Source organism: Dipteris shenzhenensis, chromosome 1 (genome assembly GCF_047967505.1).
Source record: "Dipteris shenzhenensis isolate YYH24624 ecotype China chromosome 1, Dip_SZ_1.0, whole genome shotgun sequence".
Lineage (NCBI taxonomy): Eukaryota > Viridiplantae > Streptophyta > Polypodiopsida > Gleicheniales > Dipteridaceae > Dipteris > Dipteris shenzhenensis.
This window is the reverse complement of record NC_141596.1, coordinates 20,378,216-20,489,742: the sequence shown is the minus strand read 5'-3', so window position 1 is coordinate 20,489,742 and position 111,527 is coordinate 20,378,216. Positions and strand designations below refer to the sequence as shown.

The following is a 111,527-nucleotide window of genomic DNA, read 5'->3' as shown; positions in this document are numbered from 1 at the left end:
ACCAATTTCAACACAAGATTGACCTCAACACAAAGGAAGGAAGACACTAGTACAAACTTCCTTACCACCACCTCTAAAAATTAGAACCTCCACTAAGGTCTTGCACAACAAGCAACTAGGGCTAACATCAAACTATCTTCCCAACTTGCCTCAACACTTTTCAAAGCATAAATCAAGCCTTCCCCACTTGACACAATTTCCAAATATTCTTGAATCTTCAATCCAAGTAGCTTAGACTCCTCCATTTTGCATTTAGAGATCTTGCTCTCCGAAAGGCATCGATACATAATAGTTTTCCTTGCTACCTTCTTAATCAAAGCGCTTTAACTCCCTCTTGCTATTAGAACTATTCACAACCTCCCTTGATACCCTTCACCACCACTAGGCTCCCTTCGATTGTTGTTTGAGGTTTGTCTTCACCTTGGGTTGCCTTTCCAAGGATTAAAGGGTTATTTTTTCATGCACCTTCTTCAAATGGTGTTTTGCAAATTTCGGTTACATGCTTTTTTTAAGAAAATTTGCGTAAAAGCGAAACAAAATCATATTAGCAAATTTTTGAAAGTACAATAAGACAAAATAGCCTCCCACAAGAGGTAGGCTCATGCATGCAAAACCTTAGCCAAAGGCTAGGGGCAAATAAGAACCAAGAACCGATAACTCCAAGATTCCGAAAATCATTCCAGCCACTGATATTTTTTTGCCTAAAACTTTCAGGGTTCTAGTAAACTCCGCAATAACTTCCTCGTGAAGAGGGACTGCACTTTTGAATTTTTTAAAAACAATGCAATTTCAAAGATTTCCGATGTGATAAATCACCATTGCTCTCAACCGTTGCCAAAGATCGAACAACATATCATTCAATTTTTCTTTTTATCCCAGCAAGGCATTTTTCCACGTCGGCTTATATATAAAGAAAATTTCTTTAGCCATTTCCTAATCCTCCACCAAACATTTCTGATAGCCATGTGCCATCCAAAAAACATGCATATGACTCTCTTTTTTAACTCTGTATAAAGGGCACAATGGAGATACCTTATGGTTCCACTTTGCTACTCTTTCCCTTACAGGAAGTTTGCATAGCATGACCCTCTACAATAGTAAATTCAACTTAAAAGAAAATGTTGGCTTCCATACTTGTCTCAGCCTATACCTCCATGTTGAAATGCTATCAAAACGAGAATGATCCCGAGCCATAACAACCACCCATGGCAATGATGGTTCCTTAAAGTCTTTCATTGAACAAATGCTGTAAAGGTTTGCCAGGCGCTATACTATAGCAAAGCCTTTGAAATCACATGTCATGCTCAAGTTATTACTGGTAGGCGAGATCTTACATGCATTCTTGCTTCTATGGTTGTAGGTGCCACATTGTTTTTTGGTGGTAGGAGTGTTATTCCTGTGTATAGATGGAGTACAATTATGTTAAATAATTCAATGAATGTTCTTTCTCATGACTTGTTCAAAATCTCTCTCTCTCTCTCTCTCTCTCTCTCTCTCTCCTTCCCTCCCGCCTCCCTCTCTCTCTCTCTCTCTCTCTCTCTCTCTCTCTCTCTCTCCCCTTCCGTCCCTCCTCCCTCTCTCTCTCTCTCTCTCTCTCTCTCTCTCTCTCTCTCTCTCTCTCTCTCTCCCTCCCTCCCTCCCTCCCTCCCCCCCCCCTCCCTGCCTCCCTCCCTCTCTCTCTCTCTCTCTCTCTCTCTCTCTCTCTCCCTCTCCCTCCCTCCCTTCCTCCCCCCCCCTCCCTCCCCCCCTCCCTCCCTCTCTCTCTCTCTCTCTCTCTCTCTCATGATTATCATACCCACCTAAAAATCATTCATCTTTTTAGAGATCCATTTCTCGCTCATATGTCACCTTCATCCTTTCCAACCCATCAAATATTATCGTTGTATATGATTCACACATGGAAGGTTATTTTCATTTGAACATCATCTTTGTATGGTTCCAAAAAACTAATAAAATAAGTATGATCCACATGTTATTGTAATATGCATCAGTTTGTTACAACTAGGGAGGTCCACGTACCTGGGGCCCGGGCCAGCCTGACCAAATTCTGTGAATTTGAATGGTTATTTTCAATAAAAGGAACAAAGTAGATCCTCATGCACACATGAACTCATCTTAAATAAATTATTAAAAACTTGATATGAAATCGTGGCTTAAAGAATGACTTGTTAGAATGTATTGATGTCTTCGACAACATGCCAGCAAAGTAGGACCAAACCCATTGTGATGCTTAATGTTTCAAACAATTTCCTATAGAAAGACAATGTTCAAAATAAGAATATTGATGTCTTTCATAGAATTAACAAGTTTTCCAAATAAATGGTTCATTCACCAATTGATATTGAATTGCCAGCTCAACAATATTTGGAATTTAAGAAAGCTAAATTGCAAAATATCATTGGATTTAAAAGATTTATTTGGTGAAGTTGAATTGAGACAAATACAACGAATGAACATTGAGACCTGTAAACTAAAATAGTCTATCTCTATGTACTATCCATCATGGTGATACCATCTACCAGTCATTTGTAAAATTAACCTCTTTGTAATATGAATGGCAAAGGTGATGTAAAGTACTTCCAAAAGGTGACATTAGGGGCACTCTGTTCTCTTTAATAAAGCCTCATTAAAACTCATGTACTACTTATGGTACTTTGGGTGAACCTTATGTGGCAACAATGCTAGCTGAACCTATCTTGGACAGTCACATGTCACTTTCAAATGAAGTGAAATGCTTTTTACAAAAATAATTACTTAAGAATCGCATTCTTGCACCTTACTATGGTTTATTATTCTTCTAAATAACTTGAAAAACCAAACAAATAATGTTATATTATAAAGCAAGGGAAACTACTATACTGCAAATTATACCCTTGTCAAATCCTTTGATTGATTTCATGATTATGACAAGGAAACCTCAAAATTTATACTACACATCAAAAGAAGGGGGTGGCCCCCCCAAAAAAAAAGGAAGGGGTTGGCAACTCTTTTTCTCAATAAGTTAGCATAAGTGAGGTCACCTTTTGACATTTGAATTTATGGTTTCTTTGAATATGGGGCGAGGTATGGCAATCTCAAAAATTTGAGTCCCTTACATGGGGTGGAGTTTCAATAGCACGGATAAGCAAAGGGGACTCGGTTTTATGCCCTCTTTAATCCTTTTAAGGGGGACTCGGTCTTATGCCCTCTTTAATCCTTTTAAATATAAAAACAAAGGCAAGGCCCATAATCTAGAATGGAAGAACCCCTTTTGGCTATTTTGAAAATTTTGTTTCAAATTCCAACATTTTAAAATTTCGTTTGCCAAATTCCAACTTTGTTTGCCACACCCCTCAAAAAACACTCACATATGAATCCCAAGTTGTTTCTTGTTGTTCTCAAAACATGCTTGTTAGGAGATTCGCTTCAAGTTTCACACATTTGCTACCAACTCACATGTCTTGTCTTGATTTCAACCACAAAAGTGCCCTTTATTAAGTCATTTGATAATTGTGCAAGTAGGCAATTCATATTTGACTCTCTATTTTTATTCTTGCTCGCATTCAATCTAAAAGATAATATGAACATTATTGTACACGTATCCATCTCATACTATATCTTCAACTTGGAGTAATTGAAACATGGCAATAACAATTCCTTTTAAAAATCACTCTAAACCACCAAGTTTTGTCTATTGATTAGATTGAACTTTGCCTTTGGATCTATTCCAATTAGATCGATCTACAAAAAATCCCATCACATAAGCCTCCTTTACCTCATGCTATTTAGACAACGTATTACCTTTAATTGATTAGCAAAATATATACACTAGATTTTTTTAGCATCTTTGCACAATCCTTCATTGCACGTCTTTTAGTGCACTTCCACGAATGGTTGAATAAATTACATGATTTCTTTGTCCTCAACCTTGAATATTTAATTAAGAGTTATTGAAAACTATAAACCAAATAACAAAGTTTAGGTAATCGTACTTCTTTGAGTCCTGAAACCATTGGAAGGAATTAAAATTGAGGCTTACAAAATTATGATCAAGCCACAACATAAACTTGTATAAGTATATGCATAAAAGTGCTCCATTTATGGCAAGTCTAATTTATAGCATGTGTTTTCCAATGAGTGTATTGAAGTCTTACCATGATCAAGAATTTCCAATCCTTGCCTTTTATTACTTAATTTGGCTTTCCACAAACCTCCGTATATGTCATAAGTGTCTACCAAAGCTAATAGACTCTTAATCCATGATTTATATCTCTTTTTTATGTGTTATAAATCCATCCTATGCTTACCTTAAGATGTATAAATCTGTGCTATGCTTACCTTAAGATGTCTTCAACTTTGAATATCTGATTAAGAGTTCTTGAAAATTATAAACCAAATAACAAAGTTTAGGTAATCATACTCCTTTGAGTCGTGAAACCATTGGAAGGAATTAAACTTGAGGCATACAAAACTATGATCAAGCCACATCATAACCTTGTATAAGTATATGCATAAAAGCGCTCCATTTATGGCAAGTCTAATTTATAGCATGTGTTTTCCAATGAGTGTATTGAAGTCTTACCATGATCGAGAATTTCCAATCCTTGCCTTTTATTGCTTAATTTGGCTTTCCACAAATCTCCATATATGTCATAAGTGTCTACCAAAGCTAAGATACTCATAATCTTGAATTTATATCTCTTGTTTATGAGTTACAAATCCATCCTATGCTTACCTTAAGATAGGAGGTACACATAAAATATTAGATGTACACATAGAAGATTAGATGTACACGTAAAAGATTAGGGGTACATGTAACAAATGCTAACAAATCTTATGACCTACTACTAGAGATTGGAATTTTATAAGCATAGCACTCTTAAACATGTCATGTGTGACATTGCATCTCCACATTAATATCCTTTGACCTTTAAACAATATACAATTCTCTCGTAGTTCACCATCTTTTTTTAGCCCAACATCCTATCTGGGTCATTTCAAGGCTATCAAGGTAGTTTATTTTCGTGATATGTTGAACACATATGTCTTCAATCATCTGATTCTCACTTATAAAGTTTGTCCAAGATATTTCCATAGTGTCAAAATGGAGAAGGGAAAAAATCATATAAATAAATGTTAAAATTATCTTTGTGTAGCCAAAGTTTTGTAGTTTAAGGCCAAATAGTAGCGATCTATAGGTTGAATCCAAGGGACAAATGCTAACTAATCCGAAACCATCAAATGAGCACACGTAATAAAATTCATACACTTGAAAGTAGCCAGCATTTTGTGTCTTACAATTTGTTGAGGCATCAATGCTTGATTGACCTAGATTGATCAAACAATAAGAACCATTGTGAAATGCATATGACAATTGTTTTTTTTCACAAGCCAATGTTCAATTTTGTGACTTGGACATGGGGAACTAAGGTGTGTCATGAGCAAGGCTACATGCATCACTTGATATACAACATCGAAACACCATGAGAGCACGTTGGTCCAAGTATGGAATTAAGAAGGAGATTGGATATTTTCATTCACCTTTTTGTTTTTCTTCCCATCATCAATTGACTTTTCCAATACTCATTAGTTTTAATTTCTTTCCATTCTCAAACCTTTTTGCCAAATAATGAAAAGGAGTAGAAGGATCTATTTAGCAGATCTCATTAGAGCATAACAACCTGGACACACTGTAATGGCCTGTCATGGCTTGGATCTATACAACAAGGTGCCAACTAGGAACGTTGAGCCTTGATGAACAATCTAAATTGGTATATTGATCATGCTAACATTTTGAAACTTATTTCATCTTCTAGTTCACATGCATTGAATTTTGATCCTTCCAATCCTTCTTAGATGGGGATGACTTAGTTGCCCAAAAGCATGTAAAGGAAGCACCACACATTTTTAATTTTTTTTTTAAATTAAAAAAATAAATAAAACTACCGAATATATTAAGCAAAAATGGAGGGGTGGTCAGCCCTAATAGACCGATTACAAAAAGTGAAGGAAGCACCACACATGTAAAGAAGTGGGAAACTAAAATCATAATTTACAAAATAAATCATTTTTCAAGGAAAATAAGATACATGGCAACTATCAAAGAAGCTAGATAACCTTGGTAGATAGCAAAAGAAAGCAACTACAATAAACTGTATGTGAAGCAAAACAAGAACTATGTGCCAAAGAAGAGGAAAGGGACCAATTGTCATCAGAATAACTCTACAATATATTTCTAGATAAGCTACAATAAGCTTCAAAATACATGATATGAAATATAAGGTATCTAATAAAACAAGAGCGAAATGATGACTTAGGAAAAGTTTATAAGATAAAAGCTTCAAGGTCTTTGTTTTTAACTGGATGAGAAAATGGGACAAATCTTACCACCACTCATATAATAAACATCAATAATACTCAACGTAAAGGGCAAGAAGACACTACTCCAAGATGAAGGACAAGAAGATATGATTTGTAGTACTCCTAGATCTCGATGCTATGTAAGTTTAGAAAAGAATCGTGGCCATAGGTAGCGAGGAAAAGGTGCATATAACAAATCTTCTAGACATTTAGATGTTAATAATTGAGGATCTAATACAATGGTGAAAAGTAAGTTCATTCTGTATTATAAAACAAGCATGTCCTAGCATGATCTTTATTGGATGAGTGACCTCTGAGGGGACACAGAGTGTGTGACTAAAGACTACCTTCCCTACATTCCTTGATCGCCCTAGTAGAGGTATTAGAGTTGCATGCATGTTGGTTAAACAACCAAAACTGATGTAGGAAAGGCAGGAAGCTATGAAAAAAGTAACACAGCACAAAGTAAGAAAGGGAAGGAATTTTATGTTTCTAGTTGCAATACTCTACCTCGATCAAGGAAAATAAAAACACGATGGGAAAGAAAGCATAGGAAAAGTTTCTTAAACCATTGAAAGAAAGAAGATAATCATCAAGGAAGGCTAAAACATACCATAACTTTCACACAAAAAAAAAGAAGGAAGGCTAAAACATGGTGAAGATAATGCATGTAGCTCAGATGTGAAGCATTATAAGGTGGGGGGAAAGAGTTCTCCATGAGTGGGTGTTAATGTCAAAAAACCAGCACTCAAAACAGAAATAGTGTGTGCCAAAATAGAGGCATGGGAAGATCTTCTCATTGACAACCAGAAAGAAGGAAAGTTCAAAGGCTTCAATAGACCGCCAAGCAAGATCACAAAGCCATAGAAAATTTCCATAGCCACCACTATGACAAGGCTTGAAGTATGATTTAAAAATGCACCTCTCCTTAGGAGGGAATTATAGGAGTTTTTCATACCATCAGTGGCACGAAGCTTGATATCTCATTCTCCATAGATACTTCTCTTATTTGGAGGGTCTAATAATTGTATGCAGAAAAGATCGAATGAGCAAATGGGTTTATGCAATTTGAGTTAGGATAAGAGATGCTCGCAAATTGGAATCTAGAATGGTTGAGATAAGAAACAAAGCATATAGATTAGAAATCTTGAATGGACGAGACCTTAAGGAAATGCCTATGAGTACAAGCTGACAACCTCTCCCTAATTGCATTTCAAATGTTAGGAATTATCCTGCTAAGGTTAGATATTGTTACGATGTATGCAAAGATCCAATGGGACATTCTAATAGACTGTTGGCTTTGGCGAATCAAATCATTATTTGCCAATGCGATTACAACATATGCACAAGTGGAGGCATACGAGGCTGCCATAACCTCAAGAGCTTAGTAAGACATTCTATTTAGGCAAAGTAGTAGATGGAAATAGTTGCTACCTTTTGCCAAGCTTTCAGAGAGATGGCATGGCACATGAGCATTGAGTGGGAATGCCCTTGAAGGAAGCCTAGCGGGTGTTTGGGATCAAATGTGACAAATGGGATCTCCTGCTATCTTTAGACAAAGGGACTTAAGTGTTAATTGAAAGTATTTAGTCTTTAATTAAGGCTTTGGTGGGCCTACATGAAATGCATGACATGGGGCCCGGGGGTATGGCAACTCCCCCATTTTCCCCTCTCGTTAACTAATGAGTTATCTATTTAGTTATTTATTTATTTTTCAAAACTTTTTTTCCCCACTTGCACAACCCCACACACACACGGCTATCTACGAGGGCACAACTCCCATGCAAGAGACGTCTTCTCGAGAGAAACGAGTCAAGCAAACACGGGCGTCTAGCTTGGGTGGGCACGACTTGAGCTATTGTTGCTAGGGAGGCGTTTTCAAAAGGAGCGGGGTCTCAACCTTACATGAAAATTTATCCCCTCCTACCCATTCACCTCACCCCTCCCTTTTCAATACTCTCGCCCCTTCCCCTGTGCTTTTATCAGCACTAAAGGGAGTCCGTTTTCTTATGAGCACCTAAGGGAGCCCATCTGTATTTGGTCACGGAAGGGAGAAAACATATAAAATACATGTTCTACGTCCACGGTTTCCAAGGCCGATTTTCCAAGCCACGAGTGCTGCCTGAAGAGTGCTGGCGAGACAGAGCAGTGGGGCAAGCAGGGAAAGCGGAGGGAGATATGGCGGAATGCAGGGGGAAAAGCTGACGCCAAAACAGGCGCAGGAGCAAAAGGCGTTTGAGGAGCGCGGGAGGACGGCTGCCGTTTGGGCGTACAGCATTGCCTCGTAGAGCAGCGACAAGACGCTGTGCGCGAGGGCCCCTTTTTGGGCGGCAGGGCGGGCGCTCCCGTGCCCAATGGCTCCGCCCAGATTCTCCCCACGTTTGCCGCCGCGGTCGTCACTCTTGAGACGCTTCAGGCACATATTTTATATGAAGATTGTGCGCCTCGGACACTTTTACACCGTTTTGTCTCTTTGCTTGGCTTCTCTGTGTCCTCATTTTGGAGAATCATCATTTGATTTCGTCACCGATTGTGATCACTCCAAGAAGCTTAAGAAATCAGCGGTGAAGCCACTGGTTTATTTAGGAAGTGCAAGCCTTTGGCTCTTGCTTGGATATGAGCTGATTTGCAAGTGTCCTCTTGCTCTGGCAAAGTTCTTGTTGCTGGGTGATGTCCAGTTACAATATTTGAGGATGGCGAGTCGGTATCAGGATGCATGTTTCTTTCTGGTTTCAGTGTATGCAGCTAATTGCTACACTTGAGAATGATTTGCTTAATGTGCCTTGGTTATTTGGAACAGTGTTTGCAACGGTATTGCCCGATCTCATAGATCCTAAGTCGGGCTTCGCAAATTCGTAGTCTATACATGGCACAACCCACAAATTTTTTGGCCTCCCATGGGGTAGGGAGGCCTAGTATTTTCAAAAGTTCTCAATGTTCCCATGATTGACCCCGACATTCACGATGGCAAATTGTGGCAATGCATTGCTACGGGGGAGACGGAAAAAAGAGCTCTCTCCTCGGGCATTTCGGTGCCTCTACTCTTGCAGCCAATGGTTTAACAAGATATATGTGTTTCATGCTTGAATGAAACACATATATCTTGTACGTCATCAAAGAGTTGATCTTGGATGATTACACCCCTATGTCTTCACAAAGGCTCTTTCCAAAAGTTAGATGGAGCACCTCATTACACTTATGGGTGATACAACATTGATAGGAGGTGTACAAAGATTGACACAATGCCCTAATGTGAGGTTATTAGCACATAGCAAAAGACTAATAGAATAGCCCAAGAGCTCATATAGTGGGGTGGAATAACAAACTTCTTTAACTTATGTGCATCAGATAGATGTGCAAACTCATCAATAGACAATAATCCAACAAAATATAGAACCTACAAAACAATATATTTCCGTCCAAAACTATGGACACAACAAAAGAGAGATAGATCCAAAGTCCCACCAAAGCGTGGTCCTTTGATCTTACTGCAAGGTACTTCTACTATCTGTCGGATATCTCTAGACTCAAGTCCGCGTTCTCCACCTCGAGCATATGTAGACTTTCCATCTAGGTCTCAACTTCTTGCTGCCCTAGAAGACAACCAAAGTCCTAGCCCTCTGTGAGCTTAGTCTGCAGCTCTTCTTGATCTCCTCTACCTCTTGAATGTAGTCCTAAGGGAGTGTATGTTGCTGCTCCTATTGCTTTTAAGTGTGCTGGCTATTGGATGATGGAATGCCCTTCCAAAGGGTTACTTTTATAGGCCTCTAGGGCCCCTTGAGTAGTCAACTTTTCCAGACCAGAATGGCCGACTTTGTTTGCCCCAAAAAATTGACTAGTTGGTTGCCCCTATTAGCCCAACCAGGGCCCTATATAAGGGTCTTTATTGGCCCTTTCCAATCCTTTATTCTAGGGCATAATGCCCTCCATTTATTGTAGGGTCTAGCCCCTCTTGTCCTGCCTTCTTCTAGGCATGGTTGGCTGGCTAGAACAAGCCCTAGCAGCCCTCCATCTGGTCGACCAGGTTTCTTGGCTCCCCCTCCTTCAGCCATGTGTAGGCACCTATGCTACCCTACTGTTGCAAGGCTCCTTCCAGCCTCATACAGCCACATGGCATCCCTCGTACTATTGTTGACATCGTTGCCACATCAGTGGATCCTTTCTTTCTTATGGCTACCTCCATGGCAACCATGTTGTTGCTCATGTGGCATTTTCTCAGTTCCCAGGTTCACTCCCTCTCCCCCATGCTCTCCTCAGATGGGGAGGTGACCTTTCCAACACCCCTCTCACTGACACATCTCGGCCCAATGCCAACGCGTCAATGACGATGCTCCAGTAATCCCTGGATGTAGTCCTCTAGAACATTTCGATGTCAAAATCTTTTCTTGGCTTTTCATCGAGTGGCTCCTACTCTACTAAGTCTGCTTCCGCTTCCACACACCATCCTGGTACACAGATCCATCTTTGGTAGCACCTCCTGGCATGACCAGCTTCAATCACGTTCCTGCCTCTCAAATCGAGCAATCTAGATGCCACGATCTCTTCCAATTATCCCTCCCATAATGCATGAACAACCTGGAGTCTTCCAGGCCCATGCTCTGAGGGGTCTGTTTCCTTTGGCAAGGTCTCCAACAAAAGAATATCTCCAGATAACCTGGACCACGAACTCTCACTAAGCTCTCAATCAGGTACTCTTTTGGCTTCAATACACCTTGTTCATCACCTTCTGGCAATCTGTGTTTGAGATTTGAAGAAGCACCCACACTTCCCCTTCTACCTTTGAAGAAGGCCCATTCCTTCCAATCTTGCACTCACAGCATGCTATACAGGCTCAAATCAAGAACATCAAGTACAAACCAGACAATCTTAGTTCCTATGTGCTTGCTCTGAAAGCAAACCATGCATCTTGTCGAGGTACATTCCAATAACCTGTGTAATCCTGTACTGTCCCCTTCTGGTACTAAGCACTCCATGCTATCCTTCACCTTCACAAAGGTCTCTGACTCCTCGTCAACCCCATTTTCAATATCAAACATCATCACTGTGGTTTCTAGGTTGGCATATTTGACCTCGGTAACACATGGAGATGTCACCAAGAATAGCTCTTCGATTACCACATTAGCTTTGGCTTTTGTGCTCTTCGATTACCACATTAGCTTTGGCTTTTGTGTCACCCTCTGAATTTGAGTCAGACTCCTCCTTGTTTTTCTGATGACCCCTTACCACCTTGACCTTCATCAAGTGGTCATGTATCGAATCTCCCTCATCCATATCCAAGTTGTAGAGCTGATGCTAAAGAAGCAAGATCTGGGATGTGTTATCTATCTTGTACAGATCCTTTAGAATGACCCATGCATCTACTGATGTATTGGCCATCTGGATGTGAGGAAGCACAGAGTCCGCTGTAGTCGCTATGATCAATGCTAGGGCATGGGCATCTCTATCTTCCCAAGCTTTGAGTTCTTCTCCATCTACTGGTATGAGTATATCCCCGTTGTTGTCCACCATCTCCTTTAGCTTCGCCTAGGCTCCCGTTGTCACTTTCCATAGCTTTTGAGCCAGTAAATGACTCTTGATCTTCACCTTCGAGATAGGGTAATTTGTCCCATCCAGTTTCCCAGACTCTCCAAAGTTAGGGATGGTGAAAGTAAGAAGTCTGGGGGAGGAGGAAGGGAGACAAGGGGCTGAAGAAGCTTCTGAAATTGACATCTTTGCTACTAAACCACATAGCAAAGTTGAACAAACTCAACCTTCCATAGACGGGAGCTTTGTACGCACCTGACTGGAACCTGAGACACCCTCCTCCTCGCAAGGGCACTATCCTCCACTTGTGGAAGTCGATTCCCAAGAGCTTCTGACTTAGGATCATCCTTCAGCAAGGTGAGGGCCTTCAGGCTCCCACACTTGTGAGCCTCCTATTTGGGCTTTGATACCATGTTAGAAATCAACCAATAGAGGGTACGCATAGCGGAAGACTGATGGATAACCCAAGAGCTCACACATTGTATGTGGGGGGTGGAATCACAAAGTTCTTTAACTTATGTGCATCACATAGATGTGCAGACTTATCAGTTTAGACAATAATCCAACCAGATATAGAAGCTACCAAAACAAAATATTTTTGTCCAAAACTATGGACACATTAAAAGAGAGGTAGATCCAAAGTCCCACTAGAGCGTGGTCCTTTGATCTTACCACAAGGTAGTTCTATTATCTATCGGATATCTCTACACTCGACCTTGTGTGCTCCACCTTGAGCATACGTAGACTTTCCATCTAGATCTCAGCTTCTTGCTTCCCTAGAAGACAACCAAAGTCCTAGCCCACTGTGAGCTAAGTCTACAACTCTTCTTAATCTCCTATGCCTTCTGAATGTAGGCCTAAGGGAGTGTATGTTGCTGCTCCTGTTGCTCCTAAGTGTGCTAGCTGCTGTTGGATGATGAAATGCCCTTCCAAAGGGCCGCTTTTATTAGCCTCTAGGCCCCCTTGTAGTGGCCAACTTTTCCAGACCAAAATGGCTGACTTTGTCTACCCCAAAAAATCGACTGGTTGGCTGCCCCTACCAGCCAAACCATGGCCCTAATTAAGGGTCTTTACTGGCCATTTCCAAGCCTTTGTTCTAGGGCATAATGCCCTCCATTTATTGCAGGGTCCAGCCCCTCTTGTCCAAGCATGGTAGGTTGGCTGGAACCAGCCCTCCATTTAGCGGATCAATCCCCGTACAACCACATGGCATCCCCCATACTGTTGCTGACGTTGTTGCCACATCAGTGGCTCCTTTCTTTCGTTGATCTCTACCTCCATGGCAGGCATGTTGCTGCTCATGTGGCATTTTCTCAGTTCCCAGGTTCACCCCCCCCCCCATGCTCTCCTCATATGGGGGCTTACAGATGGGGAGGTGACCTTTCTAATAGAGGCCCTATACTAGGAGGATAGATGATTGAAATGTCTATACCAGCCCATTTGGCCTACATGGACCTAGGTCCATCTTTTCCTACTTCCAAAGCCAACTTGTTTTAATCGAAGGTTGACCATATGGCATATATACCATCTCAACTGAGGGAGCATGTCGGCATGCTCATAGTCCACTATTCCCACATCTTGAAGGAGAGGGGCAATTTGGGGGGGGGATTACATTTCGACATCCCTTAAAGCCCTTACATAAAGCATATCAGCTTTTTCACTTAGGTGACATGCAAGAGTTTCTTTGATATGTTAGGAGCACCTTGGATTGTTTTCCATTACTTTAATGATTCATATAGATTTAAGATTGCTAATTATCACAATTATTGCTTTGATTAGGCCTACGAGAGGTGGTTCTATTTCTTTTCCCTCAATAGTTTTTTTTTAAAAACTAGGTCATTGCTTATTTTATCAAGTGAAATATCCCTATTCTTTCCATCCTTTTGTCAAAGTGAGTCTTCCATTTTTAAAAAAAATCTTTACTTCTTTTGGACGAAATGGGATTTTTTTTACTATTGGCTATACAAGCTTATGATAATTCTAAATCTCATTAAGGGATGGAATCTAGAATGCCATAGAAGTATGTGTTAATTTGTTAGCCACACAATGCTTATGCCAAAATTAATAGGAAGTGACAATAAATGTATTTAATTAGAAAGAAAAGGTTCTTGTTTCTTTTTTAATTTGTACTTCTTTTGGGCAAAATGGGATATATTTATTTTTTGTTGGTTGCCTTCCATTGTGGACCGGTCCATACAAAGTCATCAAGGAACGTAGTAATGGGTCTGTACAAGTGTAGGAGCTGCATGAGCCATATGGTAAAAAGGTGATCAACAAGCGTTATCTCAAGCCTTTCTTTGTTCATGATGGTCCCAGGCATGGAAATGCTATGCATTCCCTGCCTGGGGGGGGGAATTGTTATGGATAAATTTGACCAAGGTAAAAGGCATAAATATATGTGTGTGCTTGTATGTGTGGCAATAGTATAATAAAATATGGTGTGCATAGGGCCCAGGGTTGAGGTGGCAGGGCATGACCATGTGCCACCCTTCCACGTAAGAGGACCCATAAGGTGTGTTATACATAATCCATGGTAGTTATATTATAAAATGGTAAGGTGGCATGGTTCCTCCATGTGCCACCCCTCCATGTAAGTGGTCCCATGCTTGCATTTAGTGAGACATGGCCCAAGGACCATGGGAGAAGTAATATAAAATAGGTGGAGATGGATATTATATTGGATAATTCCCTCCATGTAGGATAGGCCCATGTGGAGGAGGTGTAGATAGTCAAAGTATGCAAGTTAAATAATGGGGAAAGTAGGATGAGGTGGCAAGACTCCTTGTGCCAACCCTCCACTTGTCCTCCTAGATGTTTGAACGTATTATAAAATTGGGAAGAGACCAAGGGAGTATCTTAGACTTTGGATATGGGGTTTGATTTATGTGGAAAAATGAGGCAAAGGGTTATCGCACACAATTGAGAGTGTGTACCCACCTAGCCCACATGGGAGACTCTTCCACACACACCATGCATGTGGGAAGATGCATTTATTGGGAGAGACCCACTCTCTTGGCTATAAAAGGAGGGGGCTATTCCTTGATGTAACACGCTCATTCTTGTAAAGCCACCTAGCTAGTACTTTGATTTCCCCCCCCCTTTCCTTTCCAATAAAGCATGAATCTCTTCCCTTGATGTCTCCATCTCTACATTCCACCTCCCATCATGTACATGCTCCTCTTCCCCCTCTTCCTTCCCCCTTGTGCCATAGTCCCCCTCTTCATTCCCACCCCTCTCAATCCCTTTTCCCCACCTATGTTAATGCTTCTCCCCTCATGTTCCCTTTTCCTCCATGGCCCTCGAGCATCGCCATGCCTAGCATCTAGCCTCATGCCTTGATTTCTTTTCTAGTTAATAGTGCATACATTGACACTAACGAGAACTTGATTCCTTTGAGAAGGCATTTCAACAAAATCCATATGTTGTCAGTGTTAACAACAACATCTAGACCACTTTGGGAATAGTGTGACAAAATTCCAATAGCACACCCTCCTCTACCTTCTTCGTGGGAGGTGACAAACCAAGTCCTCCTCTTATCAATACACTTGAGTCGTGCATCTAGAGCTTCCCCTATAGTTTTAACCCCTTGTAGAGTTGAAAAAGTTGAAGAAAGAGAATTATGTCTCAGCCAAGTGGCCAAGATACCTGCTCTGTTGGGGTCAGTGAGCCCACGAATGTTCAAGGACAGGAAAGAAATGGGTTTACTTACCATGCTTTTCTGCCCCTTTTTGGCCCTAGGGTTTGGGCTACTTGCATGCGTAGTAGGACCTTTGGCTGTAGACAGCAGTCTCCTCTTACTGTGAGCAATGGCTATAGGTTTACCTTTGACCACTATATCTTTATCTGGTTAAGGGGGAAGAGGAAGGTCTTCCTCCAATTCATCAAGATCCTCTGTTAGCATATCATCGTTCTTAATGACTTCATCCTCAAAGTCTTTGGCCCATTCATCTCCTTGTTCCAGCTTGGGAATGAGCTGAAGGCTCGGTTCAGGGACGATCTTTGATAATGCCTCATAAGCATTCTTCATTGGGATGTCAAGAGTAAGCTTGGATTTGGGCAGTGGAGTGCCGTCCTTTTTTAGTTTAATCGGGCTGATTGGACGAACAGGAGCTTCCAACTGTTTGGGAGCTTCAGGCTGTTTGGGAGTCCATTTTTCCTTAGGAACCTGAGGAAGATCAGTGTTCCCTTTGGGCTTGGATCGCTTCAAGGGACAGCTTTTAACTAAATAGTCTCTGGTAAAGCAACCAGCACACGTGTTCGGTGAAGAAATTTTGGTGAAGCTATCCTGACTGCTTCCAACCTTTTCATAGGGGACCCTAGCAAAGCACTGAGCCCATCGTGAGAGATTGAGCTACGAGGCCGTTCAAGCTTATACCAAAATTAATAGAAAGTGACAATAAATTTCTTTAAATACAAAGAAGAGTTTCTTGTCAAAGTAAACATTTACATCGATAAAAATGCTAGCCTTGGATAAAACAAGAGTATCCTAAAACAAGAGGATTTTTCATGGGAATAAGATATTTCTTCAATCTCAAGCACACATATGTCCATTTATGTCACATGCCTTTCACCTATAAGATTGAAATAATGTATCCAAGCATTAAAAACTATTTTTCTTAGAAGAATTCAAAGATATCTAAAAAGAAAAAAAAATTGATCCTGTACTTTGAGCTTCAACTTAGGTGGCTGAAATGTGTGACTCTCTATTGCCTATCACCCTCCTGTAGTGACTTGAAATTTTTGGTAAGGGTACAAACAAGGGGTGGGTTTGGAGGGCAAAAGAGATCTTGATGCCATGTTCAAAGGAAGAGAATATACATATATATAGATCCAAGAACATGCCCAAACTCATCTTATGAAAACACAACAAATTGTGCAATCTCAATCTTATGATAATCAAACACAAGATTGAAAACCATAAATTTCATTGTGCATAGTAGGGGCTAGCTATTATGATATCCCCACTGACATGATCAACACCCAACAAAGAAAATGTTAAGAGAGACCTTTTGAGATGTTCATTATTTAAGATAAGGAATTTCAAATCGACAATTTAAAGAGACAAGGTGTCACTTTTAAAATAATTCAGAAGTAGTGACCAAGAGCTGATAACTAGCAAAATGAAGAAGTGATCGAGTGTTAATAGCTAGCAAAATGAAGTGGTCCTCCCCATAAAGGAGGCTCACTCTAACCAAGTAACCCACATGAACTATAGCTTTTGACAATTTGAGGTATACTTTTCACTTCAAATTAAATTGTTGTAGCTAAATGACTAAAAAAATTCCCTAGCTTCATTGAATCAAACCCGCATTAATACATGTAGGAATTCACATGCTGTAGAGGCATCATATTGCCATAAGGAGCAATGCATATTGTTACACTAGCCACATAAGGCACACATGGCTGTGATGAACAAGGAGGAAATTTGAGTTAAAAAAGATGATTGTTGTATTAAATTGGGTAATGATAAGTTTATAGGCTCACTATTTAAGCAATTACAACTAATAATAATGAGAGTATATGCCTCATGTTATTCATCAAGAAGGAAAGCCTACCATATTTTCCATGGATTGCAAGGAAAATCAAAATTGAAATATGGCAAACACAAAAGCTATTGAATTAACAAGTCCAATAAGATCATGAACACATAAAGGTTGAATATGGCCCCCGTTGCCTCTCTTGCTTACCAAATATTCTTCTAGCATGGTGCTAATGGCGTGTTGTCCAAACTATTTATATAGTGAGTCAAGCTTGGTTCAGATGTCCATACCATTGTTTGTTGAAGTGGGGGCTCTCACCCTTGCTTGATTTATCCTCTAATTAATCTAGAGACTTATTTTTAAGAGGCTATTGTAGTTTGATATTGCCAATTCAATAGAGTTTTATAGTGACTTGATGTGTTTGACACAAACACTCTTGGAACATTACAACAAATTTATTTAAAATGAAATCCAAAAAAAGTCTAATCATCATTCCTTACCAAACAAGCTATTAAGTAGCCTTAGGAGTGAGTAAAGCTACTATCTTAAAATATCTTTAGCTAATGAAAGTGTGCTATCATTTTCCCCCACAAGTCATTAATTTATGTGAAAATGAGCCTTGGAATCATGATATTCTTGGATACAAGTTTGAATCAACATCAAAGCCTTAACCTCATTAAACAGATCCCAAGAAGCTTGTTAACCTTAATATCTTCAATAGGGCTTGAGTTAAGTATATGCAAAAATTAGGTTGTAACATGGATCTTGGGGTGCTTAGTGGGCTAGTTTTTTCTTTTGTCTCCAAGTAGCATTTGGGTACTATTAAGAAAAAAAATTCCCAACGTGAATAATTTAAATAAATGTGAGTGTGAATGTTTGTGGCATTAGTAGCATAAAATATAGTGTGCGAGAGTCCAAGGTTGTGGTGGTAGGGCAAGTCCATGTGCCACCCTTCCATGTAAGAGGAACTATAAGTGTGTTGTACATATTCCAAGGCATAAATAATATTGTATGATGAGATGGTAAGAAATACCATGTGCCACCCCTCCACCTAGGCGGTCCCATGCAAACATTAATTGAGATATGGCCAAGGTCAATGGGATATATAGTATTAAATTGTTTGAGGTGTTAGAGGATCTTGGACTCTCATCCATGTGGACTAGTCCCATATGCAGTGGTGATGTATAGTCCAAGAAATAATATTTCCATACGGGAAAAGTAGGATGAGGGTCTTTGTGCCAACTGTCCACTTGCCCTCCTAGGCATTATAATATTGAGATGGAGCCATGGGACCTCTTAGACTTAGGATAAGAAGGTTTGATTTTTGAGGGGAGGAAATTGTCGCATGCTATTGAGGATGTGCACCGCCAAGATCACACGGGAGAGGCCTCCACCCATGCCATGCACGTGGGAGGATGCATTTATGAGGGGAGCCCCCTTCCTTTGCTTATAAAAAGGAGGGAATATTTCTTGATGCGACACGCTCATTCTTGTATAGCCACCACTCTAGCATTTAATTTCCCATCCTCCCTTTCAATAAAGCATGACCTTGTTTCCTTGATGTCTCTATCTCCTCATGCCCCCCCCCCTCCCCCCCTATCAAGTACATGCTTCTCATTTTCCTCCCCCTTCCCTCTAGTGACATAGCCTCTTTCTTCATCTCCACACCTCTACTTTTCCCCCACCCATGCTATCGCTTTCTCACTCTCCCTCCCTCTCCCCCATGGCTCTTGAGCATCGCCATGGCCTGTCGCCTGACGGCGTGTGTTGGTTTCTTTTCTCGTTGACAGTCCTTGGGACTAGCATTTTTCTAATGTCTCCAAGGTGCCATTATCTCTCCCTCCCTTTAGAGACTATGCTACATGATTGAGCTAGCAATCTAAAGGTTACAATTAAGTCCCATTGAAATCTCTTGAACGAACTTTCCTTAGTGCTTGGAACACTCTATAATAATTCAAGCAATCAAGACAATATGATGCGCTTTGTTGTCCCAGAGTCTAGGTATAATATTGAGCTGAGTACTCTACCAATACATCAACCCCTTTATGTTGTGCTACCCAATAGGGGAAGGAGCCAACTAAGAGTGACTTTCACAATTTTATTGCTAAGTGTGTGTAAAAAGCCCCAAGAAAGCAAGACTTTGCAACATGTTCATAACAATAGGTACCAAAAAGTGACACAATTCAATGATACTTGTGTAGATAGACAAGAATCATGAATCAAACCCCAAGTGATAGATTTTAAGGAAACAAGAAGTTGAAAATGATTGAATGAAGCAACAAGAGCATGCTTCCATGCGGTAGTAGAATACATACATAAGAGGCCTCAAAAGGACTCCGCTAGCTATGCAATTCACTTCCTTTCATTAGTGGGTGACCTAGAAGCACAATTACAAAACAAATACATGAAGAAGCTAAGAGAATGAGAATGGCCAAATGATAAGAAGCACAAATTCAAATGCAAGGAGGAGACACCTTGTATAGTATTTCTAAATAAGGTGTGCTCAATTGGAGGAGAAGACAAAAGACTTGACTACCTGCAATGATTGTGGTCAATCCTATATCATTTATTAATGAACCTTATATGAAACAACCAAATGCGAAGACATTGAGGACTCTAATATGTTTGATCTAGTGTAAGGAACAAGCACATAACTATCTAGTAATAGATGAAGTTTCTACATCATATAAGTGAGTTGCCTCCCCTAAAGCAATGTCAATAGGCATTCGATGTGCTACTCTTAAACAACTTGTATGTAATGCTGAAACAATGACTTAATCACCAATTTAGACACAATGTCAGCATAGGCAGGCCAAAAAAATGAAAAAGAGATGAGATTGAAGTATCAAGAGGATGAGAAGATAAGACTGAAGTATCACTAGGATGTCAAGTTAGAAGAGAGAAAAATCTTAAAGGGAAATGAGATTTGAAGTATCGAAACATTATGAGATTGGAGTATCAAGAGGATGATGAGAAGATAAGAAGGAAATATGAGATGCAGACAAAAAGACAGTTTAGAGAAAAATTGTTCTCTACCAAATTGGAATTGATATAAGGGCATACTTTTGCACTAATTATTCCAAGAGTAGAGAGAGTTTATATTTGTTATGTGTGATCCTATGAGAAGTGGTCCTTTGTTGGTTATTGTCTATAGAAGACTCTTGGTTGACATCACATAGGAAGTCAAATTTGAGTTGTTCCCCAAAATTCGTGTTTAATTTGCAAGGAGGAAGGTTATTTTGTAAGAAATTGCCCTTCCAAGCTAGTCCAAGAACAAAGCGTGGAGGAGGATTCTTCATATGGTCAATAGGATTACAAGTACAAGAAGAGTGGAGGAGCTAAAAGGGTTAAAAGGCTACATGCATGTATCATGACAAAAAGAAGGATGAGGCAAAAGGGAGGACGTGGATCCCTTCTAATAAAATGATGAAAAAAACCCATGGCAAAAAGTTGAGAAGAATGGATATATCAAGAGAAATCAAGGTGAGAAGCGACAATAGACATCCTTGAGTGAGAGGAGGAATTTCTTACTCAGGGAATCAACTCAAGGCCTCCTTTAAAAAGCTAGTTGTAGATGCATGCAAAAGTGGTAAACCAGAAGGGCCAAAACATTGATGGAGACTTCAATAAGAGACTCCTCAAATGATTGAGAGAAACACAAATATTATCGATTTAGAAAAAACTCATTGTCCTAGGAACTTCATTATTGCAAGTATGCTTGAAGATCAAAAGGTTTCTACTAAGCAAAGGATTCTTTCGTGAGCTTTTCTTGTCATTTTGTCTTCCTTAGTCTCATCCCGTGAATGCTGAGGAGTCATGTAGTTGACACACAACATGGATATACTCAAGACGTGTCATTTGAGATTGTCTTGTTTAAGGGTTTGCCTTTGAAGTAGACGTGATACATCTAAATAGAGTGCAATTGCACCTATGTTTTGAAAAAGATGTCACATGAATTTTTGATGTAGTAACCTTGATTCAAAAGAAATGGTAGGTTGCATAGTATTTTCAAGATCAAGATGAAGGATTCTATCTATATTGACATTAATGGCTCAAATGAGATTTATGAATTATTTTGTAAAGATGTAGAATGACTCCATGCTAAATTGGGGAAATTATTACATGACAAAGCTGGAGGGGGATATATCTCATAAAGAAATAATTGTTTGAGGATTGAAATAGATTGGGAGCATTCAAAGTTAGATTGAAGTAATGGAATGTTGATTTGATGATGAAGGCGCTCTCAAGCTATTCTCCTAAAATATTAAACAAGTTATTCTCCTAGAGGACAAACTAATGGAAAGTTGAGTTGGATGATGATGGGACTCTCAAGTTATTCTCCTAAAAGAATAAACAAAGTGGGCCTCAATGCTTGATCTATGTAAGTAATGGGGCCCAATGGAGGAGAGGTCCCTTTAGGGATGAATAATTTGATGGACACATTGCTGTCAAATATACGGAGATCCTTGGTGGGAGAGAATAGTCTTGTTTAAATATGAAATTTAGTGGTTAAGCATAATGGGTAAGGACAAGGCAAGGTGTCACCTTAAGACTAGAGAAATGTACTTAAGTTGGAATACTAGAGAGATTTTCCTAAGAGACATATTAGATTCTAGTACAACTACTCTCAATGATTTGACTATTTAATATGTTGGAATCGAAAAAGGTGGAAAGGTGAGCATGGAAGCTTGCTACACCTCAGGCAAAAGGAGAAAGAAGGAAACACTATGTATCTGGTTTGCTTGCTTTTCCCTAAGAGTAAATGAGTGGTAAGGACCTCTAGAGTTGACCCAAATATGTGAGTTAGGTCTATTGCCTTACTATCTAAATGATTCTCCAAGCTCAAGGAAGGTTCCCCTTAGGATGATGATTTGTAAAGCTCAATAGTGGTGAGCTTTAACTTTGGTCATGCAGTTGGTGTTTTCTTGCCACTAAAATCACCGTCATCTACTCTTGACCACTAGGAAGCAATAACGTCATTTGTGCTTATTCATGATGATGTGAGGCATGCAATAGTTATAAACAAAAATTCCAAACAAGAAAGTAAATGAGTTAAGGAGGTAAAGGCATAAATAAAAAGTGTACCGTTTAGCACCAAAATAATGAAGGATATGTGGGAGACTATAGATGTCAAAGCATATTACATCAAGCAAGAGATTCATTTTATAGCCAATTCTTCCCACATTAATTGGAATATCACATGCAGAAGTGGAAGGGAGTATCTTTGCCTAATATCTGTAATGGGGTGAGACAATCTTTAGCCCCATGTTCCACATAAATATAATCCTATGTCCTTAGTCAAGAGTGGATGACTCACCTCCTTGGACCCTTCCCCTACAGAGCATCTGTGAGGACAAGTGGAGGTTAGCACAAAGATGATTATCACCTCATCCTAGTTTCCCCTTATAAAATTCTTATCCCTCAGATGATGTACAACTGAGTATCTAGTGACCCTAGCTAATCCCAAATTCTTCGATTGCCTTCTTTGCAAGGGAACCCACTTGGCTTTGACACCATGTGAGAAGTATCACCATGCATAAATGCATGAAAATGAAAGCACCAAGAAACATTCACACACTTGTGAGTTAGAGAGAGGAAAAAAGAGACATGTATAGATGTTGCCCAAAATTGAAAACTAGAAGCTCCGTCATAAGATCAAACAAGCGACCATGCTCTCCTACTTGACACACTCCTAAGACACGACATGTGAATGATTGTGTGCTACAAGTGTTGGGCACAACTGCCTTTTCTTTCTCTCCGAAACTGTAGTAAAGTAGGATGGAGAGGAGAGTGCAACTTTCAATAGGGAAAGTTGGCTGTCCAATAGATAGTTTGCCAAACCCAACTTGTCACATGACCTGCCAACCTTGCACATGTGGATATCTGCTGCACCATCTGTCAACCTGCACATGTGGCTATCTGCCACATGACCTGCCAACCTGCACATGTGGTTATCTGCCACACCATCTGTCAAATAGATTGCCCACCTAACATGCTATGCAAAGCTCTACAGTCTGACTGAATACATAGTCCATGATGTTGTTCATACATCAACCCATGTTATGTGCTATTACGTCACATCCACAGAAAACCAATAGAAGATATCGTCTCGTCCACATAAGGTGTTGCACAACCAGTTGCAGCTAACACTTCATCATATACTTGCCGCTTTGTTATGCTTCAACAACAGTCAATTATAGATGACTATGAACAATTGGTTCATCCACCCACATGAACGATTGCTCCATCAACGCCCTGTAAGAGGTACCCATTAGCCAATTTGAAGCGTCAACCAAATTATTCATCAATAAGCTTCAACCAATGCTTTCCTAGTTCAAGTGCACTACACACAACTATGGTTTAGCTAGCCCACCTCACAATCTCGAATTGCTCTTATACCAATAATAAGTTTCCACAATAAATGTAGGACCAATTGATGAAAGTGATGAGAAGCACACACCACCCTACCCAATCAGGTCACCTGTTAGCATCTAGCCCTAGTCTGGTCTTGCAAGCTAGTTAGGACATTTCGTCCTCGTCTTCGTCAACTAGTTGACTTTAGGTCCCTCTAATGGCCACACTTGTACTTTCTCATTATCCATTTTAAGTACTTCATTTTCATCAACTTGTTTCTTGCTCCCTTGCATTCCATCTCCATTCCATTGCTCCAACATTGGTATCAAAGCGGGTTATCTAATTTTGGCATAGGCATTTCCTTCAGGCCAAATTCAAAAGTATGCACCATCTGTTGCTCCATTGTCCATCTTCAAGTTCGTACAAGTTCATTCAAACACTTGTACATCTGCACTACACATCATAAAGCGTGAATATTTGGTCCATTTGCATTGTGTAAGAACTTGCGTCACTATATCTTGTTTGCATACCCATTTGGAAGCATCACACAGCTATACATCTTGTTCGTACAAGTCTTGTACGAATCTCAAACTATTCGAATAGATCGCAAATGTACTCCTTACATCCTACAAAAGAATTTCGTCTAGCTTACAAAAGTTTTACAAATGCTTGATGCAACCATACATACAACATCGTACAAATCCTCCGTACAACTTGCATCAAGTTGGGATTTCGCCTATACAAGTAATCTGTACAATCACCAAATAATTGTGTATAACCTTCATACACTCCCCTACAAGCACTGTACGTTCAATAATTGGCAAGTTTGTGTTGCAAATCGAACCCATTTGGTGCAAATTCAAGCTATTTGGGATTTAATTTGTGACATTTGGGGCTTTTGGTTCTATTGCAGGCAGATTGCAACTTACTTTTAGATTTGTATGTTATTTTGTCACATTTGCCTTGATAGCAATGACATGAAATTGGGTTTCCCAATGACATTGGCAAGAAATTGCATAGATTTGGTTAAATGAAATTGGGTTTCTTGATGACATTGGCAAGAAATTGCATAGATTTGGTTAAATGAAATTGGGTTTCTTGATGACATTGGCAAGAAATTGCATAGATTTGGTTAGATTTGCAATATTGTAGATTAATCTTGGGCTTTTCAACATTTGCCCTCTTTTTTGCATATTTGCCCCCTCTAAATTTGGGGCTTTTGCTCAATTTGCAGAACTGACATTATCTTGATTCAATTAAACTTGGGATTTTCTTGCATCTATATAATTTGCCCTTCAAAATTTAGGGCTTTTGCTGCTTGTGCACTCCATTTGACTCTCGTGCCCAGGAAGTTGCTTTGTAGGGACATTAAGCTAGTATTTGTGGACAGATTTGCTTTGATTGCCTTGGACAGATTTGCAGATATTTGCCCTTTGACTTGGGTTGCTCATGTGCACGACAACTAATTGCAAGGGGGTCCTTTGATTGAATATAATTATTTTTTGCAAGTCATTTTGGGGACAGATTGTGCATTTTGATTAGTGTTTGAGCAACCTACTTGGCATTTACATTTGAAAACTTTTGCTGTCATTTTTGGGTTGGCATTTGCAGATTTGCAGTTAGCTTTGGAGCAGCCAGCTCATTGCATTGAGACAACCAAGGATGTATGGGATAATTTGGCCACTTTTTATCAGATTCGCAATGAGTCCCGGGTTGCCTATTTATGCAGGCAACTGGATAATGTTAAGATGTATGAAGGGGACAGCATGGATGCCTATCTCACCACGATAAGGATTTGTTTCTGTTCAGGACTCGAAGTAGATGCAAGAGGAAAATCCGCAAAGATTAACACACCATGTAGATCAACACAAAATGTTCTTAAACCTTGGATTGCACCAGAAGTTTACAAACTCTTTCAAGCTTTGATATTTCGGAAAAAGACCAGAGGACCTTCAATTTAGGCTTTTTAAAACCAAATCATAGATCATTCGAATACACACACTGTTTGGTAGCTACGAGACTTTAGCTCAAATTGTTTGCCGATAGTAGCAGCTATTGTCACACAACTGGCAGGTTGTCCTCAAGATCAATGTAATGCCATAACAATTATTTAGTACTTTGAAAGCATATTTTACAAGAAAGATGTCCTTTGAACATCATTAAATCCTACAACAAATGGTGTGTATAATGCAAACAAAAGAAGTATTAATTTTCAAGCTTGGCAGATCCGTTTCATTAAGAGAAGCCTTCTTTCATTTCTTTGTAGATCCAAATCCACCAAACCCCATCATTGCTGCCATTTCAGAATCCAAATCCTCTGGCAAGTCCTCTTCAACGGCTTTCTCTTTCTGCATGCACAAGAGAGGGGTAGGTCAAATCAAGACCTCTGCTTGACTACACATCTAAAGCACAGACTCAACAATTCTGGATCTCAGTCAATTCTGGGTAACTGAGACCCATACAAAGGAGTACACCGATTTCCCTTTTTTCAAATCTTATAAACCATCAATTCAAGAAAGATGGCAAGATCCAGTAAAATATTTTGTCCAAAGATCATGCAATAAGGCTTCGAGTGCAGTCATAGGTAGCTTCGGGCTTCTGAAAATTTATGCGATCTTATAAGCAACTTCCAGTGGTAACAGGACTGGTACATGCTTTTACACAACAAATCATCCAGGAAGTTTCAATATTTAACTGTTGCTGGCACCAAACGAAGTACAAGGGCTCATTGCTACTTGTCCACCTTACTTCCCTTTCAATATTGCACCATATTCCTACGTTTCTGTGTTACTTTTGTGGTTCTCTACATGCAAAGAAAAGACAAAGCTGCATCTTTAATTAACATACACAGAATAATCTGATGTCTACCATTCAGCCACTCTGAAGCCGCCCTTCCTCTTCCACATTGTTACCTTTTATTTATAACCTAAGACTATTAACTCCACATATTAACACTGACCCTCATCCTGAAACAAAATCCTGTAGTTTAGCATCTTCCAGGCCATTCCGACTGCCCATCACAGTTCCATTCCTAGCACTAGAGACAATCCCTTGAAAACTGTTACACATCCTGGGACATGATAAACCAGGTTCTATAATCTATTCATGGTCGTGATCAGCCACCTACAGGAAGGCTTGAATAACGCATAGAGGACCAAGAAGCATCATTACAATCAGGTTACATATCACATGCAGCAATGCTAGAGATTGATGTAATTACTCTCAGAAAATGTGTCCTTCAGCAATGGGCCTGTAGAGGATTACAAAGGAAAAAAATCAGGCTTAAAGCTCAACCTCGGCGCTATCCTCTCAAATCTGAAATATTTCGGCTCGTGTCACATATTACAAAGAACCCCGATCTTAGGTGAAAGACATGGAAGTTTCGCTTGCTATGCTGTCGCTCTTGCTTCAAGCCAGGACCCAGGAAGACTCAGAAAAAAACCTCACGACAACTTTGACCAAAACCACACTAAAGAAATTGAGTGCAGAAAAAACAGTAAATAATTGCAACAATTTACCTTCTTCTCCTTCTTTCTTTCTCGACGTTGTCTTTTCCTTTCTTCTTCCTCTTGTTGTTGTTTCAAGATTCGATTATCTAAGTCTGTAAAAACATGGTTGAGCTTTCTTAACACAGAGGAGAAATGTAAGCATACTCCTCATAAAGAATTTGTGGTCAGAGTATCAAAGAGCTTTAAGTATAGAAAGATAAAGAAATGAGGCGACGCCTTGAAGGATTACTAGAAATGAAATTACTTTAACCAGTTAAAATGGAGTTTGTGCCTATGGTTTTGCTTCATTCATGTTATGAAATTGCCTTGTAACAGTAAAAGAGTAAGAGTGATACAAACCTCTCGGCCTCACAACATAATTGTCATTTAGGCCATAGAAGACTGGAACAGTTCACAACCAACACCCTTGTTGCTATGGAAGAAAATAGAGCTGATTCCTACTGATAGGATAATACTTGAAACAAAATCACTTGTTGGAAGCAAATCACTTGTTAGCATCACTATACCTACCCATAGAGTACTCAGACGACTAGAACTGTATACCTACAAGTCTTTCACAGGTCTACTTCTACATTTGTTTGTTGGGTTCACAAATCTTCAGTTCATGAAAGACAGCACACAAAACTAGTAATTATCTAATACGATGTCTACTACGGAGTCATGAACTTATTAAAAGTCAAATATTTACAATTCTTTCTTAACAGATTTTGCAGCTTTCTATCATAGATGAAGACCTTCATAAATTAAGTTCTCCCAGCTTGAGTTGTACACACTTAGATTGGCCACACATACCTTGTTCTGTAAAATCTGTGGGGATTCTCCGTCTTTTGAGATTATCAAATCTCTCTTGTACCTGTAAGCCCATTTCAATGTTGAGAACAGTACCTTCACAGCTTGCACATGACAAAACATTCAAGACTGCTTGACATATTACCAATCTTCGCATCAAACAAACTTCAGAAGCAAGATTCAAGTGTTATGGAGGCTATACGTGAGAGCAGCAGTGATAGTCCGACTTCCACCTTTAAGTCGGGCATTTTGTCTCTACTTCATGGAGAAAGGCTTGTGATCCATCGTGTCTAAAACTGACGAAGAAGGTACAATTATGGGAGACGAAAAATGAATGTGCTTGGGGTATTCTGGCAGGAGCACTTGGTAGTTACTACCATCATCTATCAGCTGGTAAGAACGAGGTGATAGTCGAAAAGCTGTTTGGAGCTAAAGCAAAAATCACACGAGTTAGAGAGGACCACACTAGTCCTTATTACATGACCACCTCACCCTCCCAACATTGGCTGCCTACAACCTTGAGAATTTCAACTCTCCAATATCCTATAGACCCCTCGAATTGGATGTGTCTACACTTCTATTCATCACCTATCGCAATGGCTGCTTCAATTATGGCAGATCCTACTTTGCCTACCAACACACACCTTCACAAGTATCCTTCTAATAAATTTCTTTAAATTTTCTTTTCAGAGTTTTCCTTGCATTTTCAGATACCATGATGATGGTTGGGTCAGGGCCTCAATGTCTACTCACGTTGTAGTAGTTAACGGAGGTCCAACCCAAGAATGGTACTCTCTGGACTTGGTCAACTCCAAGAGCCATGATGGCTGTTCTGGTTAGACGGGCTCAAACTTATTGAGTTTGGACCTGGGGCACCGGATTGCCAGGTACCACCAGTACACACCTCTGCCTATACGTCTCTCTGAGTGCAGAACATAGAGGTCGCTAGATAACAAAAACTTGATGCACCGAAATCGGGTAATGGTTTTGGGGTTACCTCGGACTTGATGGATCAAAGCGACAAAGTGCTGGGCTTGGAACTCTCATTGCTGCTCACTTGAGAACATCTGACCATGGATCTGAGGAATTGAGGACATCTATGGCACTATTCTTAAGTTTTTGCGGTAGCTTTGTGGCCGCATAACTGTTCCAATTGAAGGCCAATCGAATCAGAGATTTGCTGCTCGAAGTTAGAACTGTTCTCATCTCCCCTTGGCTCTTTTGGAGTCCCTAGTGGTGTTGCAACCAGCGACCTGGTTTGATTAAAGGAGTTCTAGAAGAAGATGGATTGATCATTGTGCATATTATGGGCATTTTGAGTCAAAAGTTATCAGCTCGCTTTGCTGTAAACGTATGAGAGTAAGTCTGAGAATTATTGGGCACGTCCCTTGAATGACCACCATGCTTTGATCTTTCAAGTCTTAAACCCCTTTGTATGTGTATCTAAGGCAAAGCCTACTATAATAGGCATGGATCACCCATGATGCGCCCGATCTTCTTACCATTCACACATGCTCTTGCATGTGTCTTGACAGATGCGGGTCTCCTCCCATCAGCTGAGAATTGATGAAGGGAGAGCTATAGGTATACTCAGAGAGCAGCGGATTTGTAGGTTATGCATGTTGGGGGAGGTCGAGACAGAGGAGCATTTTCTATGTGTCTACCCCACTTACTATGAGATCCGACTGCCTCTTTTAGGAGGGGCATGGATTTGGTCCACTCTCATGATTGATCCACTTCCATGACTAGGTCTGCATTGGGTCTGATTCAGATGCGACTACAGAGAGAGACACTTGCGATTGATCAAAGAGCAGCAGGAGGTGACCACGCCACAGAATATTGAGGTAGACCAAGCAGATGATATGAGGGCAATGTGGATCAGCAAAGACAGCTGACACGACGCTACTGAACGAGGGACGCAGAAACCACACACGACACGGAGAGTGACCACAGCACACACGATCGAGATCCGGCCTATCTCAGCGCTCCTTAGAGGGGACCGCCAAAGACGAGGCGTGACTCTTGGACATAGCCCATTGGATCCAAAGATCGAGGAGACCACATGCTCTGCCACAGCGCGAGACAGCTTGACAGACGCAGATCCAAGATATCCTCGCAGCCCACCGGAGAGCTACCACGGTGCCGGTTTTGGCTTTTGAGTCTCAGCTTTCCGTTTGCTTTGAGTTTTTTGTTTGAGCTCTTGAGCTCTTTATCTTAGCATAGCACCCAGCAAGGGCCCTAGTGTGCCCTTTGCTTCAGCCCATCAAATCTTGTATAAGTTATTTTCGCTTGGTGTACTTTGTCCCATAAGCCCACGAGGCCTCCCGAGGACGTAATCATCTCTCTCTCTCTCTCTCTCTCTCTCCATGCCGCTGCAAACAAGCTGAGAAAATAATGTATATTCCAAATGAGTTTTCACATTGTAAGTATTTGGCACCAAAGCTTGGTACTTGGAAATATCCACTACTACTATCAATGGGATCTAGAGAGGAGTTCCGAAGACAAAGAGAAGAAAGTGGAAGGTTACTCATATGTTGTGGATGCGTTCAATGGTGGAATTGTGATCCAGTAAACAATTCTTTCCAAGAAGTATTGCATTTTGCTTGCTATAGAGAGGAGGGACCTCCTGCAGGATCACCTGAGTGGCAGTGTAATTGAAAACGCTTAACGAAAGAATACCCCTACATGGCCTTTCAACATTTTGGGACCCACTGCTTATAATGATAGCTTAGTTTGGTGAAACACACTCCCATCCCCTTCTTCGTCCAAAGACCTTCTGCTGCCCCCATCATATCTCTTCCTTGCTCCCTCATAATGCTCATTTTTCCCTGGCCCTTAGTGCAATCTACCCCTTGTTTTTCCCCGCCGGTAGATTGCACAAGTCACGAAAGTAGAAACATTGGTCTTGGGTGATGTTGTGACACTAGTTGTCAAAGTCACTGTATTAGTTCGCCACCAGTGGCTTGCACAAGTCATGAAACTAGAAACATTGGTCTTGGGTGATTTCAAAAGACACTATATTAGTTTGCCACTGGTGGCTTGCATAAGTCACACAAGTAGAAACATGAGATTTTGATCTAGCTAGCTACAGCCAGTATAGAATACATCAGACAATATACAAGAGAAGTTTAATCAAGACTCAGCTATGTGTTAGGATGTGAATCGAAACATGTCTGTACTTAGTCAAATATGAAGGTATGGTGGTCTCTGCTCATATAATCCCTTCTTCAGTTATAATGCAACAAACCCAAAATTGATAAGCAAACATATGTGTATGTGAGTGTACGTGTGTGGTGTCTGTATTGTTGTTGGTTTTTATTTTCTCTTTTTCTTCTTTTTTAAACAGAAAAGGAATGCCCTGAGGTGCAAGACATGCCTTTATACATGCGAGATTACCTGCTTCAATGTAGCTCTTTCAACTCGCATTGACATACCCAGTGCTCTTTGGTCTGCAGGACACATCCAACCAAACTACTTACAAGCATTGCCACTTGTACAAAACTCATATCTAAGAAAAAGACAACAGGTTCTTAGAAGAGGAAACATGGTAGTAAGTCTCACGTTTTTTCCCATTTATATGGTCCAAATAATTGGCGGAATCCTTCACAACACATTCACAGACACTGCAGTAGTATCCTGCCTGCCATGCAGAGCATTCAGTTATTCCACAGCAACATACATTCACAACTATACCTAGCATAAAATAAAAAAATCTGCAGCCCCGAAGTTTAATGGAACAATCTAATTCCTGATCATGACATCTGACAGAATTCAATCATTCCTCTGCTGAACATAGTTCCATTTTCATTTCTTGTTATGGATTTTTATATATGCATATTAAACATAATCAGTATGCTTGTGCAGGTGCAATCTCAACAAATCAGTATAATTCCATCTTTGTCTCTTGTTATGGATTTTCATGTAAGCATATTAAACATAACCACTATGCTGCAGAGGCTTTTGGCGACTGCTACAAGATTACCCTAGGGGCTGGAGACGAAGACTTTGAAAAGTTGAATTACTAATAGTGCAGGTGATCAGGAGGCTTCTCGAGGAGGTGGATCATGCTCGTGGAGACCAATTGGTGATGCCAATGGGGATCTGTGTGGAGCAGCCATACATCATTTGATGGACATGATTGCAGAAGGTGACATACATGGTTGGGTTGGAACAGACCCCCGAGGTATGTGCCTTCCAGGATCCAAGCTGTTCATAGGGAGACATCTAAATGGTCATCCGTCAAAGAGATGATGGTTTTCATATTTACAGAATCGATAAGAGGGTGACTTCGTGGATGCTCATGTCAATGTTACATAGAATGCAGGAAGCTCCCATGTTCATGATTGAGATTTGTTGTACCATAGGCGGTCCTTGCTGCCTGGAAAAAACCTGTGGTCCAGGATGATTTTGAAGTGTAGGAGCTGCGGAGTCAAGGAACAGATATCAGGCAAGTTGATCAAATTGGGGACAAACTAGTCCCCTGAAAGCCCCCCAACGGGGGTAGTTGAGTAGTTCAGTCTGCAGGAATTTCAGCCTTTCCGTAGGCAGATCTACACTGAGGTAGAGGAGCCAGATGTGGTGTTCAAGAGGGTAAGATTGAAGCCTGCAAGAAGGCACTCGGTAGAAGAGAAAGAGTCTATAAGTTGGGGCACCATACACGGCCATTTTGGCTGCCTTACCTCAGTACTAGTATGTGCAGGTGTTGTTAGAAATAAACAAAACAGAGGGTTATACACAGCGGAAGATAACAGAGGGTTATACACAGCAGAAATAGATATGTGTAGCCCAAGCACTCACATAGTGGTATCATAGATGAAATCCAAAACTTGTTTACTTATTGTGCTGAACATAATGTGCACGCTAGTAAATAGTTGTGCTCACAACAGAGATATAGAACCAACAGTAGATATATTTCCGTCCTATATGGACAGAATGGAAACAATTACAGAATCCCACCAGAGCATGGTCCTCTGTCCTAACCAAAATGTGATGTGTTCCTACCTCCATGGCACTCCTAGATCACTCAGCCTGTGTGCTCTCGTAGAGCTTGAGTTGGCTTTGTCACTGAGCCTACAAAACAAGCCTTCAAGCTATCCCTCCAGGACAACCATGTGTGAGGCAGTGGATGCTTCCTTGATCCCTGCACCTTGCTGCCCTGGAAGACACAGCCAAGGGTGAAGCCCTTCTCTGAGCTATGTCTGCAGCACTCAGCTCTCCTCCCTCTGAATGATGGCCCAAAACCCTGCTGGCCTGGTGCTCCAAACTGCTCCCTGAAGGCTGCTGCAATGGATGAATTGTGAGCCCCAAATTGCTCCCTTTTACAGGGGCTGGGAGCCCCCAAAATGAACCAACTGGTCAGCTCCACTTTGCCAACCCAGTCAACCGACCCTACCAGCCACAGTTTGGGTGTGTGCTGACCCAGCCTGATAGGGTCCTATAAGAGGATCAGGGGCCTGCCTATTTGCAGCCCCTTTCTTTGCTCTTGCTGTCCTGCACCTGTCCTCACCTGGCCGCCTCAGGCCTCTGCCCTGGTACTTGATGGTTCCATACAAGCTGCTCCAGACGGCCATACCTGTCTGTACATATGCGCCACCTGTGCCGAGCCCCTTCTGGTCATTCAAACCTGTCAGAATTGTGCATTCTTCCCTATACAGTCCCTGACTTTTGCGTGACAATTCTGGACAACCACAGGCCTCCACGACAGCTCCAATACTGCCAGGTACTGCCCTGTTGTGCTGCCCACATGGCAGCCTATATGCTGCCCATGTGGCAGCCCCCTCTTCTTGCTTTTCTCTGTGAGTATGCTTCCCACATGGTAGCCTATGTGCTGCCCATGTGGCAGCCACATCAACCTTAAGTTCACCTCCCCCATGCTCCCCTCATATGGGGGCTTATAGATGGGGAGGTGACCTTTCCCATCAGCCCCTCACACCGAGACAACTTGGCCCAATCCAAACTCATCAATGAAGATGCTCCATCAGCTCCCATCTTCATATGGGGGCTTATAGATGGGGAGGTGACTTTTCCAACACCCCCTCTCACCGACACAGCTTGGCCAATGAAGATGCTCCATCAGCTCCCATGTTGAAGCTCTCTGGAACAATGTAGTGTCGATGTCAATTCTTGGTCTTTCAACCAGTGGCTCTTGCTCCTCTAGGTCTGGTCCCGCATAAGCAAACCATCCTGCTACATGAGTCCATCCTTGGTAGCACCAGATGGCACCTGCTTCAGTCACGTTCCTGCCATCGATTTCGAGCACACCTGATGCAAACAGTCTCTCTCCAACTACTTCCCTCATAATGAGTGGCCAGCCTTGCCTCTTCCAAACACCAGGCTCTCTGGGTTGTTTCAACCTGTCCTTCCTCTGGCAAGCTTTGCAACAAAACAACCATCTCGCGAAATGAAATCTCAAGATTTAACCTAGACCATAAGCTGCCAATAAGCTCTGAAGCAAGTATTCTTCTGGCTTCAGTACGCCTTCACCATAATCACCTTCTAGCAATCTGCTTCCGAGAGTTAAAGACACTTCCCCTTCTACCTTCCAAGAATGCATACACCTTCCAATCTCACCTTTCCTGAGACACATGAAGAGCAAATTCTTCCCACCGCATGCTATAAAGCCTTAAATAAATTACATAGAGTACATACTAGAACGTCGTCCTGCCTATGTGCTTGCTCTGAAAGCAAACCATGCACCTCATGCATGCATATTCAACTGCCCTATGTAGTCTTGCAATGCCCCCTTCCGAACCACAGCATCCATCTGACCCTGAAACCCTAGGCCACTACATGGAGTCCTCCCTTATGTCAATCTTATCTGCACTTGGAAGAGTCTTCACCTTCACAAAGGTTTCTAACTCCTCTTTTGCCCACATCTCAATATCATACATCCTCACTATGACTTATGTGCCTCCATATCTTACCCTCAGTAACACACCGAGATGTCAACAAGACTAGTTCTCCACTGACTACAACATTGGCTATGTCTGACTCCCCTGAATCTAAGCTGAACCCCTTCTTGTTCTTCTTATCTGCCTTCTTCTTTCTGCAATCTTTCCCAAATGGCATGGCGTATCACAATAGAAGCACTTCTTTTGCTTCCTCTTTTTCTTGTTTTCTAAAGTGTCCTTAGAGTTGTCATTCTTGGGCTTGCCACCTTACAGGAACTGACTTTGTCACGCCTTGTCATCGTATTTATTATAGAGTTTCTCTCAAAAACGAGCCTCCTGTAGCAATAAGGGACTGAGCTCCTCAAAATTCATAGGCATGTTCCTCTCTCCTGTTGTCACAGTTGTAACGAAGCCCTTGAAATTCCGTGGTAGCATCCCAAGTACCAGCAATTGTGAGAATGGGAGAGAGAGCAAAGGTGAGAACAGGTTTTGTCTAAGTAACAAAACCTTATCACTTCACTAACCATAGTTAGTGAACTAACTGTGGTTAGGGGGAAAAACCTCTAAGTGAGGGAAAAGTGCCCCTAACCTACTTATTACATTACATTGGTCACTGCTAAATTATAGCAATAATTCTAACACCCCCCTGCAATGCCAATGTCATGTACAAGAAAATGATCAATCACCAAAAGGAGATAAGTTCAGGGCACTGCGAAATGCCTCCAACTTTTCACGTGGAAGTGCTTTGGTGAAAATGTCTGCAACATTGTCATGTGTTGACACATAGATCATGCTGATCTCTCCTGCATGCAACTTCTCTCTGACGTAGTGATAGTGAACCTCAATGTGCTTCGTGCGAGCATGAAACACAGGATTCTTTGCCACTGCAATAGCACTCTGACTATCAGTGAGAATTGGAGAAAGACCCTCCAATGAAAGATGAAGATCAGCAAATAAACGACGCAACCAAACACATTCAACTGTCACTGTGAAAGCTACCCTGTACTCAGCTTCACATGAAGAGGTAGCCACTGTAGATTGTTTCTTGCTCAACCAAGAAATACAACCTTTGCCCAAAAAGAAACAATTGCCACTTGTGGACTACCTAGTGTCATAATCTCCAGCCCAATCTGAGTCACTGTAGGCATGCATCTGCAAGTCACCCCCCCTGGGAAACATCAAGCCAAAAGACTTGGTACCTTGCAAATAACGGAAGATGTGTTTTACAGCCTCCCAATGCATAGTCTTTGGGCTGTGCATATATCTGCTCACGTGAGAAACTGCAAACTGAATATCAGGTCGTGTATTGCAGAGATAAATGAGGCATCCAACAGCCTGACTGTAGAGAGTGACATCAAATGATTCACCTGCTTCATGCATTGTAAGCTTCAACCCCGGCTCCATGGGAGTAGCTATGGGCTTACAATCCTACATGTTGAATCTGTCTAAGAGTTTTTGCACATACTTAGATTGAGACATACCGATGCCACTTTGCTCTTGAGTGAACTGGATCCCCAAATAAAAGTGTAGCAGCCCCAAATTTGACATGTCAAAAGTGGTCTGCAATTCAGCTTTAAAATCTGCAATATTATCTTCATTTGACCCTGTGAGTAGTAAGTCATCTACATAAAGAATGATGACTAAAATATCCCCCTCATCCTTCTTGATGTAGAGGGTGCTTTCAGTTGGACTGTTGTGCAGCCCCTTGCTGGTCAACAGTACATACATATGCACCACCTGTCCCAGGCCCCTTCAGTCAAACCTGTCATATCTGTGCATCTCTGCCCCAAATGGCAGCCTTTGTGCTGTGCCCATGTGGCACCCCCCACTTCTTGCTTTTCTCTGTGAGAATGCTGCCCACATGGCAGCCTATGTGCTGCCCATGTGGCAGCCACATCAACCTTAAGTCCACCTCCCCCATCCTCTCCTCATATGGAAGCTTACAGATGGAGATGACTTTTCCAACAGGTTTCCATACAATCATTAGCAGGTTTGGTTCCTGGATTTTCACATATATATATCTATTATTTGGGCTGCAGATCTGAGTGTTCTATCTTCCAGATCTGAAGAGTTTTGTTTGCATGCATGCACACAGAGTGAGGAGTTGCCTCATGTTAAGTTGTGTCTTCCGCTGCTGTGGGGAGTTGTCACTCTCTTGTTTGAGATGGTACCTGGACCTTGCGTGGTAGTGGATGCATGACTTTATATTCTCTAACAAGGTCCACCCTTGAGGAAAGCATGCTTATCAAACACATTAATATGGCACACATCCTGCCATGGATTTTGACATAGCAAGCATGATGTCAAATGATGTGGTTTCCCGTGTACTCTCATCCCTCTCGAGCATGCACATGGCATTCATCTACTCACAATAAGAAAAGTGCTAGCTTCAAAACAAGAGACTGAACCTTTGTTCAAAAAGGTCACTAACCCAGCTATGAGCCCCCATATGAGGAGGACAAGGGTTTGGATAGGATAGAGGCTTTCCTAAAGCATCTGCATGCTGTGGGGCCTGATTGATGGCATGCAGTACAGGCTTGTACAGCCTCAGGAACAGTGTGCAGGTCAGCCTGGAGAGCAGCTGCAGAGCAGCCCAAACATGCAGCAGGCCAGGGCATATTTACAGGCATGTCAGCAGGTCGGCATCAGCAGCAGCAGGTTGTGGTCAGTACAGACCAGTCGGAGCTGGGCGACTGGTTGGTGTTGGGCCTGGTTGGCTCAGTTTAAGTCGGCCTAACTCAGTTCAAGAGACCGTTGACCACTACACACATCCCACCAAGGCAGAGAGAGAGAATTGAGTAATCACAAAGATGGGGCTATGTATGCTGAGGGGGAAGAAGCTTCCCAGATCCTTTGGGGTGAAAGAAAGAAAGAAAGAAAGATGTATTAACGTCCGCGGGAGGCCTCTCGGGCCTATGGGACAAAAGTGCGGAAACAAAGTAAACTCATACAAGCCACAGTGGGCTGGAGCGAAGGGCTCGCTAAGGCCTTCGCTGAGTACTAGAAAACTAGAAAACACATAAACTGAAATACCAATGTAGTACATCATATCAAGTCAGGCCAGAAAAGCCAAATAGTGTGTAACATGAGTGAGGCATGTCAGGCGCTCAGGGCTAATGCTCCAAGAACATGATCTGGCTCCATGTATCCAAGCTCCATGATAGCTCTCTGGTGTGACACAAAGAGCTCACGTATCAGCCTCTATCGAGCTCTTTGGCACTGGGGGGGGGGTGGTCTCCTCGATCTCTGGATCCGATGGGCTATGTCAAGTGTAATGCCACGTCTCTGTCGGTCGCCTTTGAGAAGAGCTGAGATAGGTCAAACCTCAATCGTGTGTGCTCTGGTCTCCTGTCGCATGTGAGATCCCCGTGACCCTCGTCCAGTAGTGGTATCGTGTTGACTCCCTCTACTGACCCATCTATCTCTCATGTCAGCTAGCTCCTCCTCCTCTACTCCCGAGTGCCCTAGAGCTGACTTAAATGCATAGAAGTCGGTGACCTACCTCTGCGCTCGCTCCACCTCACTATCTTGTGACGTGGTGGTCGCATCCTGCTGCTCTCTGATCCATCGAAGTAGTGTCTCTCTGTGTCTCCGCATCTCCATCAGGTAGAGCCCAATACAGACCTGATCCTGGAAGTGGATCAATCGTGAGAGTGGGCCAAACCCGTGTCCCTCCTGAAAAAGGCAATGGTAGCACCCTCGGATCTCGTAATAGGCAGGACACATTCAAAGAAAGTGCTCCTCGGTCTTGACCTGACCCATCGAGCATAGCATACAAGTTCGCTGCTCTCTAGGTATGCCTACAGCTCTCCCTGCCTCAATCCTCAGCTGATGGGAGGAGACTTGCTGTCCAATGGCAATCCTCAGTGCATGTGAGACTCCTCTGTCCTCAAGATACTGGGGTCTGATGATGAGGCCATCCTCCGATACTCTCAAGAAATGGTCATAGTAGAGTTGGGTCTTGGTGGGGAAATCCTTGTCCCTCCCCCCAGTCCGAAGTGTGTGAAGCTAGAGGAGGTCTAACCGTATGATGGGAGGAGACTTGTTGTCCAATGGCAATCCTCAGTGCATGTGAGACACCTCTGTCCTCAAGATACTGGGGTCTGATGATGAGGCCATCCTCCGATACTCTCAAGAAATGGTCATAGTAGAGCTGGGTCTTGGTGGGCAAATCCTGGTCCCCCCCCCGCAAGTCCGAAGTGTGTGAAGCTGGAGGAGGTCTAACCGTATGATGCGATTAATCTAATCTTGCAGAATCAGCTTGGGGGGTGCATCCATGCTATACTGAAAAGGAGGGAGCCTGTCCATCTGAATGCCATGACTGGCGAACCAAGCAGAGACGCGTGCATATCACGCTGTATCAAACCCACTCTTTGCCAGTCAGATAGAGGATTCCAATGCCAGTCTCGGTAGCCTCTCATGAGGTAGGTCCCAGACTCTATGGAGGAAGGTCATTGTCTGAAAGGTGACATCCATTTGAAGAGGGGTCATAGCAAACTTTGCATGTACTATCTGATGGGGGATTGAGGGCTTACTACAAATCATCCTGGATCCCATGATTATCTATAGCTGCTCAAATCTCTTCCACTCTGCTACTGAAATATCACACCCCCAGAACGGTGCTGCATACATGGCAGTTGGTCTCACTAAGGTGTCGAAAAGCCAGCACTTCGTCGGTGGGTCCTGAAAGTGCGCCTGGAAACATTGTCGCTCTAGCCGGGCCAGAGCACCATATCCTCGTGTGAGGCGTGCTTGAGCTGCATGGATCATCGTGAAAGTTGGCCCAGTGAAAACTACACCCAAGTATGTGTAGGACTGCACAATCTCTACTGGCTAACCTCGGTAAGTGAAGCTATGTCGATGGAGCATTGGGTATGAGGTGTTGAAGATCATAACCTTGGTCTTTCCAAGGTTAATTGTCAGATCTCTCTCTGTGCAGAACTCCTCGAGGGCCTCCAGATGTCTTTGTAAACCCTCTGCTAAGGACAACAAGAGGACTATGTCATCCGCATATAGTAGTATCAGTACCAACAAATCAGCTAGCGGTGACCCCTCGCCTCCCAGGCAGTCTATGAAGGATGTGATCTCATCAATATAGAGGCCGAAGAGAGTCGGTGAGAGGGGGCTTGACAGGCCTCCTGGGGCGCGAACTAGTCCCCTGATGGACTTATATAGGCTCATCACCCCCCAAATCAAAACCTAGTGGTGGAGATGCTAAAGGATAGGTATGAGTGGTCAGCACCTCGCAAGGGAGGGGGCACAACGAAGTCGTGTACCCGTGAGGTGAAGGATAGGGGACCGAGTATGTAATCCACTGTACTAGTACCTCTGCCATGCGGGAAACAAGTGAACCCACCAGATAATGGCCATCTCTGAAGGCCATTATATATGATTAGGTCATGGATAGCCCCCGGGTCAAGTAGATGCCAGCTGTATCCCGTCACATGTGATACACCCACTGAGTGTCTCATTGTCCCAAGCTCTGCAGTGTCTAGTTCTGGTACTATGAGAGAGTCTGATGTAAAGTCAAGTAGGCCCACTTGCCTGTCACCTGTGCGTGCATTGAAGTCACCAAGAAGGAGGTTGTCTCCTAGTCTGGAGAACTCAATGAGATCATCATGTATCGTCTCATATGGGCTGTGTCCCTTCGTAGTGACTGCGTGTGCATAAGGTGATGTATCTGGGGGAAAGTAGCACACTGCCATGTAGATTAGTCGGGCATTAGGTGTCTGGACACGGACCCACATATTTCGCGCGTGTTCTTCTCTCCGAACCACTGAAATGAGGGGTCTCAAATGTGATCTGAAGAGGATGGCCACTCCTCCGGAGCCACGCACTCCACTGTCTCCCCTCATTTCCCTCCGGTGTATATCCTGCCACAGTGGGCAGTCCTCTCTCTGGACTGTAAACTACTCGGTGCTTTCTATCGATTCAGACAACGGATTTTGCAGAGGCGTTTGAATGAGATGATTGCGAGTTGCCAAACACATATACTTGAACTTACGAGTTTGCAATTAAGCTGGAATTAAGACTTATACAGCTTAAACGCAAAGTGACATCATTGGAAAATGCAATATGATTGAGGGGCCAAGACGCCCCCCCCCCCTTATCCAGGCTCACTTTATTCTTGAAAATGGAGATACAAGACCAAGGTGCAATGCACCTTCCAAACTGATGAACTCAGGGAAAACCTAGGACCTAGATACAAGACTCAAGAGCATATGTGCAAGGTAGACAACAAAAAGGAGGACTTCAAGCTCAGGTTTCAACTCTTGGCTTGCCCAATCCACAAGGAAGAAGCCTGCAACAATCACCACTTACATCCAACATTACAGACAAGCACTAGTTTCTAGAAAGATAGTAGAAACAACATGAAATAGTGCTGTAAATGAGATAAACTTGACAATACAGGCTCCCTTCGTGACTTGATCCTTTTGTAGATGAAGTCCTTGATGCCTTTGAAGCTACCTTGGGTGAGGAGAGTGTGGAAATGGGGCTGGAATGAGAACAGCTTAGAAAAACAGCCTGTAGGCTAGAGAGAGAAAGCTTTTATGGAGTGATAGCTGTAGAGAGAGAGTGCCAATGCTGATCCCAAGGGAGGGGATGTAAGAGAAGAGCTGCTGCTGTTCCAAAGGTGCACAGAAAGGCAGATTTCTGTAAGGGAAATGGGCTGGAACAGTAGAGAGAGAAATTTTGCAATAGAGAGAGAAAGACTGCAGCAGGAGAGAGAAAGGGGCTGTGGCTGCTCCACGCTAGGAGAAGGAGAGAGGATGCTGCTGCTGTTCCAGAAGAGCTGAGAGGGGGCAGATTTCTGGAGAGGAGGGGCTGGAACTGTAGAGAGAGAATGTGCTGTTGTAGAGAGAGAAAGTGCTGCTGAGGTGAGAGAATGGCCTGGGGAGAAGCTGGCTGCACCCAAGGAGCTGGAGAGGTTCTGCTGCATCATCCAAAGGGAGGGAGAAGAAAAGTGACGAATTTTTCATGTGAGGAATGAAGGGGAGAGGCCTTCTTTTATAGGCTCAACCCCCCCCCCCCCCCGGCCTAGAGTGGAAGGTGGACACTTGTCCCAGATTTTTGGTGGGCTGCAGTCCCAAAGAGGACAGCCCACAACCTGCCCCAAATCTACCAGATTTGGGGCCAAACACTTGGCCTGCATGCCCTGCCACTTGCCATGCATGCTGCCACATGTGTGGGACAGGTGGACTGACCTGCCAGATCAGATTCCATGTGGCAGTCTGCCACGTGTCACTCCCAAAAACCCTAAAATTTCAAAGTTGTCAGAATTCAATTCTGATCGCACCCACGGGTTCCTAACAGCTTAGACTATCTATTGACGTACTCTAAGGTCATAATTGAGCCATACTGAGCTCATTTGTTTGTCGTCTTATCTTGTATCTCCATTACTCTTGGCATGCTCCCAGGCCCACACCCAAAGCTCAGGGAACATTCTCTTGAATGGTTCCTAGGTCGGTATGCAATCTGTGCATTTAATTGGTCCCATGTTTGGGTACTCAGGTGGGGTGTGGTTTCCAGATGTCCCTCTCAAAGAGAGGCCATCACTCTTGTGGGTCACTAATGCCCATAACCCCAAGCAAGGGGGTCCACCCTCAAATGCTAGACCTAGTCCCCATTGTCTGTAACTGAACAGTAGGAAAACATTTCATTTCTTAATAAGCATACTATTGAAAAACAAAAAGAAATAGTACCAAGCAAGTGGATACATGTTGAAGCAGGATGACATGGACTCTCATGTGTCTCGGTGTAAAAGATCATGTCTCTTCCAGTGTATGTCTCTGAGAATCCTCCTGGGTTAGACAAGAGTGTGCCATTACAGTTCCACACTGCCATCTTGAGTTCATTATGTGCATTCATCCCATTGGTTCGACACCGTCATAACTCCCCATCTTCCTTCTCTTCCCTGGCTGGTCTCTCGTGGACAATGACTTTACCATCTCTATATACAGCCCATTTTCCTGCTTCCCTTGCTGCCATTACCCGTACCATTCCCTCCCTTCTGTGCTCCTATTGTAGGAGGGTTAGATGATCATCCAAATATATCCTGGTCCCTTTCAATGCTGCTCTCATGCTCATAATGGTGGACCTATCCATGGCATTCCGGAATTTCAGTACTAAGGGTCTCATTGGTGTTTCAGCTTTACCTACTCTCCAGGCTGTTTCGCATGTGAGATTAACCCCCATTTTAGAGAACAAAACTTGGGCTACATTCTCTGTTCTGAGTATTTCCATGGCTTTACAACTCCCCTATGAAGGCATTTGCATATCCTTCATTTGCTGTAGTTTAACACCCAGTGAATGTTATAGGATCCTGTAGGATAGAATAGATGCATCTTGCAAGAGGTGTGAGAGCACAATGAAATCTCTATATTGATTGTGAGAGAGAAGACTCTCTTTTATAGAAAGGGGGAGAAGGTAATACCTTCCCTACATAGTGGCAATCAGCCCCTACATCAGTGGGAATCAATCCCTACATCAGTGGGATTGCCTTTGTCTTACATCATCACTTAGGTCACACACTAGACACATCATAGCACTTGATGTGCCTTTACAACACACACAAACACACATGTGACTCCCCTAGATGCACACATGCACCATAGAGCAAGCCCTTGATCATACTTACCCCAACAAACCCCCCTCAAGGGATTGCCTCTTGCAGTGTCAAGGATTCATGTAGTCTCATAGTTTCTCATGCCATCTCATGGTGGTCAAGGATTAATCTATGGCTAGGATCTCATGCTAGCAAGGGTTCCCAAGGGTGTGAGTTTTACAGAAATGGGATAGTCAAAACACATATCACATGGTCTACATCATATGGTGACCAGAGGTGATTTACATAACATATTCTTTTTGGAGTACTACTCCAAGCAGAGAGCCTCAAAATTTTGACCAAGTGATGATAAAAAAAAAAGACAAAGTGCCTAAAAAGCATAGTCTTCATCATGTGGAGACTCATCAAATGAAAGTAGATTGGCAGTTTCTGACTTTGTAGCTTCTTCCTTTTTGGCTCTACAATACTTTTCATAGTGATTGTTTTTGCCACAATGTTTGCATGGATTGATCTTGAAGCAATCTTTTGAGAGGTGATTAGTCTTCCGACAATGTCTGCAAGGTGAAAACTTGCTCTTTTGAATTTTTATGGCATAGGCTGTGTCATTGCCTCTCTGGTATGCTGTGTCATTGCCTCTCCGGATATCCATGTGCCTTTCTTCTTCTTGAAGAGCAGAAATTTAAGAAGATTTTTCAAAGTGGTAACAACATGATCATAATCTTCAGGCATACTTTTGAGCAACACTGCCATTGCATCATCTGTAGTGATTGGAGAGTTGATAGAAGCAAGTTGAGTCATGAGACTCCGCATATGATTGACATGAGCAGCCAAAGGAGTGCCACTAGCCATCTTCAATTCAAAGAAAGCAATCTTAAGTAACAATTTTGAGATGTGAGAGCTAGCACAAAAAATAATGTCAAGTTTCTGCCAAGCTTCAGAAGGAGACTCTAAATAAAAAATGTGATGAATATAGTCATCTCCTAAGCCAAGAGCAATGATGCCATAGGCTGTTGGGGTAAAGGCTCTATGGCCACCCAAGTACAGTTAGTACACTTAGTACTTTATTTGTTAAGTACACTAAGTACACCGTACTTAGTGTTGTAACCTTATCCTTTGTGTGCTAGGGGAGGTACACACATACCTTTTATCCCCACACTTCTTGTTTTCTTATCCTGCTTGTGTGTGTGGGTGTGCTCCCTACTCTCACCTTCCACACTGTGTGCTAGGGGAGGTACACACATACACACATACCTTTTATCCCCACACTTCTTGTTTTCTTATCCTGCTTGTGTGTGTGGGTGTGCTCCCTACTCTCACCTTCCACAACTGGTATCAGAGCCTATTCGTGGGTGTGCCCAAACGTGGGTCTTACCAGCATCCAAGGAGCACCAACAGCCATCGCTAGGCAGCACCAACAGCCATCGCTAGGCAGCGGCCAGCCATCGCTAGGCAGCGGCGACAGCAGCGACAGCCTGCAAGAAAGCGCCGCGCTACGCTAGCAGCCTTTGAGGTCATTCGTCGCCAGGGCCAAGGCCACCGGCGACGCCAGCGTCAAGGCCACCGACGCCAGCAGCCAGCAGGCCACCAACGACGCGGCGCCAACCAGGGCCAAGGCCACCAGCGACGCCATCGGCGCCACCAGCAGCAAGCCAGGCGGCGCCAGCCAGGGCCTAGGCCACCAGCACCGCCATCAGCGCCACATGCGCCTGCAGCTCTGCCATCTTTGTCTCCTACCTGATCTTGCGAAGCAAACGGACATTTCCCACCTCCCGCCAAGGGTCTTCGCCCTGATTTCGAGACAGGTCTTATCACTTGGCCTGTGATTGTACATAGTGTTGGCACTATGTATGCATTGGTCAGATCTGTGTAGACACATGCAGCATATGCTACTGGATGCAAGTCAATGGACGTGCAGTCACATGCCTTATGAGCAATAGCAGATTGGTGCCATTTACTGTGTTAATGCACGGAATGTGCTGTCAATTCAAGGGGCTTTTGATGCTATTGTGCGTGGAACAAATGCTGTAATTTGTTGCTGGAAGTACATTCACATTTGTTACAGATTTGGTCAATTTTGACCAAGTTTGACTTTAGTCAAATTTGGGGCTTTTGACATTGTTATGCATATCAGTGTTGGGGGAAACACCTAGATGCTTTATGTGATCATTGGAGCTTTGGGAAAGCTGTGTATGCACTAAAATCTTCAAAATTGGCTTCTAGTCAAGGGGCTTTTGCCTCATTCAAGTTCTAAACTGTGTAACACAGTTATAGAGGCAAGAGAAAGTCTAATTCTGACAGTTTTGGACAGTTATACAGTCAATTTCTGTTGCTGTACTAGAAAGTACAGTCGGGTACTGTCCGGAATCAATTTTTTGGACTGTAAACAGTCACTTTACTGAAGTTTAAAGTGCATAAAACAGTGCTGTTTTCACTGTTACAGCAGGGACATACATTGTGTCAAATCAAGGTACTGCTGTACTGTACTACAGAGCCTCAATTAATGCATTAAGTATTGCTTTTCTGGATCTGCAGCCGGCAGGAAACAGACAGTATTTACTGTTAAGTGGGAGAAAATTGCAGGAATTAACTTTTGAGCACAACTACAAGTGCATCTGTGCACTTAGTTTGCAGGGAGTCAGGCACCCAAGTGTGGGTTATATTTCTTACTGATTGTAATGGCTTCATCCTCGGAATCTTCTCTTCTCAATATTAAAAAGTTGCAGGGTGCTGCTAACTACCCAATGTGGAAAAAGATGGTCCTGAATGTGCTAATTCTCAGGCAGTTTCATGCTCCTATTATACACAAAGGTGTGAAGCCCACTGGCACATCTAATGATGCTTGGGCACTAGCTGATCTGTCAGCAAAGTCCATAATTGAATTGTCACTCCATGAGAGTGTTGTTTGGAATGTGGATGGTGAAAAAACAGCCTGGGGTGTGTGGAAAAAGCTACAGGACACATATGAGCAGCAGAGTGTAGCCACAAAGATATATTGGCTGCGCAAGTTCTTCAATCTGAAGATGAAGGAAGGGACCTCCATGGATGCACATCGCAATGAGTTTAATTCAATTGTCACCCAACTTGCAAATAAAAAATATGTGGTGGATGAGGAAACCAAGGGTATGGCACTCTTGATTTCTCTTCCTGAAAGTTGGGATACATTCACCACAACTGTAACAAATGCAAACACTTTCATAAGTTTTTCAGATATCACAGGGCTGATTTTGCAAGAAGAGCAGAAGCTGAAAGCTCAAGATGCAATAAAGCCTAACAATGCCTTAAATGCAAGGGGGAGAAGTCAGCAAAGAGGCAAATCTCAGGAAAGGGGAAAAGGGAGGAGCAAGTCCCGCTCCAACAAAGATGTTGAGTGCTACTACTGTGGCAAAAAGGGACATACTAAAAAGAGTGCTTTAAACTGAAAAATAATAAGAGAGACAAAGCCAAAAATACTGATGCGTCAGATGCAAAAGCAATTGTACCAGTAAGCAATGGCAAGAGCAGTGTGAAGATTGAAGAGCTTCATTCTACACACGGTTATGACAGTGAGGGAGAGGTTCTATTTCTCTCTACTTTGGATGCTCATTCTCTCCATGCAGGAGATTTTGCAGACATGCACTCTTGGATCATTGACTCAGGTGCCTCATTCCATGTTACACCTTACAGAGAATTGTTTGTAAGATATGCAGCAGGCAGTAATGGAGTCGTTTTTCTAGGGGATAATCATGCATGCAGTATTGTTGGTATTGGAGATGTCAGGCTTGTATTTGCTGATGGTACTCAGCTTATGCTTCACAATGTTAGGCATGTACCCGAAGTCAAGAAAAATCTGATTTCTACTTGGCATGTTGGATGACGAAGGTTTTGTGACCAGCTTTGGTCATGGTTTCTGGAAGGTCACCAAAGGTGCCCTGGTTGTTGCCAGAGGCTCTAAGGTTGACACAATGTATACTCTTCATGCTAAAGTATGTAATCATGCTGATATTCATGCCACCGAGCTGCCGAATATTTCTATGTGGCATAGCCGGATGGGACATATGAGCATAAGTGGAATGGAGCAATTGGCTCGCCTTGGCTACTTACCGTCTCTTAAATTTTCTGATTTAAAGTTTTGTGAGCACTGCATATATGGTAGACAGTTACAGTGTCCTCATAAAAGGAGATTAGGACATAAAGATGCTCAACTTGAGCTTGTGCATACAGATGTGTGTGAGATGCCTAGTCCTTCACTTGGAGGTGCACGGTACTTTGTCACATTTATAGATGATTCCACAAGGAAGGTGTGGTTATATCCTCTTCGATTGAAGAGTGATGTCTTTCCAGTGTTCCAGAAATGGCTTGCTATGGTTGAGAACCAAACAGGCAGAACACTGAAAGCTTTGCGGTCAGATAACGGTGAGGAGTATATGTCTAATGCATTCAATGCATTTTGTGATGCTAGAGGTATTAAAAGAGAACTCACTGCTCCTTACAGTCCAGTGCAAAATGGCACTGCAGAGCGTATGAATAGAACCATACAGGAAAAGTCTCGCTCTATGATGTCACATGCTGCTTTACCTCATGGATTTTGGGCTGAAGCTGTAAAAACGGCAATACACCTCATCAATAGGTCACCAAATAAAAGACTAGATGGCAGAGTGCCAGAGGAGCTTTGGACAGGAAAACCTCCTTCCTATAAGCACTTGAGGGTCTTTGGCTGCACTGAGTACGTGCATATACGCAGAGAAAATCGCAGCAAGCTTGATCCTAAATCTCTTAAATGCATTTTTCTTGGATATGGTGACAGTGGTGAGATGGGTTACCGCCTATGGGATCCTGTGAATAAGAAGCTAATACGCAGCAATGATGTCTTATTTGATGAGTCATGTATGTTTAAGGCAGCAGATAAGCCTTCTAATGCTTCAGAGGTTGACATTGATGACTCGGGACATCCTGTACAATTCAGACAGGCTGCAAATCAGCCACAACAGCAGCGTAATCAGCCAATGCATGATGCTGCAGCAGGTCCAAATGGACAGCCCGCAGTGGCGGAAGATGCACTACGGGACATGCCACCTTTGGAAGACCTCCCAGGCATAATTCTGCAGCCTGATCTACTAGAACAGCAACCTGTTTTAGGTGAGCAGCCAGTTGGACAGCAAGACCAATGGGTCCGAAGGTCCACTAGACAAATGAAACCGCCAGACATATTTGTTCCAGGAGCAGATTTTATTATGCTTACAGATTGTGGAGAACCTTCCTGTTACAAGGAAGCCGTGCAAATGCATGATAAAAGGCTATGGGAACTAGCCATGAAGTCTGAAATGGACAGTCTCCATAAAAATGGTACTTGGGAATTGGTGCAGTTGCCTAAGGGCATGAAAGTACTGCCATGCAAGTAGGTGTATAGATTGAAAGTCACACTTGGAGCTAAGCCAAGGTATAAAGCCAGGTTGGTTGCCAAGGGCTTTAAGCAGGAGTATGGTGTTGATTTTGATGAGATCTTTTCTCCAGTGCTTAAGATGACCACACTCAGGATTGTACTTGCTTTGGTTGCATGTGAGAATTTGGAATTATGCCAAATGGATGTGAAGACAGCCTTTCTTCACGGTGATCTTCATGAGGAGATCTACATGCAGCAGCCAGAAGGATTTGCAGTCAAGGGCAAGGAGTCACTTGTATGCAAGCTTAAAAAGAGCCTTTACGGGCTGAAACAGGCACCAAGGGAATGGTATAAGAAATTTGATACCTTCATGAAGTCCCAAGGTTTCAGGAGAAGTGATGACGATCACTGCTTATATACCAAAAGGGCTGCCAATGGCAGCTTAATCGTTCTCATTTTATATGTGGATGACATGCTTATTGCTGGTAAAGCTCGTAAGGAGCTTGATGACCTTAAGAAAAGATTGCATGAGGCCTTTGATATGAAGGACCTTGGTGATGCAAATCACATACTGGGAATGCGGATACGGAGAGACAGGGGACAGCGTTTGTTGTATTTGTCTCAGACCGAATATATTGGCAAAGTATTGCACAGGTTTCATACGGAGGGGGGGAAAACCCTTAGTTCTCCATTGCCTCCGTATGTGAAACTCAGTGCAATGGACAGCCCACACTCAGATGCTGATAGGGCTGAAATGGCCAAGATTCCGTATGCTTCAGCTTGTGGCAGTCTCATGTATGCCATGGTTGCTACCAGACCTGATATTGCGTTTGCAGTGGGAGTGGTTAGCAGGTATATGGCAAATCCAGGCAAGAAGCATTGGAATGCAGTGAAAGGTATCATGAGATACCTGAGGGGCACACAGGAGTTGTGCATATGCTTTGGCAAGCGAGATGCAAAGGTGCATGGTTATGTGGATTCAGATTTTGCTGGTCATCCCGATAACCAGAAGTCTACTACCGGTTATGTTTATACATTCACTGGAGGTGCAGTGTCATGGATGTCAAGGATGCAGCAGTGCATAGCCTTGTCTACTACGGAAGCTGAATATATTGCAGCCACAGAGGCATGCAAAGAGGCCTTATGGTTATCTCGGCTAGTGGGAGATTTGGGCATTACAGGAGATATTCCACTGTTGCATTGTGACAGTCAGAGTGCTATTCAGTTGGCACACAATCCTGTCTTTCATGCAAAGACAAAGCACATTGATGTGAAGTATCACTTCATCAGGGAGGTGATAGATGATAAGCTGATTCAGCTTGTCAAGATTCACACAGATGATAATCCAGCAGATCTGTTGACAAAAGGCTTGCCTGCAGAGCGGTTTGCACATTGCCAACAGTTGATGGGTATAGGTTGAGCCTCATTTATTTTTACTTGAGGGCATATTGCCTTTAAGTGGGAGGTTGTTGGGGTAAAGGCTCTATGGCCACCCAAGTACAGTTAGTACACTTAGTACTTTATTTGTTAAGTACACTAAGTACACCGTACTTAGTGTTGTAACCTTATCCTTTCATATAAAAGCTTCACTGTGTGCTAGGGGAGGTACACACGTACCTTTTATCCCCACACTTCTTGTTTTCTTATCCTGCTTGTGTGTGTGGGTGTGCTCCCTTACTCTCACCTTCCACAACTTAAGCTTTCTCCTCTCTAGCAGGATCTCTTGTCGGATGTGTCGGAGCTGAGGATTCTCCAGCATTAGAGGCTGTTGAAGAAGTAGTTGAAGCAGGTTTGACAAGCCCCCAGAGGTTTTCCCTCATCAATGCAAACTTAATCTTCATCTGCCATGTGTGAAAGCCTTTACCATTGAACTTATCCATATTCAAGATGGTAGCCATGAGAGGGTCTAACCCAAAATGGGCAATGTCTACTCTCTTACAAGGCTAGAAAGAGTTGAAGAGCTTCAAAATACAAGCATTTAGAATAGCAAAGGCTTGTAACCAAATTCCATACTACAAAACATAATGGAAATGATGCTTTCACTTGCATGCTTCATAGAGGTGGCTAAATGAAAGCATTCCAAGCAAATCCAGGTGTAGCAACTTAAAGCAAAGCTGTAGCCATAGTTGTACTGAAGCTATTCAACACTTTAAAACATCAGAAATGCTAAAGTAGCATCTAATGTAGCATCAAACTCACAACATTGTCAAAACTGTCCAAAACAGAGACCAAAACTTGGAGGGTGCAATTCTCACAGCTCATAGCTCTATTCAAGGGGATTTTTATGCAAGAAGAAGAGCCTTATACCAGAGAAGGGCTACCAGCAAGGAGAGGCGAAATGCCGCGTCACGTCCAGCAGCTTGAAAGTCGACTGATTTTTTTGCTGTTTCTCCCTCCCTGGTGGACCATTTCCCTTCAAATCTGGACAGGAGCTAGCTCATACTGTTGTGCAAGCTTGGCTCAGAGGAATTTTGGAATGGCTGCTCCAGCAAGTCGCATTGCAAGAAAAGGCGTCAGGGAGTGTGAGTGTTGGCATTTCACATACAGTCGAAATTTCACCAAAAGCTTGCAGCTGGAAGTTCGCCCATACAAGAGGAGTTTGCAGCTCAGAGGGTTTGGGCAATGGTCGTTTGTAGGCAGAGAACAGAGCTCTCAAAGATTTTGGGAAGAAGGACGAAAATGGAGAAGATGAAGAAACTTGTAGTTTATGCTAGAGATAGCATCTAATGCTAGGCTAGGCTAGATCTAGAACCTAAAGCTCTGATACCAATTGTAGGATCCCATACGATAGAATAGATGCATCTTGCAAGAGGTGTGAGAGCACAATGAAATCTCTATATTGATTGTGAGAGAGAAGACTCTCTTTTATAGAAAGGGGGAGAAGGTAATACCTTCCCTACATAGTGGCAATCAGCCCCTACGTCAGTGGGAATCAATCCCTACATCAGTGGGATTGCCTTTGTCTTACATCATCACTTAGGTCACACACTAGACACATCATAGCACTTGATGTGCCTTTACAACACACACAAACACACATGTGACTCCCCTAGATGCACACATGCACCATAGAGCAAGCCCTTGATCATACTTACCCCAACAAATGCATCTTGTCTTGGAGCTTTACCTTCTCATTAATCCATGCTGTTTTTTCTTGTTCCCAGTCCTCTTTCTTGGCCTTTCTTTCCTCCATTCTTCTTGTATTTTCCCTCCCTGTTTTTTAAACTCAGCAAGGGTCTTGTCAACATGGGATTTTTCAGCCAATAAGGCCACATTTGTGGCCTCTAGGCTGTCTATTTTTTCAATTAGCATGAGACATATTTTGTTGAGGCATGTGAGCACTTCAGTGGTACCTTTGTGGGCTGTCCCATTCGAGAGGGCTGTCAGAGCAGATTCCAAGGCTTGTTTTCCCCAAATGTCCTCAACACACCCTCGTGTAGGCATAGTGCAAAGTAGATTTGAAGAAAAAACCCCTTGTAGAGAAATATTGATCTTACATTCTTGCACAAGATCCCTCCCCTTTTCCCCTTGATTGTGGGTCTTTCTTGATCTTGGTGTGTTGTAGGTCGCCTGTAGCTGATGCGGAGCTGTGGAGCTAGGCCATGAGGGAGCCTCGAGTAGGGCCAATGGGCTGCAGGGATACCTAGTACTAGCCCAAGGCTAGCAGCAGGCTTGAGGGCAGCTGAGCAGCAGGCGCATCTGCTCGCTACTGCTGGGACAGCTGGCGCAGCTGCTCGTGGCCTAAGGCAGCAACTCAGCTGCTTTATGGCCAAGCCTAGAGGCCTGCGGTAGGCCTAGAGTCCTGCCCACTAACAGCAGGCACTGCAGCAGCGACAGCAGAGGAGATGACGTGCAGCAGAGGATGGTGGACGGGAGATGACGGGCAGCAGAGGAGATGTGACAGTAGGGGGGTTGGCACGATAGCACAGGGGGGTGCGGGGGGGCTGGTGCGACAGCAGAAAGGGCTGAGGGAGGGGGAGGGGCTAGGGAGGCGGAGGGGCTGTGAGGCAGTCCACGTGGCAATTCACATTCTCAACACAAGAAAAACCAAGTCAGTTGAGGGGAAAACTCCATGCGAGGTATATTACGGTAAGAAACCCATCATTTCTCATTTGAGGATTTCAGTTCTGACACTTACGTACATGTGAGCAAAGCAAATAGAACAAAGTTAGATCCCAAGAGAAGTAGACACGAAAAAACATGTCAATTGATATGCATCGTGGTGAGCAATCATTTGCTGTGAGGGAAGTCAATGTTTAATAGTTTCTGCCAAAAAATGATCTAGGACAGCCATCTGGAAAGGAAAAAAATGATCCCCAAGAAAAAGGGCCATTATTGCAAAAAGCGAAGTCACCACATGAGTGTCCAAAGAGGATTGCAGGGGACAAAAAGAAAGAATCTGGAATGGCAGTTTGTTGCAGATTCTTCACATTCCGGTGCCAATACTACCGCCAACTTTGATTGGGCATTGTCCACTTGCAATGATGATGCCTCTTAAGAGTCTTTTTTTGCAAAGAAAGGAACCTTCTATTAATGCTTGAAAAACTCCAAACAAAACAGCAGCCCCGAAGGTGCTGAGTATGGAAGAAACTGATAAAGGCTGAAAGAAGAAACCAGCCTTTTCTAGAGAAACCCAGCTCACTACCTAGGGAATCTTTGGTACAGGGGCTAAAAGCCAAGTGCGAGACTAACAAGTAGTAGGCATGTCATTTCCAAAAATGATTACTTACCTTTTTGCACATGCCTTGTTTTCTCCTTGGCTATTTTCCATATGTATTGTTATCCTTTGTCGATTTCATTAAGCCAGTTCTAGGAACAAGAATTGGCATAATGAATAAATTTGCATATCTATATGTCAAACTTGGATTTCATGATGTATGCTTATGATCAAATTTATTTTTTAATTATCTATTGTATTAAGGTTAAAAGATTCCTTCATGCTTCTTTTCATAGTAGTACACAGTCCTCAATGGGAACAATGGCTTGTTTGACTCATGCTCACTGAGAGTTGTGAGCCTTGAATAAAAGGGAGGTAGAGAAACCATAAGAGTTTTGTTCAATTGAAATTAGAGATATTATTATTATGTATATTTGTATATTGTAACTTGTTATGATTGTGTGTGTTGAAGTTGTCTTTTTGTTGCGTGCATGCACACCTGCGCACAGACACCCCGTACATAACTACGGGCGATAGATTTCTAAAGAAAAGAAAAGTATAATTGTAAATCCCTTGGAATGGAGAAATTCCTAATAACTTTTTGGTTGCTAGTTGTTAGCACTAGTGTAAATTTCAATATTCTAGAGAGGACAGGGATGATCACCGTCTGCCAAGTGACTTGGGCTCTAGTATTCCTTGTACCGTCCAATCCTGCCCCAAGGAAATTCCGAACCAAACGTTGGAGCTGTCCAATGTACCCTCTGTGAAAGCACCAGCAGGAGGCAAGGCCGTGGCAAGAAGGACCTGGTTTGCCACTAAGGCATGGCCCGCTAGGGAGAGTTTGGCTGAGCTCCAGTAGAGAAGCTTATGTTGAACACTATCGAGGACCCGGGGCGGATCTGCTGCTCTGCTGTAATATCAATGCCCACCTGGCATCCGAGATATCTCGCTATCTGGCCTCGCGGTATCCAACGGAAGCCAAAGGCACTCCCCGACGCTCGAATCTCCTGTGTCTCTTCAGAGCCTATGAAGAAACCGATGAATTTTATCCAATTGATCCATGCATTCAAGGCCTCACAATAAATAGCCAGGGCTCCCTCGACTCTCTCCAAGCTTACTAGGGTGCCCTCTACATACAAGGTTGTGTCATTTGCAAACTCCGAGTCTAACAGCTCCTCCTGTCTGATTGGGAGCTTTAACCTTGTGGGGCCCGCCACCTGGGATCTCAAGTAGTAGCCCAATGCCTCCGCCACAGAAAGGAAAAGAAAGGGAGCTAGCGGACTGAGCGAGAGAGAGAACATGCCTCGCCCATGTGTCCACCGATAAGCATTTGACTAGAGCTCCTCGCATAAGCGTAGAGACTCCTCTAACCCATCTGTTTGAGAAACCCAAACACTGCATAGTGTCCTCCAGGAAAGACCGCTCCACCCTATCGTAAGCCTTCTCGAAATCCAAGAGAATGATGGCCAAAAGCAGTGTCTGAGTGTCATGGATGATGTCAGTGAGATGAGGCCGCAACCGTAAACTCAAGACCTTAGCGAGAATCTTGTATGCGGTGTCAAGCAGGGTGATCGGTCTCCACTGCCAAATGTTTGACCTATCTCCCCCTTTCGGGATCAACCAAATCCACCCCCTGCTTAGGGACTAAGGAAGAGAGCCCGTGTCGAAGATCTCTAGGCAAGTTGAGCAGAAAGGGGTGGAAATCTCCTCCCAGAAGTTCTAGAAGAAGGCTAGAGTCAAGACATCTTCGCCAAGACACTTCTGGATCGGCAGGGCCTTGAGGGCTTCCCAGAGCTCCTCATCCATGAAAGGCTCCTCTAGTCTCCTGCACAAACTCCTGCAAGACTATTGTCAGAACCCGGTCCCAAACTAACTCACAGGCCACAAGGCAAGTTGGAGATCCTCTCCGCCTGAAAGAGCTGGCTCTAGAAATTTGTGGTCAGCTCTAGAATCTCGTGTGGATCAATGTGCATAAGGCCATATAGATCCCGTAATTGCTATAACTGGGTGCATGTTGATCGAGGTCCACTGGTCTGAAAATACTGCTTTGTCATCCTATCCCCCTACTGTACGCAACGGGCCTGGGTAGAATGGTAGGAAAATGCAGCCCGCCAAACCTCCGTGTCTTGGAGCTCAAGGCGCGCACTCTCATATCTTTCACTAAGCCACTGGGATCCTGGGTCATGTTCCCTGAGCTTATCTATGGAGGCGAGGTCTCGTGTAGTGCACGCTCGCGCTCCTGAAGACCCATCCTCCATCCAAGGGCATGGGACTGCAACTCCTCACTGCTTCTGAATCGCATCTACCACCCAAGAAGCCCAGCCCTCGCAAGGACTAACTCTGGTTGCTGCCAAATCTCTACAATAACCTGTTGAATCTCCTCATCCTACAGGTCCTCTGGAATGCGGACCCCCTTTTGGGAAAGACCACGGTGGGGCTACTCTAGGTAGAGTACTGCTAGAGAGTGGTCTGACATTGTGGTGCCTACTAGAATCCTTGTAGAGCTGCCTATGCGGAGTGGCCACTCCTCAACGTAGAAGCGATCCAGCCTCTCAAGCAATTCATCATGTCTCCTCTGGCCGAACGAGAAGAGTCCTCCAACGATCCAAGAGTCAACATCTGAAAGACACTTTGTCAGTCTCCTCCAAAAGGTCGGACGGTCCTGTCTACACACTGGGGCATACATATTCAAGATCCCAATCTTGGACTCTCCCATCTTGATGCCCATCCAAACTGCCCGCCCTAGGATAAGCTCACCCTGATCGTAGACCTCTGGGGCTACCGCATGGGAGACCGAAATGCAGACCCCTTCACTCCGTCCTACGACAAGAGACTACACCTCCGAGCCTCTCCTCGAAAGGTGGTGCCACTACTTGCCCTATCACTGCCCTCTGCAACTCCTGCCAAAGGATCAGGTATCGTTTGCCAAAGAATCGCCAAATTGGATGCGTTTGGGAGCTCACTATGCTGATCGAACCCCCTTTCCAAGGCTGCAAGATCATAAGCATCACCTCCAATGGTCGAGAATAAGAGTCTGACATAACTAGGTAATTCCAAGGCCCCAATTTCCAGAAGTCCCTTAGAAGAGGATGCCCAAGCTGGAGTTTGAGAGCTACTGACCAAGAGGATGAGCCCCTTCCCTCTGAATCCCACCCTGAATGGGAGGGCTGAGAAAGAGGGGAAGGGGGGACAAGATCCTAAGACGAGGAAACGGAAGGGGACACGGTCGTGCTCTTGCCTACTGGCAGGGGAGCCAAGGTAGGTCCGATAGGGGAGTGGGAGGGGGAAGAGGCTGAAGAAGTTGCTACAAAGGGGGGAGGGGGGGCGGAGAGAGGGGGGGAGGCAAAGGGAGGGGGGCGGGTGGTGAGGATGACCATAGCAGGAGGGGCGAGGCGGGAAGGAAAGGGTGGGGGAGCTCGGGAGAGGGAGTGGGGAGGGAGAGGGATCCGGGTGGGAGAGGAGCGGGGAGAAATAGGGGCGATCACAGGACCACTAAGCATGCATGGTAAGTGAACCCTAATCACCATAGAAGAGGGCTAAATCTTGAGTGCCTACGAAGACTCTCTTCACTATGAATTGGGCATGTGCATGAACCTGCTGAGCTAGGATACTGCATATTGTAAGTCAGGTCTGGTGTGGCACAAGTAAATGAGACATCCAACAGCCTGCTGATAAAGAGTGATACCACATGGTGGGCTCCCATCATGAGCTGAAAATTTGAAGCCAAGGTCCACAGGAGTAGAGATTGGCTTGCAATCCTCAAACTGAAAACGATCAAGGAGCTGGCCCCCCCTCAACATGAGCAAATTGAATGCCCAAATAATAGTGCAGCTATCCCATGTCTGACATTGCAAAAGCTTGCTGCAAATCAGCCTTGAAAGCTGCAATATGCTGAGTATCAAGGCCCGTGATCAGCATGTCATCCACATATAAAATCAGCACTAAAAAATCAGATCCACTCCCATGGACATAAAGAGTGGGCTCTGTTGGGCTATTCTGAAAACCACGGGACAGTAAGTGTGCATGAATTTTAGCATACCATGCCCTGGGTGCCTGCTTCAAACCATAAAGGGCTTTTCTCAGCCGGCATACCTTGTTTTCAAAGCCAAAAACCTCAAAGCCAAGAGGTTGTGTAACATAAACTCTTCCTGCAAATCCCCATGAAGAAAGGCAGTCTTGATGTTAAGCTGGTGCACTTGCCAATGGTGATGGGCTGCAATGGCAATGACACATCTGATAGTAGTAATCCTAGAAGTGGGAGCAAAGGTCTCCTCAAACTCAATGCCTTGTTGTTGGGCATACCCTTTTGCAACAAGACGGGCTTTGTGTCGATCTATATTGCCATCAGATTTCCTTTTTAATTTGTAGACCCACCGGGTACCAATGGCATGCTTGCCAGGAGGTAGATCTACTAATTCCCATGTGTCATTTTCAGCAATAGATTGTAGCTCAGCTCTCATTGCATCCATCCACTCTTTGCCGTCAAAAGCATCTTTATGGCACAAAGGATCTTCATTGCAAGCTGTAGCAAGGAGTGCAAACTCAAGAAAGTGACCATGCCTCTGTCTATTCCTTGATCTTGTCCGGGCAACAAGAGGTTGATCTTGTTTGCTGCCCCTCAATGTGTCAAGAAGCCATCTGGGAACTTGCCTTTGCGGTCTATTGACAGCTCTGTCTTCAATCACTGCATCATGAATATTGGGATCATTTTGTGCTGGAAGAGGAACCTGCAAATCAGCATGGGGTGTTGACTGATCATTGCTTGTTGGAGGGCCTGCAGAATCCTCATGTTGCTGGTCAAAGTCCCCTCCTGAGGGGAGAAGAGGTAACCAAGAGTCAAAGGCATCAAACATGTCAACTTCTAGCTTTGCTTTGCAGTCCACAAGAGGAGAAGCTGAATGTTCAGCAAAGATTACATCTCTACTAACAATAATCTTCCCAATATTTAGTTGGTAAAACCGATACACTCGGCTCTCCTGGCTGTGACCAATGAATATGCATTTGATTGCCTTATCATCAAGCTTATGTCTCAGCTGAGATGGTACATGTACATATGCAAGAGACCCAAAAACTCTCGTGTGAAAGTGAAGGCTTCTTGCCTTTCCATGCTTCATAAGGTGTAACAGTCCTCAATGCCCTTGTAGGTGATCTATTCAACACATAGTTGGCACACATCACTGCATCAAGCCAAAATTTATTGGGCAAGGACTTGGCCTTAAGCATGCATCTGGCCATCTCCATAGTGGACCTGTTCTTTCTTTCAGGAATAGGATTATACTGAGGAGTGTAAGAAGTAGTGCATGAGTGAACAATGCCTCGTGAAGACAGAAATGCATCAAACTCCTATGACATATACTCTCCCCCCCTATCTGTGTTGAGGGTGACAAGCTTGGTGACAAGCTTGCATCCTGATTCATTCTCAACCATATTCAGCCACCTCTGAAAGCATGAGAACACTTCAGATTTGGCTTTTAAAGCATATACCCAGCAATATCTTGTGAAGTCATCAATTAGAGTCATGAAATATTTGTACCCACCAATGGCATTTGTCCTCATTGGGCCACAGATATCACTGTGCACTAGCTGCGATTTCCTTTGTAAGAATTTTGGACAATTCTTTTGAAAAGGAAACCGATGCATCTTACCCAAAAGACAACCCTCACACACATGTTTGGAAACTGTGTGAGTTTGAGGTACATCATTTTCCATGCCCTGTGAATGTAACTTGGCAAGAGCTCTATAATTTAGATGACCCATTCTCTCATGCCAAACATCAGTTTCAGCACGCTGTGAATCTAAAATAGCAAATGCTTTAATAGAAAGTAAAGATGAGTGATAATCAAGGTGATAAAGCCCCTTTTTCAAAGTGCCAGTGAGAACTATGGCATTGTCATCACGAAGATCATGTACTAGGCATCTACATCCATCAAAAATCACTCTGAAACCTGAAGTGGCAATTGCTAAAATTGAAATCAAGTTGACTTCAATTCCAAGCACAAAAAGAACATTTGTCAAAGTGAGAGGATGGCTTGAAATGGATGTGAGCTGCACATCGCCAATTCCTTTTACAGCATAGGAAGCATTATTAGCACATGTGACAGTCCCCCCTCGAGGTGCATTAGCCAAGGAATGAAACAACTGTCTGCAAAAGGTTACGTGCTTGGAAGCACCATTATCAAAATACCAAGATTGAGCATCATTAGCAGAAAAGAATGCATCAACTTTGGAGGGATCAAAAGAGCAATGGACAGCCCATGCCCAATCATCCTGGAGAGCATGTGCATGTGAAGCATCTGCTGGCTCATGGGATTCAATTGCATGTGAGGCATTTACTGTCAATCCTGCTTTCTTCTTCTCCGAAGCAATGCGCTTCCTGCATTCTGAAATTTCATGCCCTAGCTTGCGACTTGCATCTTTTCTTCTTGGACTTATCTGCTGTATTTTGAGATACATTGGAGGAATTGCCAATGTTAGGCACATATTTAGGCTTGCCCATAGGCTTGGAAGCCTTGCCTTTTCCTTTCTGTTGTGAAGCAAATGCATGATCAGGAATAGTAGCTTGCCTATTAGCACGACTTTGCTCTTCACGCAAAAGCAAAGTGACTAACTGATCAAATGAGTAGTGATCAGGATTTCCATTGGCTACAGGTCTAAGGGTTGTAGCAAACCCTTGATATGTGTCTGGTAGTCCATTTAATGTAGTACTAACAAGCTGAGAATTAGACACCATTTCATCAATATTTGCAAGTTGCTCCATGAGGTCCTTGACCTTGGTTAAATATGTATCCATTGAGTTCCTGCAATTGTCTTCTCAAATATGCAACCCGTGCCTCATTGCGAACTTGATAAAGAGAAGCTAGCTTATCCTAAGCATCCTTTGCTGTCCTGCATGACCGGATGTGTAGAATAATGATTCTCTTGCATGATAAGGCAATACATGAGTGTGCATTTGCATCTCTGGAATCCCATCTGATCTGATCCTAAGTAGGAGTGGTAGTGACAGGAGTACTAGAGGAAGAAGAGTCAGGAAGATTCCCCCTTAGAGGAGTGCCAGCAGTAGGGGTAGCCACTTGAGCATTGGCTGGCCTCAAATCAACACCTGAAACAATATTCCAAAAGTTTCTGGCAACTAGAATATGCTTCATAAGGTAGGGGACGAGCATTTTCCGAGCAAAAACATACGAGCGATCTGAGCAGTGGACCTTTAGTTAAGTCTAATTTGATACCTTCAATATATATATTTTTTCAATAAACATCATGTGCAAAAAAATAAAGTAAAAATAATATTTCTTCCAAACAATTTATAGTCAAATGGTCTAGAATCTCAGGAAGATTGAATTGAGAGACATGGATAGATTTCTATAAAAGGACCATTCAAACACACCAAAAGGTCACCAAAAACTATAGTGTGGTGAGTAATACATTGTTCATACACAACTCTTAAAGAAGCTGTGGGCAACAAAATACTGTTTACATACATATAGCTATATTGTGTCAAGCAAATGACTATCAAAATGCACCCAAAAAGTCAACACAAGCTACAATGGTCATACAATATTTGTATGCACCTATGCAAGTTCCTTTAATATAACCACAAGTAGAGATAAACGCCCTTCTTAGCAAGCAGGTAGAGCTTGGTAGAGTTCTTGCCTACTTAGTGCAGATTGGTGAATGAACATGTGTATCTTCTCATCTAGACCCAAGTATTGCATATAAATGTAATACAGATGTTTGCATGGGATATATCTGTTTTGCCCTTGAGAATGGCCCATAAAGTCCAGACATGTGCATGATGGAAACACTGAAACCACAACATTGTACTTGCTCCCTTTTCTACGTGATCCTGGAGTGGAAACTAGGTACTCCACATGCTCTCTAGGGACAACTATATTAACACTGTGAACAACACATTCCAAGGAAATAGACTTAGCTATCCTTGTTCTCATTTCACATGTCACCTCAGTTACCCATTCCACAACCATGCCATCCCTTGTGCTCGGTCTACTTGTTAAATCAGCAGATTTGGCCCTAGTGCATTGCTTTTTTAATCTAAATCCTCCAGCTACTAATAACCTCATTTCTTCCTCATCCAGGCTTGTCCCTTTCTCAATAGGCCACTCCCTCGGCACCTCAGGTGGTTTTCCTTCAATGCAATTTGATGGTGTCCATGTGTGGTCCATGTTATCCCCACAAAACCAAATCAATTGCCTTCGAATGCCTGCTTTGGTGTTGATTCTCCCAAAAAAGCTAGGTGCAGGAACACCTCTCTTTCCCATCCTACCCTTGTGATCTATCAATTTGTGACATTTGATTCCTTTGTCCTCTAAGTATCCTTGACACCTCACCTCACTACTTGCATTAGTTCTTCTTATAGCCCACATAGTCTTGTGTACTACCTCTTCTTCAACATATTGATTTGTTTTCAAGATTGGCGTGGTATTTTGTTTTCTCTTTCTTGGCTGATTTACATACTGGTATTCTGGACGATGTGAATCATTTGCATACACTGCTTCTGAGAAAGATTTTGACCGCTTCCTTCTCACAGTCTTCAAATCACCCATACAATCTTGACCTCCAATAGTTGCATCCACCTTGCTAGCCACCTCATTACTGAGATCAATGAACTTGCATGAGTTGCTCCCTATGTCCCCATAAGAGTGCCTTCGAGATAGCTTTTCCAAACTAGGTCCACAACCCAAGTGTAGTCCCTTTAGATATTCTGTGTATCTTGCAGTTTGCAGCAAAGCACCCGTCATATCTGTCTCACAAGCATTTTTTAGTGTGACATATTTCACTCCGTCATTCGATGCCAACCAACTTCCATGGACTGACTCTGCAAGGTTGGCTCTAGGAACTAAAAACTGGTCAGATCCCTCCATGCCCTGTGCCACAACATAGATTAGTTTCCAATAATCAAAAAACAATAAAGTTGTGAATGAAATAACAATAGACCTACCTTGAGAATGTATTCTCCCCAATGAGCCACTCTTGCATGCCACCACACAATCCATGTTTCTAAAATGGAGATGTCCTTCTTATGTGCATGATGCTTGAACCACGAACGGAGGTTTTTCAACTCGATGTCTGCAGCTTCTTGAGATGGAGCATTCTTCCACTGTCTACACCTTAGCTTGAACTCCTCACGATCAAATGATGGAAGGAACTTAGCATGGTTTTCCAAGCTTTGCTCCCAATGGAATAAGCAAGATCTCTCTTTTTCTTTGAGCACCTTATTGGCATCACCATTGAATACCATTCTAATTGCACGCCAATTTGCTTGTGCCTCATCAGCCATAAACCCTTTAAATTGAGGCTTTGGGAATCCCTCCTTCTCCATGACTCTATTTAACATTTCCCAAAAAAGGATCTGGGCTTCTGTATCCTCAACCTTGAAATCCCCAATAGCAATAGTCTGTAGCTCTTGAACAAAAGGGTTGTAAACATGGCATGCCATTGTATTCCAATCATGCATACGTTTGACAAAATCAAAGCAAACCCAGCACGATCCTAACTCTCCACCTGGCCTCATCTTGTTCACTAGATCAACACCACTACCATGTCCCTTGGTAGACATCTTGAAAACATGACATCTTTCAAATGAAGAAAATTCAAGTTGTCCAGGGAACACCATGCTCTGAAAATAATCATATACACACTTTCTTTTCAGTTGTAAAAGAGCATCATAACCATCTGCAAAGGATCCACTTTCAATTTGGGCCTCCCTTTTCCAACGTGCGAGCCTACAGTTAAGAACATGTAGCATCAAAATCCCATTACTTATTTTTCAAAAAAACTTGAGTACTTTTAATCACATTAAAAGGACAAGTATGCACATACCTTCTCTTGTCCAAAGTTGGAGTAATCTTCTCTAGTAAGGATGTCAATTCAGCATCACTCATGGCTTTCGGATCATCTTGAATGACGGCATCCAATATTATTTTCTTTGCTAATGTTTTTTGCAAGGCTTTAGGTCTTCCCATCCCATCTATTTGTATGAGCTTAGTCAACCTAGCCTTAACTTCCTTCACAACACCTCTAGAACTTCCTTCACCAACGGGATGCAAATGATACCCTGAGTGTATAACACACCTCTTAAATTGTGTATCACCCTTGGGGTGTGGGTAACATAAGAATAGCCTACATGGGCACTCTTGCTCGCAGAAAGGACGAGCACCACAATGCAAACACTTAAGAGTACTATTTTCGCCAACATATGATCTTTGAGGACACACTCGTGAAAGTCTCCCTTGCCAATGCTTCTCATTGGCCTCTTTGGTTCTCTCCAAGTAAGGACAAAATATGTTTTTGCATTGTAGATGCCCACCACATCTTCGAATTCTAACTAAACCATCAAATCCTGTCATATTACTTGTTATATCATCCGTCCAAACATGGCTGTCGTATTTGGTTTCTGTCCCCTCAGCACGGTTAGGGAGGTCCGAAGCGGGAAGCTCAAACAAAATATTGCCATCATACTTTACTGGAAGTGCATCAACTTCTTGTATTGTTGTTACAATGTCCATAGCTTTTTTGAGTGCACTTCTTGCAGGAAGGTTTTTCAAGAGAGGAACCAAACTCATGGTCTTATCGGATTGTTCATCTACTTGTTTTTTATCCGACACTTCCTTACTGATTTCTGTCAAAAGCTTTACACCTCTAACAATGAAGGTGGTTCCAAACTGAGTGTCAAGATGAAACAAGGACTCCTCACCTACAAAGGGAACCTCAAAGGACAAGTCGTCACACTTGCTATCAAGTAGTTGATGCAAAGAGATTGAGCTCGGTGAAAGTCCAAATGCTAAGTGAAGGTATTCCCTACTAATGCGTGCAACACCATTCGTTGTTGCAACTTGCAGTGTCTTCGACCTATTGTCATTGGACACAATTGCAAAATCCATGGAGCTTGTGGAACACAATCTCCCTTCCTTCAAGTGAAAGGAAAATTAGTCATTACCAGTTTTGAGATCTATTGCTAGCAAACGAGGCACAAGTGAGTAAGCATGTGAGCAACAGTAGTTCACGCACTTGTCTCCTTTCGAACTCTATACTAACCAACTCAGCTAGACGATCATTGTTCTTTGATACTAAATCAGCTAGACGATCAAACTCATAATATAACCACATTCATTGCCACCGCCACGTCCCAAGCACACAAGTCCTTGTAACCGCCAATTCAGAAGAATCTACTCATATAATCTTTGCCGAAGAGGCCTTAAATGGGTGTGTATCCCTAGTATAATTTTTACTCTAAAAACAATCATACCAAAGGATGGAATAGTTGCGAGAGAAAAATCATGGACATGATGCCATCATTAGTTCAAATGAAATATTAGAGCTCAAGAAGGTTAATGGATTGAAGGTTGTAGGAAAAAGTAAAGACATCATAGTTTCGCTAGCGAAACACTATTGGAGGCCATTTCATTTGGAGTTCAAAACTTAGTTTCGCTGGCGAAACTAAATGGGGCGGAAAAAACGAAACTAAGCGAAGGAGGAAGGTCGAAGGGAAACGGAAGTGGAAGAAAGGAGGGTGGAGAGGGAGAGGAAGAAGAAGAGGCAGAGGCAAAGAAAGAGAAAGAGAAGGGGAGGCAGAGAAGACTAGTTTCGTTGGCACTAGTTTCGCTGGCGAAACTAGTGAACACGCCTACGCCTACGCCTACGCCCACGCCCACGCCTACGCCCACGTCCACGCCTAGTTTCGGTGAACACGCTCACGCCTACGCCTACGCCCACGTCCATGCCTACACCTATGCCTACGCCTACGCCCACGCCTACGCCTACGCCTTCACTAGTTTCGCTGGCGAAACTAGCCAGCGAAACTAGTGTTCACTAGTTTCGCCAGCGAAACTAGTGTTCACTAGTTTCGCTGGCGAAACTAGTGGCGTGGCGAACTAGTTTCGCCAGCTAAACTAGTATTCACTAGTTTCGTTAGGAGCATCTGTTGTGTTTCCTGCCGTCGTTAGTTTGAGTTTTCTCTAGTTTGCTATCTCTAATATGTTTCGTTTTGTTTCTAACAGTCTGCAATCATGTATCTCATGTACTATACTAACGAAAATGGCGAGAAGGTTTACACGTTGCAGGTATTTCCTCTGAAGTATAAATATTTTGGCGGGTCGGTTTTGCCCGTAATCTGTTTGTGTCTGTTGTCAAATTCTTAGGGATGCTAGTTTTCATAATGCTTTTCGGGCCAATGCCTACGCCTTCACTAGTTTCGCTGGCGAAACTAGTGAACACTAGTTTCGCTGGCGAAACTAGTGGCGGAAACTAGTGTTCACTCACTAGTGAACACTAGTTTCTACACTAGTTTCTAGTGTAGAAACTAGTGTTCACTAGTGAGTGAACACTAGTTTCCGCCACTAGTTTCGCCAGCGAAACTAGTGTTCACTAGTTTCGCTGGCGAAACTAGTTCGCCACTATTTTCAGTGGTGAAGTTCACAACTAGTTTCGCCAGCGAAACTAGTTGTGAACACTAGTTTCGAAACTAGTGTTCACTAGTTTCGCTCGAAACTAGTTGTGAACACTAGTTTCGAAACTAGTGTTCACAACTAGTTTCGCTGGCGAAACTAGTTCTGAACACTAGTTTCGAAACTAGTGTTCACTAGTTTCGCTGGCGAAACTAGTTCCCACTGAAAATAGTGGCGAACTAGTTTCGCCAGCGAAACTAGTGAACACTAGTTTCGCTGGCGAAACTAGACTAGTGTTCACTAGTTTCGCCAGCGAAACTAGTGTTCACTAGTGTTCTCGCCTCCTTCCCCCCCGACTCCCCCCTCCATCACTTCGTCTCCTCCGGTCTCGCGCTTCGCAAACGCCTACGCCCTCGCCGTTCCCACCGCCCTTCTCCTATCTTAGGTCATGTCTCCTACCTCGACAATTCTGGCACCGAAGTCTACCTCTCTGCCCTCGTCGGCTCATCTTCACCCTCGACACCGGTAGCGAGCTCTGTTGGACCGGCTGCTCGCCTAGTTGCAAACCGTGTGACCTCCGTGGCCCGCTCTTTCGCCCCGCCCACTCCTCCTCCTACAAGCGGGTGCCGTGCACGTCCCCCCTCTGCTTGAACAGCTCAGGCTTCAATACTCGGCTAAGTCTTGCTCGTTTAAGCTGCAATACGCAGACGGCTCGCATGAAGTTGGCTACCTGTCTGCCACAGAAAGAGCGCAACATCTTCTTGTGCAAGCTTCTCCTCCAAATTCCAAAGAGCGCAACATCAGACAAAGTCGAACCGTGGTACAAAATTTTCGTCCGTCAACGGAGGTTCATTCTGTTTGTATTTCCGTCAACGGAGGTTCATTCTGTCTGTATTTCTGAACGATGATGTGGCGTCTCTCCCGGTTCTGTAACGTGCAATCTGCGCACGTTTCGCAAGCTTCTGTGTTTTTCTATTTCGCAAATGCCTGCAAGTTCCCGTTCTATTTCATTGCAAGTGTTAATCCTGTGTTCTTTTGTCGCTAGAAATGGTGCAAGTCACGAGTGCATTCTTTCAATACTTCATGAATTCGAGAAACTTCTCAGATTTCTATTCGAAAAAGGTCATTAAAACACAGCACGATGTTGCTTCCAAGCTCTGAGCCAAAACTTGAATCTAAACACTAGAGACCCACATGCATCACGTTAGAGCGGAGAGCTACAACCACTGCCCCATCTTCTGTCAGAATGAGGTGCTAGAAGAAGGTAGTAGACTCTGACCAACATGATTCGGGGGAGCTTGAGTTTGTTTGGCGAAGTCTCGCAATCTTGGTAAGAAGCAATCAACTTGCAAGCATTACTTGCACCAAATCAAAAGGTAGAGGCACCAATATGAATCAAGGCGCTTCAGGCGTTCAAATTGCGCAACTAGGTTGAAGGATAACTCTTGCTCTAGAAATTCCCAGGTGATCCATACCACAACAGAGAATTCGTCAACAAGTAGCAACGATCAAAAGCGAGATCTTTCACTCAGATTTAGCATCACAGATTTATTTTTTATCAAGCCATCAATCTTAGTCCTCTTCATCATCAAAGTCGTGAATAGTTCGCGCGTTGGCCTCAGATCTTGAGTTGCGCCTTCATTTTGACCTTCGTCACGTTTTGTCGGAATGTTCGCTGAGAGAAGATGGCCTTGCTTGAACATGTGACTCACCCCTGCCTATCCATCGCCAGCGTTCAAGATATCAGGACGGGCAGCCACTTCGACTCTAGTTTTTATAAAGTCTTGATAGTTTTGGGGGGGGGGAGTTGGCGAGCCAGTCTCCCTTGTCGCTCGTTTGTCCTGTGCAAAGTCTCATAAATCCCTTCGTTCACTAGTTTCGCTGGCGAAACTAGTTTCGCCAGCGAAACTAGTGTTCACTAGTGTTCACTCAGTCCTTCCTCTTCCTCTTCATCACTCAGTCCTTCCTCTCTCTCCCTCCATACTCCCTTCATCACTCGTCCTTCCTCTTCCTCCATGCTCCCTTCATCACTCGGTCCTTCCTCTCTCTCCATGCTCCCTTCATCACTCGTCCTTCCTGTCTCTCTCCTTCCCTCTCCCTCCAAGGCTCGCTTCCGCCTATCTCTCCATCCACGCTAACCACCAAGGCTCCTTTTCACCTGTCTCTCTGTCCAAGCTAATCAACAACGCAAAGAAATTAATCAACGCTAGTTCTTTTTTCGCCAACGCTAGTCCTTCTTGTCTCTCTTTTTTCGCTTCTCCACTCACTTCCTTACGCTTCTGTTGTTGTGGCTTCCTTACGCTTCTCCACTCACCATAGCCTTGGCTTCCTTACGCTTCTTTTTTGGGAATCAGTCTGAATTTCCATGCTTTCTTCTGTTCAGCTGAATTTCTCCCGTGCCTTCACTCTGTCATTTTTCAGATGGTTACACTCTGTCATTTTTCATTTAATCATTTCAAAGATGGTTTCACTATGTCATTTATTTGTTTTTCTTCTTGTGCAGGTGAGCTTATTGAAAGTTGTGCAACAAATGCCTCCAGTAAGTTTGGATTCTTTTTCTTTTTCTAGTTGCATTTCACCTTTGCATTTTTGCAAATCTTGTAATTGAGTTCTTCAAATGTGTAGAGAAAGAAACGTGATGTGTCTAGTCCTATCACAAGGAAAGGTGGCAAAAGGAAGAAGCAAGAGTCAGAGGTCAAGAATGAACTGAAGGAGCTTGAGCAAGTTGACATTGAAAATGATATTGAGGATCCTGAGGACAACAAGGATAAAACTATAGATGAACCATCCAACAAAGTAGGAGTTAAAGATGATGTGGAGGATATCATTCCAGAGTGTGTTGAGAGACCTTCAGGTGCAGATATTTTAGAGCTTCTTACAGTAACTAAAGAAATTCCACCTCCTCGAATTCCCTTGTGTCGTTGTCTCATAAACCCAGTTGTGCGTCAAATTAGGAATGATTTGACCATTTTGAAAAGAGCATTTGAAATAGAGGGATACATTCCGACAAAAGGATCTTTTATTCTATCTATCAAAATGCCTGATGGGTCTTCGAAGGATGTTGATGATGTCACAAGAGAACGTTGGGACAAGAATTGGAGCTTAGTTAATGATGAGTTTGAATCAGAGATAATTGGCACACCATGGAGCTTTCTATCAAACAAAATGTTCTTCGTGTGGGAAGGAAATCATCGTACAGCATCTTGGATGGAAAGCATAGAAGAGCTTTACACAAATATCAAGTCTAGACACATTAGAGTGCAAGCTCAAGTTATTGAACCGGAAGCAAAGGATGAGCTTAAGCTTGTTGCTGCTCTGCAAAGATTTAACTTGTAAGCCTTGTTGTTTATGTTTTCTATATTGAGATGGTAAGTGCTTGTAAATGAAACCAATTTTGATCCATTTAAGTCAATGGTTGCAGGCTTAATGAAGATGCAATTGTTGTTACTAATCTCAAGGATTATTTGTACCACACAAGCACACTCGTATCTTGTGATGCTCAATATTTTACTCAGGATTTTAGTGAGGAGGAGAAAAAAGCTATTGAGTTGGCAAGACAGAAAGAGATTGGAAGTGGACGAAGGGTGTGGTATCCCCTCACCCAAACTATTCTTGGGAGGATGGTATTTGCTGTAAGTATTAGTTCTTTAGTTTATATATTTTCTTTTTTTGTGACTTTGCTTTGTGTTCCAATAACATTATGATGAGATTATCTGTTTATGTTGAAAGGGGAAATGGAAATCAGATTTTGAGGCTCAATGCAAGAAATTGCATTCTTCCATGCCAAAGGATGAGAGAGAGTCCAAGATTCATGAGATTAAAAAGACTGTGGGAGCAACATATCGAAGAAAAATTACACGGGTAAGTTTTCAATTTACCAAATTTTGTATTTATAGATCACAAATTTGAATTTGTAGTCCACAAAATTCTACGTTTTATATCTCAGATATTTGAATTTATAGTTTGCAAATTTGAATTTATAGTTTTCAAATTCTAATTTTACAACTCATAAACCATAATATATGATTTGAAAATTATAAATCTATAGTTACAACTTGCAAATTTTTAGTTTGTACTTTGAAAACCTTAATATATGGTTTGTTGTGTGTATCAAAGTCTCTTCTAAAACTTTACTATTTGGCAGATGCTTTCAATAGTCAATACTTCCCATGGCAAGGAGTGGTTTAATATCCTTTGGAATTTACCATTTGAGGATACATCAATGAAGATCACTTTGGAGAAGCTTTACCAAGTATCAATTGCAACCTGTTCCAAGGCAAAGCAACTATCTATTCTTTCTCTTCTTGGTGCAGATGACAATCTAAAGGAGAGTTATGGGATGCCTATGACTGACCATGGTTTCATACCTTGGCTTGCAAAAGAAGTATGGATGGACCATGTGTTGGCAGATGCTGGGCGATTGCTTGACCAAGTGATGAAATCATCAAGCATTGAGGGTGCAGCTACACTTCCAGACAGTCCTTCTATTCTGGAATACTTTGATGGCATTATAGTGAGACACAGGCCTTTTTTGTTTGAGCCTTTTGCTTCATTGATGACAGTTGCTGTTGTTCCATCTAAGCAAGTTGATCTTACAAATGCCAGCAGACGATTGGTTTACAGGTGCGTTTTGGCTTTCGTTTTCAATTGAAAGATATCTTTGTAATACCTTGCATTCTCTTATATTATCCTAAAAATCATTTAGGTATCTCCATTATCTGGCTGCAAATAAGAGTCTTAAGGTGGTACCATCCATTTGCAAGGCTTGGACTATGCTTGCACCTGCTACTTATTGCATGTACACCTCTCATATTTTTCGAGAGAATAAGCATAAGGATGGTCATATATTGCTTACGGAGTGGGAAAGGAAGCACTGCCCTTGGTGGATCGAGATGAAGGCTGGAACATGTATCGAGGAAGAGAAGGAAACTTATGATCGCCATTTAAAAGGTGAGTGCAAGTCAAACTCGGGTTCGTCGGGCAACATGGATGAGGCACAAAAGAAGAGGCTTGAAGAGGAGCAAAAAGCAATAGTAGAAAAGCAAAAGGCAAGTCATGTGACTCCAAATAACAAACGAGGTGGAAGACCTAAACCAACGGGCACTTCTAACACAGGTCTATTTTCTTATAACTCTTTCTTTCATGTTTCAAAGTGATTAGAAGCTTCCTACAAATTTAATTTAGGATTCTTTGTTATTGTAGACAATGATCCACGAAAGGAGGAGTCTCTTCTTAGCAAGAAAGTGTGTAATACGGATATGGTTTATGTTCCTTTGTCCACTTTCTCATCATTTGCAACTCGTATCTCACAAGAGAACTACAAAGTTTGGGAGTATGATTATGTATCACTTGGAAAAGAAGTTAAGCAATACAAGTATGATGGGGCTTTTCAAATCATAAGAAATTTTTACCATGAACTTGGTGGCATGAAGAAGTCACGCAATGGAAAAAATGCTGCATGGAGTGTGGATTTTTGCTTGATTGACCTTCCTACAGGATCAATAGTGAGTGGAATCAAGGGTGGAATCCCTGGATGGAACATTCTAAATGAGGAGCATATCTCATGCTCACTTGCTATTGCTTCATCTGTGATGGATGATTATGGATGGACATTGGTGATGTGTTCACCTGTATCCACTTCATTCGTTGAGCGTTTGGCAAGACAAATGAGACTAGAGGTTTCTTGTAGGTGAGCAATATATCACAGTTGATAATGTCTGTTTATGTGAATTGCATTCAGCTATTGGTATCTTATAGTTAGTACATGTAGATGGATCGTGGAGACGGGAGATTGCATTGATGTTGCGGATAATGTTGGCTTTGGTGTCAAGGTATGTCATTTGGCTATTTACATGATTGTCATGTTCTTGTTTGTTCGTATTTTAGTATTCTCCATTAACTTTTTCAATCTATGTTTTATGTAGATTACTGCCTTTCAAATCCTATTGTTCTCTAGGATTGGCAAGAAGGCACATCACTATCTTGATAGGGCAAATAAAGTTTCCCAATCCCTTAAGGTGTGCATGGACAATTATTTCATCACTCATTACTTGCCTTCAAGTGTACGGTGCATAAAAGAGGGAAAGGGTGGACAGTGGCGTGGTGGGTTGGAGAAGAGTAGCTCCATGATGTTGATGTTCATGGAGTTGTTGTGTCCGATTGGAGGCTCTGTGCTTGAGCTTGGTGCAGGTACAGCACCTGGGATGAAAGCAGCAATTCACTCAGGACGTCCATGCATGGCAGTGGACAATGACAAAGAGATTTGCACAGGATACTTAGAAGGCATGCTTAGAGACAACTTCACAGAGGCAGGGCCTTCAAGTGTGAATCAAGCAGTCCTCATGATAGATGATGAGGAGACAGACTATGACTTTGATGCACCTCTTGATTAGTGAGTAATTTATTTGATCTATGTGTATAATTTAAGCATGGTTAGATACTGACTAATTGAGCTTAGTGTTCTGCCTTGCTATGCAGAAGATGTGGCTACCCAAATGGCAGGAGATAGCACATTCGATTATGAGTTGGTGGAGAGGCATCATGGGCATCTAGACTACATAGATGACTTGGCTGATGAGGTCTAGAGAGCATGTCCTGGCTTTTTATGGATTGATGCAAAACTTAATTTCTCATGTTTTCATTATCATCTCATGTAGACCTGGTTTCTTATGGATGGATAGCCATTACCTTCTTATGCAAACCTTAACTTCTTATGGATTGATAGATTATGGCTTCTGAATCATGTGATTTTAATGGTCTTTGACCTAATAATATGAACATGTCATAGTTGTTTTGGAAATGTATGGCAAGTTGTAATTTTTAGGTTTGAATTTTTAGGTGAATTCATAGTTTACATCTTTGATTGTTAAAATATATATCCATCCCTCTATTGAGTTTCGAAAGACTAAAAACAAATAATTGTTGGCAATCTCACAAGCTTGAGGGGAGGTATTAATAAGCATATCTACTTAAAAGTGAACAATGCCACTAGTCCTAATTTTGTTGGCATGTTGAGGCTTATAGAAAATACAATGAATGTGCAAATATAATACACACAATTGCATCATGAGAGCATTCAAACCAAGGGTATATGTCTTTGGCTCTTTGTACCTTGGTACATGCATGCAGCTAATATGAGAGCTGTCGATTGAGGTTTTTAAAAAAAGATATTCCATAAAAAAACATTCATTCAAGTATAACTCCATTGAGTGTTGCTCGGATAATCCGCTCAAGGGTTTCCGCTCATAATATGTACGCACCCCATAAGGTAGGACCACATAGGAGTTGGTGCCATCCAACTTATCATCTTCACGGAGAACGCCAAACAAATCATTGTTGTTGCCAACCATTGTAAAAAGCACAACTAAAAGTGCATTGACCAAATAGCCTCAAGGCTTTCAACTGCAAATAGAAGCTAAGGCAAAAGCCCCACAATCTCAAAGGACAAAATGGTCAAAAAGAGGGCAAACGTTGAAAAGCCCCAATTTAAGCTGCCACTTTGCAAATGTGACCAAATGTCCTACAACGTCTTGTCAATTTCACTAGAAACTCCCAATTTCATATCAAAGCGGGTAAATGTCACTGCTATTTGAGCAAATGTGACCAAAATAACCTGCAAATTTGAGAATATCCTGCAATCTGCCTACAATAAACCCAAAAGCCCCAAATTTCTGCAAGAAATTGCAACCAAAAGGGCAAATTGATTGAAAGCCCCAAACTTGGCAATGTCCCTGCAAATGCCCCAAAAATGTATGCAAAATTGCAATGCACGACCAAAAGCCCCAAATTTCTCCTACTTGAAACCACAGCCAAACAATGGCTTCAAGATGCACCTGTGTAGCTAGAACAAATCCCGAAATGCACAAGTCTTGAAATGAACCTGCAATAGAAAGAACCTGTATGGACAACCTGTAGCTAAATCATACTGTTGTACGGCGCTGTACGGAATAGGTGTACGAAAGTCAAGCGCGAGTTGTACGAACAACGCTCGGGGAGATGTACGGACGGAGCACAGGGGATTGAATAGCTGACGGTGGCGTTGCAGGTACGGCAGGTGTACGGCGTGATGGCACAAGCTGGAGCACCACGAAGTGGGCACGATCAAAGGAGCAAGAGGAAAGCTTGCAAGGCAAAAGAAGGGGTAGGCACCAAGAGCAATGAGCTGCTCTGACAATGAACTGCCTCGGGATGTGGAAAAGAGCTGCCACGAACAGGTGCCTGGCTGAACTCTCCTCGAAAAAGGTGTAGGTCATCTCTAGAACAGTCGTCTACACTGAGAAAGTGGAAGATTGTTGACGATGGAGGCGCTTGCAAAGTCCTCAGATATCCACACATGCCAAAAACGAGCTGTATGGAGCTGTAAAACAGCAAAGGTACAGCCGCCTCAAAGATGTAGAGGACTCAGGATAGCTGGGAGTGACAAGAGCAATAGGTAGAACCCGCTCTAATACCGCTGTAGGCTCCCGGAAGTGAAAGGATACAAAGAGTGGAGCAAGGAGTGAAAGCCGTCACATCAACTATGAATGAAATGAAAGTACAAAGTACAATAAAAGGGAACCCTGGGACCTAGTGTCCTAGTGCTACCACTAGTACTAGGTGTCATAAGACACTAAAAGTACTAGGTGACCTAAGTGCCAATAACTAAAGCTACATGGCACATACCAAGGCCCAGAGGGCATCAATACGACCGGGAGAAGATGGCCTACAATGCGGAGGCATGGCACTCTAGAAGGCTAATGGCATGAAATTGGCTACCAACTGCTGGCATGCACCCTCCCCACTGCAGAAATCCACCCACATAGAAATGTTGGAGCTACTCCATGAGCTGCTGGAGTGATGACAAAGCCATTGAGGCTAGGCAACCAAAACTGAAATCCCAGAAACTTCAGAAACCTCATGGGCACTCCTGGAAACTGAGATACTGCTGTCTGCATGACTGTTGTGAGAGAAAGCTGGAATACACCTACCTCCTCTGTTGGCGTGACAACTGCTGAGGGTTAACACATTGCCACCCTCCTAGAATTTGGAACTGTGGATGTGAATGTCTCCCGAAGAACCTGAGTGATGTCGGAAGCTGCTGAAACTGTGGCTGTGTCCCAACGAGACTGAGAGATAGCAGGACTGATAAGTATTCCTCTAATGAATGCACTGAAGACGATGCTGCCCGAAGGCATGGCAGAGCAATTGAGCACCCCTCTACTGGATCTACTAACTGGGATGCTGCCTCAAAGGACTGTGAGTTGTCTGAAACTGCTGAGAACACCTCGAATGACACGCATCTCCAAAGAACTGAGAGATGGAAGGAATAGATGCTCCTCAAAAGGATAAAGAACTACCTAAAGATAAGAATGCCTCTCGAATGAACGGATAGAGGAACCCGACTCATGAGCACCCCTCCGATGACTCAACCGAACTGCTGCCCACACCAAGGGAACTGACGGTGAGGACACTGGTCACTGCTACTGCTGGTGCCTCGGAACATGATGAAGAGGAAACTGTACCAGAGTGAAGGACTCAACCTCTCTACTGACTGGAGCTGCTACCTCCCTAAATTATCCTCACTGACTGCCAAGGAATCATCAACCTCAGTCTTCTAAAGCCCTTCTTAAACTTGCATTCAAGCACAACTACGACCATAAACTGGCGACTTTGTCTACACACTGCTGCTCCTTAACTGATCCAAACAGCATCCATGTTACTAAACTAGCTACCACTTCCAGTCTATGTGCCCTTCTTAGACTTGCATAAACTGGAGCCCTTCACATACACACTGCTGCTTCTTCATTGGACCAAAAAGCACCTGCTGTTTTGATGTCTCTCCATATTCAAAGCTTCTTAAATAGGACATCAAAAGAAGAGAGTGCGTGCACATATTCTAATGCACACTCCCCCTCACATAGAAACACAACATGTTTCAAGGCTATATAAATAGCCAAGAAAAGGACACATGTTGGTGAATATCATCATAAGCATGCATCCGTATAGATCCGAGAGCTTCAGAGAGAACCATCTCTTCTTTTTAACTTCAAGGATTAACAAATCAGGAAACTATTTCATTCAATTGGGAAAATAGCTGCAATCTTTTGGCCATAAGAACTAACCATTTAAATTCTACGCTCATATGCTAAATGTCTATTTCTCAGTCATCAGTGAATGATTTACATTGAGTCACATGCATTTTACACACAGCACATACAAATGTTGAGGAATCAAGGACCAGTGAATTCAGGATATCGATTGCATGTGGCATCAGAATCAACAAGCATAGGCAAGAGATTTCCAGAGAGTAGAGGCACATGATATGACTAACAAGCATGAGCAACAGCATTGTACAACTAGAGGCAGATGGAAAACAGTAGCAATTTCCATGATAGAATCACACTAACCTGTTGACTTAGTGGGGCAACTGGCGTGACAACCTGCCATAAAACAGGAGAGAAGTCAGCAATAACCCTACCTTTACTGCACACAAGAGACCCAAAGGACTATCTACTTTCAGCCTTCCACAAAACTTGTAATACCTTGATTTTTACAAAAATGCTTCTTTATAGATAGTGTAAACCCATGAGAAAAGGTCAATTTTCACACAAAGGGAGTAAATTCTCAGTCTGAAAGGGATCAAAAAGGAAACGCTCATGTTTTGTTCCAATGATAGCACGACAAACTTGACCAAAATAATATTAGAGTCCATTCATGATATCCGACTCACAATGTGTCAATCGCCGTAAAATGCTCCAACGGCCCTACTTACATCTTATCTGCCCTAACACCCTGCACCCACATGATCCCTCTGGTAACTCCAGCTCTCTCATGATCAAGGGAGCCCATTATACTGTCTATGCCTTCCTGAAAACCATAAAACAATATATTCTCTCAGGTCATGATCCCACCTGTACGATTGCCTTCAACAGTGAACATACGGTCCACCCTATGCTAGTTGCAGTACCTCAGTGAGAAAGAATTTCAAATTTAAAAGTGTTCGACTTGTTGAATATTTGTATATGCAATGAGCTCACCGTTACAAGCTCATCTAGTCCAAACAATCTGCAAATAGATTGTCAAGAGGTATGTGCACTAATGATTTCCTTGGTGAGCTTCTTCTGCTAGCGGATGTTTTCTAGGTAGAGGGAATCTATTTGGGCTAGCCACAAGGATTTCTCCATTTAAGTGAATTGGAGGGAGTCTATGGATGGTATGATTGACAGGTTGCAATAGACCCTTGGTGCTTAATGCTTGACATAATCCAGACTATTCCTAGTTCATGACGGGGACAGGTTGATAGTCATCTATTAATTGGAGGATGGCTTGACCATCTGTGGAGTGCACATGATGGATGATGGAGTTGGAGGACTCTGCCGAGCGGTACCTAGAGGAGTAGGAGATGTGGGTGTATGGACCAATGTTCAAGGATGCCTTTAACTTTGTTCCTAAGAGCTCTCCCGTGGCGGCACATGGACATCTCTTTGATCCGGTGGTACGACTGCCAGGTGGACCAATTCTATGGTTCCATGTCAGCAGATCAGAGGATCAGTGGGCTGCCATCTAGGTAGTAAGGTGGCTGCCACATGAGCAGCACATACAGCCCCAGCCACACATGCCGGATGCCCCACCAAAGTGGGAAATGTAGAGCTACATGGTGGCATTTGTAGGCCAAAGAGTTGCCAACACTGGCTGGAAAGCAGAACTGCATCATTCCTAGGGAGAGGCCTGGTCCACCATTATGGGTGTCACGGTGACCATCTACTAGGTGTCAAGCAACAACCAGGGCAGTAAACACTGCTGTACAGACACATCAGCAGCCATCCAGCAGGAGGTCAGGCCGAGAAAGGGGCTACCTTTATAGATGCTAAGTCACATCCTTATCTGATGACAATGACAACAAAGGAGGCGACCAGGGAAGGGACTTCAAGATCAAGACTCTCTTCATAGGATGGAATGAAAAAATCCCAAGGGAAGGGCAGGACACGAATTGAAGACTCTTCGCACTAACAGAGTTGGAGAGTATGTTGGTAAGGAGTTCATAGCATTCTACAAGCAGAGGTGTATCAACAGACAAATGACAGTTATGATGTGGCAGAGAGCAAGAACCGAGTAATTATGGAAATGGCAAGAAGAATGTTGGCGGTAATGATCCTGAGAAGGATTTACTGGGATGGGGCCGTTCGACAGTGGACTATATCATCCGGTTTCAACAGGACAAAGATGAGAGCACATGAAGGAGTTATGCCAGAGGTGGCTTATTCAAGTAAAAAGCCTGCAATTGAGCATTTTCTTGTTTTCGCATCTAAAGCCCATGTTCATATCCCAGATTAGAGGAGAGAGAGAAGCTGGTTTGGTTCAAAGTCCATATAATGTATCTTCTCCAGATCTTGCTGTCCCCGCCATCTGCACTGTAATTCGCGCCATCTGTTGCAGCCTTCTTCTCTTGTGAGGTGCTGCCCATGTGGCAGCCCCCTCTCTCTCTATTCTCTAGGCATCTTCTGCCCTAGGTCTCCCTCCCCCACGCTCTCCTCATTTGGGGGCTTACAGATGGGGAGGTGACCTTTCCAACAGCCCCATACCGACTCTCTAAGGTAGAACGGGAGGAAGTGGCAACTCAAGTGAGGGACTTACTTCAGAAAAGTTTCATCACTCATAGCACTTCTCCTTTTGCATCCCCTGTGCTCCTGGTGAAGAAGGACAGTTCTTACCATATGTGCATTGACTATAGAGACTTGAATAAGGTCACCATCAAGAACAGGTTTCCAATCCCCAGGATAGATGACCTGTTGGATGAACTCAAGGGTGATCAGTTTTTCACTAAGATTGATTTGAGGTCCGGCTATCATCAGATTAGAATGAAAGTTGGGGATGAGCACAAGATAGCCTTTCGCACGGAGAGGGGACTGTATGAGTTCAAGGTGATGCCTTTTGAATTGACCAATGCACCAGCTACCTTCCAGGCACTCATGAACAAGATTTTGCAGCCTCTCCTTTTCAAATATGTGCTGGAAATTTTTTATGACATCCTCATTTACAGCAAGGATAAGTAGGAGCACATCATACATGTCAAGAAGTGCTGGAAATTTTGAGGTTGCATCAGCTTTATGCTAAAGCCAGCAAATGCACTTTTATGGCACAAGAGGTTGAGTATCTTGGTCACATTGTTAGCAAGGATGGCATTCGAGTGGATCTTGCAAAGGTAAAATGTATTGAGGATTGGCCGCAACCACGCAACCCTACTCAGTTGAGGGGATTTCTACATCTTGCTTCCTTCTACAGACGCTTTATTCGCAAGTTTGGCAAGAGAGCAGCCCCTCTAACAGACCTTTTGAAGAATGATGCTTTTATGTGGTCTACAGATGCACAGTGCAGCTTTGAAGACCTGAAATTTGCCCTCACTCATGCTCATGTGTTGGTATGCCCTGATTTTTCACGTGTTTTCATTATGGAGGTAGATGCCAGTGGCAAAAGATTAGGGGCTGTGCTAAGGCAAGCAAATGTTGGCTATCCTCCATGCTTTCGAAAAATGGCACCACTACCTGTACGGTAGCAAAATCAAGGTTAAGACAGATCATAGGACACTCACGTATTTCCTTACACAGCCCAACTTGTCAATAGAGCAGAAGAGGTGGCTGGATAAGGTTCACTCTTATGATTTTGACATTGAGTACAGGAAAGGAAAAGAAAATGTGGTTGCAAATGCCTTATCCCGTATGTGGGCTTGCAGTTTGTCTGCCATTTCTACCATCTATCAAGAGTGGTTTCATGGTATTCAGGAAGAATACATGCAGGATTCTAAGGCAGCTTCCATATTTGTGGAGTTACAGAGGCCATCGAGCCAGGGGCATGCTGAATTTAAACTGCATAATGGGCTGTTGTGGTGCAAGGACAGAATTTATTTGGTGCTAGATTCAAAGTATCAACTGCTGGTCTTACAGGAAATGCACTCATCTCCTATGGCAGGACATGCGGGCATTACTACGACATATGAAAAGGTCAAACAGAGCTTTATCTGGGATGGCTTGTGGCGGGATGTCGTTAAATTTGTCACTGAGTGTTTGCCTTGCCAGCAGAATAAAGTGGACAGCCGGTTACCAGCGGGTCTCTTGCAGCCATTACCTATTCCAGAAGGCAAATGGACTCACATTGCTATGGATTTCATCACAGGGTTGCCTTCCACAGAGTGGGGATGGGATAGCATTTTTGTGGTGGTTGACAGAATGACAAAGCAGGCCCATTTCATACCCACTAAGACCCGTTATCCAGCATCACAGGTTGCTTGGCAGTTCATCGAGCATGTTTTTAAGCATCATGGCTTCTCTTGGGAGATTGTCAGCGACAGAGATGCAAAATTTATGGGTCACTTTTGGCAGAAGTTATTTACAGCAGTGGGCACTTCTCTTACACCTAGCACTGCTTACCACCCTAAGATGGATGGACAGTCGGAAAGGGTCAACATTTAAATGGCTAGAGGAGTATTTGAGGCATTTTTGTCATGACACACAGAAGTCTTGGGATAAGTGGTTGGCACTTGCTGAATTTTGTTACAACAGTACCAAGCACATCTCTATTGGTATGAGCCCGTTCGAGGCTATGTATGGATGCACAGTGGGTATGCCATCTTTAGTTGTAGACATGGCTGTGAAAAATCAGCAAGCAAGAAATGACTTGGAGAGTATGGATGCCCTTCTGCAATTGGCTAAAACGAATATGCAAGATGCCCAAGCCAAGCAGAAGAAGTATGCGGATGAACACAGGAGGTATCTGTCTTTTGAAGAAGGGGATTATGTGCACTTACACCTCCATAAGAACCGTTATGCCTTGCTGAAAGGTAACACCAACACGAAGCTTGCTCATAGGTATTACGGTCCCTACAAAATCATCCGCAAAGTTGGTGAGGTGGCATATGAGTTGGAGCTACCCAGGACCTCCAAGATTCATAATGTTTTCCATGTGTCTTTGCTGAAGCCACATGTCGGACAGCATGTCCAAGTCCTTCCTGAGCTACCACCTACAGATGAAGAGGGCCACATACTCTATGTTCTGCAGCGCATCATGGGTTTCAGGGCTCACATACTCCGAAACAAAGTCTACACCGAGTATCTTATCAAGTGGCGGGGACTTCCTCAGGATGAGAACTCATGGCAACCAGAGAGCATTGTCTAGGACAACCCCTATCTCCTACCGTGCTGATTATTATTTGCTGTTTGCTGCACCTATTTAACAGCCCACATATAAAATTTTAAGAGCAAAATTCCTTGGGGAGGGATGGCTGTAATGAAGGTGGGAAATAGCTCGGAAATAGGTCGGAAAAAGAAGGGAAATTGGTGGTAAGATAGGAGAAAGAAGGGGGGTCTATATAAGTCATCCCCTAATGATTTGTGTGGTACTTTTTGATGTGACATCTAATCCTATCTACTCTCCCTCCTCCTTCCTGCTACCTACTGCCTATGCTCACTCTCAGACGCAGAGAGGTCCTCCTAGTTGGGGATTTCAACGCAAGGACAGGTGCACATCAGACATCACTCCTGGACTTCCACTCAGATCCGGTCCTATTACCTGAGATGGACACAGAGGACTCGGGCTTCCCCCGCTCCTCGACAAACAGTCGCGCTCCCGTTACTGCGTATGGGCAGGCTCTTTTGGACCTTGGACGTATACATGATTTGGTCATCTACAATGGACTAGACCGGTGGCCTGCCTCCTCTGGTTTCACATGTTTCCCACATGGCGGAGGAGCCAGTGCCGTCGACTACATTCTGGGATCTCCTGCTTTAGCCCCACAGATCACTGACTTCCGCACTGCACCATTACCCCCAGGAGCCGACCACACTTACCTGTTCTTTCATATCCTTGCGCCCCGAGCCCCCCCAGCCACACCCCGCACTACACTACATATCATGATATACACTTTGATCATAACCTCTCACCTGATTACTCAGCCCACCTAGCCTCCCTCCTCAGACACATAGACACCATACCCTCTCTAGATCACCGAGCCACCCTTATCACCCACTCCCTTCACAATGCAGCCCGCCATATTTTTCCTTCCACTACTCGGTCCACCCGCCCTCGACCCGCTGGCTCCACCCCTTGCAATAGCTGGTGTGATGACGAGTGTAAAGCATTACGCCGCACACTCCGACTCACGACCCAGCGAAACGCTAGGGCCAACCCACATCTCATCAGGGATTATCGTCGACTAGTCCGTCGCAAGAAGCTAGCCTTCCTGCGCCAGAATGAGGATACACTACTAAACATTGTGTTTAGTAGCAACTCCAAGGATTTCTGGAGGAAATTCCTAGAACGCCGATCCCCCTCCCCCCTCACAGACACTTCCCTCTGGCACTCCTACGCACGTACACTCTATGATATCCCTGATCAGCCTCCTCCCGACCTCTCAACCACCCCCCGCCCCACCTCTTGAACCCTCTTCACAACCCAGGGAGTCACCCACGCAGCGCTTAAGCTTCACAACAGCCGAGCTAAGGATCATGAGGGCCTATGCACAGAGTTTGTTGCCTATGGCATCAAAACTCTAGCCCCCATCCTGGCAACACTGTTCAATGAAGCTGTCTGCCACGGGTTCCCCAGAGCCTGGACCCTGAACACTATCACACCCATCCACAAAGCAGGAGATCCCATGGATCCAGGGAATTACAGGACCATCATGATTGGACATGTTATGTCCAAGATCTATGCATCAGTGTTAGATGGCGAGGTCAGTGCTCGCGCAGAGGTACAGGGGCTCAGGGCATCCGGATAGGCCGGCTTCAGGGCGGATCACTCGACTTACGATCACATTTTTACACTTAGAGGGATCACTGAGGAGGCCAGACACAGGAGACAGAGAGTATATTGTTGCTTTGTGGATTTCCGCAAGGCATTCGACACCGTTCCCCGCGCCCGACTCGTCAGACGCCTGCAGGAGTTAGACTACGACTCGGAGGTTATCTGGGCAATAGTAGCTCTCTATGAGCAGGTGACGGGCCAGGTCAGGATTGGCACCAGCTGGACCCCAGAGATCACGAGCACTATCGGAGTCAAACAAGGATGTCCCTTGTCACCGACTCTATTTGGCCTCTACATCGACGAGCTCGAGACCACCATCAGGACACTCGAAGGTGCAGGCTGCTCTCTTGCGGAGGCTGTCATCCAAATTCTCCTATACGCAGACGATGTAGTACTACTATCCTCTTCTGCTACTGGTCTTCAGCGACACCTGGATGGACTTCAGGTCTTCTGTGATACACATGACTTGAAGGTCAACCTTGGGAAAACCAAGGTGATGATCTTTAACACTTTCAGACCCGCTATGCACCGAGAGCAGTTCCTCTTCGCCGGCGACCCTGTTGAGATAGTTGACTCTTACACATACTTGGGCGTTGTCTTCTCAGGCCCGATCTTCACGATGCGCCCGGCCATGCAGGCTAGGATCAGCCGGGGCTACGCCGCTCTTGCCAGGCTGGAGCGACAGTGCTACCACTCCCACTTCCAGGACCCACGGACCAAGTCTCTCCTTTTTTATTCTTTGGTCCACCCAGCAGGTATGTACGGTAGGCGGAGGCGACCGTCCGCGGAGGAGCTGAAATCCCTGACTCTGTGGAGATAAGTAATAGCCTGGAAAGCCGCATCAAGCTGTAGGGGTGAGGCGCCGAACTCTGCTAGAATGATCTGGTGTGGTACCGATGGTTTGCTGCGGATCACCCGAGCAAACATCAGTATCTGTAGGCGCTATGTTTGAATCTCCTTTTCAGTACAGCCTCGACGCTCCACCATCTCCCCTCTCCCCCACTGACCAGGAGGTCAACCGGCTCATTCGAGCGGATCTGCTCCAGCTCCACACCTGGCGGACATGGTTTCTTCACTCCGAGCTTCCTGTGAAGCTCGACTTCTACCACCGACACTGCCTCCAGATCTCACAGGAGGGCTTCATCACACCTCCGGGTTACACACAGCTTCATCTACCACATGCGCTCCGGATCTCCCTCGGTCAGTTTAGGGTTTCGTCACACCGATTATGGATCGAGAGCGGACGCGCAGAGGGTATCCCACGATAGGGCCGCCTTTGCCCACTTTGCGACTTGCAGGAGATCGAGTCAGAGGAGCACTTTGCTTTCAGATGTCCTATCTATTATGCCATCCGAGGCCGGTACCACTGCCTCTTCCGCAACGGATTCGGCCCCCTCCCACACATGCTGCAGTTCCCGGATCAGCGATGCCTAGCCGCTTTCTTACATGAGATGACTCGCCATCGAGATACCTCTCTCCGAGCACGGCGACACGCGCAGCACACACAACGTGAGGACACCCAACGGCCCATCACTGATTTCTTCCAGTCACAGGATACCTCTCCTCAGTCTAGCTGACGACGCGGACGTGAGCGAGAGCCAGAGCCACGACAGCTACGCCAGCGGACAGACTCACACATCCGGGTCCATGACATCTCGTCTCTGCTCTCTGCCCACCCCACCGGGGTTACCGTTGCCCTCATCCACAGGGCCACCCGCCGCCCCCGACGACCGAGCTCGACTAGGCCGCGTGACGTCAGAGGCCAATCATCTATCGCAGGGTTTTTTCCGGCCTCCCATTTGACGACCCCTCTATGATTGGTCTCTGACGATCACCACCTGCACATATATATTGTATCTCCCCCCTCTGCCCCATTTTTGGTGCCCCCCCCTTCTTTTTTGTATCATCTGGAGGTTGACACATATTTTTTGTATCACGACTAGACACACCGTCCTTCATAACCTCTTTTTTGTAGAAACGGTTGGCTGGCCCGTTTTGAGACCGCCACCGTTATGCTCATTGTATCAGTTATCTTTAGTCTCATAGACCTTCACGGTCTCCCGAAGACTTTAATAAACTTTCTTTCTTTCTTCTTTCTTTCTCTCTCTGTCCTCCCTCTCTCTATCTCTCTATCCCCTCATCCTTCTCTCTCTTCCTCTCTCTTTCCCCTTCTCCCCTCTTCTCCTCCCTTTCTTCTACTATTCTCTCCCCATCTCCAAATCTGCCCCTTCCCCCTTCTCTACAGAATGTCACGAGTGCTTGAGAAGGTGCCCGAGCTTACACACAAGAAGCTAATAGCCAATCTATTAATGACCCAACATCAGCCTTTGTCTTATAGAATTGGTGGACACCAAATTAGGCAAAGGTGGGATGAGGTGGTAGGTCAGCATTTATCGACCAATCTTATTGATCATCCTTCTAATGTGCTAAAAAACTATATTTAGAGTGACGATGCTTACTTGAATAAATCTCGACCCATGTTTCATTAGAAAAATGTACTTCAATGTTCACAAATCCATTTTATAGCAAACCATTCATTGTTAAAAGTTCTCTTATCAGGCTTGCTAGTAGTTTTATATTTCCTTGCGAAATCATCAATTGCTAAGACCTTCAATCACGTGTCAGTTGTTCGGTCCACCATGTTTGGTCCTCAACTCAGCAAGAATGTGAGCAGTGATTTGCAAACTATCAGCCCATCCCTTGGTCTGTGTACAAATTGGATGCAAGTCTATCAAAGGTTGTTGCAGAACCCTAGCCTCTTTAGTTAAATCCGAAAACCAAATGTTGTATTCAGGCCCCTGCATTGAGGGAAGCATTTAGTTGTATTTGATAGCGCATTGGTGATATACACAATGAAGATAATAGCTGTGAAGAACCAGCCTTCTCAAGAATGCAAATGTGTGCAATGCATGCAGAATTTGAATGCCAATTGGCCCTCGAATGGGGAAGGGCGCCCTCATGAGAGTACTTGTTTCTCTTTTCAACCTACATGCAAGGTGGGAGAGAGATGGCAGATGAATGCAAGGTGAATGAAGAATGCTACGTGAGATTCACAATGAAAAGGTGGTACCCTTTCATTAATGTCCCTTGAGATCACTCAAGTTCCATCTTCCCATTTACACCTACCCTTAGCCTATGACCCATGCATCTACCATTCAATGTACCCTTCCCTTCTTATTGCCCCTAGGACCTAGACACGTGTGTGCACATTTTTATTAATAGAATAAGTGTCACATGTCCAAATTCGATGCCGTCTAAAGCAATGGCTCCAGCTCGACTAGTCCTATCTACTAAGATGATCCACTGCCATAACAAATCGGTCCGTGTCCATCATGAATACAAATACATGTTACACCATTGGCGTATAATATATAATAATGTTTTAATGTCTACTAATCACAGATTAGTGATTTCTCTTGTCATGACCACGTGATATGTCTTATGCATGGCCATAATATCTTATGCCACTAGTCTATATATTTTTAAGGTAATAACAAGGGTACAAAGATATGTCTATAAATAAGAAAATTTATGTTGTGTAAAAATGAATGAGTGACTAGTCTATATATTTTTATGATAAAGGGATCTAGTTCTAGTGAAAATAAAAGTGTAAAAACCATGTTTCCTAAAGAAATACAATTTTTTAAATCTCTTGAAAAACACGCTCATAGGTTTTTGCTCGTAAAGCATCCATCGTCGACCCCCTCTTAGACTTCACCTCCCTGCCAGCTTCTAGATGATCATTACAGTGCTGCCAGCTCCCATTTTCTCCATGAGCTCAAACATTTCTCTTTGTATATTGGTAGCTTTGTGATTATGGCTATTTTGTATTCATCATGCGTGTTGATGCCCGCTTAGAGGCTCCAACTTTTCAGCTCATTGTATCAAGTTCTTTCAGTATCATAGACTCTTCGATCTTTGAAAGACTTTTCATGGACTTTCTTTCTCTATTTCTCTCTTCTAAGTTAGAATTCACGCTTCCACACCCAGTACTTAGTACTGGCATAACTAGTGAGAGTTTGGTCTGAGTTTCAGCTCTTGGCCAAGATCATTTGCAGGTTGGCCAGAATATGAAAGGACCCCAACGATGGTCAGCCAGCAGAGGAAAGGGGTTCCCATCTTCCCCTATATAATCCCCCCTTGGGACATTGTAAAGTCATCCATCAGCAGCCTCCCCTGAGCCACTGAAGCCCCCCACATAGGACACATGGCAGAAGAGTTTGCAGCGGTAAGAGGGCACCAAACTTGTCCTTAGTAATCTCTGGAAACATTTCGACTACAGGGGCTTGACTGTAGGAAGCAAGCCTCTATATTGTAAACAAGAAGGTAAAGAAAGACGCTATACTAGTGAGACTGTAGCACAAAGTTGTCATCTTAATCCTCCAGGTTTTAGCAAGAATTTCATGAGCAGTCAAACCCAACCTGTGTTTTACCCAATCGGGATGTAAGGTCGACTTCATAGTCCCTATGCTTTAGTGGTTTCCTTTGAACAGGTGGCACTCGAGCTGCAGAAGGAGACAAAGGTACAGTAACAGTTAGAGAACAATAGTATTTTGTAATAAGGGTAATAAGGAAATCTCTCTCTCTCTCTCTCTCTCTCTCTCTCGCACACACACACACACACACACACACACACTGAGTTCATGAACAGTAAGAAGGAACATAAGGTAGTGATTCCGTACAATTATCTTACATCCAGAATTTCTTTGTAATCAGAGCTTATCAAAATAATCATGTGAATTTCAACTATGATGTGGAGTGCATGATGCATCAAGCTAGGATCATAGCAGCTTCCAAACATCTTAAAAGGTGACCATGCTGTAATGGCACTTGATGAATATTCGGTTGGTAGAGTTAAGAAGCTTTCAAGGATGAGCAAGAAAAGGGCTAAGCAGCACATTCCTAGTGAAGGTTGCTCCTTCCTTCATACCATTTGACCTTCACACCAACAAATTGAAAGCCTTCATGTGTCTACTCAATCTTACTACTACTCATGCCAATGATATGGTTTAGGACTCTTTGCTGCTGGACAAGCACAGCTGCAGGAACCTCCGACCCTATATGAATTATGGAACCTTTGCACTGAGTTCAGCACAAAGCATTTAGTAGGCAGCAGCCTGTTCAGATTTGATAAGATGGCATATTGAACACGCACATTAGGAAGGCCTTTACAAGACCAAATCATTAGAAGTCATCGTGTCAAGTCATTGAATTTGTCTAAATGTATGCACTGGTCAAAACAGCATCTGATCCTGATAAGTTAGATAATTGAAACCAATCATCAACTAAAAGACCTAAATAACCCTATGTTTTAGTAAAGTGCAATTGATGAAGTCCCACTTAACATTATGTACATAAAAAGTCTTTTAAAGCTGCCAAAACCCTAGTTCACAATGATAATCCTCTTCTTGGTAAGAGCATGTCCTTGCAATCATCTCCTAGGCTCAATTCCACATAGCTACAATTGTGATTTGCTCCTAGAGCTCTCTCGCTTGATTTCTCACCGTTTCTGCAAGCTCTCTTGCTCCTTCAAGCTATCCTTGCTGTGTCAAGCTCCATTGAATTTGAACATGAACTTCAATGTCTACTCTAATCCAATCAGCTCAAATCCACTATCATCCTACATTAATTTTGCTACTCATTTTCAACTCTTCACAAGAATCTCAGGTCATCTAGTTGCTGTTCCGAGTCTTTTTTAGTAAATGTCCAACTTTTGAAATATCTTTCTCATCCTGACTTTAACTCTAAATACGTCTAAATGAGATGTTTTTGTTCTGAGATTTCCAGCTAAACAACTGGCAGCCACCATCTAGGTTCAGTTCCACCTAGCTCAAATTGTGATTTGCTTACTCTCTCACCCCTTCTACATGCTCTCTTGCTCCTTCAACTGTTATTGCTGTCCCAAGCTCCCTTGAAACTGAACTTTGAATGTCGACTATACATCCTCCCATTTGAATGTGCTTTCTACTCCAGGGCGATCACCTCGCAACCTGAAATGTGGTGCATGTAGTTATTAAAGAGGACAGTCTTTCCTAACAGTCCGACCTTGGAATAAGATGATAAGCAACTCTTTGCCAAGAAGGTTGAGGAGACCGACTAGAATGCCAAAGGGTGAAAATGAGTAGCAAAATTTATGTAGGATGATAGTCAAAACCCCATCTCAAATAATCTATCCTGTGCACAATGCAAATCTTATTGAGTTGAATTTCCTTCATCCCAGGAGTAATTGTCTTTAAATTTCAGAAAAAAAACTTGCCAATTGAAATGTACCTCAAATGGGTAACTATTACTCCTGGTCTTCTTCCTTTACTACATGCTTGCTCTAAGCTTCACTGGCTGAGTGGAGAGGCCTGAAGTGCTGTAAACTGGAATGCCTAAGACGAGTAGGTGAGGGCTGATGTCTCCACCCTCATGGAAGAAGCCGACCAGCAGTACGATCTGATCAGACTGGATCTGGCCAACCAGGACATGCTGACCCCTCCTACAGGCTCCTTTGAACTGTCAAGATACACTGCCAACAGCCTCTGCTGGCATACTGCTCCTCTGACTATATAAGCTGCTCCTATAAGGTCTTGGGGTAGAGGAAGATAGAGAAAATAAAAAAAGAAAGATATATTAATATCCTCGGAGGCTGTGGTATCGCCCCCGGATCTCAGAGTAGGCTGGACAGGAACATAAGAAATAAGAAGTGCTCCTCTGTATCCGCCGCCTCTAGCATTCATAGCCTACAAATCCGTTGCTTGCTTGGTGTGCCTGTAGCTCTCCCTGTCTCAATCCTCGAGTACTGGGACAAGACCCACATCTATTCAATGGCAATCCTCAATGTGTGTGAGACTGTTGGAATGGTCACCTCCCCATCTGTGAGCCCCCAAATGAGGAGAGCATGGGTTAGGCTGCTACATGGGCAGCACAAAGAAGACCTTGTGCAAGAAAGATGGCAGGGGCATGTAGCCCTGGATCTGGCCTGGCAAGACAAAGCTTCATGGCAGGCGTACGGCCTGCAACAGATCCCCATGAAAGGCATGATGACTCAGCAGGATGGACAGAGCTGTACGGCGCTGAAGAAGGGGCTGGCAGAAGCGCAACATGGCAGGGGTTACCAGCAGGTTGGTCGATTAGGTGTAGGGGGCTGGTTCCAGCCAGCATACCATGCCTAGAAATGGCAGGGCAAAAGGGGGCTGGATCCTGCATATATAAGAGGGCATCAGCCCTTGAAGTGAGGGCCAAAGCCCTAGTTTTGTGGGCCAGGGGCCCTGGTTAAGTGAGCCCTTTTAGGGCGGTTTTATAGAAGCCTGGTCGGCCTGATTGGGTCGGCCAGATTCAGGCTGCTGGTCGGTTTTTGGGGCAGGCCTTGTGCCCTATAAAAGGAGGGCCTCCAGCCCTCATTCAGCATCACTTGCAGCAGCAGTTGGGGAGCAGACAGCAGCAGCCACAGGCCCACCCTTGGACCTACACACAGGAGGAGGAGGATTGGCATAGAGCTGCAGACTGAGCTCAAGGTGCTGCCCACCTAGGCTGGCTTCTGGACAGCAAGGTGGAAGGGATCTAGACAGAGAGTCTACATATGCTCGAGGTGGAGCATGCGGGCTCAGAGATCTAGAAGTGCCAGGCTTGTAGTAGAAGGACCTTTTATTATTGTATCCTGTCCTAGTTTCTAGACGGACGGAAATATAAAGTGTTGCTTCTATATTTGTCTCTGAGCATTGTCTATTTACTGGCTTGCACATCTATGCACATAAGTTAAGAAGTTTGTGATTCCACCCCCCACATCACACTGTGTGAGCTCCTGGGCATTACTATCATTCTTCCGCTGTGCGTACCCTCTGTTGGGTCATTTCTAACATGGCATCAGAGCCCGAGTAGGAGGCTCACAGGTGTGGGAGCCTGAAGGCAGGGACCTTGCTGAAGGACGATCCTGACTCAGACGCTCTTGGGAATCGACTTCCACGACTGGAGAATTGTACCCTTGCGAGAACGAGGGTGACTCGGGTTCAGTCACGTGCATTCAGAGTTCTGGTCCACTAAAAATTGAATTTGGTTGACTTTGCTATGTGATATAACAGCAGAGATGTCGACCTCTATAGCCTCTTCAGTCCCTGCTCTCCCTTCTTCCTCCCCCAGTTTTCTCTCATTCACTATCCCTAACTTTGGAGAGTCTAGGAAACTAGACGGGACCAACTACCCGATCTGGAAGGTGAAAATCAGAGATGTCGACCTCTACAGCCTCTTTAGCCCCTGCTCTCCCTTCCTCCTCCCCTAGTTTTTTCTCTTTCACTATCCCTAACTTCGGAGAGTTTGAGAAACTAGATGGGACCAACTACCCGATCTGGAAGGTGAAAATCCGGAGCCATTAAGTGGCTCGGAAGTTGTGGAAGCTGACAACGGGAGTGGAGGCGAAGCCGGAGGACATGGTGGATAGGCAAGGGAAGATGTTCATGACAGTAGACAGAGAGGAGCTCGAAGCTTGGAAAGACAGAGATGCCCATGCCCTGGCATTAATCATAGGGACTACGGCGGACTCTGTTCTTCCACATATCCAGATGGCCGAGACGTCGGTAGAGGCGTGGGTCACTCTGAAGTATCTATACGAGACGGGCAACACCTCCCGGATTTTGCTTCTTCAACATCAACTCTACAACCTTGATATGGAAGGAGATACGGTACATAGCTACTTGACGAAGGTCAAGGTGGTGAGGGATCAACTGGCAACAATTGGTCAAAAGACAAACTCATGCCATTTGGCCTTGATGGTACTGAGGAGACTACCTCGGAGTTTCAAGAACTTTGTTACGACCGTGACAGCAGGATAGAGGACCAAACCTCTGACGTATGAGGAGTTGGGTCCATTACTGCTACAGGAGGAAGCTCGGGAGAAGCTCTACAACGACGACAAAGACGACAAGGCGATGCTGGCGAAGGATTACGCTGGCAAAGGAAAGGGCAAGCCAAGAAAGACGACTCTGACAACAAGAAGTGCTACTGTGATACGCCAGGACATTTTACTAAGGACTGTCGAAAGAAAAAGGCGGATTGGAAAAACAAAAAGGAGCCCGACTCAGATTCAGAGGGAGAGGCCAAAGCAAATAGGGTAATCAAAGAGTTGTTCCTGGTGACATCACCGAGGGTTACCGAGGTCAGATATGTTGACCAAGAAATCACAGTGAGAATGTCTGAAATAGAGATGTGGGTCAACGAGGAGTCAGATGCCTTTGTGAAGGTGAAGGACAGCATGGTGCGCTTGGTAAGACTGGCCTTGTGAAGACTACCCCTAGGGATGTGTAGGACTGCACTACCTCCATTGGCTCACCTCGGTAAGTGAAGTTATGTCGGTGTAGTACAGTGTGTGCGGTGTTGAAGAAAACAGCCAGTCGGCCAACGGACCAGCCCTATATAATGGGCTCTTTTCCCCTCATTTCAGCAGTCAGCTTCCAATGCATTTCAGCCAGCAGTTTCAGCAGCATAGCTCCCTCTCCCTCAGTCACAGTTAGGGGGGGTTTTCCGCTCAGTTTTGTATGCCAGTTCGGCAACCATGTACAGCAGTAGTCAGGGCATTTACGCCATCAGTATGAATAAAGTAGTGTCCTATAGTTAGAAAGATCTCTGGTGTATCTCATGCTTGAGTTCTCTTTCTACATTCCATCTATGTTTCTGCTCAGGTAGTCCCTGCATGTTACATTGGTAGCAAAGCAGTATGGTTCCTTTCGATCTGAAGTAGTGGGAGGGAGTCCTAGCAGCAGAGCTTAGTTATGGGGACTCTGTTAACAGAGGAGAAGGCATGTCTTGAATATTGTATAATTTTATATTTTGTCCCTACCCCACAATAATGGTGCTGTACTCCGGACTAGTGTTAGCACCATACTCCATTAGCCTCTCCCTCCCAACCTTCATCGCACGTCGGTGGGACAGCTCTCGTCTTCAATCGTACACACCTTGCAAGGCAAGGTTCAGGGAGAAATTTTTCCCTCGGGCAGTCATGACTCATTATTGCAGCAGTTGATGGGTCTACCAGCCTTCCATCATGGACCCGTCCAGTAGAGCAACTCTCACGCAAGCGTTCAGGGAGCAGGATCATCTCCTTAAGCAGAATAGGCTCTTTTCTGAGCAGCCCAAGCAGGAAAAGAAGACAAAGGAGGATGCAACGACATTGGACTGTTTTCGGCTTCTGTTGAAACAGGAACGCCTTGAGGCAGCCGTGCATCAATCCAGACGTCGTGCCGACTTGGTAGCATACGAGGTCCAGTGTAGGCGAGACCGAGAGCAGATGCTTTTACAACACCAGCAGTTTCTCATGTCTTGCTCATAGTTCCTCTCCTCATCCACAATTAACGGTGTGAGTCCATTATCTGCTCATGAGTCTTCCACCCCAAAGCACAATATGATGGAGTATTCTTCCGCAATACCCACAAATCGTTCATTAGCAGGCAGCCCTTTATCTACTCAAGAGTCTTCCATCTCCGAGCACAATTCAATGGCCTATTCTGCAGCAGCTCAGACAGTGGTTTCCCTTGGTAGACCTCAGACAGTGGTTTCCCTTGGGTCTAAGGGGACCATTCAGTTTCCACAGTAGCTACAAGATGTGCCTCAGTGTCTTCCACCCATGGGGGTAGAGCAGCCATTTCCACAGCCAGCTCTCAGGGGTCGTCCATCCCAGATGATGAGACTCTTGCGTCTACCACCCACGAGAATCATCCAGCTTCAACAACTTATTCTCATGGAGTTTCCACCCAAGGGGATAAGTCAGTTCGTGCAGTTATGTCAGCTAGGTCTTTTACTCGTCCAACAGCTTTATCATGTCTAGTGAGCTCCTCTGGGTCTTCCACCCCAGGAGCTCATTCAGCTAGATCAGCTTTAGCAAGGGACCAAAAGGTTTTCACAACTATGAGTGATGGGTCTTCCATCCTTGGAGAGATCTCAGACCCATCAGCAATTGCCATAGATGAGCCTCTTGGCTCATCTACCGGAGGGAATTGTCTATTCCCCATAGTTAGTTCTCTCGAAACTTCCACCCAAGGGGACACCCCAGATGCAGCAAATAGGTGTGACGGTTCTTCCACCCATAAGGCCTCTTCATCAGCTCCGATCAGTTCCTATGGGGCTTCCACCCTTGAAGCTCAGTCGGCCACATCAGTTTTAATCGGCACGGCTCACGTTTCACTTTCTCATCAAGAGTCTTCAAGACTAGGGGGCTCAATTTCCAGTCCCACTGGCCGTGATGCTCAGCAGGAGAGGACGTCTTAGAAGTTTGCCAAACCAGTGTCAGGCCTAGCAAGAAGGAGTACCCTCATAACTGCAGTCGCAAGTGTAGCTATCAGCAGTACGGAGGTTGATGATTCCTCGGCAGTCCATAAGGATAATCATACCGTTCACCCCACAGCTCCCCTTCCTCCGTTCTTTAGGGAGGCAGCAATTGCAGTACCAGTCAATAGAGAGGTTGACGAAGCCTTCCCATTATTATGTTCTTCACTCCGGGAGGTTAGTCATACAGTGTCCTCTCCATCAGATCGCAAGCCACCAGCAATAGCAATGACCAGTGCCTACACCGACATTTCCCTTGGTGATGTCAGTTGATTCATTGGAGGTGTGGTCATCAGCCTTAGTACTTCCTCAGTACCTTAGGGAGACATGCTCAGTCCCACTATCCCGTCAGGAAGAAGCTATGCCAACCATCTCTCACTCCTTTCAAGAGGCATACCAATCATTCATGGTAGACGAGGGTTCCCAGCAGTTCTGGACATCTCACAGTTCTTTCACGTAGCATCCCATTCAGTTGATTCATCGCCACTGGGCTCCTTAGAGAGACATCCACATCCATCTCTCTTCGAGTTTCTCAAAGAGTCAGCTACAGTCTTCGCAACTCTCAGCATCACACAGGTTCTTCGGGAGGCATTTCCAGTTCCAAATTCCAGGAGGGTGGCAAAGTTTTTGCCCTCAACAGTTATCATGCCAGCAGAGAAGGCAGGTGTATTCCAGCTTTCCCTCACCATAGTCATTCAAACAGCAGGACCACAGTTTCCAGGAGTGCATGTGAGTATTCTGGAGTTATCAGGATTTCAGTTTTGTTGCCTAGCTTCGGCGGCTTTATCATCACCCCAGCAGTCCCTGGAGTAGCACCAGCATTTCTATGTCAGTGGATCATCCGCACTGGAGAGAATGCATGCCATCAATTGGTAGCCAGTTTCAGGCCATTGGACCTCTAAAGTGCAGTGCCTCCACATCAGTAGACCAATCAGTTCTCAAAAGTTCATGAGGATAGCATGCAGTTCATATGTCCAGGAGCCTATCAGAGTGCCATACTACCCGAGGATCAAGAGTTCACAGTAGTAGCATGGGGGGATGACTGGCCTCAGCACTTTGGCTTCCAATCTTCACGGCAATGCCAGTTCTCAAGAGATTTTATTGAGCCGATGTGTCAGCATAGCAGAGCATTCGTTCCTCAGCCTCTTGGACCGGTACCAGATCAGTCCCAGTACCAAACTCTTATTCCCTACTTCTTTGGAAATTGGTAGGACAGTAAAATTTCAAGCAGACGTTGGTGGTCATCAAGATCACGTTCACTTGGCAGATTCACTCAGCCCCTCAGCAGCTATCATCATCCAGAATTTAAGCAAGAGGGAATGTCACATGCACCCCTACACTAGGGAGAATTGTGACACACGGTCTAACCCATTTTTCGTACGCCGTGACCCCATTAAGGCAAAGTGTTGCGAGGTATCCAGCTAGCAACAAGCTCAGAAGAGGAGGATGTCACATGCACCAGTGCCAGGCACAGGTGGCAGTGACAACTAACTGCACGGCCATCAAATCACATCAAAGTTGCAGGCCTTTTTGGGGCACTTTGGCAGCCAATTGGCGGGCCCATTGGGTCATACAAGGGCAGCCTTCAATAGGAACCAAGTCGGGTCAGTTGTCCTGACCCAAACAGGTCGGTGAGCCGAACATCCAGTCGGCCCATGGACCGGCCCTATATAAGGGCCCCTCGTTTCAGCAGTCAGCTTCCATTGCATTTCAGCCAGCAGTTTCAGCAGCATAGCTCCCTCTCCCTCAGTCGCAGTTTTGGGGGGGGGGGGGGGGGGTTTGAGAGTTTGGTAGGGGGGGGGCATTGGTCGACTATCAGTACTGTACTTCTGCTCTTCACCACCTTCGTGTTGCTACAAAAAAACAGCTGTTAGATGAGGTCATAGTGCCATTTGCTACCGTGTCCTTCAATAATGGCTGATAGTTGTTGCAAACTGTTTCAAGCATTTCATAGACAAGGACAACGGTCTCCCCAGCGCTGCCCCTGGTTCAAATGTAAGACAAAAGGTGCACATGGTCTTCATCTTGACCTCCTACAATTGATGTTGCTGTTGGATCAACGCTAGTAGTGGGTTGCAGGCTAGTTGCTCTCCATCATACGAATAATGCTGCCTGACAACGATGACAAAAAGGAAAAAAAAGGAACCCCTCCTTTGTGACAATGCTCTACTTAGACCCCTGCAAAGAAAGATGATAATTGAAGCCACCAAAGAGCCCACACATTTTGCCAGCAGCCCATAACATGGAAGCTACTACATCCAATTACAACTATCCTCTTGGGAAGTATTTCCCACTAATTGAAGTTTTGAACAATTCTATGCTATCAGTACGACACATTTTCAGGTAGCCCATCCATACACTGTGATAATAGTAAACAATTTCTAGCATCACCACAAAGTGGCCTTAGCTGATCAGATAGCTTAAGAAATGCAAGGCATCCTAGCGCAAGGAGTTATCAAAGTTCAGCCAATGAACGCAAACATCATCTAGAGCTTATTAAGTGACCTGGCATTTTTTTATTCGAAGCTCCACATTACTACAAAATAGTAAAGCCTCTGTTTCCAAAGCTGCGGCCACAATACTATGAAGCTTTTTGGATCTGAAAGAGACACTCACTACTTGGTTATAAATTAGATTTGCCATCTTGAAGTAAAATACATCCTTGAGATTAAGATCTTCTACAGCCACACAATTATGTTCCTATAATTCTCTATGTTCTTATTTCATTCTGGATCACCAAAGACTGAGATGCATCAACGTATCACTTTGTTCCTCATTCAGTGGCATGATCTTCATGACTCCAACCCTGCTTGGCAGACTCACGAGGACACTGTAGCAGTATTCTGACACCTTGCAATAATATTCTAATCTAGAACAATTTATCTTTTCCACCTACGTCTTCTTTTGCATAGATGGGGATGTCATGATCTCTGACTCATTCCTATCCTAACCTTTGACTTCCGATGGTCCTATTGATCTACACTTCCTAACCTTTAAAAATTGATGGATGGACACTTGTGAAAGGGTATGCCCTTTCATAAAGAACCTTTCATCAGGCACAACCCTTCAAAAGAGCTACAACTCTTGCATAGGGAGAGACTCTTTCATGAAGGGGACACTTTTATCTAAAGCAATGCAATATACACCTTCTTGTGTAAAGGGTCACAACCTTGGCAAGGGGGTACACACCTCTTCATGCACAATTCAAATACAGATCATGTTCTCTCCTATCATTTCAGTCCCTTTATGCTCTCTAGCTCATGAAGAATACTATAGAATTAGAAATCAGTTCGTCTGAGCTGACGTCATTCTATCCTGATGGACCACAATGTATATTCTTGCACAGCGTCGTATATTTTGTCCCAAAATTTGGACTCCTTCTTTTCATTACTTTGTCCGGTCAAGGGATTAGGTCAAACGATAAACCGTGCTCCCAGCTTTTCATTGACATTGTTGTGCCTCCAGATTACACTTCTCCAGGAGTGTACTACTTTTTTATTCTTATTAACTTAGATGACACTGCAAGCACTAGGGATATATATGAGGCGATGATCAGGTAGTGTAGTGGGATGTTCTTTTCAACTCATTGGTGTAGGCTCAGTAAATTGTAGCAGCGGGTACCAACAGGTAAGTCGCTTTAAACCTTTCAGGTTCACAGTAATGGTTTCCATGGCCATGGCTTGTCAGAAGAAATTATATCTCTCTATTTGAGTCTAGGTATCATTCAACTTATCACACTCGAGGCGTTTTTTTCACTCGCACTTGTTCATAGGTATGGTGTTGTCCAAAGGAAAAATGTGGTGTGTAAAACTAATCAACGCGACCACAAATGGAGCAGAAGTGGATAATCTTGCCTTTATGTCGAAACCTTTCCCCTTCTTGTTCCTGCCACACGAAAGGAAATACATTGTCAGTGCCTACATGTGCTGCAAGTGTCGTGGACGTTGGGTAACCTATCACTCCAGCTACTAAGCCGTACCTTATCATCGCGCTCGCGAGCCCTTTCCAGATACTCATCTTTGTTCCATTTGCGCCGGTAAGTGTTGTCGACGCCGCTGGCCTACGCATCCATAAAACACAAAAGTTGTGGGAACTGAAACCCAAAAAATGCAAACAAAAGCTAAGCAAGCGGAAGAGAACCTTTACCTGCATTCCTGCTGATCTTTGGGGGCTTGCCCGAAGATTAGGGCACGCACATGACACAGATTAAACCTCCATGCGTAGCTTGAAGTCACACCTCTGGTGCTGGAATAAAATTGCAGATGGTTTAATCTTATGAATCCTGAGTTGCAGATTATAGAACAAAAATGGACGTCCCTACTGCAGCCTCACAGCTTCTGGCTTTGATGATTTTTATAGCACTTCCACCTGAGGGATACAACAAAAGCTTTTTTGTTTTTTTTTAATAAGAATTGAATTCTTCTATTCTGTATGATATGAAGATAATTACAGATAATGACCCACAATCAGGGGACTTAAGCAAGATCCCCCCCCCCAAAAAGGATAGGAGCTCTCTAGGCTGAAACATAACAAAAGCATATTAAAATTTTTACCATTACGCTCCACGAATAAAAGCATATGAATATGGTTTTCTGACATATTGTACATGGAGCTTCAAATTTAGTGCCTAACAACAATTATGTACACTTTTGCTATGCAGATATTTAAAGCTAGATGCATGAAGATGGTTGTATACTTTCAAAATATACTGAAAGCTTGATGGAATTTTCTTTAAAAACTCTCTATGTTGCACGTGGTAATATCTATTAGCCTTTCAAAATCATGTTTTATTTTCTCAATAAATAACTTTTCACTTTTGCCTAGCAAGATGAGGGTGGAGAGGGTGTTTGCTTTACGTGTGTATAAGCTGCCTGACTTAAGTAAGTGGATAATCTAATCATCAAACAAGGGACCATAAATAAAAGATTGAAGATGCAAACACGCTATTGAAGACAGTTTGATATGATCGACTTCGGTTTGCTTCATTACTTTCTCAATATCAAAATTTGACAACAGCAAGGAAGCACGTTCATCTCGTAGGAGAAATATTATGCGAAGATGTTGAAGAAATTTTAGATGGATCATTACGAGGACACAATTACTCCAATGGGGTCAGAGAGCGAAGCTAAACACTAAAGAAATGCCACTCATCGATAGGATAAGACCCAATTGTTAGGAGTGAATACCCGACTCGACATCGCATTCATGATAGGACTCCTCTATCAATTTGCATCTGCACCCAAGAAATCACACTCAAAAGGCTTGCCTTCGTGTGCTTTTGTATCTAAGGTGTACCACGAATTTGGAATCACCTATCAACTCCCGTGGATATTTGATTCCAGAGACATGGTCATGCGACGATCCATTTTTTGGTATTGCTTCATTCTGAGAGCCCACGCAAGCAGGCAAAGTTGAGAAAGCACACAAGATCCACTTTAAGGAGGCACGTAGGACCTATAATGAAGCTCTATCAACTATCAACTCCCGTGGATATTTGATTCCAGAGACCGCGACGATCCATTTTTTGGTATTGCTTCATTTTATGAGAGCCCAGGCAGGCAGGCAAAGTTGAGAAAGCACACAAGATCCACTTTAAGGAGGCAGGTAGGACCTGTAATGAAGCTCTTAAAATCAGTGGTGTAATCTTCAGTTAATGAATTTAGCATTTGCATCTAGGTGTGCATTGTTATGTCATCTTTAGTTATTGGTCTAGTGTAGGATCGAAGAGAGGCTTTTGTCCTGGGAGTCATCCCATGAAGTAAACAAGCTTTGGTTGTGTTACTTTGGGGGTGTGGAGTCGCGATAGTTTCTAAGATTGGTTCTAGGAGCACTATGTGTGACGAATCGCTTCCTATTGTTGTATCGGTGAGTTGGTTGTGTTTGAAAGTTTTTTAGCATAAGCATATACCATCATTCAAGCCTATAAAATTCCAACACAAATATCCAGATAGATGATGGCAATAGTGCCAATATGGAATTTCTTGTACCAAGCCTCGAGGTAGCAATATAGCTTATGATGGCTAATAAAATTCCAACACAAATATCCAAAAAGGAGATAGATGATGGCAGCATCCAAAGAAACAATGACCAACTACCACATCGATACTGGTGTAGGCGAGGGAGAAAAGGAGGGAGTTGATAAAATATGAAGAGGAAGAGGAGAAGGGTGAAGATGAGGAGAGAGGACACAAATAGAGAGCACACGACAAAACAACTAATTGTACACTAGATTAGTTATAAAGAATGAATAAATATAAACCCTTTAGAGTTAGAGTGTGAGTTTTAAACCTTAAGGGTTCAGGGTAGAGTTCCCAATCCTTTTTTGCTTTTAGAACTCTTATGTGTTAGTGCATATTCACATTATGACCTCATTATGACACATGACATTCGGATGAATCTTCAACCCCTTCCCTCGAGATCAACATCATGAAGTAGGAGATGATGATTATGGGTTTGAAGAGCATTGATTATTATTGCTCTATCATGCCCCCTTAATGGGTTTGTCCATCCTCTGAGTTAAACCAAGAGCTTGTCTATGTTTCTCAAAAAGCTCTTTTCAAGTGGTTTGGTAAAAACATTTACAACATTATTTTGCTTGCACAATTGACATCTCTACTACTAAACCACAAAGCAAAGTCGAACAAACTCAACCTTCTGTAGACCAAAACTTGAGCACTCTTTCACTAATGAATTGCATTTTAAGTTTAATATGCTTGTCATTGACTGATGTACCAAATTCTTTGCCAAGGTTTGAGCTAATTGATTATCACAATATATTGTTGTTGGCTTTGTTGCACCACAGTGTACTACTTTTGGCCATATAGCTCCACATGCACCTATCATGAGAGCTCTCTATTTGCTTCTATTGAGGAAAAAGGAACTATTGGTTGTTTGTTTGATAACAAAGAAATGGCACCTTGTGCTAAGAGAAATGCATATCCTCGTGTTCATGTTTCATGATCGCTAGCATAATCGCTATCATAATGTCCATATGAATTTGAATGACTCACTTTGTACTCTATTCCAAACTTTTTTGTGCCTTTGATGTATCTCAACACATTCCAATGTGTCTATTTTGGATTTTACATAAACTAAGCTAGAGGTTGGCTACATAACAAATATATGTCCTAGTGATTATAAGTAGATCAATGAACCAGTGAGTTATGTATGTGTTTGTGATTGATTGAAGGCTTTTCTCTTTCTTTTGTCAATCTCAAATTTTGCTTCATAGGTGTAGCTACAATCTTGTATTCTTACATATGTAATTTCTCTAATGACGGTACTTGTATTGACTCATGATGATGCTTTTTGAATCCCTTTAAAATTCTATGCTGGGAAAATAATGCATGCATCTAAGAGATTTCATGTCAAATTTAAGAAAATAGATCTTATTTTAGATTATTGATGAGGTTTTCATGACCATCATATCATCTACATGCAATAATGAAATGGTGATATCTTCCCCTCGAACTTTGTAGTAAGAGTATGATATGCATCAGCTGAGACTTTGTGTATCCAAGATTAGCAAAATATTTATCAAATATGCTAAGTGCTTGTTTCAAACCATAGAGACTCTTCTTTAGTCTACATAATTGATTTGATTTTCTAGTTTCAACATATCCTTGAGGTTGTTGCTTGTAAACCTCTTCATCCAAATATCTATTAAGAAATGCATTTTTTACATTTAGTTGCTGATGAAACCAAATATCTCATAGAACCCATTTTGCTGACCAAAGCATAGGTTTCTTTAAAATCTTATCCATACTATTGTGTTAATTTTTTTGCAACAAGTCTTGCTACATGTCTCTCAATGGTACCATCTAGATTGTACTTAACCTTGTAAACCCATTTTTGTGCAGTTGCATACTTCCCTAGTGGAAAATTATGAATTTCCCAAGTGTCCTTTTTTGGCTTGTATTGGTTGAAGTAAGTTCTCATTTCATTCACCAAGTCCATTAAGGATGTATTATTTCATTAAACTTCATAGTCTCTCATGTAGTTGCAAAGTTGTGTACTGATGTCTTTGACTCTCAATACATAGGCATGTTTAGTTTCATTGTTGTGCCAAAAGATTTGATTGATTTTATTTCTTAGTGTTAAAATTATAGAGGTATTATTTGGTTTATATAGAGTTATAAATTTATCCCTTGCTTCCTTCGATGCCTTCAATATATTCATTTGTCCGAGCAGACAACAGGTTTGTTGGGAGCGACGAAGCAAAATCCGTGACATCTATCATGGGTTAAATGACCTGGAAGGAAACAAATTGCCAATGCTTATCAATGGAAGAGAGATCGCGGTGTTTTGGACACAAGTCAAATTTGCTCAAGTTGAATATGCAAAAGACGTCCAGAAGGAACAAATGGAAGTGGATGGCCAAAAAGAGCCATTAATAGAAACTCTGAGCCTACACATATATTAAAAACTTGAGGTAGGATAGCTCATTTTTCACATTTCCAATACAAGCATGAGCTCATCTTCCTTTATCTCCACAACCTCCATGCCCCATGATCAATCTCTACTCCCAAGACAACCACAATAATTGCTAGTGAGCCACCAAAGGGGAAGAACAAAAAGGAGGCCAAAGGAGGGCTAGTGGTGAAGAAACCAAAGACCCAAAAGCCACAGGGGCTTGTTGACCTCAACCCATTGACAGTCCACAAATGGCTGATAATAGCTTTGAACTAGTTGTACCTCATGGGGTTGGATCAATTCCACAAGCTGCCATGCACCCCATGGGGTTGGACCACCATGGATTACATATGAACAAAACTTTGCAATCAAATTGATTAACTTTTATGATGCACCAACAAAGGCCTTTTGCACAAGGGTGCACAATCATAATCTTTGATGATGAGGTGGCTTGTGTATTAAAGCTCTTAAAGGCAGATAATGTAACCCTTGACCCACTAATAATCAAAGGGAGGCTTTGTTCGACAATGATGCATGGGTATAGCACCAAAGGCATACCACTAGCAAGCTAAACAATGCAAAGGTAAACATCTTCTTTTGATTCTTGTTCAAAAAAGTGAAATGGACACATGTCCCATGAAAATGAATGCAGAAGGACTTGAAAGTTGTGAGAAGAGAACAAATGAACTAGGAGAAGATGGTCACCTCATAGATCAGCACCACCATGTGTCCCAAATTTAGTTAGGAAATTCAAAGGGAGGGCAAGGCACCTTTGCTTATAGGTTTTAAGCAATCGTGAACAGTTGAAGACCCAATTGGCCACACGACTTTAAATGTATTGGATGACTTATTCTACAAGCCACCAAAGAGAGAAGAGTTGAAGGTGATGAACCCAATCATCGAAGCAAAGAATGAGCAACAAAGCACAATAGCAATAAGCCCAACCAATGCATCAATAGCAAGAACAATAGACAAAGCAGCCAACATCATAGCCTACCAAGCCAACAAAAGAGACAAGGGAAAGTGAGCCCCAAAATGAGTAGACAATCTAGGCAGCGAGAGGGCCCATAATGCAATGCCAAAAACTCAAAGCCTGACCCATGACACTAGTGATCCAGAGTACCAATGACCCCATCCACTCAATTTGACATCATGAATTGTAGCTAGGTCGATGTCACTCAATATTACGACGACTATGTGTTGAAAGTCTGATAGGTTTACAATGTGATGTGCTATATGGCTTTGAACTTCCTATATCCAAGAGTAGCTCACTATGGATGGCGGAGTTTTGAAAGAAGAAAATGAATCATTAAGAGCCACTTGTGTGTCTTAAGAAAAGAAATCATTAAGAGCCACTTGTGTGTCCTACAAAGAGGATCAAAAACATTGGCAAGCCAAAATGGCCAAAGCTATGGCCAAGGTTGTCAAACAAAGGGTAGCGGCCATTCATGAGAACAACAAGGAAAATTGAGAAGTGGAGTCACTTTAGCAAGAATCGAAGGCACAAGACACAAATCAAGGACGTTCAGACTCACAATGACAGATCCTCTTTGTCTCTGAGAGGTTCAAAGGAGTTCTTCTTAGTTGTAGGTGTCTCAAAAGAATCCTTACCCTTTCCATTGTTTTTGTTGATGGCTCGATCTTCCTGCTGAGTACTCAATGGTATTGCAAGAGGCTTGGGAATCCATCTCTCTATAGGGCTAGCTTGTTTAGTAGTAGAGGGCTTAGCCCCCTTAGACTTGCCCCTCTTTAGGGGACAATTTTAAATAACATGTGTGGAGAGACCACACAAAAAGCATGAATTAGGAAGATTTTTATATATCAAGGGTTGCTCTTTAAAACTGCTACCATTTCTATTCAAAATGATGAGAGTTTGAGGCATCTCTGCTATATCCATGTTGATACAAATTTAGGGATTGAAACTCAAGACCCAAGTCAGCATTCTTGAAGCCTAGTGCGACAAGGTCCCTGTCTCAAAAGAAAAGCTCATAGTGATGCAAGCCAAGTTGACCAATAAATTATCAAAACTATTTGAGGGGATCCAAAGACAATAGGATGAATCTTAGTCGACAAATAGAAGAACTACTATAATTGCTCACCCGGCCCCAAGACCCCAAGAATCTAAAGAAGATGGATGATGACAGCAAAGGAGCATGTGGCGTAGGATGCATAGGTGCATCATCCTCAATAATGTCGAGGTGCTCAAAGCTCAGAATTCCCCATCAAAAAACAACTATGTTGTCTCTATGCCAACAGGGACTTAGGTAGCATAGAATGTGTATGTAGGGTAGCAAGGCAAAGCTCCACTTATACTTGCATAAGGCTAGGAATAATCCCTCTTAGGAATCCAACTTGCATGTTCTACATGCAACTTGCAACTCCTACATACAACATGCAACTCCTACATGCAAGTTCAACTTGCAACTCCTACATGCAACTTCTAGATGCAAGTTCTACATGTAGAGAGAGAATGTCTTACAATTCCTACATGCAGAGAGAGAAGCTCTCCAACTTGTATAAATACCCCATAATGGAATGAAGCCCACACTCTTTGGGGCATTGTGTTGAGTTCTACTTTGGTATTCCAAGCAATTGTCTCCAAGTGTCCATGCTTCCTTGCACTCCATGTCCAAAAGCATGTCCTAACCTTGTAACTCCTCCCCCCCTCTCCTCCAACCTTGCAACGGATCTCCTCCCTCCTCCTCCATCCTTCTCCTCCCTCTTCCTCCCTCTTCCTCCTCCCTTCTCCTCCCTCCTCCTCCCCCCTTCTCCACCCCCTTCTCCTCCCTCCTGTTCCCTCCTCCTCCTCTCTTCTACTCTTACATCTTCTTCCTCTCCCACTCCTATGCTCCCTCTAAACCCTTAGTCCCTTGACCTCCATGATCTACGAGGGAGGTGAGTTCTTTGCCATGTACTCTAACCTGAACCTTGGATCCTCCTTCTGAACCCTAAAACTCTTCTAAACTCTGGAACTCCTTCTAAACCCTTCAACCCCCAATGAAGGCAAAAGCCTTCATTAGCCCAATCATGATGATGCACGTCCTTTTTTCACACATGCATGCACTATGTTTGCTTACCACACTTAAGCTACACTTATACTACAAATGACCACACCGATTTATCCGTAGGTGACAAAAAGCCTGGGAACCCTACATATTGAGAATACCCTGCTCTTCCTATGGAAGTCATGGGAAAGAGCAAACATTTGGCACCGCTGCCAAGGAGACTTGCTTCTCAAGTAACGAGTAAACATACACAAGTATGTGTAAAAAACAAACTACTACAAACTTTCACAAACATAACACTCAAGGGCAAGGAGAGTTTTTAAAAAAATTCTAACTCTAGCCAAACATATCAATCCCAAGCATCAACCTTCGATTACTACCTTAAGAAAATTTCCTTATTTCTTAAAAAGAAGCCACTTAAAGAATAAATCAGGCTAGGTAATGGACACCAATGCGTAGAGCTCACAATTTTGAACATTTCACCTTGTTACAGAAGAGCGATTTGAGCTAATCATGAAAAGTTATGGCTCGGCGGTCTCGGCCTGGTAAGAGTTTAGGGTTTGACCCTAACCTTAAGCTAAAAGAAGAAATGGTGCAGGCCAGGGAACAAAAGCTTCACATGTCTCAGCTGCCACCTCAGACTTATCTACGGCGAGAAAATGTATGGTGTCCACACTGCATGGCCAATCATACAGTAAATGGATGCCCGGTTCTTAGAGCTAGGATCATTGCATAAGCAAATCCATCGCCAAGGTTGTGGTGCCATATCTATGTAGTCGATGGCCACGACAAAAATAGTTGCATCTTCAACATGTGCAACAACCCACCTTGACCTCAACAATACCAACCAGCACCCATCCCAGTGGGCACTTGGACAAGCACCCCCAGCTCCAAGGCTGAATCATGTTCCCATCCGGACCCAAGTTCTGTAATTACTCAGGAATTCAAATCGACAACCATATCCAAGAGCGCCAAATCTAGCTCCTCCGATAGTTCCAATACAACAACTTCAAGCCGAGGAAGTGGATTTGCCATTTGAGTATGAAGTTGAGTACCCCATGTACTATGTGGAAGGAGCAAAAGATTTAATACCAGTCTATATGAATCAAGTTTTGCCCAATACATATCGAGCTACAGTTGTGGAGAGAATCATCGAATCACAAAGTGTCCTCATCGTGGTAGCCTTGCTACTTTCCAACCACTCTACAGAGATTATGGCATAGGTCATGCCTGTATGGATTGTCCCATGAAAAATAAGGTCCCACAACAAAATGAGGCTAAGCTTGACGTCCCAATTAGCATTGTTACCATCAAAGTCTAGGCTAGCAAGCATAATATCACAATCTATGAGCGTAATTACATGCCAGCAAAAAGAGGCCACCAAGGATCCTAATATGTCACTTCAATCAAGATGATCTCTTCAATAGAAAGCACAAGTGCCTCTACCTCCACCAAGCAATAAACAACCAATCTCATCCACATCAACTCCTAAGCTTCAAAATAAAAGAAGCTCCATACGTGAATGCAGAAGTGGAGAAGGCTTGATTTCAGGCATGTCAACAATGGGTGCAAAAGGAACAAGCTCAATTTGAGGCTGAGAAGCAAGCACAAGATCCTATCCTTGAGTTGGCCCCACTGAGTATTGATACTGTACTTGAGCCTCTATTCCAACAACCAAATCCACAACATAATGTACCGTCACGCCAACTTAAAGGTGCCGCACTCTCTAGCATTCTAAGTTGCCATGTGTCAATTCCCATTGGAATCCTCTAATGGAATTGTCCCAAACTTTAGGAGAGTTTCAAAGGCTAGATTAAACTAGCAAATCCCCCTCCACCTATGGAAGACATAGAAGATATCCCTATGCGGATGGGTGAGAGAGATGACATATGCAACATCACTATGCCTTTGCTCCAAAAAGCATATAATGAAGTCCAAGCCATAGTGGATGGTGGAGCAAGTATAAATGTCTTATCCAATGAGCCCTATGATGAATGGGGTCTCCCACTAATGCAAAAGGCTAATTTCAACATATGCCTTGCCGATGATTCACGGGCAAAGCCCTTGGGAATAGTGAATGGTGTGTCAACAAAAGTCGCAGGAGTCTACTTTTCCCTTCAATTTACAATCTTGGATCTTCCCAAGAAATCCTATCAAATCTTGCTGGGACGTCGGTTGTGTGAAGCATCAGTCCTCCATGATTGGGAAATGATAGAGTGATAATCCAAAATCGTGACACCAGAGTAAGTGTCAATGTGGGGATAGGAGCAAAAAAACCAATTGTGCCGCTTGTTTTTCCTCATCCTTGTTCCATCTCCTCTCTCCTCGCTCTAAAGCTTAGTGTACCCACATGAGTGAGTCATTTCTAGATCTATTTTAAGGGTATTCTCTACTCCCTTAGGCAACCTCAATTGGCCATGTATCTTGGAAGCTACTTCTCTACTGAAGGAGATCGTTGCCGTTTCCATAACTGCAGTCGGGTATGGACAGTTTTGACAATCTTCTGTAAAATGGTCATAACTTTCTACTCCAAGCTCCGTTTTGAATGAAACTTATATCAGAATCTTCATCTTTTCAAGATCTATCTATTAATGTATTCAGATATTTGTTATCTTTAGTAGAATAAAAGTTATTGTTGTTTGAGTGGTCGGGTCTGTTGTTTGGAGCAGTTTTGAGAACCTTTCGTAAAACCATCATAACTTTCTATTCCAAGCTCCGTTTTGAATGAAACTTATATCAAAATCTTCGTCTTTTCAAGATCTATCTATTGATGTATTCTAATATTTGTTCCATTTAGATAATAAAAGTTACTGTTGTCTGAGTGGTCGAGTCTATTGTTTAGAGCAGTTTTGAGAACCTTTCATGAAACCATCATAACTTTTTGTTCCAAGCTCCATTTTGAATGAAACTAATATTAGAATCGTCATCTTTTGGAGATCTATGTTTTGTCCTAGCCGTCCCATTCAGCCAAATCAACCCTATCAATTCACACCTTTCACATCAGTTCACATTGTGTTGAGTCAAAAGATGTTCTTCTAACAATGGCTCGCCCTTACTTTTGGGGCTGACCAATAAGCTCAAATCAATGCTTCCCCTTAGCCTTTCTTATTTCCAATGCTAGAGTACAACCTCACCTTTGACATCTATATCTTTGTTTTGATCTGAGAAGATAAGAGTGAGTGTCTCTTTAAGCTTCATCTAATGCCCATTACTCTTCTCTCTTCTTCAATTTGTGGGTTGAGACGTGACCAAAACCAAACCCCCAGTTTTGTGTCACACTGTTATCTACAAGGCATGACATAATCGATATCCCAACCTTGCAGCAACAGTTGATGATCGCATTGCACCAATATAAAGAAGTGTCGGAGGATGACATGGCTTATTTCACATCTAACTTTCCATATCTAACCACTCTCTATGCCAATCTCATAGCCTCACTTACCCTTGCTGCTATCACCCTTTTAACCTTCCTTGAGCTCCATCCTAACATCTACTCCCTTCATTGTCTCTTTGCTCACCACTTTCAACTAACCCAACAGTCACAAACTTACGAGCCCCTCACACCTAGCTTCTTCCCTTCCCTTGCTAATCCTACCCTCGAGGATTACCAAGCTACTCAAACCATTTGCCTAGTTTTTCCCTCCCTCCCCTCTGATTCCCCTCCCATAGCTATCACTCTTCCATATTTCTCCCCCATGTCCTCAGATTCTCTCCCTGCCCCGCCATCACCTCTAACACTACTTGTGCTACCATCAGTAAAAAATGACCCAGTATTTGATTTTGAATATCAGGATCTAGATAATCCAATTCACACTCCCATGCCAAATTCCAATGATGGGTATGAATTTGATGTGATACCACTTCCTAGTAACCCCATCAAGGATTTCTGGAGCAAATATCATGATATGAAATCTTGAGGTGGATGGACCCTGGACAACTTCCCTACCAACCTTCGTCAACATGAAGTTAGTGAAGCTTGGGTCAGCCACTTGGATCCCCAACCTGATTGGCCCAGTATTTGATTTTGAATATCAGGATCCATATAATCCAATTCACACTCCCATACCAAATTCCAATGATGGATATGAATTTGATGTGTGATACCACTTCCTAGTAACCTTATCAAGGATTTCTAGAGCAAATATCTTGATATGAAAACTCGAGGTGGATGGGACCTTGGACAATTTCCCTACCAACCTTCATCAACATCAAGTTAGTGAAGCTTGGGTCAACCACTTGGATCCCCAACCTGATTGGCGCCGCCCCAAACTCTTTGATATAATGTTCTTGAAAGAATACCTACGTGCACCTCCATGTCTCATAACCCATCCCAAATTCGATGCAGTTCCATGACGTCACAGATGGGAGGCCAATATACACACTTTGGGCAAGGATCGCATCATTAATTGGCCAATGATCGAGCCATACTCTGGTGTAGAATGGAACATCCAAGGCACACTGATCCAAGCACTCCAATAGCATAAGGAAATAATGCGTGGCAACATTGATTGCATCCTTCACCAAAGTGCTATCTTCTGCAAAACTTGGAATACATTTTGGAGGTCCCCAGCCACATCAATCGACATTTGCCTCCGTTCAGTTTCAATCCCAATGAATGGATCGATGCTCAAACTACAAGCCGACTCTATCAAAGAGTCATTTTCTTAGAAGCACGCTACATATCTCTGTTCAAACAAATGGTAGATACAGACTTCCTAGAAAGATAGCAAAAATTGTATGGGGCCAAGGCTTTACAACAGGATCAACTGGCACATCACAAGTTTCACAGCCACTAGGTTACACGCATGGCATCACAACTCCGTGATCACAATAAGCCATAACTCGAGGATGGGTAGTAAAATGATCCAAGAGTATGTTGTCTCTGTGCCAACAGGGACTTAGGTAGCACAGAATGTGTGGGTAGAGTAGCGGCAAAGCTCCGCTTGTACTTGCATAAGCCTAGGAATAATCCCTCTTAAGAATCCAACTTGCACGTTCTACATGCAACATGCAACTCCTACATGCGAGTTCTACATGGAACTCCTACATGCAACATGCAACTCTTACATGCAAGTTCAACTTCATGCAACTTCTAGATGCAAGTTCTACATGTAGAGAGAGAATGTCTTACAATTCCTACATGTAGAGAGAGAAGCTCTCCAACTTGTATAAACACCCCGTAATGGAATGAAGCTCACACTCTTTGGGGCATTGTGTTGGGTTCCACTTTGGTATTCCAAGCAGTTGTCTCCAAGTGTCCATGCTTCCTTGCACTCCACGTCTAAAAGCATGTCCTAACCTTGCAACTCCTCCTCCCCTCTCCTACAACCTTGCAACCCATCTCCTCCCTCCTCCTCCTCCCTTCTCCTCCCACCTCCTTCCTCCTCCTCCTCCTCCTCTTCCTCCCTCCTCCTCCTCCCTTCTCCTCCCCTCTTCTCCTCCCCCTTCTCCTCCCTTCTACTCTTAGACCTTCTTCCTCTCCCACTCCTATGCTCCCCCTAAACCCTTAGTCCCTCAACCCTTGACCTCCATAATCTACGAGGGAGAGGAGCTTTCCGCCATGTACTCTACCCTAAACCTTGGATCCTCCTTATGAACCCTAAAACTCTTCTAAACCTTGGAACTCCTTCTAAACCCTTCAACCCCCAATGAAGATGAAAGCCTTTATTACCCCAATCATGATGATGCACATCCTTTTCATACATGTATGCACTATGTTTGCTTACCACACTTAAGCCTACGTCCTCACCGGAATACAAGCCAAGGTCCTAAGCTACACTTATACTACAAAAAGCCACACCGATATATCTATAGATGACAAAAAGCCTCGAAACCCTACATACTGAGAATACCCTGCTCTTCCTGCAGAAGCCATTGGAAAGAGCAAACAAACTATCTTAAAGTGAAGGAGTAATGGAGTCAACATAAATAGAAGGCTGAAGAAGAAGGTAGCCAAGTAGCTAGCCTAAGCAAAGGGGGGCCAAAGATCATTATTTGAGTGCAAGAGACCTAGTCAACCAAAGAAGGAAACTAGCAAAGCGGCCAACAAACAAGCAGACCAATAGGCTGAGAGATAACCAACAATAGTTACCAAAGCCACAAAGCTAAGGGCTAAATTAGCAAAGGATTAGTGGCAATCAAGATTTAACAACAACAAAGGAGCTTGCAACAACTA

At 43.4% G+C, this 111,527-nt stretch overlaps 1 protein-coding gene across 1 annotated transcript; it reads right to left on the bottom strand.

Moving 5' to 3' along the window:
* Nucleotides 1-25,615: 25,615 nt before the first annotated feature.
* Nucleotides 25,616-98,285, bottom strand: LOC147905520 (C2H2 and C2HC zinc fingers superfamily protein). Its single transcript, XM_087380389.1, has 10 exons — nt 98,082-98,285; nt 97,915-97,995; nt 97,790-97,820; nt 87,063-87,145; nt 76,253-76,285; nt 31,556-31,634; nt 31,391-31,443; nt 27,998-28,058; nt 27,215-27,297; nt 25,616-26,044 (listed from the first exon to the last, which is right to left on the bottom strand). The coding sequence occupies exons 1-10, from the start codon at nt 98,085-98,087 to the stop codon at nt 25,949-25,951; spliced, it is 606 nt and encodes a 201-aa protein (XP_087236515.1). The 5' UTR covers nt 98,088-98,285; the 3' UTR covers nt 25,616-25,948.
* Between the last annotated feature and the right edge of the window lie 13,242 nt (nt 98,286-111,527).

What these genes read in the sequence shown, in the direction of transcription:
- LOC147905520 (XM_087380389.1), bottom strand. An exon ending in CCCGATTGGGTAAAACACAG is followed by an intron (nt 76,286 to 87,062) that starts GTTGGGTTTGAC and finishes GTTTTATGGCAG; the next exon opens with GTTGTCACGCCAGTTGCCCC. An exon ending in CACAGATTTTACAGAACAAG is followed by an intron (nt 27,298 to 27,997) that starts GTATGTGTGGCC and finishes ATGTTTTTACAG; the next exon opens with ACTTAGATAATCGAATCTTG.